The sequence below is a fragment of the Diuraphis noxia genome, unplaced genomic scaffold (genome assembly GCF_037042655.1).
Source record: "Diuraphis noxia isolate RWA-SAM2 unplaced genomic scaffold, SU_Dnox_SAM2 contig0002, whole genome shotgun sequence".
NCBI lineage: Eukaryota > Metazoa > Arthropoda > Insecta > Hemiptera > Aphididae > Diuraphis > Diuraphis noxia.
Genome location: NW_028301712.1, coordinates 48206675 through 48345121, shown reverse-complemented (window position 1 = coordinate 48345121; position 138447 = coordinate 48206675). Strand labels below are relative to the sequence as shown.

Below are 138447 nucleotides of genomic sequence, written 5' to 3'. Positions count from 1 at the left end.
TAACAAATCTGTATTTCCACAGAATATTCCTTAAGTGGAAAAAAAATTTCAAGAATTATTTGTAAATATTGTCTTAAGTATATTTAAAAATCATATTTTGAATGACTGCTACATTATCGAAGAAGATATAAAACTGGTGAGCATGATTACCGAACCACCCAATATTATAATAATACTAGCTTGCGGATAACCACCACCATCCAAGGCCGAACTATAAGACTCATGTTTTCCCGGAATCGATCATGGTGAGTACATAATATTATAATATATTATAAATTACATATTAAATCACCTTCGGGCACTTGGCGCAAAAAATATTATATGTTTATTTTTTCATCTTCTCAAAACAACTACTTAGGTACTTAATATTTTCTCGTCATCGTTTTGTAAATATAAAGTCAGCCTACTCATACAATAATGATACGACGTGGATGAAAAACACAAAAATAATGTACACATGTCATGTGTCGTATAATAATATAATAACATGAAGGACGCAGGTCTTTGATTTGGTGCGGTTTTCGGTCACCTCCGGAAAACTTTACGGCACCGCCATTTGTTGCATGAAGCTGCTGTTGCACTGAATTTATATCGTATATAATATTATACCATTTATAAATGTGAATATATAGTTTTGGTTCCAAAGAATGTCTGTTATGATATAAATTCGATGTAGTACCAGACTTGAATATTTATTGTAAGCCATCTTACTTATATCGAGCGTCGTAGTTGCACACTGGTTTACATAGGTATATAATATATATATAATGTAATACGAATTCAAAGTTATTTACAGCCGTCAAACGACAAGAACTTTTCCACTCTTTTTTTTCATCTAGACATAAGTTATTTTATAGCCAATCCGAAGTACGAAAAAAAGTAATATTACATTTCAATATTATGATAACTGACGAAATTTGTATACAGCCTATTCGTGATTCACTGCACAGCTTTGATATTATAATGAGTGTTGATGGTTAATGCATTTATATACAGATATTGACTAATAGTTTAATAATAATAAAAATATTATTGATATAAATTGTTTATAACGATTATTATAATGATAAACGAATTAAGAAAAAACGTTCAACCTTTGTGCAGAAAAAATTTAATTTTTAAATCGATTACTACTTCGAATTTCAAGATTTGAATATAACACATTATGTATACTTTGTTTTTATTCAGTTTTTTTAGTATATTATAAAGGTTATCCTAAAAAATATTACCCACAAGCTCACGAGATTGAAAATTGTTGTTCTTTTCAACGAGTATGGACGTCCACTTTATGAATCGCAAATAGGGGTTTTTGATAACCATAAACTAATTTAATCGTATTCATTATATTATATTGAATTAAAAAAATACTCTATTTAATTAAGACTTCATTAAAAAAAAAAAAAAAAAAAAAAAAAAAAAAAAAAAAAAAAAAAAAAATGTTATTATTAATATGATATTGCGAGATTGATTCTACTATGTAGGTGTTTTTCTATCGACTCAGTTAAAATGTATAAGTTCAGTGTTACATATTCTACTGTTATTAATTAACTAACATTACTAACAATTTACAGCAAGTTAACCCTAACCCAGTAATTCATATGTAGGCATTGTATTACCTATTTACCTATACTGAAAATATACTATAGCTTGATAGTTGATATGCTATATTATTGATAATTATAATCGTTGGTTAACAGTGGTTATTGTACAATAACTTTTTTTTTATGCTAAAACATTATTATACATGTATAACATATTATTATTTTTACTTAAAATGAGCTGTACCTACCCACAGATTCTTTTTTGCTTGTAGATGCAGATAATAATCGTCTTACTTAAATTGTTGAATTAAAATAAAAATTCTATGATGAATTGATGATAACGAGAATAAATTTTCATTAGTTTAATTTTAATTATCATTATTATTTTGAATAACTACGTGATTCTTGGGTTGAGTTATATTATTTAACACTTAAAGCTATTAATAAAAAAAAATACTTTGTGGTTTCATTGAATAAAAAAATATGTGAAATAGCAAAAAAGAAATTTATTAATTTGGAAATAAAAATCTAAAAGTCTAGTTTTATACCTATACTTAACAAACTAATACGTAATAGTGTAATTGATTTCATTGATGTATAATCTGTAATATACAATACTTCACATTTTTAATGATTTTTTTCTCTTTCGAGAATTCTTATATTTCCGATTATAAAATTAATATCCCTAAAATGCTAGTATGTATTACTTATAATGTAAATTATTATTTTTTTAAGTTTTGGGTAAGATATCATATAGTTTTGTGCATCTAAATTACGCTATAGCTGCATACAACTGACAAAGCGTGGGATGTCACATAGCTGCAAGGACAACAGACGATTTTCTTTAAAGTATTTTGACAACAAAATATTTGAACATAATTTGTTATATTATATTAACTTTACTAAGCTATTACATTAAATATATGTTCCTACTTTTTAGTTTACAACTCAGATAAAAGTTGATACGTAAGTATGTCACCGCCTTTAATCGATATTCGATATTATAGGCTATGTACCAATGTTATTGTTAGCATAACATGTAAAACGAATTCCAAAACAATCTAACAAGATAATGTTCTTATTTAATATTATCTTCAGCTATACTTACGCGAAATTCGATTTTTCAATTATAATTATTTATCGCGAAGGAATGTAATTTTAATTCCAAGTAAAGGATAAGAGTTAAGTATCAATAAGTATTTCGTGTAGTATTCGAAACCACGATATGATCGTTTTCATAAAATAAATGCCCGTTTTACGAGGAAAAATCGATTAAGAATGCTACGAGGATGTAACATTCATATGTATTTCTAAGTAGGGTAATGTCAAAAACGAGTATCGAACACATATCCATATTTTATGTGCTTAACTTATAATCTACACCGTCGTACTAGAGGATGTCCTTAAATAAATATATAGGATGTTCCTGAACGGTAAACACACGATTTTATTTATTTTTTTTTTTTTACTTTCAGGTTTTAAAAACCTCGGTAGTGTTGGAGTTTTTCGAAAGTAAATAGGCAACTAGAATATTCGTGTTGGTAGTCTCCAAAAAAAAAAAAAAAAAAATGTGAACGGTCGAGTCACCCCATATATACACGTAATCCTATATTATACACTCATATAATGATAATATATAATATGTATTGTAGGAAAGATAAGATAGGAAGGGATTGCTTTTATAGTGACCTATAACATTTACCGATGAGACTTGTAACGTATAAGGTAGTTCTTCACTTGAGGTCCACAGGACCCTATCAATTTGACATTTTAACCGAAAAAAACTGGTTTATTTATGTTCACATGCATATTACAAACGTCACATACTTTCTAGTCTTATCTTGTTTTTCTTAAATACTAATGACATTGTCTAATACGTAATACCATCCTATCATATTTTTTTCTTTTCCAGTTTTTTTCGTTACTTTTTTTTCTCCACGATTACAAAGTAACTTATAGGAATGCATAAAAAAAATATTACATAGTTAAAACGATCGGCTTATTAATCAGTTCGTATTCATAATTTTATCTTTTTAGATATTTATATTTTTTTTTTTTTTATACCATCATACTAAACTATTATACTATTGCACAATCATATGAACAGTATTTATTACTTTATTTCATATTTATTATAATATATATATATATATGCAGATTAAATGAATTAAAACCGAAGAAACAAATTAAGATCACCAAGCAATTATGTTATATTAACATTTGAATAACTGTTTATTTAAATATCATAAACTATTTAATTACTATAATAATAATCATTGTTTATTAGTAAGTAAAATGAAAGTGTTAGAAATATGTTTTCAAATTAATATGAAAACATCGTATTATAGCCTATATAGGTTTTAAATCAGCAAGCATCGAATAACTCAAACACTTTGGCATCCGAATTAAATTAAAATAAAGTAATTACACTTATTATACATTTCATCGACTACAATAGTTCATAAATATAAAACATCATATTTATCTTCTTGGAATTAATAGTATAGTATACCTATAATTAAAAATTATATTTTTGATTAAAAGGAAATAAAAAACGTAAATTTTTAAGCAGACTATTAATTTTAATTTTTTGTCATTAAAAATTCTAAAATACATCGTTTAATACCATGATAGTTGTTTACAAAGTTTGAAATAGTGCATTTTAACTCGATTAAAGAGTAGGTATTTTGTACAAAGTCTGAATGTATTAATATTTTGAACTGTTCTTTTTTTATTTGTTTTACAAAACGCCTGTACCAATTCAGAATAATTGTCAATTGCGAACATAATGCAAAAAAAAATTAATTTTTATTGTGTTCGACCATAATAAGTAAAAAAGAAAATCTTAAGTTTGAAATTAATTAATGTTTTTAAAGCGATCGTTATTTCCAAGTATGTACCTATACATCACACTAAAGCAGTTATAAGGTACTTACAAATATTGTTTAACAGACCTAAATAGTAACAAATTACAAATTAAATACATTTTATTTATACTACTTTTAAAAGTATACTAACCTGTATTATTGTTGAATAAAAAAAAATGTATTAATAAATTTATGATTTGCGCCACTTCTGAAGACATAATAATAAAACCTGCAGTAGGTACTAACAATCTTGTATTGTATTTTAATAGGCTCAACATCAAATCTTAAAAAAAATAATGAAATAGTATCTTTTTGTTTAGTTAGTGTAACATTATTGCATGACTATATATAACTATAATGTTATTAGCGAAGTGTTTAATCCGGCATTTTGTTCAATACCAAAATTGAATAGGAAAAGTATTAAATTTATTTAACGATACTAAGTATTCAAGGATTAGTATTCACAATATGCTATATATTATATATATATAAATTTATTTCTAATGGAAAATAATTTTTCTTTATGCACAATAGCAACCCTATAACAATTCACGGGAGTTGGGCAAGATTTGTCAAAATAAAAGTTTAAGTCAAAAAGTCAGACTAAACAATGATTTTGTGTATAAAATTATATTTTGTTCCGGATTTGGTAAATTGAGTCCTAAATTATTATTTTTAGGTAAACTGAGTCCCGCCAAAAAAAAGTAATAGGTAAATTGAGTCCCTTGTAAAAAAATGTAAGAGGTAAAATGAGTCCCTTATAAAATATTTGCTCTGGTAAATTAATAATTCTTATAATAATTAGTACCTATTGTCTAAATTAATAATAATAGGTAAATTATGTCAACTTTTGAATAAATAATACATGATATAATAATTTTTAATAATTAATATTATCAATAATAATAATAATAATAATAGGTAAATAATACTCTTGATATTTAACGGGTAATAAATATTTATTTTAATGATACGAGCTTAATAAAGTCAAGTCTACTGATTTCATTATTGTTGTACTTCGTCATTTGTTCTCTTAATATGTTTTCCTTTTCTATATTGTGTTTTGATTTTTTACATAGTTCTTTACTTCTTATTTGAATATAATATGTATTAGATTGGATTTCTTTGAGTGTATCAATAAAAATATTAATATTTGAATATGAACTATAAAATAAACTATTCAGCTTCGCGTGAAATGATTCACAACTATTTGTTGTACGATTAGATATTGTTGAAAATTTAGCCCAAAGATTAGGCGGTAACATAGAATCTGATGCAATGTATGTTTTTTAAATATAATCGATAAATAATTTTATATTTTCATTTGCAGTAAGCTTTGGCATAATATCTTCAATGAAACAATCGTAAACATCTTTCGGACTTAAAAATAGTAAACAAAAAAAAAAATTTTAAAAAATTACTTTTCTCCGAATTTCGTTTTTTTATAATTTATGCTTAAGTCAAGGCATTGTATTTTTCTCCACCAACTTTGCCCAATGTGAAAACGACAATCTTTAATATTAATTGCTGGCCAAACTTGTTGCGCGGCATTATGTATAGATTTTTCAAAGTCGATAAAAATGTATTTTGGTGAAAATGTTAAACCAACAATTGTACACTGATCCACCGTATACTTAAAAGAATGAAAATAAGATTTGGTTTCCTTATTCGGTATAAAAAATAAAAACTAGTGGGACATACATTTCATTCACAGGCGCGTGAATCGTAAAGATTTATAAAAAATATTTGGGACAACTTTTAAAAGAACCGTCAACGTATATTGTATTTGCATCACATAAAACCATTAAGTTAAAAGTTGTTGTAAATCCGAAAATATTATTATCGTGATCATTAACCATTAGAAAGGATTCGTCCGTTGTCCGTATACGTTTTAATTATTATTTAATTAATAATTTCATGCGTTTCAATTACAGTTTTTGGTAAATTAGGGTGGACAGTTGATCTAATATTTCGTATTATATTTCTTTTTATAAGTCCCGTATCCGACAAAGTTTATGTATTTACATTTTCTCTTTGTAATTCAGAATGTAAAAGTTTAGATGGCTTACTTGAAATATCTTCGACAGCTTTTCGTTTGAGACCATTGCTAATTTTTTGTCGGTTTAAAGTTTTTTCATCCAGTTTATTGTGTGTGTGATCTTCAAAACTATCAATAACTGTGTTGGAATCATTTATTTTCAAATAAGACTTACAAGCACCTAATGAGCAAGTCCATCGCTGTATTTCATTTTTTAACATCTAATGGAATCGAAATTTGTAACCATTAGAAATAAAAATAGTTTTATTACGTTAACTTATCATTATGATCATTATAATGTTGATATAGATGTGCTAATATGCTCGCAATAACTAATGGTGCACGACTGTACGTATGGGTAATATTGAAAACTAATCTACAGTAATCAGGGCTAAATGCTAAAACGAAAAGATAAGTATCTTATTAATACGTGACATAAGTGTGCTTATATGCTAGCAATAACTAAATAATAGTGCACGACTGTACGTATAGGTGATTTTGAAAACTACTCTAATAATATACGAGGGACTCAATTAACCTACGCCATTTTATTCAGTTCAAAACCAAAACGACACGCACCTGCAATTATTGCTGTATATAAATAAATAGGTATTATATATTATATATAATGTAATACATATACAAATTTAAAAGTTAATTAAAATAGAAAACGATTATTCGAATGAAAACTATAAAAAATTTCATAGTTCATACCATTTGTATCCTATAAATAGAAATCCTGAGTGTAGTTGTGTAGAATGATTGGGTACCTATAATTTAAAATAACGTAAAAAAAATTAGTGGCGTTTTTACGGTACAAGGAGGTATGAAAATTCTTACCAATAATTGGTGAATTAGCGTATACTCTGTAAAAATAGTACAAATAGGCGCATACACCTTAACATTTATAAAAATAAGTAATCGTATTCTATGTTATTATTATTTATTTTCATTAGACACTTATTGATCATCTATAAGTTGGAATCATGTGATTAGTTATTACCACGTAGTTGTATAGAACGAATTGGTAGTTGATCATCATTCGGTACCGTGGTTAATGCAGTTTTTTTCGAATGTTTGAGTTGCCACCGTCGCTGAGTCAGCCAAATGAATTGCCAAAAGAATCATTCAATCATATGGTGTTAAACGTTATAAAATATTAAGTCAGACCTGTAGAATGGTTGTTAACACTTCGGTACATAAATAAGAACGTACAAAACTTGGTAACAAAAAATAGAACTTGTGAATGTGTTCAGAAAAACTTTTACAAAATAATTGTTCAAGCCAATGGCTTTTTGAAGGGTTAAATCTGATTAGTTTTGCGCAATATCACAATATTCATAGATTATATTATTTGCAACATATATTGTCTTAAATTCATAAATGAGCGTGTAGGTACCTTATAAGCATTGCCGTATATAAGGAGGGGGAAAGACAAGATTCGCAGATGATCAAACAGATGACGTCTAATGTGTTTGGATGTCACTGAAAATGTCAATGAATTGACAAAATCGCCTTTTTTTCGGCGATAGATTGCGTTCCGCGTTTGTCGAATAAAATACCTAATACGATTGGTCGAAACTATTCCAATTTCAGAACATACTTTTTCTCTGGGCATCGCATAATATATATATATATATATACGATGGTGGTATATAGTAAATGCAAAACGTTAAGCTTTTTGTGCTCGACCGAAAACGTCGCGTATCCGAGGTTTTTGGGCTCGGACCGGAAGTGTCACATAAGTAAGTATATATTATTTTGTAGCGCAGAACGACCTCGTCACAAAGCCTGAATTTTTTGCCCGACTCGAGTTTATGGTGTTTCACTGCGCATACACACCCGTATGAGAAGGACGTAGAAAGAGAAGGGGTAAATAATTTATCTACCAAAATCAAAACCATCATTAAAAAAATAGGAGCTACAACTTGTTTATAGTTCCCTTCCTTTCCCCTCTCTCAACCCCATAGCTAGGGTTGGGTGACATATAATGTTATAAATGTTTTAAATATTTTTCGTCACAATTAACAGTAATATTTCGAAGATAATTATTATTATATTCTTACACTGTTTAAATTGCATACCTATTAACAAACCGCGGTGGTTTTGACGTCGTTACTATATATTTGTAATTGATTCGAAGGAAAGATGACATACGAGCACACACACACTTATATATGACACAGTTAATATAATTATCTTAAACGATTTACAGGTACATTGCGTATAGTATCGTCTCGATTGTCATATTATAATTATTAACTATTATTATAGAAGAATGAATAACATCGGCTTTCAAAAGACCATTTTAAAACGTAAACTACTTCCACTACTTTACAACACAATATGCTGAGACGGCAACGATTATTATATTTTTTCTCTACGTTTCATAATATGAATATTATAAATTACCGAAATATAGAGCGATTCCAAAAGCATGATCACCACCAATTTTTCATCCAATGATTAATCTATTCAAATTCTGATTTTTAGAATTTTAAAAGATACTTAAAGACAATGTTTGTCAATTCTTAATATTTGTTGTACTCTTGTACTACTTAAGGATATGTGTCATGTGGTAATATAAACATCTTATATAACATCTTTATCTGTTTTTAAAATCAAAATTACAATTTAAATTTTTTAGACAATTTTTATGTTCATAATTCAAAATTCAAATGACAGTTTTCCAGTTATTAATAGGTATTAACTATGGATACCTAATAATCTTTGAAAATTGTTTTACAAAGATATAAAATATATGTAATCTTGGATCTAGTATGTATTATGCTTGAACCATTTTTAAAAATTATTAATGAAGACATTTGTCACTAAAATTTTCAAATAACCATAGTCACCGTATTTTCGAACCTATTATCTTGTACGAATTATCCATATAATACAAATAACTCAAAAGCTCTTCATTAGAATATTTTGGTTCTAAAATCCGACATTTTCAGAAAAATTATCTATTGAAGAATTTACATAGGAAAAGAAAGGTTGTTATTATGAAAACAGAAGTTTTGATCTTCGCAGGACACTCCTTAAGTACTTAAGTGATACAGGGAAATCCCAAGATATTGAAAATATGGATTCCAAAAATCAGATTTTGATTTTTGAATGATTATGTTGAATAATACACCCAGTATAAATTAAGTATAATATATCCCTATTTTTATTTCTGAGTGGAGCAATATTTACCTATTAATGTTTTATATTTAAAAATATAATATATTTTAGAAATAATTTACAATTTGTTGATAATAAGTTCAATCACTTCAAACGTATAATAAAAATTATGTTTAATAAGTAAAATTAACTTCAGTGAAATGATTCCTGTAATTTTCTGTGAAACTTGAATATTTATGACGATGCTCGCGAGTAATAACAAAGAAACAAACAGGCGATAATTAATCAACGAAATGCTGTTTGTAAATTATAACTATGAGGAAGTTTTTGTTTTTTATGTTTTTCGATATTTTATTTCCCTGAAACAAGTAAAATATTAATAATCATTATCACCATAAATTTAAGATAACGATCGCTAATTTGTGAAAAGTATGATAGTAAACACACTGCAATATCAGCTCTCGAATGATTTTATTTAATAACAATAAATTATTGTTTATTTTAATCATAGAATCTCTTTCACAGTTTCACCCAATAGAATTGGTCATTATTTTTTTCTGCAACGTATTGTTTTGTCATTTCACTACTAATAGTTCTATAAATTAGAAATTGATTTCAAAATATATGTACTGTGTAGTGCACTTGATTAAACTTAGACAGTAACCCATTATAATTACATTTCACTGAATGTATTGTATCGTGACATTAATCAGTTTGAACTTCGGATTCCCGGGTCGAATTAGTTGCTCTGTAAACCTGTCTACAAATTCACTACATCTAGGCCACAATCAAAATAATATGGGATACTGTCAGCATATAATATTGATTATTGATGTTCCGGAAACATTATTATGTGCTAATAATGCCAAATTTAGAACATGGCCATTTGTACAGTTTTTATTAACTGCCGCATGTTTTTATAGTTTTTTTTTTTTTTTAATGTAGATAATATATAATATTAGGTACGTACTTGTTACATGCGTTGTACCCCTACGAATTAAAGGCTTATAAATATAATCTTGCTGCATAATTTAATAATTTAAAAACGAAATGCTATTAAATTTGCATGATGTTTTTTCTAATATACCAAAGAAATTATCTTGTGTAGACGTGTAGTATAAATCTATAAATTTATCGTCGATGTAATGGGTAATGAACGTTTAGACACGTTGACCCAAAACCCGAAATGCTTGAGTACAAACAGACTGCGCAACGTTTGAACACGTATAATAAAATGTATTTGGATACATAACCATAATATTACTTAAAATTTTATTTAAAATTATAAAATGTTTATCTACATAAATGATACTATTAATATACTTTATAAAACCTACTTTTAACGACTAAGTTGCATAAAAATAGACAAAAATAAAGATTTTTGATTGAATTATTATTATTCTCGTATGGTTTAATCCAACACTAACACTTATTGAAAATTAGTTAATACTATAGCAACAACAATAAATATCACAATAAGAAATATAAAATATAGATATAAAATTTTGATAGGGAAACATAAGACAGTAGAAGTAGTAGTTAGTTAGTTAGTTAAATATAAGATAATATAAAAAATATATATATAATAGCAACCGGATGGTGGGTCGGGATATTATTTGTGTAGCCTTAGACTCTAATGTCCAGATTGGTCAACCATTCTGTTGCTACTACTGTGGCCTTGTGGAAGTGTTTCATTCCGCCTGGTAAGTTGCGTACTGGACATTCTTCCACGATGTGATTGGCTGTCTGATTGTCGTGTCCGCAGTCGCATTGTGGTGTATCCTTAAGTCCCCATTTATGCAGCATATTTTCCATTTTTTCCGTGGCCAGTCCTAAGTCTATTTAAGGTCACACATTCTTTTCGAGGTAGTTGGAACCCCGGGGGCCTTTCCGTAGGTGTTCAATGATACTAAATTTGTCAGGGTTATCTAGTCTCCATTCATCAGTCCATTTAGAGTTAAGGTTATAGTTTTCCTTACTTAATTGCTGTGCCAGCTTCCATGGAGGTTTACGGGATTTTAACCTTTGTTTGGGATTATTATTTATGTATCTGTGTATAGGTAAGCTTTTATTTGAATCATGATTTTTAAATTCTCGGACTAAGGAACTGTATCTTCGTAGGTGAGGTGGCGCTATGTTGCTCAGTACTGATAGCCAGGGGACTGGTGTTGACTTAATTGTTCCGGATATTGTCCTCATTGTTGAATTAAGCTGGGTGTCTATTTTGTTTGTATGTGAGCTGTTAAGCCATACTGGTGCACAGTACTCGGCTACCGAGTAGGTGAGGGCAAGTGCAGATAATATTCTAATCTTGATAGAATTAAATAAATAAATTATATTAAATATATTAAATCTTTGATTTAATAAAACACATAATGATCAAAATATTTTTATATTATATTTTTATACATTTAATATAATACATAATTATCAACATATTCAATTAAAGTTGCAATAAAATAGTTTTTGGGAGATAATTAAACATCTTGTGTTGTCTGGCGCAGCATAACACTGATAGGCTCTAAAAAGTAATGAAATAAATACAAAAAAATGTATAAACTTTTAAAACTTTTACCTAAACATGGTATTTTTTAAAATAAATTGAATGTTCTATTAATTTTTGGCGTGTGTCCAATTTTTTTCCTAATTCACAGATAAAAATATTGTTATGTACCTAAACCGCGCTACAAGAAATTTTATCAATAGAAAATCGATAATGACGGAATAATTTATTAAGAAAATTCACCAGATTTAAATGTTATATATTGTATATTATATCCACACAATTACCCTCAAGTTTTGAACATTAAAATAATTACGTTTTCAATTTTCAAATCTCAAATATTATTGCAGTGTTATATATTTATGTGCAAGTCAGAGATCACTAGTTAATTGCGTACTATAAAATAATGACTAAGTAAAAAATAAATGAATAAATGATTACCAGAATACTTATTCATTATCATTAATCATGATGAATGAATCACGCTACAACATAGGTACCTACCTACTACCTACAAATAGGTAAGAATTATATTATGTGTAACAAAAACGGTTCCGGTGTAAGGAAGGACGTGTAATTATGAATTTTTTTATTCGTGTGATCTATACACGTTAGTAACATGTGTTTTTGCCTTAGTCAAGTACCGTATCTAGCAAAATATATTTTAATTCAAAATCATCATTAGTTATTATTTATTGTCATACTCACTGCAGAATCAATTCAAAGTGCATTATAACCTCTCACCATACATAAACAAACAAATCTTTTGGTACCATATACCAAAACGGTGGTACTTAATTTCGGAAGAAGCTTATTTTTAACACAACGCGAACAATACCACGATAATACACCGAGTTAGCTGTGATATTTTTTATTCACACATAAATAATTGCTGCTTAAATACGACGAGCTGGCACACCTATGTTTGTAGAACGACATACAAATATATGTCCAAACGTGTCATTGTTGTTGCCAAAAATAATGTGTTTAGAAAATCGTAATATTATGTATACCTACCTACCTACTGTATTTACAAATGAATACAAGCTATTAAATATCACACTGAATGAATACTTAGGTACTTGTGTCTTGTGTACTTAGTATTTAAACAATTTTAAATTTAAATGACATATTAAAAAAAAATGACAAATATTTTGCATAAAAAAATATGTACCTGCCAAAAGAATAAATTAAATAAACAAAATAAAAAAAAAAATGGAAAACAATAATCTAAGTACCTATTTGACAATATTTAAAGATAAACTAATTAAAAGACAAAGGGCAGTACAATATGTACTTAGAAGATGTAACGTAAGTGATCTTAGTTTTTTGTAACGGTTTGAATATATTATTTTATAGTTAATGACCGTCAAAATATATCATAAGTAATAAAAATACAAAAATTATATCATTCGTGTTATCAAAGTTTTTTTTAAGTATTTGAAGTTGAATAGACATAACTTTCAATTAGTTATAACATAATATATTATTATGCATAATATTATAATACAAAATTTTCATCTGATGACCATAATATAATGTATTCAAACGTAAAATCAACTTATTTAATGCTAATAGTTCTTGGTATAAACCAATTTCCATTTTTAAATACAATATTTTTTTTTATTGAGGGTTGAGGCTTCGACAACAAGAGCCATATAATAGTTCCACAGGGCCTGTGGAACTGTCAGGGAGGGAACTGTTGGTTTTGATACTCGTGGATGTTTTTGGCAAAATGTTGAATGGGCACCCGTAGGTTTCTGCCATGCCTGCAGGGTCGGGGCGGCGTGGCGGCCTTACTTTCCAGACAGCATAAACTGCCCGGAAAGCGATGCCGCCCATGACCGGGATTCGAATCGACGATGGTGAGCGTCGCAACCGACGCCTTAATCCGCCCGGCCACTACACCCCCGACAATATTATTATGTACGATGAACAATTTTAAAACTCAAAATTAAATTGACGATTGTAACCAATCATAAACCAAGTTAATTTTTTTATCAATTTTGTGATTAATGCGAGATTTTTGTGTCTTGAGAGATACATCAATTTTAATAATTATTAAATTATTTTTTTTTAGTTTTGCTGAACTAGTGTCATGAAACGAAACTATTAAAAATCGTCACTGTGTATTTTAGTAATATTAATTTTAGAATCTAAGTGGAACAGGTTTATATATTACATTGCAACAATGTGCTTTTCCATATTTCTTTTTACAAATACATACATAATGTGTCTATCACTCTTACATCTTGTTTTGAAACAGAATATTAGCTAACCTCATTGAGGGTGGTTTCTGGTAACGAACTTGATATACTTAAATGTGAAGTGGATTCATCGTGAAACAGTAATGCTTGTAAAAGTATAGGAAATTCTTAAAAAAAAGTCAAGAAAACTTATAAAAACAGCGGGAAATGGGAATATTACGCAACGTTATGTACAGTTTTTGATAAAATCGATTTAGTTTTTTTTCAATGTTGTTCAAAAAGGAATAAGTAGATAATTATTCGATTGCCGAAGAGACTTGATATTTTTACCAAATAATTATATCAGAATTTTATAAGCCGTAGAATATTTTTTTAAATATTTCAAGCTATTTATTGGTATTTAAAATGTTGGGTTCTTTTAATTTTTTCAGATTTGCACTATTGAGTTAATAACATTTTTGTTTTTCTGTATTAATACAATTTAAAACAAAATACATAACTTTAAACTTTGATCAAAAATATTTAAAATAGTAAATACACAGTTTATTACAAAGTTCAAATTCAAAATAAATTAAAAACATTTATTACATTTTTTCTAAACATAGTGAAACATTCAACATATTTAGACTAACTTTAAGTTTTTTTGGTACGATTTAAATTTCTAACCATGCCATTCTATCACTGTATAATGCCTTTGGCTAACATAATAAATGTTATAAATTACTAACCTCATACATAGATTCATCTATGCATTCATTTCTCTTCACTCAAAATAATTTTCATGTATAAAATTATATAAATAAAGCTTAATAAATTATAGTATTTACAATATACGTAAAAAAGCTCCCTCATTCATGTGTAACAATTTCATAACAATAACGGAATTTCATACTTAAATTAATTAGATCAAAAAAGAACTCCACACACATAGCTCAATTTATCAAAAAGAACTCTTCATTGAAAAATATAGAAAAATTAAAACATAACAGCCTGCCCAGACCATAATTATACCCTTTCCCCTCACCAGATGGTAAACTTTCATTAGAAACTTATGAAATTAAATAAAACTAATTATTATTTTCATATTTAGGTATATATTATAATTTATAATGTACCTATACTTACTATTAAAATTAACTTATTTTTAAAATGCACGGGAAAAAATAAAAACAAAAATTAATACATCTTAATTACAGTTACAGCACACCTAAGCTTATACAGCAGGCATATAGAAAATATGAGTTCTTTAATTTTTTCATTAAATATTTTTGGAACTTACAAATCTTACAATTTTACAACTATTTAGTTTTTTTTTTTTTTTGCAATATTTCTTTGATCAAATGTTTCGTGACATAACCCTCTCTTTAAAAATATAATATATAATAATATTCTAAATATATTATTCCGTATGTATCAATATGTACTAAAATGAAAACACGATGATAACATTTGTCCATGAAAACTTAATAAATACATCTTTATAAAACGCTTCAATTCGAAAGTTGAGAAAAACATATGTGAAGCCATAGAAAAATCATTAAAACCAATTATCTTTTATTTAAAAAAATATGTTTGTACATTATGTATATTACAATAAGATCTAAAAGGCAGATGATGTTTCCTAGGAATAGCGTAGTGAAAGCACATGCAAGATATTATATCGAAACAGTACTCTTTATAAATATTTATAATATTTTTGTATCAAAAACTAACAATTGTTAATTGCTTAAAAATGTAAAACATGATCATTTTTAAACATAAAACGTAATATAGATTATATATTAATTTAAATAACAAAATCAAAATAAATTGCCATTAGCAGCTCATCACATTAGAATTCTATACTTTTTTTCATGTTACATTAATAATAATTTCATCCTATAAATAAATTGTAAACATAAGTGATTTATTTTGATTTTGCGAGGTAGTAGAACAATTATAGTATAAAACGAAATGTGAACCTTCTATCGATTTTTTGGTTAAACCTGGTAAAAGCTTCCTTCTCTCAGATACATGGAATATATCTGCTTGGTCTGTAGATTCAAAATAGTGTGCGATATTTTGCTATGTAGGTACAATGAGTCGATAAAGTGTGTGGATTTTTCTATCGAACTTTTGAAGTCGAAATCATAAGTGTGATGCGGTTTTAAATGTGAAAATTAGATGGGTATTATAGTTTCATAAGTTATAGATGCTATAGCTCATGTGAGCAAAAACTAAAATTCGGACAATATTGTAGGTATAATAGGTACATAATAAATATATTATAAATAATAATATACATACGCGTAAAAACTACACGCACCTCGGGAATAATAGTAATCCAATTTTAATACACGTGTATTGTATAATTCCGACAGTGGCGTGGTGAAATGGGTTTAATGACGACCAGGCGTTATGGTGGAATTTTTTTGGGTGGATGGATGGATGGGTGGGTATGCAGTTGGATACCAAACATTATAGTAAGCAATAATATAACACAAACATTAGGACATTTCCACACGCGCATGTGATCTGCACGAATGAATTTAGTAACACACCCGTTGCTATACCTACTAAAAATTAAATAGCCATATAGGTAATCGCTGTCTGCAGGCAATAACAATATTATTATTATAAAAAAATGGTAATTTGTTAGGTATTTATAATATTTCGGGGTTTAGAACGTACCGCCTACTTTACTTATGACATTATAATATACCGTTGATTATAAATAATCGGAATTATTTCGATAATGATGATAATATTGTAATAATTAATGTAATAAGAATATTATTATTATTATAGTTGTTATTATCGAAGCATTGTTTTCCGTGTCAGCGCCATGTGCCACGTGCTTATATTTATTTATGTACCTACAATAACTATAATATTATCCTACACCGCGTAGTAGGCATACGTACTATATAGTGTACTACCTATAATGCATATTTAACTAATATCCAAAATGTATTTCAACTCACGTAAGACTTGACCCGTTGGCCGCAAAATTAAAAATTCTCAACGCCCCAAACGTATGTGGGAGTTGGTGCGTACAATAACGGGGCTAATTTTTTTAGTGTTTTTCGTTTGAATAGGGTCCTATTATTGTCTGTCAATTGTCAAATATCGAATGAGATTGAAACTTTCGGTCGTCAGCCGGATGACAGTCTCGTTGTCCTACGCGGCGCAACTGAGAGAGAGAAAGAGAGACATGCACACACACACACACACACAATTAGAGAGAAATAGACTGCGACAGAGTGAGACAGTCGCGTGTGTGTGTGAAAAATAAAACATAAACGACCGTCATAGGTAAGTCCCTAACAAACCGTAAACACTAGCCATTGTGACATACGGGAGTGTGCATACGATTTCGTCTGTTTTCATCATCGATATTGTAAAAATACTCGCATATAATAATAATATATTAATATTGTATATTATAATGTTTATCCGGATTTTCGGTTCCTATTGTTTCAGAGCTTTCTCCCGGTTGAGGAAAAAAGTAAAAATAAATAAATTACGACGGCCAAGCGCTACTTGTGTCAATCATTAAGTCGAAAACGGCTTCCACACACAGAATAATCACAATATTATGTGCCACTAGATAATAAGTGTAACCTATTAAGTAGAATAATATATTCTTATTATTGCACTCGAACTACTTAACATATTTCGATGAGAAATAAAAATCCGCAGATTAATGACGCGTTCTATATTGATCCATCGTACTACATATTTTGCAACACACTTAGAATTTCTATATTATAATTTACTTGTAATAGCACATAACGTGCAGAAACATTTTAATAATAATAAACAACAAAAAATAATAATATACTTCATATGACCTGGCGTGGCACGATGGTTGGCCTTAGTCACAAACGTGTTCTGAGGTCAAGCATCAGTGGGTGTCACTAGTTACTGGATGGGTGACCACCCGAGTTTTAATAACAAATTCTTGCCACAGTTCAAAATCTACTAGACAACCTTCAGGACTAATAACCATGGACTCTGAAACCTTAATTCAATAAAAAAAAAATATATATATATATAAATGTACTTTTTTCTGAATTGTCAAAAATATTACTTTTCAAACACTAAAATTATATACGTATAATATATAAACAGTAAACAGACATATATCAAGAAGTAAAAAAAATGTATGCAATTTTTATGTTTTTAAGTCATTTTTATATACGAATGAATATTAATGAATATAAAAATTTACTAAAATTATTTCTAAAAGAATAAAATAAAATATCAGTTATTTTCTCTCGTCGTACAATTTTTGTCATTTATGATCTTTTTATCGGTACAATTTTTAGGGTAAAATAAGAAGACAAATGATAAAATCATACGAATAATTAATAAAAATAAAAATGCATATAATGACAAAACAATTTTTTTTCTGTGTTAAAAATAATTTTAAGAGCACTTTTTTTAAAAATAATTCCGATATGAGTGCAATTAATCGTATTTTTTTTTGTTTTTTAGAGCATTCAAACCGTTTCCTAGTTATAATATAAATGTTATTAGTTTATATTCTGTAAGTAAATTTTGGTTGGATATTTACACTAATTACATTTTAGAATCCTACAATACTATAAGTAACTAAATACAAGCAAGTGTGACGTATGGAAAAAATGTGGAAAGTAAAACTATGCTATTTAAAAAAATGAAAATCTTTTAATTATTGATCGTCTGATAATATTTTAATACCTAAAGAAAATAATTGCATGTCCAACGACATGATGGGTGTTCATTGTATCTACAGAAATTATACTCGCGAATACTTGATTGTTACATTGCCTATTTTAGTATCAAATGCGAATCTATAGAATAGTGTAATATTATAGTCTCCTCATGGGCAATTTTTGAATGGAATAATAGTAAAATATAATTTCAAGTCATTAATGAATTGTTAGTATGCATAATGGTGAAAAATGAAAACATCATTATTCATTAATAATAAAAATTAAAAGCGAAATCGAGGACACCTGAGGATATGTCTATTATACGAGTATTTGATAAAGATGTGCAGCGCAACCTGAAATATAACAGAATTTTTAATAACACTAAACTTAAGATTTTTCCATATCGATTGTCTTGGTTTATTATGCGTTAAAATTTAAACTGTTGGTACCGATACATTAAAATCACTGATAACAACCATAGATGTTTAGCAGTATATGTAAAGATAAAATATTATAATACATATTCAAAAAATGTGTGTATTTACTGAAAAACAATTTAATATACTATAATATTATGTATCTTTATATTAAAAGCCATCGTTTAAACTTATAGAAAATTATAGTTATTAATTAAAAAATTAAAATTAACTGTTTAGTTTAATATTCTATGCTAAAGCATCTACGAATGCAAAACGTAATTTATTTATTTTTAAATTAAAATTATTTTAAATATACCTACATAAAAAAAGGATGATACAATCTTTAATAAAATTACTATCAAAATAATATAAATTTTAATCGTATTACTAAATTTACAAATTATATTTGTATAGTTCCTACACTACATAGTTATTAATATAAAAGTATAAGTTAATAAAGCAGTAATGCAGTCGTATAACATACATGTATAGTATTAAAATTTATAAATCTGCAGATATAATTTTGATTTTAATTAAATAAAAATATTTACTAATAGTTAAGTTTGTTTTATTTAAAATATTACTAAATACAACTCGTCACTCAACTAACAGCTGTATTTAACGCCTCTATCATCATAGATTATAAAAACAATATAATCAATAATCATTATTCACTTACAGACATCAATTATTATTGGAAACAAGTTGATATGCTCGTAGCATTCCAATATTATATCATATTTTAAATATCATATTTACGTATCAAAAAAACAGCAAAATATCTGTTTACGTAAAAAATCGTTATTTTCAAAAAAAGTATGGAATTTCTGTCAAGAGCAGATGAAAAAAAGCCGAGAAAAACAGGTAAAATAGGAGCTCACGCTTAAAAACATAGGTATAATATTATATCTACCTATACTAGATATATACAACAAACTGCTACGGTATTTTTCGAGCGGGAGCCCTTTCGTTCGTCTGCACGCGAAGAGAGGGAGGTGCCATTATACCGAATATATTATGCGTCACGTGGATGTACATATTATAGGTTCGGTAGCGGAAGAGGTGGAGGTGGATTGACTACCGCAATAGGATATCATGTGCAGACCAAACGAAACTCATCAAGACCATCATATGTATATATATATACATATTATTATATATTACCTATCGACTGCGTGCGTATATGCACTGCAGACACACCACGGGGGAACCCGGTGACCTACTGCTATATAGCTGCAGCAGTTTCCGCGTCCCCTTTATCGCGCACACACGCACACAAAATATATAATATAAGTATGTGTATATGAATTTTTTTTCGTATTCTCTTTCTATTCCTTTCTTTCCATTTCTCCGCCCGTTCGATCGAATTCGCTTTGCCCACACACGGTCGCGCGCGCGCTCTCCGACTCGTTCAGTCAGTGTCCATTCCGCAACCGGTACAACTGCGCCGCCGACACATCGCGATATTTGCCAATTGAAAAGTCGAAGACGCTCTACAATAAACAGTGTTGCGCGTACCGTTCGCGTAAACTCCTGGAATAATATATTATTATTCTGCCGCGTATTCCAACCGGTCGACTCGATAATCACACGTCGTAAGTATACAATAATTATGTATTTTTTTTCACATTTTTTAAAATTTTTTTCATCATTAGATATAATAATATAAAGTACTATAATATTCTATGACTTTGATATCCGTCGTTCGCTCTGCAACCATTGCAATAAGTGTCGTTGTCTAAAAAGTTAAATATTCTTATATTGTACTATAGTTTTAACACGATTATAATATGTCTATGTGTGTGTCAACACATTGATTTCGCATGTGACTGTTCACCCTCGTTCGTGTATCGTCATTGTTTTATGAATTAGTCGTCAGTTACTATTACTTTACGATAAATAGCATACGAAAAACTACTGTAAGTCATATAGGTACATTTGTTATTAATTAGAATTTTAGGTGGCCTGCGACGTTGAATTTATCGTGACGATTATACCCAAATACAGAAAAAATCGTGAGTCCACGTTTCACTAGGGTTATTTCGGTGCCTACTTTGAGTTTCTTGTTAAATTGTTAAAGATTACCTATTTTTTTTTTACATATTTATTTTTATTTTCGTCTTACTTGTTTGTTTTATTTTTTTGTCAATATAGTATATTTTATCATCATCACTATGCGTATAATTAAAATATTTACGTCAAATCTGCAACAGATATGAATGCAGAGGTTCTGAATAGAATTAAATAATAGTATAAATTGTATTATAAGACTCGTGTTCTATTAAGACCTAACACTATAACAGTATCGATTAAATTGATTAAGTTACATCGTGGATACGGATTTTAAGAACGTGTTTTGTTTTTTTTTTTAAGTAGATATTAAGTCAATACGTTAACGTATTACAATTAAATATTGCGATGCAACAATGAGATGACAAAATAAGAAAATTACGCGTCATGATCCGCATCAAAGATTATCATATCCCATACATAATACAACTGGTGTTTAAACAGTAACTGATGCGTATAAAATAGTTTGAAAGTGTAATTTATATGCAGTTTAATAATGTAAAGAATTAAATGCAATTTGTTGCATGAAATGTACACTAGAAAAAATATTTAATGTGATAATATAAATTTATTTAAAATCTAAAAGTATAGTTTTTTCCCAGTACTATATTTAATTTAATTCGATGTCAATTTTCTTAAGATAATTTGTATTTTCAATAAACATTCATCAGCCGAATTATATGGTTGTATAATTTGATTAAAATTTTGTAGACTAAAATCTAAAAAATTGTATTAAATATGTTTAAGAAAAATTAATAGTTTCCCATATCGTACTCTCATCTGAGTTCTTAAAATTAAAATAAAGACTATTATTAAAAGCAGAAATAATAGGCAAACAAATGTTTTCAAATCATTTTTGTAAGACTAATCTTTGTAAACTGTGTTATAAAGCTAACGTTTTATCGTTATTTTTTAATGTCAATATATAATACAATAGCTATTAACTAAATTTGTCTAAAACAATACCTATTTGTTAAAGTTATATTTTTCATGGCAACCTAATTAATTTTGACATTTATTTGCGTTAGATTTAACCTAGCCAACATTTTTTCAGAATAATTTGTGTTTTGGAGGAACTTAAACAATACTTATCCTTGTACAATCATACGATTTACATTGTATACACTGTTACAGAATTAGAGGTCATTAACACATTTATTATTACGATATAAAGTTATAAAATGTGTGTAGTTCCCACAGAAATAACATTATTATTAAGATTACGGTAATTAAAATTATGTTTAGTTAAAATTTAAAACTGTATAGTAGATAGCCAACTATTAAAAATAGAAATTGCAAAAGAAAAATCATTGGTACTAATCCAAATTACGGCATTCAATAGGTTATTGTTTTTTAATTAAAATTCTAGTGGTGAAATCATTAAACTTAACTATAGTTTATAAAATAAATTCATAAATTAATAGGTGCTCAGATTTATGTATAAAATATAAATATATTAATAATTGATGAATTTATAATAATTTTATTACATTAAAAAAAAAATTAAAATATAATAACTGAAATGCCATGACGAGACGTCTCGTTTAGTGATTCCCGTTATGACACATGACGACAAAATATATAATGCGAAAAGAAAATGAAACGGATCTTCGATCTTTTATACCAATTTTTTTTTTTTTGCTAAATTCGATATGACAATTGCATTTTTTTTAAATAGTTTCTTGGAAACAACTATACAGTGTTTTAAAACATAAAAATTCAGAAAATTTGACCAGCAATTATTTAATAGGTTTTTCAGATCTTAAAATAATTATAATAATAATAAAATAATATCAAAAAGCTTGAATGATTTTGCAGATAATTGTCGGATATATACAAAACAGGCAGGTATAAAATATGAAATCGATCGCAATTATAATAATTCTTTATAATAATTATGACCTCATACGGGGACTTTCTTGTATGGTATATAATAAACATTAATATACAATCATTATTAAGCATAATATTCTTATAGTATTGTCTGATAAATGAGAAATCGCAAATTTTGTATAACGTCATCAAGATGATAACTGCAATGTCCAATTAAACGCGAATACAATGAGTTCAACACATGAGTTTACAACATATTTTATTAATTTTAAACTAGTGTAGATACCTCATATTACAATACAACTGGTGCCTATGTGTATGTTATTAGCTGGCTACTGATGAATAAAATATTTATAATACGATTTGTAAGACTATCATCGGCGTGTACGCAAAGTCTGCTGCATGCCTATATGCATTTTTGCCCACGACCGCAGTATTGTGAAAAATAAGTTGTCAAAAATACCTTTTTAATAAATTAGTATATGGAAATGACACACATATACATGTGTGCGGCTGAAAACTGAAACCATAGCGAAACTTGTTAGACTTGCATTGTTTTTGAGGGCTAGTCAATGTACAATATATTATAGGTATATTAATATTCATCGACACGTCGAGACCGTTATAACGCACGTCCGCTCTCAGTATTCCAATCAGGGATCACTTCAATGGCGATATATCTAAAATAATAATAATATTCACTCAGACCGTGTGTTCATCATCAAGATTTGTTTGAAACAAATTCAAGTTCATTGTCCCCAATATATGCGCGTATTTTGTGTGAGGTTTGGTGTAAAAATGATGGAAAACAAACGACCTTGCCGTATTATAGCGCGTGATGGCGATGACTGCAGTCTGGCATATCCTAGATACGCAGTGCGTCTATATAATTATTATTATTGACAAAATATAAAAATGTATTTTTGAATTATTTCCCGAGACAATCCATATTATAAAATCGGTATATACGCTGCAAATTTTAAATATTTTGAATTATTTTTATGTTATACACTCGAGTCGTGACCGGAGTCGTGTATAAAAAGTGGTATTATATTATTGTAGCTTATTACTATTCATGCGCATTTGCGGAAAAAGAATAATGCACAAGATGTACAGATTCTTGTGGCAATTTTTAGTATAGATATTGTATATTATGGCTATAAAACAACAAACGAATAATTGATAAAACCAAAAAATCATTAGCATGGTCGAACCCCATATTACAACCCATATACAACCTAGGCTGACCATGTATGTAAAATCGTCAGTGAAAATAAAATTATACTTACTATAAATATATTAATTATATTATGATTACAATTATTATTATACTATTTATATTGTTAAACTATGTACCGGTTGATCCATTTAACGTAATAGACACTTGAAAATATACTTTTAATACTTTTGTAAAAAATTGTTTTCATTATATGAGATTGTTAAAAACCAACATTTTTCTAAAAATATATATCTATTTTTATTATTATTTTAGCTATTGTTTTCGTTAATTTGTTGAGTGACAGCATGCTTTTTTAATTCCTTTTTACCAGGCAGAATATTATTTTGAGTACTTTGATGCATAAAAATTACATTTTTTTCGAGTAGTAAATGAATTATAAGTATTTAAGTAAAGACAAGCAGAGTGAAGTGTTGGTCCACTACTCCTCTGCTCATCATAAGTTAAAATGATAAAAAATGTATGCCTAACTAACCACTATATTGTCCGAAGTTTGATTTTTATAGATCAAAATATTCCGAATTATATATATATATATATATATATATATATATATATGTATATAAACTAAAAATGTATAATATCATCAAAAAGGGAATAAAACTTAAAAAATACAACCTGACTTCATATAAATATATCAAGAAATATTTTCGAAAACAATAATAAATGTCTTGCTTCAAATAGATCACCCTGTACCGTTCAGTATACCTTTATAACTTAGGTACCTACAACCTACCCGATGTGTACTATTATTTCTAAGCTAAATTGCGGCGCTTATATACTATTGCGTACCTGAGTACCTCATGTAAGATATATATTATAATATTGTATAGTTATAAACTATAAGTTATAGTTATAACTATACGAGTACTTTGTCGTATATCTACTATATTATTATTACTTACGTCTATTGCCTATTGGTGTTCTTATACAACTTAAGCGGCTGTATTATAATAAAATTTCTCGATCCATTTCTTATCATCGTATCTCTATAGACGTTTTCGTGGCCAACCCTCCGGTCGCAAAGCATTTTAAGCTCACTGCAGCAGTCGCCAGGAGGAAACCGACGTAAATTTCTACGCGATAAACGCGATGAATATTTTTTTATTTAATACACTGTGCAAGATAAACACACCGCGGCCACATACGGCGTGCGCAACCAGTGATGTTAAAGACCTGTCGTGATCGACCCCGCAGCCATAATGGTGTTTACGTCCCATTGTTTTGCTATATTGAAGCCGTATGTTGTTATTACTATTGTTATAACTCTATAAAATTCAATTCGCTTCGGTCGACGCCAAAACTTGGGTAGCATAAATCGTTTAGCAAAAAGTCCATCTTAAATCACTGTCCACTGAAACGGTGGATATGATATTGATATTTGATAATATACGTATTATGTGAATGTGCGCACAGGACTGTAAGCTGATGACATCTCCGATATTGTTGCGACAGCGTAGTGCCTATTATACGGCTATACGTCTTAATAATATTATCGCGATCGCATTAAGTGTACTAAAAAGTAAGAGCGATCGAAATCACTATACGTATAGGTAGGTACACCGATTACATATTATTTATAGACGACAGTAGACGTCATTACACATTACACTGATTTTAGCTAATTATATAATATTATATTATTTTTCAATTCTTTTACGGTATACGATTTTTTTCCTTATACGTGATAATATAGAAACAGACATTAATGGTATTTTATCATTTCAATTAAGTGTTTTACTACAGCAAAATATAAATTGTTTTACTATTTACTAATATTATTTGACCCAATTTACCCCCTCCCCTTGTACTTTGTTTAGTGAGAATTATATTTACGTTGTTTTTTATACGCTGTAGAGTTTTGATTATTGTACCTCCTATACACTCAATCACGTTGGTACAGATCATTTTGATCATAGTTTTATTAACCGTGGTTGATTTATTTGGTATATTATAATTCATTATTAGATGATCTTTTTTACGAATTTAATAAAATTCATTAAGATACTATTGAGAATTAAAATTAAGTAGATACAATAATAAATAAATAAATAAAAGTATAATACCTATCAGCAGTCTTGAGCTTATTACACTTTGGCAACCCGTATTTTTTTGTATCAGTATTATCATTGATTAAAAATCATTTGTGCTTATTGGCCTACAATTCCGGAGTTGAAAACGTCAGTGTGTCATGGCGTGTTAAGAATTCATGTTGACAATTAATTTTGATTTTAACTATTTAACTATCGGACTATCCTTTTATACAGTGACAACTGAAATCTTATAATAAAAGGACAGTCTAACATAACATACCTACAAATTATTATAACGATGTTATTTGGTTTAGTTTTGATTTTAGATTCTGAACGAAGTGATGAACGTATTGATTTTACAATGATGTGTGTTTTTTTTTCGTTTTTGTGTCTGTGTACAGCATAACTAGTCGAAATAATGCTTCAATTTCAAACTTTGGAGGTGGTTTCCGATGTAAAAGTGAATATCCTTGGTGCATTATAAAGGTCAAAATTTAACATTTTCCAACAGTTTTTTAAAAAGTCGTGAAAAACAAAAAAAAGATAACAGAAAAACAGGAATTTTTACGCAAAACCAGTTTTCGACCAAATCGATTTTTTTATATGTTTGCTAATCAAAAACTAATCACTGTAAATACTTGAAATTTTCACCAAATGTTTATGTTAGTGTTATCTATATACAGTTTAAGTTTCAAAATGTTTTGACTTTCTTGAGATATTTATGGACCATTGAAATTTTCGATTTTTATGAGAATTTTTTTGAAGTGTAGGTAAAAAAATTTTAGATGACCAAAATAACATGAAAATTTAATACAGGGTTCCTTATGAGTTGTTCTTATTGTAGCTAAAAAAAATTAAAAATCAGTAGTCACAATTTTTTTTTATAAGCGTTAATAGTTCAAATTTTCACGAAATCTGTCGAAAACGCGAAAATTTACAAGTAATTTTGAAGTTGAAAAATCATAAAATTTTTTGTGTTTATAACTAAGGATTAAAATATAACACTAAGTTTTCCATAAGTTTTACTTCAAGTAGCTATAGAGAAAACTCGAAGCATCATTATAGGAAAAATTTTAAGTGCGTTTGAATTTTAAATTTTTACGAAATAGCGTAACGATAACGATTTATCCTGAAACGATTTTAAATATTTGTGATTATTCAAAAAGTATAAGTCGTAGATACTTGAAAATTTTACCAGTTATTTAGATTGGCATTTTCTTTACATGATTTAATTTTCAAAATATTTTGACTTTTTTCGAGATATTTATAAACAACTGAAATTTTCAATTTTTCTGAAATATTTTTTTGAAGTGTCGATAAAATTTGTTTGGCCCAATCAAAATACTTGAAAATTTAATACAAAGTTTCTCATAAGTTATTCTTATAGTAATTAAAACATTATAAGAATATATAGACACAACTTTTTTTTATTAGCATTTGAAGTTCAAATATTGACAAAATGTTGAAAAATCATAAAAATGTTTGTGTTCATAACTAAGGATTAAAAATACAACACTAAGTTTTCCATAAGTTTTTCTTCAAGTAGCTATAGAGAAAACTCAAAGCGTCATTATAGGAAAAATGTTTTGAGTGTTTAAGTTTTAAATTTTTATGAAATCAGGTATCTATGATAATATAAGGTATTATGAATTATGATAAACATGCAATGTTTTTGGAAAAATTGATTAACCATGCCTTATGCAAAATGTGTCCTAATTGAAAAATAAAATATTTGTTTCAAAATAGAATATATGACAATATTTAAATATAATATATCCTAGACTGCCAAATCATCTCCGTTCAGAATCGTTTTTCGTATACAATGATATCTATCATTGCATTCAAATCTAACCTACCCTAGTCAGAGGTCCACCCCACCACCTAATGTACAGCAGAGCGACATCCACTTACCCGCTTTTTTTATTTCTCAATTAATGGATGGTTCTATATAAACCGACTAGAATTTCATATTATAATCGCAAATCACTGTTGTATAGGTTACCAACGAAAAATACAACGCCTATGTGGTTCGGCACTTGGTGAACAAAACAACTAATTTGAGGTTAACCTAACCTGACTTCAATATTTTTAAGACGTTTACACGACATAAATTCTAATAATAAACAATATTCGCAGAAGAAAATTAATTAAATAGTAAATTATCTATTAGGTATTCAAAACATTACATCTATAATAATATAGTATATATGTACCTATAATAGTGCGTGCTTTAGATATTTTCTTAAATCAAGATGGTTATCAAAATAATTATAATAATTATCGCAAGACACGTAGCCCATACTGAAGGTAAAAAACAAACAACTTTAAGGAGGTCTTCGGTTATTCTGTTTCGATATCGGACACCTGTTATACAGTGAATATAATGTACTTATATGAATAATAATTAATCGTACGAATTTGCGTGGAATTTAACTATACGCGAACATTATTATAATAATTCCGTGAAACAATAATAACACGTTAGTTTTGAGTGTGCGTATGTCTGTGTGTGTGTAGTACAACTGTGTATAACAATAATTATTAGGTTCCCAACGAACACGTTTCGCTACTGGATTATAATAACGTAAAGGCGTAAGTATAGGTATATTAATATTATTTTACGCGGCTATCCACATCATAAATTATCTTGAAAATTGGTTTCTTTAATTTAAAGAAAATTAGAACCCGAAATTCACTCTGTATGTCGTCGTCAACACGTGGTGTTCAAAATTCTAAGATACGATTATGCTTCAGCCTGCAGGGTACCCACACGGATAATTTAATGCAAATAATTAACTTGAGTTGAGTTAAGTGCACACAAAATCGCTGAGTTAGGATTTAATAGTCAAAAAATAATATATATTGAACTCTCTAAGTTTAAATTTAATAGGTATGTATTTACGTCGTAGATAATCATAGGATTTAAGAGTATTCTGTGTCCATATCTATAGTATTAAAATTTATAATACTCATACAGTTATGCCTATTATTTTATCAAGAAATGGAACAGAATTATTACCTATTATCTATACTTACAATTATTTTAGTATTAGATTATATCTATTTAAAAACCGTGTACAGTAATATTAATGTATAACACCATTAAAACCAAAAATTTCAAAAAAATTTTATTTTAAATTTGTAGTTTTTTTTTTAAATCAACTGAAAAAAGTTATTTAAAAGTTAATTCAACAGTAAATTAAACTAGTTAAAGTCTTAATTCGACTAGGAAATGAATTAAAAGGTTAAGAATAAATACACTTTTACTAACTTAACTCAAACTTCTTAACTACAATAGTGAATGCCCACCATTGGTTACACCTCTTTTAGGCTCTAAGCATGAATCCCGTTCATCACGTTAAAACTGGCTACACGTGGCTAAAACACAACCCATTAGGTTTTATAGGTTTCTATCTACTTGTATCATAACATTATTATATAATGTATATTAAAAAAAAAGAACTGGTGTTGGCTTAACATTATATTATACACTCAAAGTCATTGAATAAAAAAAAAAAAACGTCATAAATAAAATATGGGTGTAAAGATATTAATCCCACAAAAATGTTTAACAAACTCGCAGGCATCGGCTCGGGTGCACGGCACACTTTCATTTTTGGACGCTATATAGTATGTCAGTACCAGTCTCACCGTAAAGTAATAATCCCCTCATCGCGGCACACGTTATATTTTAGAATTTTTGATGATAATTGTATTATAATATTGATCTTGCAGTGACACTAGGAAATTTTCATTCAGGTATTGAGTTGGTCTATATTATAATTTGCATTTTATATAATTGCACAGAATCTATTGACTCGTTAAAATATATATTTTTATATATAGGTATAGGTATATTCGGTATATTTGCCCAATATATAATCAATTTTCTGAAACGAGTTATTATGTATTTACTAAAGTTAGGGGGAAAAAATACTGTGCAACTCGTGTCTAATGTTAAAATAATAATTCTAAACGCGAAAAATATAACATTAAAAAAAAAAAGTGTTTGAATGGTTAAAACTTGTTGTAGGTACCTCTATATTATTATTTGTATAGGGTTATCTGTTAACTTGTCTCTTCTTTCCAAAACATATTATATTCATATCGATTTACTACTTTAAGTGCATAATATGATTATTGTTGGTGCGGTTGTACTGATTGCTGATATAATAATATCGTGTTGTTTTCAGATTGTTCGATTTTTCCGTCAGCATACCACACCAACGGCTGTTTATTGAGTACGGGTAACTGTCCAACAACGATGAGAGCTGCAAAAAAATCTAAATCGTATTGTAACAGATAACTACCATCAATACAACAGGTAAGGAGTAAATGGATTTGATTTATTTTTTTGCTTTACCGGTCGTTAGAATTTTCGAATTATTTGATTTATTTTTTATTGCTGCTTAACGGTTGTCGCCGGTTTTTAACGAAACACGTTTAATCAATTGGGTGTATCCAGAAATATCGCGGTTCCCGGTAACCATAATAATATTTACGACGTACACTCGTGCAAAAATAATTATTTTTTATACGTGATATTAAATAACAATTATTATTATTGCTGCGGCGGCGGCGGACCGCGGACCGCGGACATTATATTGTGTTATCTCGGACGTCATTTCGTTGTCCAATACGTATATTATATTAATGCTATCCGAAATTAATGTGCTCTTTTATTCGGGATTATTATTGATGCGAAAAACATACCGGCAGCCGTTTTGAAGGGCGTCATAAAAGATGAGATAGATACTCCGATTAGAGACGTTTCAACACTGAAAGTTATTCACGGGTAATTTATAAATGCACTACGTGCCACTGGTGCGCCATATTATTTAATTATTACGGAGATCGTGAAGTTTTATAACGCCCAAAAAACTTCAACTGCACAAATGATCTATAAACTAATTAGTAATCATTATTATCGCATCAATAAATATAGCTAAACCTACTAACATTAATAAATTAAATAGATTTTACCACACATTGGCAGTATCAATTTGATTTCAACTAAGTATTAAAAATAATATTTTATTTTTTTATTTTTATCCTTCGATCGAGGTTCATCTTTCAATAATTTATTTAACCTAACCTATATTTTCCCGATAACTATTATTTCGACGCTTTTACGCAGTGCGTGTGCTTACAGTGTACATATATATGCTAGAAGAAAAGCGAAATAGTTTTTGCGTATGCGGAATTGATATCACGAATAGATCCACCGCCAACTATACGTCGTGTATGTTACATGCAACGGATTAATGTGAAGAAAGTAAATCTCTATACCTATGTGCTCCATTTTTTTTTTTTTTTTACTTCCGCTAATTAGACAAATCATGCCACTGCAACAGGCCGGGGAGACATCGGTATGATAGTTTATACTCGAGTGGCCGATTTCATATATTATACAAAATAAATTAAATATAAAATAGCAATGTCCAGAGATGCGTCGTATGTCAGCGATCAGGTCTTGGTCGGCTGGTCGTGAAAAGTAGGGTTCTTCCGTCACCACCGCCACCGTGGACTATGAACTCCTTCCCACACGCATTCCTCCGCCGCCGTGTCCCAAAGTGGTACGATAAGAGCAGTATTTGACAAGTTAATAACCACGCCGACGCTACGATTGTATGTCTACTATCACACGGACTATACGACTAGAAATCGATATCGGAAGCGATGGAAAGAAAAAAGCGTCCGATGAGGCAATAATATTATAGGTATATTATATCAAACGCATATTATTACCTATAAGATATGTCTACGTCAAGTTGCGGTCGCCCAAAATGTGTGTTTCTCCGTCGATATGCTCACATTAATTAACGATTCTTCCGGTGGTACCTTACTGTGGCTCGCCATAATGATGTTTTATACCAACCGATTATATTAACATTATGCCCGCGATACGACCTGTTGTATAACTTAAGCGAGTTAGCACTCGGTCGAGACTTGACCCCATGCCGGAACCGGTTCTATAATATGGTATACGTAATTTGGTATTTACATTTTACACACGGCCGCGGTAATAAATTCAAACGGACAATTTTTGAAACAATTCGTTTTCCCAGTGATCGGTGTAACACACTGTAGTCGCTTTTGGGCATTTACTGTTCTCGAATAAATTATAATGTTTCACTCCCACGTAAACCCCTTTTAAGACATAACCGGCTGAAATAATTAATATTATAAAATATAATAATTGTGCATGTGTCTATAATAAAATATAATGGTTTTTTTTTTAACCACACAACTACTAGGGTATATTTAATTTGGCTTAGAAACAGTATTGAGGAAAAATTAATGTACGCACAAAATTAAAACGAATTTTAATTCAAACAGTTATTGGTAATTGTTTTTATATTGCATATTCACTACACGTTTCGGGTACAACAGTCAACAATCATACTGTATATAAATATGATACATACATACCTGTTGAATATAGCGCCAAACGTTCAATATGTTTACTGGTAGGTATATAGTTAATAATGAAATGGTTATCATTGATTTCTAAACATATTCATAATCTAGGTTAAAATATGAATAGTTCATACAGATTTGCAAATGTAATTTTCTTTCAGTGAAATTTGAAATGCTTTTTAGTCAATACATGTATGTAGTAAAATTAAATAATTTGATATTTAAATTTAAATTTAAAGAAAACTATTTAAAATTAAAATATTATAATGCACGTTATTCCTACATAATCAATATAATAATATGGTTTTTATTTTTATTATTTATATTAATTTGGTAAAAGTAATAATATTATAGATCTTACACGACTTATACAGAAGAATTTAATTTAATAATTCATAATAACATCGACGAATTAAAAACAAAATTATGTTACATAAAAATATAATTACGGCGTTTGTTTTATAATACTTATCAATAAAAGTTTTCTGTAAAAGTGTTTCATTATTTTTACAGTCTTTAGCATATGAAAACTCTTTAAACAAAACACGAAATCATAAATTGATAATCCGTTTAAAGTGTAAAATCAGACTTTTTAATATTGTACCACCATTATTATGATTTAATTTTAATAACTACTTTTTTTTTAGAAAAACATCTTTTGTACAATATGCGTTGGTTTTTTAAGAATCCTTGTGTGGTCGGTGTAACTTATTTCCCAACTAATTCCAATTACAACAGTCTTAAAAGAAAAATAAAGGTATATGCTTTGTCTTTTTTTAATAATTAACTAACAATTGTTAATTAAATGTATACAGTGTATAATAATAGTATATTACTTTTGTATGGTAACATAATATTGATTGTAAAAAAAAATATAAACATTTGTTCTGGTATTTCAAATTATTACGTTAAAGTGTAGTATATTCTCTATGTTTATTTTTAATTAAAATGTACACGCCAAATTTTTTAGAAAGTTACATTTTAAAAACCATACTACTTATATTCGTGGAAAATAAAACTTATGAAATTATATGAAATAGATGTATATAAACGTAAATATTGACACATTTCGACGTCCCCTACTGGCTAATTAAGACTATATTATGAAGCTAACCAGAATAAATAATAATAGTTATAATGAAATACCAACGGCTGATTTCTATTTTTTTTTTTTTTAAACAGTAAACGATGGAAAAGTAAAAACTCGAGTGATTTATTTAAATGATATACAATCGGCGAAATAACTATTTACACTTTTGTTTAAATATAGTTTTGACTTTAGACGCTATGAGCGATATTTCATTAGATCAAATATACAACACCATATCAACTTAAATAATAAAACATACTATACAATTGGAGAAATTATTTTTTACACTTTTGTTTAAATATAGTTGAAACTCAGAATGCTATGAGCAATATTTCGTTAGATCAATACAAAACCATATAATATCTCGGCGTGATATTTCTTTACACCGTTGAACTGGATATAAGGACATCTCCGGGCACATTCAAAAAAAACTTCAATTACGATCACTGTAAAAGTTGTTCTATACATCAGATTAGACAAATGATGAATGTGATTTCTGCAAAACCCTCTGGGTCATAAAATATATTTTTCTTTTCGTTCTAAAACTTGCAAGTTGCAAGTATAATACAGTTCCTGAGATGTTATCGGTTTTTATTTCAGAGAAACTTTCAAACAAAAATTAAGTGTTTGCAAAACTTGATGGGATTCATGAAAATTAATAAAACATAAATAATAATTAAATATATAATTTACTATTATATAGATACCTCTAACTAATTTGTCAACAATTATAAGTATTTATGTTATGGATTTTATGGGCCCCTGCAGTAGATTATTTTAGATTTGTGAACTTATTCTTTGTATTATATTATGTATAGTTTTTTTGCGATACAAATTTTAAACCATAAAAATAGAAATTTAAATTTAAATTTTGATTAGTATTTCTTCTTGGCGTTGCAGTAGTACCTAAGTAATAATACCTATATTATATAATTACTTTAAAAGCGTTTATATTAATAATATACAAAGTAGTATAAACACATTTTTTTGAACAGATATATTATAATTTATAGGTAAATTAATGATTTAAATTCAGTTATCTTAACTAATGAATAAACCGGACAATATTTATTAAAAATCTAATCATATTTATATTTATTAATCAATATTTCCGAAAAAATGTAAAACACATACTATAGTATTAAATATTATAGGTACGGGGAATAATTTATTTTCAAATGAGGCTAACTTTTTGAAAAGCAAGTTCCTATATTGAATAAAACTTGTTTGAATAGATCCCATCAAAATTCAAATTAGAAAATATCTGTGTCTTTACAAACACGCAAACGACAAAAAACCATGCTAGGTTACAAAACCAGATTTCAAACAAATATATTATGCCTAAATGTATGCCTATGTATTTTCTTAATTTTTTTTTTTTTTGAAAACTAATCCTAAAAACCACTCTACAATAACTGGTAGTATTCAATAACTTGAGAAAATAAATGATGCAGTCTAAAACATTTTAATGTGAGTTTTTTATTTTGTTTTCGAAAATGGTTTTAAGCTCTGTTGTATCAAAAGTAATTATAACTTAAAATTTAAGGTTTTTTTTCTAATCAATTAAAAATGTAATAAATACCTGGTATACATACATACATACTTACATACATACATACATATATATATATATATTTTTTTTTTTTGTATTATGGACCGTAATAATAAACGTTGTCCAATGACAAGTCCCGCCGTGATATGCCATTCAGGTTTTCTCACGAAATTGAATAGTTTATTTAATTGCAGTTTAATTTGTTTAAATCTCCTCCAAATATGATTTTTTAAAGCAAGTCGAGATATTTAATTCATGTGATGAAATGATTGTAATTTGTATACCTCGTGCATCCCAGATAGTATATTTTACGATTATGCAGTTTCTCAAGTAATGCGATTGGCTATTATTATTTTTATTATTTTATGATAGTTGTTCCAGTTCTGTGTATTTATTATTGTACGCTCGATATTAAAACGTCTTACTTAATTTTTTTATCACCTCATAACGTGTAAACGATACAACTGTAGATATCATTTCTCGCCGAAATCTTCGTCGATGTATATTATGTAATAATATCAATCATGGAAGCTGTCCACTGCATATACGTATATACACAGTACGCATGAATCGTAAATCGTTGTAAGCCGCATATAATATAGTTACTGTGTCTATAATATAATGATTTAATATCGTTATATATATTTTTGACTATCAAATTTTTATTTTTATTAAGGTATAGTTAGAGATTTATACTTATAAATTAAACACTTGACATAATATATTTTACATAACATTCAATTTCACGTATATTATACTCGCAGATCATATTATAAATAAATTCGTTTATTATTATGTTTGTTAAAATTAACACAACACGTGAATAGATTATTTACAATAGTTTGACGGTTACAATTTTCTAGATAAATCAAGCTCAAAATAACCTACCGAAGTCTTATAAATTATTATGTGCGAATACCTACGATTACCTATATTCACTTTACGCTATATTAAACAAAAATATACTAATTATCTCTACGGGGGCGCCGACCCCCCCTAAATCGGGCCCCCGGGACGACTGCCACGTGACTACCACACACAACAATAATACGCATGAAACTCGTTACAGGTGTTAAGATTTCAGATACAAATATACAATACTTACTTTAACTTAATTATTGCAGAAGTGTATTTTGCTTTTAATCATATATATATTATCATTTGAAATTATTACATAAAATTATATTATATTATATTATACTTACTTCTACACATTTAGAAAATGCATTTGAGCCGTGTTTCACATTAGGTACATATATTATATTAGGTAGGTATTTGTTATATCTCGATGAAAAATTGCTATGTATGTTAAGTTTTCAAACTGTTTTTTTTTCACAAAACTTTGTGCAAACGGCTTGCTTTTATTAATTCTGATCTTATTGGATATACTGACATAGAAATATATATTATTAATTAAGTGTTTTGAAATACAATTATTATTATTTTCTTTAATAATTTAGCTGCTATAGAGCTATAGTACCTATGTACCTGGTAAGAAATGGCGTAGAAGTTTATGAGCATCGAGCATGTACATAACCAACATTTCATTTTACGAGTGAACATATTATACCAATTATTGCTGGAGATTTCCGTTCTCGAAAACCACGATATTCCCATTAACGCGTTTTCTATATAATATATAAGAATGTATTGAGTTCAAACTTACAAAGATATTATAATGATAGTTAAAGTCAACCACTTATAAGAATTATAATAATATATGGACAGTTTAAAATATAAATGTTCTTTCGATTGGTCATTCTCGATCATCGATCACCTGTGCATATTTCCGAGCATCACCTATACTTGACCACACGCGGGACAGTAATTTTTTTCATTTTATTTACAGTTTTCAGGCGAAACTTCAATATAAATTCTGTGCATATAATACTATGAAGGATATAATATTCCGTTTGATTCAAAACATTAGACCGCAACTCGCGTTGACATTTAAAAAATAATACTACACGAAACCGACGAGGGATATTATATTTACTCGTTTTAGGCGTCGATAAAAAATATAAAAAAAATAATAGAATATATAATATACAAGCAACATAACTACACCCGCCGTGAATATATTATGACCGGTGTGATTACTGTGCATTATTTATTCGAACCCGTTCGACTTCAAAACGGTTTTCGCGTTCTACGAAATAATAATATCGCAACAGCACGATATTATACCAATAAAATTTTTAAATATTACGTCACCCACGGTGGAAAATTAACCCGGTGAAACAAATCATGTGGCGTGTACTACTTTACACCGCGATGACGACGACGGTCGGCAATCCCGTATTTGTGACTTGGACATTTTATTTTTTTATTCCGATATTATGATACCGTGCAAGTCCGGTTCACGTATTTTTTTTTTTTTCAAAGGTACACAACGTAGATTGTGCACACTGCACCGTTGCGTTACGAGGATTACGCGCATTTCCTAGTACACAGTTCACGTCAACTGTTGCAGTTGACCAGCGAAATTTAGTGGATAATAAACGAATAAAAAACATACTGCAGCCACAATGTGTGTATATAGCTCATTTTCGCTGACCACCGCGCAGTCGTCGACAGTGCAACACGCGGATATAATATAATAATAAAATAATATACCAAGTACATTGTACATTATAGCAGACAGTGTGTAATGGGTTTGTGTAAAAGTGGTAATGCAGACGAAAAACCGGTCCGGTAATCGTGTCATAAGGGCAACGTGTCACGGCGGCCGATGGTACATATAATTTCGTGTTATAATAAAATAATAATATCATTTGATGAATCGGTTGGCGCGCGCGCGTACGCCGTCGTACGAAATTCCGGTCCACGACATCCGGATATATCACTCGGACGGATTTGGCACTGTCTACTGTCCCCATCTCCGTAGCAGAAGCGCCGCAATCGTCATTAAGGGTACATACCGACCGTAGGTACGTGCACTGAAGTTAGATGCGCTTCGCCATGTGTGAGTGTGTCTGATATTTGCGTGTGATTGTGTGTGGTATGTTTGTGTAATAGTGTATGTGTATTAGCTAGCTAGTGTGAGTGTGTGTGTATACGCGTATAACAACCGACGAAGAAACCACAAAGGACGTAATTGCATAAGTATGTATTATATGTATGTGTGAAGTAGGTACGTATGCCGAGGAAAACAAATTAATTTCGAAAAATAAATAAAATTGTCCATGTATGCACGCGCCATGTACAAGTTATACGAGCGGGTGTAACAGTTATCTACAATCAAATATGCCGTAGGCATAGGTTACCTGCCGAATGATTATTTTGTATATTGCAGAGTTTCGGCGACATGAAAAACATATTTATTTTTTTCATCTCGGCACGGATAATTGAATATTATATATTATTTTGTCGACAGTAAGGTAAAAATAATAATATAGTAACCTAACCTCTGGTTATGATAATTGTCTTTGACTCGCACGTCAATTGGAACAAGAATAATAAATAGTAACCGGACCTAAGGTAATAGTAATTGTCTTAAATTTACACAGTCGAATGAGGAACGTGAAATGGATAGGTGTTTAAAACTAATCATTAATTTTCCATTTTAAAACGACGTATTGTAACTAGGGTAGGTACCTTTTTGGAGAGAATGAAATTATAATATTAATCATAAATTTAGATATTATTTTGTATCACGTTATTTTTACTTAATAATAATATGTAGCATGTAGGTATGAGTTACTTATATCTTTTTATTCTTAGTAAATTTCTTTGTACCTATATATATGTATTAACAAATTATTGTGATTCATTTTTCTTTATTAAATTACAATAGGTAGCACTAGGAAAAAAATAATAAATTAATGCGTTTGTGTTAGCGTTTATAGAAAAATCGCACTACACTTACAAACTTGTCAAACGATTAAAAATTCATAAATCTCAATTCAGTACCTACTCCGACAATAAATTAGAATGAGTCCACTATTGATTTTAAGACAATATTATTTGCATTTTTTATTTTTCACAAACATTTTAATAATTAAACTTCCTAGCTAGCTCCTGTAGCTATATTCTGGTGGTTAAAATATTTGCAGGTACTCGTTAACTTTGATAACTGTTGAACCTATTCAAAAATTAACACAAATAATTCATATAATTTTACAATCAATAACGGCACGCATTTAGCTGGCTTACATATAGTTAAAAATTATTTAAAATTAGTGCTTTCAATTTACAACATATTATTAGGTATGCTGTTGTTTTTATAATATTCGACTTGGAAATCAATCATAAACTATTACGATATTATAATGAAAAACGATTACCTAGGTATATCATATAATAAAAAAACGCGTGTAGATTTATTTATTTTGAAATATAATGTGGATTGAATCTTCTCTTACAAATATGGGTAATTAAGTACAAAAACATTATAATATACTATACTGAGATAGACAGTAAACAGTAAACAGAGTAAAGAGTAAACAGTTAAAATATAACAAGATTACAAGATATATAATTTATTGTATGCCTACAAATTTAGGTATAGTTAATTTAAGTTTTTGCAACGTAATATTATTATGTTATATTGTCAAATCGGTAGAATAATAAAAATATGATATTGAATATTATTATTATTTCCTAAAATCGTCGTGCCCCGTGAGTTGGTATATAATAATAATAATAATATATGCTTCATTCGCCTGTCAAATACTACTATGTTTTGACGACCTATATGATGGTATTTAAAAAAAAAAATTACCAATGATGGGTACACATTCGTATGAACGTACCTATGCATGATGATGAAGATGATATTATACACTCGTCGCGTGTATAATAGTCGCCAACCCGTTCGCGAACACGCAAAAAGTAAAACTATAAAAAGAATCAGGTCGCCCACCACGAGCGGTACCTCCGCCGCACTCGAAGATCGGTCAGCGCGAAAACTCGTTGATTACCAATTACCCGGTGTATTGTGCTCGCGTACGCATACAGATATATGGACTGGAGACTGCGGCGGCGGCGTACAGAATCTCATCATGTACACTCTAACGCCGCCGTACAAGGGTCGATATAATTCTTCTGTACGGACAAAATGGTCGATTAATTTCCGCGCGCGAATATAACACATAACGGTACAATAGTTTATATTATTATTTATGTGGTTGTGTGTGTGCGCGCGCTGGCACAAGTGGAGACTAGCCAGACGCGCGACGTGCCTCACCGCAGTCCTCGAAACACGTCTAATTATTTATTCAACATATAATATTATTTTTCCTCGTTCGCCGAACTTATAAGTACGTACATGGGTAAATAAAGCAGCACGCGGTCATCGTCCATAGGCTAAATGTATGGAAATTAAATCGTGTACCTACACTTCTACTGCAGCCAAACATTGATATAACTATAAAATTAACCGATCGTGCAGCAGCCAAGCAAATGCCTAATAGGTGATTATTTAATAGGTATGCTATAATACATACCTACTAGTTTTCTCAAAAACACTAAAACGTTTACAGAACTTTTTTTTCGAAAAAATCATTATAAAACAGCATTTTTGTAAAAACTTATATTTATATTTTCTCTTCTTTTTTTTATCGTTTTTAAGTTTTTTATAATATGAAACATGTAATACAGTAATGTGGCAGTTAACATCAGATTTTCCTTTAGAATAAAGAATAATTTTCAACGTTTCACACCTACCCGAAGGTGGTACGCGACGATTCATTTTTAAATTGTTTAAATGACACCAAACATTTTTAATTTGATATTCGTTTACAGAATATAAAAATTGGATTTTGAGATAGTATAGAGAATATAATATGTAATTTAGTTGTTACATAATACCTACGTATTTAAATATTGATTATATAGACTGTAATAGAGAGTGGTGTAGAGAGTGTAATAGAGAGAATAATAGTAAATAGTTCACATTTTGTGTGAATGAAATTTTTACGGACGAAACAAAAAACACGCAAGTTTTCTAAGTTAGAGTGCGTATACATTAAATTCATAATGACGATAAAATAATTATATTATATTTTAAATTATTTTTCATTTTCTGAGTTTCTGTATTCGAGAACTAAACAACTATGATTTACTTGTGACCAATAATGGCTTCCGAATCGATTATATCTATTAAACTATTTCATAACCACAACCATATTACGAGTAAATTCAAAACGTTACATATAACTATATAAGTACTCGTTATATAATGATACATTATTATCATAGTTTCGATAATATATATAATTTGATTTTCGCTTTCAACTAGCATCTGCAAGTACATAATAAAAATTTAATTATTTAATTATCATTAGGTTTAATGTTCTGTACTATAATTTATAATATTGACAGTATGCGTGTCCATTTTTTACCAAAAATCGAGTGATATATCCTGCCTCCCGACGTTTCAAATAGATAGAATATTATATTAGTTACCTATAATGTAATATCAATATCAGTGAATTATTATGTTAATATTTTCAATGCCTTGATTCTGCCGGTAAACGTTTTCATTGGGTGCTTTAATTTTTCGCACTTTAGATTTTAGAATAAGCTCCGAGGCGAGACGACATTGACACGACGGATGTTGGACAATCCCACGCCCCGCGGCACCGTCAGCTGTCGGAATTCCGACATCTCCGACGGATTTACCTATTTTATTATACAATTTATTTTTTACCCGACGATTTTTCTCCTTGTCTCGTGTAATATACGTAAATACGCTATATATATTGGCACCTGCGATCATAGTTTGGCGAACGAAACGAATAAAATATAAAAACATAATATTATTATAACGGTGGTTGTGTCGTGGCAGTCATACAGTAATATGATGGCGTATTTGCAAAAATTGTTTGAAGTGGGAAACCATTACTACAACCTCCTCTCCTTCCATCCTAAAATGCACCACTGCAGAGTACATTAATACACGACGAATTAGTTAAATGTATAACATTATAACAAATATAACCATCATATATACGACCATATATTATACTGTAAATATACCTATTAACCACTGCAGTATACAATAACTTACGAGTTCAATGCAAGAGGTTAAAGAAATTTGGGTTCAGTCCTACTATGTCTTACTATTTCTAGTCAAAAGGTACTATTACGCTATAATCAAGCGTTTAAGTTAATCAAATATACTTTCATCTGTGAAGAATTATTTATTTTCGAAATGTTCTAAATATTGTACAGTTATATTGTTAAGCTCTTTTGATCATCTCACTATTCCATATTATCTTTTGAGTAGATACGTATTAGATTCTGAGCGTAGCAAATTAATGTATTTTTATTTTGTTTATTAAAATATTATATTATAAAACATTTTTTTGTTTTATTTTATTTTATATAATATTATTACCTATGTAAAAGCTAATAAAATTAATTTGTATACGTCCTAGACGTATATATAAATATGAATAATGTTTTTATTATAAATGACTTATACGAGTAGGTACTCTAATATAAGGTAAAGATTGTTATTGATTGTATTGTTTTACTTCAAAAACATACTTTTTTACGCTGTTTAAGCTCTTGAGTAATAATAGCCTTGATAGGTGCTTGAGTATGGATTAAAAAAAATTATTCCTAAAATGATAAATTTACATGTGAACTTTATAATAATATGTGGTTTTAATTTAGAGATTAGAAGTAACTAACAATGAAGAAAACAATAGGGTCCTCTTCCGCTATCAGTTGCAAAATCTGTTTAGTGTTTACAAGCACGGAATACAGAAAATATAGAGATCGTTGCTGCAGATGAAGTTATCATGTTTTGCCATGTCGTGCCACTTTGAGCCTTAAGTATAACAATACTAATACCATGCGTATAGCTACACAATAATAATATATATAACAGATTAAAATATATTATAGTCGTTGGCTCGATCATAATATTATCGTTCTATATATACACACGCGCTACAGTAGGTACAAATTACAACTTACTGTTGTTATCATCGTTTCATACTACTATAGTGGTAGTCTTCCGTCACATCGTCTCAGCGTAGGTTTATAATACCTACCCAATGATAATAATAACAACGAGCGTCGTCGTCGTCGCAGTCAAGACTTGACACGATTTATAATAATAATATCACAGTGTATAGGTTCGACGATGGGTGGGTGGAAATAAATAATAAAAAAAAAAAATAATGCATTCCGTTCCGCGTGTCATCCACAATGGTTATTTTTGCTTCGACATTTCGGCGTGCACACGCTCGCCATACACACGGGCCGAGTATAACTACGATAATGATGATGATAATAATAATAATAATGATGACGACGACGACCACGAAGACGATGATGATAGTGTTAATAATATAATAATAATAATATTACACTCACTGGAACCGATCACGTCGCAATGGTCTCCAGTTCGGTGGTCCAGGAGACCTTCGCCGCACACCTATATATAATACCAGGAGACCTCTTTCAACGAGCACGTGGCTGGTACACCGCAGGTACACCACCTTCAATAAAATACATAATATACAAGGTGATTAACCAAGCATGCCAACCCCCATTTTCTTTTTCAATAATGTATAAATATACAAAATCTGATTTAAAGACCGTAATATTTTCAATTTTTTGGGATTTTGTGTACTACTAGCTATTATTAAGAAGTGCCCGGTGAAGATACTAACTTCTGTTTTTCAAATGACAACTCTCTATTTTACTATTAACTCTTTAGCAGATAATTTTTCAGAAAATGTCTAGTATCACAATCAAAACTCGAACAAGTTATTTAACTTTGTGTTCTTTATTTAGGTCCATTATAATAGATTTAGGATATACCTATTATGAGAGCTATAGTTTATTTTTATACTTATGCGTATCGAAATTTTTAGTAAATCATATTCATCTGTCAAAATGTATAATTTATAAAAATTGTCCAACTACAAAAAACATTGTTTTAATAAAATATTTTTCAAGGACTTTTATCCTTAGTATAAACATTTAGCTGAAAAATTACTAATTTAAATCATAAATTAGATGCGTCAACATTTGAAACAAAAATTATTGTAATTGTTGAGCTAGATTTATAATAAAAAGCTAATAAAAAAATAATAATAATGATAAATAAATAAAACAAAAATTATATCCACTGAACAATATACAGTATAAAAAAGAGGAGTTTCTAATTTGAGATAGAGAATATAGTTAAACATAGTAAATAGTTACATATTTAAAAATTCCAAAATGATTGATAAACAATAAGGAATTTGTTATTAAATTGAAAAATTAGATTGATACTGGTGCATGAATCACTCTGTAATGGTAATAATATTATTTTCTGCCGCCGGCTCTATAATACTTACACGATACTATATATAACCTAATAACAATAATGTGGCCGAGTCCGTCCTCGCCCAGCGATGTTCAATATGTTCATGCTCAAATCATTGTTATTATTATTATTGTGACGTACGATTAATGCCTACGGGAAGTTTGATTTTATTTTTTGCTCTTTTTATCGTCGACACATTCGGTCGGACAATGTAGCAATCGTCGTGTAGGTATACGCGTGCGGAAAGTGAATAGTCTTTTGTACCTACCGCACGCGCTTACAATGGTTACACGACCGGTTTGTCACGGATTTTGACGATGTTATTATCATTATCGTTATACTATTGAAAAAATAATGTGATTTAAGTGTTAAAATATTAAATACATACATAATGTGTGTAATAATATGGCATCGATAAAAGGTATGATACGAGATTAACGCGCATATATAATGCAATAGATATAATATAAAGTCATAATCAACATATCATCATCCACTGCCCCAACTTCAACGAAGCTAGAAAAGATTTCAACATCCCAGACAACCTGTACGAAGCAATTGGTCCATTTTCAAACTTTCATAGCATAATTTTATACTTTAAAAAAATAGAATTGTACAATAGCATATAATCATTTAATGTAGAAATGAACACATGTAAGCTAATAACCTATAGTTGATGCTTAACCAATAATAAAAAAAAAAAAAGTCATAATCATAATATTTCCGAGGTACGGTTTTTAGTAATCGAAGAGCTCAATTGCGCACTGACTGGAAAAGACATGAACGTCCGAAAGCATTAGAAAAATAGTCGTTCGCTCCGATATCCTATAATATATACTTATACTATATACCCTATATACCTATACTACAGGACTAATAGGGCTATCCGCGTCTGCGCACTAGCCGCTTTAATGTGAGTCTGCTAATTTCGGCGTCGGGCCGAAATGTTGTCGAAGTCAGACGAAGGGATCTATAAACAATATTATTATTATTAGACGTATAATATCCAATCGGTGGCACGAAAGTGATCATCGTGTCCCTCAGGAATGAGCGACGCATCACGTAACGCAGTGTTTTAAAATCGATTCAGACACGATTTATTTACCCGAGTATAAAATCATATAACTTGGTTTTACACAAACGTGTAGGCACATTGCACGAAACGTTTGGAAAAAAAACATCCGACGACGATGAGAATTAAAAAAAAAAAAACTTAACCTTTTTCCTTCGCAGAAATTCGTTCCGTATATACCCATGCTACGTGTACCGGACGTATATACAACTGTTTCCCGTCGTGATGCGTACAGATTACAGCCTGGCGTGTATGTCGTCGCGTCAGAGAGGTCGACTATAGGTAATCTCATTGCTCGGCGAGTCACTTAAAAGTATATAAAAGTATAGATATATATATATTATTCAGTTTAGGGTTGTTTTCTCCTGGATTTGATTTAAGATGCTTTTTGAAACTCTTTGAAGCTAATCTTTATACGCGTAATATATAGGTAATCAGTGATTGAATTGAGTGAAAAAAATTAGAAAACAGATTTAAAAGTGTAAAAAAATCGTACTTACCTTAATATTTAAATATCTTATTGATTAGGAGGAATATATATGTATAAATAATTATTTTTCAAAAGAACGTGGACTCTATCCCTCTAAACCGTCGTCCCTTAGAATTCAAATACTTTAGGTGATATGATATCTAATAATATGGATCTATAACATTACGTTATCTTCGAAAAGATATATAATATTTTTTAAAAGCAAATTCTACTCGAAAAATAATAATAATTATATTATATCATTATCTAACCTTTCCATAACATTCCTCTGTAATGTCGCACCCACATTCACATATCCTATATTATATTATAACCCCGATAATTGGCAGAGATAATAATAACATTATGAGTTTTTCGTGTACGGAATAATTATGTATATATCTAACTATAATACGAGACGACTTTTATCGGTACAAACGATTTCGATTTTATCAAAACGACTGTTACGATACTCCGTGCAATATTAGCAAATCGTATACCAATTACCAGGTATACCGAATGCTCAAATATAATATTATGTAACTATCCAATGGCATACGGATCATCGTCACATAATATTATGTTTGGATATTAATTAATTGTTATTTTATTCTTTATTCCTCTGTATTGCTGCTAAGAATAATAATTATTGCCACATTGCGTTCAATATATTATTTCAAATGACTATATACCTACCCCACTGCAGCTCGTGTTGCTTTATATACCGAAATACTCGCATTAAACTGGGGAGGATGTGCGCACGATTATTCGTGTATACATTACGAACGGGGTACGAAATATCTTTGGAGGTCGGGCCTATTCTAATATGCTAGTACCCAAAACCGTATGTGTAATGGTTTACACTGCACGTGTGGGTATAAGTATAATTATATACAATTAAATAGTCACGTATGTGTGTAACCACGGTTACCGTACACAGATAGCCTCTATCTAAATGGTGACCGCGTCAACTCCCGAACGGCCAAACGTGATCTCTGTATAGAGGTACAGGTACTTATATGCTTATTATATTGTTCCCAAAATGTGTTAGGCATAACATATTATTTAAAAAAAAAAACATTTTGATTTACATCACAAACGCGTGTCTCACCCATATACGTCGTAGATACACCCTAAGCTCAGGTCCGTAATTAACATTTAACGTTTTAATTTTTGACCCGTTGCAAGATGACTATACCGCCGCACCGTGGCCGTCGGTCGCCGACGGAGATTTATATATCGTCATCACAGCTTCATATACAAAATGTTTAATTTCCACGATGAAATCTTCAAAAGAATGTAGTTTTATTTTTCAACTCGAGTAGATCAAGATTTTTAATTTATTAACTTTCTCTCCGAGGGCAGAACTAAAAAAAAAAAAAAAACATCACACACAAAAATTAGAATAGTAAACGATTTATGTTTTTCCAGTTTTGAGTTTAGTATGGTATAAAAAAAATACTCGTACTTATATTATACTGTATCGTGTAATATAATATAGAGCCTACGCCTATAAAGTGATTTTTTTTTCAAATCCAGGTTATTAAGTCACTAGAGAAAATAATATACAAAATCTGATCTGGATAATAAACTAGATATTGTATCTATAAAAATGTCAACGTTATGTTACTCCATTTTGATTTTTGAATATTTCGGAGATAGGTATAATAGTATAATATATAGCTGCTGTAACGGTAATACAGCTATAATTTATTCTGGAAAGCGTGTTTATCATGAAAATATATTACATTTAAAATACATAACTTATTTATTATGAATATAAAATACATATCTTGAAAATCACTAGAAATAATTCAAAACCAGTTAACGACGAGTGACGTGTAAAAACATGCAAATGCAGACTTACAACATATTATATACTTTTAACAATAATTATGTTATTATAAGATATAACTCTCAATATGATTTAATGAATGTACAAAATAATTTCTAATCATATGTCATTAGTATTTTACATATAACCTACTGATTCAGATGGTCATTAAATTTTTAAATAAGTACACGTTTTAGTCTCTAAAATATATGTGATAATTATTTACAAAACCATGAATTGTACAAAGGTAATTATACTAAAACGGAATACAATATTCTTTTCAAATATAGTATTATATATATGAAACGTAATTTATTTTAATTAATAACTGCGAATCACACATTCACGCGTAATTATAATTCTAGGAATAAATATCGCAACATTTAAATTTATAAGTAAATTATTTAATAAAAATATTTTGAATATAGTTTTTCAAATTTACCATTAAAAAATATTTATTATAAGTTAGAGCACAGCATCACATTAATATCAGTGATTCGTCACGTTAAAGTGTTCCGAGAAGTATATACTGCCAAAAGTTTCAGATGAATTGCAAACGGAAACATCAATCAAACTAAGACACTGAAGCAGTCAAATCAAAACACTACTATTATATTTTATACTGAATCGCGATACTTGTAACAGAACAATTAGCTATTTATACCGATACCTAACCGATATAATTGGTACATCATCTATAAAATAGAATATGAATTAGTGTGTAAAAACATAATAATTTGCTACACAACTAAAAATATATAATATTAACTCATCTAATTCTAAATCGAAGCTAAATTTTTAAAATTTCAACATTGTCATGATATTCGAAACCATACACAGCTCGCAGTGCAGATTACAGTCGTTTAGTGAATTAGAAAAAAAATTATACCATACCATACACTTATTCGAAACTCACACAATGTACCCAGAATTATTCAAAATGAATCATCCGGTTATGTCTTGCACCTGGCTTCCTAGGTCATAAGATCTTGCGCCAAGTAACTACTTTATATGGATATTTATCAAATAAACTGTGCACACACCTGCATCATGATTGACCACTGCAGATCAGCAAAAAAAAATTAGAGGAAGCAATATTATGTACTACAGATATGCGCGAAGGAAAACGAATTCGAGTTCCAACTAGATGTGTCGTTATTCGCACGTGACCCGCAAAGGAAGTAACGTAGAACATGTAACAATACCATTATTTCATAGGTAACATTAAAAAAATTTGAAATATCATTATTTTATTTAATGTCTCATATTATTTATAATATTATTCTAAAGCTATAAAACCTAAAAATATATTAGTATTTGAAGCTCCGGATGAATCGTTTTGAATAACCCTAACCAGACATCCAGACGTAATATATAATGAAAACCTCTTCGATGATGGTAGGTAATATAGTATATTGAAATATACTCACGGGTGTACATGTGAGCGGGGTTGATTATAGATTAAAATTTTGAATTATTCTAAAACATGAGGATTTGTGTTTTTCGCTTTCACATCGATGCGTATACGTGTTGAAGGGATTTCATGTGCCAGTCATAATATTATATATTCAATTTTAATATAATTATTTATTTCGGGAGTATCATTGACGTTCCCTGCTTTCATTCTCCCAAATTATTAGCTTTCTCGGGCTCGCTTCCAATCCAATCTATCTTTGTCAATTATTTATAACGGCTGAATCTCGAAATTAATTATTTCACGATTAACTGTGCCAGTCATATACAAATGTACATAATAAGGGTTATGAGTATGAAATATTTTACATAAAATTTCCACTCTTCTTGAAATATTTAAAAACATATTTTTTTATTAACTTTGTGTTTTTGATATATCTCGTAAAATTATTATTAAAAGGTCAGAATTTCATACCTTATTAGTGGTTTTAAATATTTAATTCCCGATGACGATGCACAAAAGATATGTTTTATAAGGTAGATAATTATTATGTAATTTATATTATATACGATGTAAATAATATTTCTATCAAATTAAAATTTTTTTTTATATTAAAGTGTTTCTGACATACAAGGTCATCGAATTTATTGATATGATAAAAATTTTTAACATCAACAAATTTAAATAAATAAAGGTGCTTAGTGTAGTTTCTACTATATTTTTAAATTAAAATGTTATTTTTATGGTTCATCAAAAAATTCTTTATGTAAAGTGCCTTTGTTTAAACATCAATATATTATATTGCGTATAGTCTAAAGTTGCTTTCAACCTTTTCAGGCAGCACTCGAGGTTACATTTACAATAAAAGTATTAATAATGATTGAATAAATGTTAACAAATACGTATATGCGTATGCTTAAAATTCGTTCTTTGTCCTCGAAGCCGCTCGCGCCGTTATAAGACACTCGGTATAGACCGTCTCGGATGATGGTCTTGCAATATATACATAATACAGCTCTAGTTATCCGGCGTAGTTCTGTAGATGGATTGCCTGTCTTGGTTTAATTTAACCACGGGAAGTCCCTGGACGCTTTATAGTAATACAGCTATACCTTATAAATAAATCCTTGATACCTACATATTAATTATATATATAAATACTTAATGTGTTTGAATTTTAAAAATCAAAGTTAAGATTATGCAAGCACAATATGTATTGTGAGGTGTGCACGGTGAGACTACTGTGAAATGACAATCGACTGCCGTAGACACGCCAAACGGCGCGATTTATAGAAGACGCAGTACCGCGAGTGATGTGTAAAAGTGAGCAATGCGTTCGATGATCTGATCGAACGGTTGATCCGAAAGCAACACTCGAACTGCGCAAAACGCCATCCGGTCGGACAAGAGGTTAAGCGGTTCTTACCTTTTTTTCCGAGGCAAATAACAATGGCCGCAGCCCCGCGCCCTTAGGCGAAGTTATTCAGAGAAAATAACGCGTGACGGGTTACGTAGTTCGGCGTTCGGTGGTAAGACGCTCATCACCCGCTTTATTCACTGCCCGCCGACAATATGCAGAGCTAAAACCATAATATAGAGAGTATCAGTAGCACGAGTATCAGTTCCGCGGTACCACTTCATCGATCCACGTTTTGTTATTTTTGTCATCATCACCGCCGCCGCTGCTGTTGTCGCATAAAACACCGACTGACCATCACTCGGCGGATCACTCTCGTCGCTCTCGAGGCCGCGTCATCACCTTTTTTGATACGTTCGTCTGCCACCGGAACGGTCGGCGATAATTATTTTGTAGTGGTGAGATATTATGACCAGTGGCCCACGACTGATTATGCCAACATCAGTAGGTACCAACTATGCGTCGCGTAACCACCGTGTCCCACGCGAATCCGGCGCGCGCGAACGAATTCTTTTCTGACCAGTGACCCATGCTGTTCCCCGGCAGTGCGGTGTGGCCGATCTGAGGCTGTTCTGTTTTTCGCCGCAATCGTCGTATCACGTCGGACATGGCGTAAGCTGTTGTTTATTGCGTGTACTAAATTGAAATGTCCTGTTGTCGTGTTTTACATGAATTTTATAATTTTATTTTAAACATTTACTGACGCGGCCACTTTGAACAACGTTTAAAAATTATAAAAAATTTAGTCGATGCTTTTCGAGCCACGCGTTTGTTACAATAATAAAATTACTGTTTGGTGTAGCTGTTGACGTCGTATTCTTTTTTTTATAATTCAGTAATAAAAATTATTATTTAACTTACTGGAATTATTATTAACAGCTGGGTAACGAATGGGTGATGGCACTGTATAAATACTAACAAATAGTTTAACCTGAATCGTTTTTATGTATAAACTTCTTCTACCTATCTTAGTGTAAATATTGCACAACAATTAATACAATAATACCATATTAGAAACTAAGTGGATGCCCAGTAGATAATAATAATAACTAAACTAATAGGTAAAATGACGCTCCAGATTAGTGATAGCAATACAATAAAAAAAATATCCACATACAGTCATCGGCTTGACATTGGCATACCTAAATGACGTACGTCGTGACACCGTTGGCGTAATTACTATATAATTATTAGAAATTGATTCTGGGATAGGATATAAGTTTTATGATAGTATATTAAATGTATTTAAATCTGAAATTTAATTTTATGTATTTTACATGTTTTTTACGTCATGATTTTTGTATAAATTGAACAAATTATATCAATATGGCAGGTAAATAAATATAATATGATCTAAACCAATACAAAAAAAAATAATAACGAATGGAAGTAATTGTTTTTCTATGTTTAAAACGATTAGTTATGCCTGTAAAACTGTTTAAACATGTTTTACTATTCTTTGAAATGTATATTATCGTCTAGGTACATCAAATTTGTATTAGAACGAATGACGAAATTATAAAAAAAAAATAAATACTGCGTATCTTTTAGTGAATTATACAGAATTTTCAGCGCATTAAAACATTATATTTAGAGCATTAAAATCCGCGGCCTTAGTATTGTATAATTTACAAAAATAATAATTATTAACAATATCAACATTTTTGATTTATTCTGTATTATTTATACTAAGAACTAAAAATGCGAAGATTTAGGTGATTAAAAATGAGATCAGATGTAGTAAGTTTTTACCAGTTATCTTTTAGCTGTGATAATATAGACCATTGTCCTACTGAACAGTTAGTGTAGCCGTGAAGACGGTACGCAATTTAATATTGTTTCTATTTTTCGAATTGTAGATTATATAAAATATAATGTGTCTAAATGTATTTCAACTAATAACGACTTGTAAAATCGTAAAAATATAAAATTTAAGTAAATATATCGTTTATTTAGTGTATAATGAGAATAGATCTACATCTGATAACAATACAGTATGTACAAAAAATACCACACACACATACAAAAACCACAGTTCCTATTACATTCAAATAATAATTACAAACCATATACATTTCCTATAATATTTAAAATCGATGACTATACAGTATTTAATTAAAACAACACGTAAATCAATGTACCTACTATGAAAATTATGTTTACCGTATGAGTACAACTTCAAGTTATTCTTAACCCCTCCAACAAAATGTTTAGCTGTGCTATTCTTTCTACAGCGGTCAAGACCAGGCCATACAGAGCTCTAGAGTAAACGTCCTGGTACCGAAGTATACGATCTCTGTTGTAACTCTTCCTAAGACCTAACTGGATTCCTTACCTAACCCGACTGAATCGGGACTGAACCCACACGGACCTTACGATGGTAAGAGACATGCAGGTAGCGTAGCCAATGATAATCAAAACAAGACCAAGACTTTCAAAATCTTGGTCATGTAAACTTTGTCTTGGTGTTAGACATTAGTCTATAGGTCTTGCGCAAGGCTTGTTATTTTCACAAAATAAATTAAAGCTGTGTGTATAGGTTTTTTGCTACGAACTCGACGAAAGATGAAACTAAAGTCCGATATGGTGATATATATAGGCACCTATAATATACGTATAGCATCTTACTGTGTCGGAACTCTCATGTATGATATCGTGCAGGTAAGCTTTGATAAACTACAAAATGTCATGATTTTGATGTAAATATATATATGTAATAGCGAGCCGGTGGTCAACAATAATCAAATATGATCTAGTGAGTTGTAATCGATGTCCTTTTTTCTATCTACGTGACGTGTGCACGACAATAAATCGTAACGTAAGAACTGACAATACAACCGGCGACGGGATGATAGCGTAGTATGAATAACGCTGATAACGATAAAACGTCACAACAGATAAGAATATTAGATTACGATGTAAAGAGTGCGAGAACGTAGCCGGACTACAACACGTCTACGCAGTTCCTACACGTAACACAAAGGTAACGGCAGACGAATCGATTTCCGGTATGCGGTAGGCGACGGAACAGTAACGCCCGGTGAACGGCCTACGGAGATCAGCGAAAAACGATGAACAACAAACGCGATTAATTTCTGGGACGTGAGTTGCGGTGGCACGTATACAGACGCACGACAAGAGAACGTCTAAATCGAAATGTCTTCTCGTCCCAGTACCTGCGATAGATATCTTGAAGTCCCGCACAAATTAATTAGCGATAGACGGCGTACGTTCAAATGGTATTTGGCGATTGCGCGAACAGCGAGACAATTTTTAAAATTGTTATGTTCCTGGCGAAGACGGGCAGCTTTCGGACAGTGCAACAGTAATGCTAACAAACATTAATCAATAATAATAATAAAACAAAAAACAAATATTGTCATACGGCATACAGGTAAACAGAAACAATGGCCAATGCCTAAAGGATCAAGGTGCTTATACTGCAATGTTTGCCTGAGGCTGAATATTATATTAATTAACTAGGAGGCGACAGTACAAAGGAAGTGGATGGAATATCTATATGTATAACGTCTGTACGATGGCATAATGACACTGTTTATAAAATGTATTTATAATTTATATAGGTACTGTCTCGTCGGGCATTGCTTATTTGCTAAATATTATTTTATTGCAAGTTGAAAAAAATGCACGTGTAGGCTTAACTTAACTGAACTAAATTCCATCGTTTATCGGTATATTGTCCTCACGAATATTAACGCTATACATATTAATAATTATAGTTTTTATAACGAAAAAACCTTAATTTAAAAATAATAACGTTATGAAATAAAATTATAAAATATCTTACAAATTGTACCACAAAGAATTAAAAATAACATTTTAAATCATACACTTCGAATGTTTTTATATATATATATATATTTTAACGCGATTTGAATACTTACCTATCCATATTACCACAATATTGAAACTAAAATAAATATTATCTGTTTTACCTGTCATTATTAAAACGTTTGTAAGCGAAGATGTCAGTATTTTTTAATTTGTGTATTATTTATTTATTATTTAGAACAAAATACCTTATACAAATCAAAAATGTAGTTGAAATGATATTATTGATGGAATGGTGTATTATGAATTGTCTGTGTAACTATACTTATATTAGGAACCGGAAACATGTTTTATTTCTTCTTCTAAAATATATTATTTTCACCTACAGTATAACTACATATTTTTTTTTCATTTTAGGAATGATATACTTCGGGAGATCGTCTCTGTGGACCGCGTTGTTACTGTGGTTGTGGTTCGAGAACAATGTTACCGGCGCAGACGACAATAATGGTGTTCATGAAGAGAAGAACACGCCACACTCGCGGCAGAAACGCTTGCTGTGGATCACCACGGATGGCCGCCTGGCCCTGCCACCCGGTACCAGGCTTACGATTACGCCATCGTTGTCCTTGCCATTCGTCAGATACCCGCCAGATGGGTTTCTGTCCAACATGAGCATCAGCTTGCCATTCACGAGTCAGTGTGACGATTTTTATACATTGATATATATTATTTATTTGCATATTAATTATTCGCTCTCTAGACTTCTGTTAAAATGTCTGATACTCTAATCCTACGACAGTATCACCTTATTTATTATTCAAAATTAAATCGTTGAATTGAAAACCCTATTAGAGGTGAGCTTAATTTTCGTATTGCCTGCTCTCAAGTCCACCTTTAAGAACAATTTGACGTGGGATCAGAATAATATTTTAAATTATTATTAATTTTTTGATGCTACCTTTTATACCAATTCCCGCTAGACGGATTACTATTCACAATAGCATCAGCCTGTTATTCACGAATCGACGATTTTTTTCCATCCATATATTATTTATCTTTCTTCATCTTTTTTTTCATTTTTCCTATATCAGCAGTTATTTTATTCTTCTATTTCATCGTTCATTTGTTTTCTGAAATTTCTTTATCATTCCTATACGGCCCCATATCTTTGCAAAGACCACCGCGATTTATTGTTATTCACAATTACATAACCAATATTCTAATATTCTAATAAATAAGCCGTTTGGTCGGCAGAATAAAAAAAAATTAAATCCATTACTTTTATCTTATCGAGTAGGCATATACCAGATACCTATATACTATATTTAGTTGTTAGCTGTAATTACTCTACCAATGCTATAAAAACACATAATTCGTGGTGTAATCGATGAGCATAACCTAATATTATCTATGCCTATTGATATGAATATGTACAATATCATAATAAGTGTACTAGAAAACTGTCTACAGACGAGTACACCGAGTACACACATCTACTGTGAATTTCGTTTATTTTATAATAAAGTCGAACGCATAGAAATAAATAAATAATACATGAATCACTAAATGCAAGAAGGGCACATGTCCACATTTTATTACTTTTCAGAAGAGACAAAAAACTGATGATGAGTATCCGATATTCACACAGTATGTCTCTTACCAATTATTACTAAGCCGAATCGAGTTAACGATTTTTACGGTTTTAGAGAAATGATGAGAATCTGGAACCAGTTTAGTGCGCGTTTACATAAAAAAATTGGTTTTATACTCTTTTACGATCTCGATTTATCATCGTCTACAAAAGTAATGGCAGTTATTAACTAAACGGGTGCAATAATGACTTCAGCGTAAATTTACTAAACTTTTTAGGTGCATGATTCAGCGGCCCAGTAAGACTATAACATATAGCTACTGCGGTAAATAGGTAGGTATTGACATTAGAAGACTTATAAAATATTTTAAGGCACACTTTAGTCCACATCATATACCATATTTTGTAGGTCAATATTTTATTTTGTACTTTTATCATGTGATCGTCGTATATAACTACCATTACGTAATTACTATACTTAAATGTAATAAATATCTACAATTGCATAGGTAGGTTGATACAATCAGCTGCAATTTTAGACGTTTTTAAACTTTTAAAATTTAGTAAAAATTCTTAAATTTAAACAATTATTGTAATAATATATAATATAATATATTTAGAATGAGGAAATTTACGATCCATAAAAATTTAAATTTTTATTATTTATTGCCTACCTTGTCGTGTCCTATCATATAATTAAATGGGCGATGCCCGTTTCCACCAAAAGTATATCTTTCCCTTTTCCACCAATATCCGTTTTATCCAATTATATATATAAGTAGATACAATATAAACATAACTAAATACACTAATATAATATCATTTTTTCAATTCAGCATTAGTATTTTAAATAAACTTATTACTCCATGAAAGATTGTAATATAAGCGTAGTATACAAATTATTTTGGTAAATTAACCGTGGTTTAATTATAGGTAGATCTCATTTGGTGGTAACGGATATTGGTGGAAAAGGGAAAGGTCTACTTTTGGTGGAAACGTGTTACGCTCAATAAAATGGCCTATGTTGCCGTGGATTCTCCTTACAAAAAAAAAATAAAAAAAAAAAAAAATAAAAAAAAAATAAATAAATTATAAATATTCGAATTCCTTAGGAATGAACATTTGAAAACCTGATTTATGTATTTTTAAAATACTTGAATTCACTTATTTTGTGTTTAAATTTCCTTATATAGTCGACTTCGATAACTTGGGACTGACCGATAATCAGAATCCATTTGGTGCTTTCCCGCCGATATTGGCCAGGAGCATGGGCAGGCAGATGGGATCGTTACTCACCGACTATGTGTCTCAACTTATGGACGGACGGAGATCGACTAGATCTGTTCCAACGTTACCCAAACCAATACACTCGTACTTCCAAGGTGGTGAAAGGTAAATAACATATAAACAACCTTTGAATAATTCAGAAGAACGCCAAACGGAATACTACATGTAATCAAAATAAGTTGACATATTTATGTTCCTGTTTTACTCACGTGTCCGCAACTATCGTAAATTATTACGATCTTAATATTATTTATCAACTATATCTAGTAATTTAATCATTGGTGACAAGTGAAAATTAAATGCCAAGTTAAACTAAGTTAACGAGTTACGAATAATAATATTCATTATTTTATGACATAGCTGTATAATATTAGGCATGTTGCTTTTGATCAGACTACATAATATCTGTTCATGAGAATAATTTCAATAAACAGACACCTTCATATTACATTTTTTTCATATTCTATACACATATTTTATAATTTTAAATAAACTTAATAGTATTTAAAATATTTATATAATTATTTTTCATATAATTTAATAGTATTTGTTTATAATATACATACATACAGAGTATATTATACGAGCGTATGTTTTCAGTGCATCATACACGAAGTTATTTGTAAATAAAAGCAGTGGCGTAGCGTGTGCATATGCTGTGTATGCACAGCATACACTTCCCAAATTGAAATAATAATTTTTTTTTGTATTAATTATGTAATATTTTTATAAAAACATGTTTGATTGTATTAATTTAATATTTTATAATATTATTATATTTTTTATATTTTCTTCTAAGTACATTAGGATTGATTAATCCGCAACACTACGGCCGCGTCGCGCTATTGTCCGTCATATTTATATATATAGGTTAGTACCTATCATGTAACATGTTCATTATGTACGCAGTATGCACGTTGGCGATTGCATACTAGTACAGACATTTAGCGACAGCTATTTATATTTCTTATCGATAATATTAATAACAAAACATAGAATGCTCGCGGTCGTGTATGCTGGATCAGTATTGCATACGCTATTGCATAGAGCCGTCTATCGTATATTTTGCCGGCTATAATGTTATATTAAAAAATTATTATTTAAAGTTGTAAAGTGCGTATAATTAATTTATATTATAAGTGTGACATATCGTTTTTAAATTAAAACTATTTAAACTAGTTTCGAGTTATATTTTAAGACTACGTTAGTTATATTTTAAGGCTACGCCCCCCCACGATTTTATTAACTTACAACTTCAATGCATACACTAAGCTGAAACGCACGCTACGCCACTGAATAAAAGAGATATCATACAGAGATATAGTAGTGTATAAAATATAAATTAATATACTTTTGTCACTTTGTATTCAAATATTAAAACGGTTCATAAGCACATATTAGGTTAATGACATAAAATTAATATTTTTTCCCGAATACCAAAATAAAAGGCCGTATACTTACTGGTTACAATTAACATCGTGTATACAATGTAGTACGTTTTAATAAATTTTAATATATTTTGCTTATTTAAACTTGAAACCAAAAATATTCGAAATTTGAATTTTATACATAATATATTTGTTGTTATCTCAACTTAAAGCACAGTTTGTAACTTTAATTTGAAAGTAGCAAACATACAACGGAAACATGATTGTATCTCGCATGTACAACTATCAACTATACCGTGAAACACGAGATTTATACATTTATGTTAGAGCTATTAACAGTTGTATCTGCACCAGTACACAATTTCTTATCAATTGTTGTAATTCACATTCAAATATAGCAACATTTAATCGCCACAGAATATGCGTAGCAACCTCTAAAATTGAGAAACTTACAGTTATAAAAATAAATACGACCGAGTTATTTATGAGTTTAAGTGTAACATTAATCTTTTCAACTCGCATCAAGAAATAACAATGTATTTACTAAAAGTAAAACGTAAATAAATGTAGAAACTCTTATATCAATAATTAAAAGATACAACTATTGAACTATGTAATTACATGCTGAATGTTATAAAAATGTATACAACTAATTTAATTGTACGCTAAATAACAATAATTCAAACACTTTGAACTTTTAGACGGATAATCAAATTGAATAACGTCATGATTAAATAATGTAAGAACTATTTTGAGTATTTAAGTTTTAAGATGTATTATTTAAAGACATCAAACTATTTTATCTACAATTATATACGTAAATAATAACAACGATGCCGTTTTCTCATTTTGAAATCTCGAAAAATAAAAGTTTCAGAAACTTTAGTTTTCTGAGATTTTATGTTATAATATACCTTTACCAATATTTACTGCTTTGAGTTGAAATACATTTATTTACATATTTTGCTGCGGAACGCTTTATTCTTTTTTTCATAAATCACGAAAACAGGTGCCATTTGTCGTGTTATAAATTTCCCCATACGAATCTTATTACGACACGCAGCACATTTCCCTTGAAATTTACTCTCACATATGTGTATGTATGAAATTCAAAAAATGTGTTTTATATTTATATTTAAAATGTTGAGAAAAATTGCAAAAGCCATAATAGTTTTCCACGAAGATTGTCAGTAATATATACCTATACTGTTCACAGCAATATCAGTTGCAAAACCAATGTACTCTATACGCAACCATATTATGCGAAAATCCATTTCATAACACATACTCGTTGTGTACATCGTATATACTCGTATTATTATAATGGACACGCGTAGGTACTTAAATACGTATACGTACCATTATAAATTAATTACATTACATTATATTTTAGGCTTAATGAAACGTAATTTTGTAGATAACAGCTGATCATATGTGGTAGGTCTCATATACTATATAGTTTATAATAATAATTATTATATTATAGGACCCATACCTACATATTATGCACACACCTCATCCGCGTTTCTCACGATCGCATGGTGTTACGCGGCTGAATACGTTTTATTTGACCGACATTACGTGCATCATATTATGCATGTATAAATTATTATTATAATTTATAGATAGTATCTGTTGTGATGAATAATTGCCGTATTAATATTCCGACCAGAAACTGCCGCCGCTGTAGATGACGGTTACGCCGAGTAACCATAGATCGGTTCAAGTTCACGGGCACCACGCGCAGACTGGTTTTAGCAACCTGTTGCAATTATAAAATCGTCTTAAAGTAAAACAATAAGAACCATTTATAGCTGACCAATGAAAATGGGTAAAATAGTGTTGGGAAAGTCCCGTGATGGCGCGAGAAGAAGGAGCGGTAGATTGAAAATGGAATAGCCCAAACATTTACGAGCCTCGGAGCTTCGACGGAAATAAATATTAATCATAACATAATAATAATTAATAATACCGTATGCGATAAATATTATTATTATTATCATTATATTATGGTACAGTAACTCGTACACACGCCTACGTATGAGCGTGTGTGTAACAATTGAGTATATAGCTACACTATCGAGTATCGATGACGATTTTTATATTTTGTACTTGTCAACTTTTCTTATTAAATAAGTCAAAATATTTTCATTATAATATTAGCGAATGATAGTTTTCTTAATGAAGTTCGTTTAATTCGAATACGTTTTATCACTACAATCATTACGGACACGTATATTTTAAAGTAGAAGCACCGAACTCTGTGGTAGACGTGACGATAACAGATTCAGAATATCATATTTTAAATACCGGCTCCTCTTTTATAATCTCATAATATATATATTATGTCTTTGCAGAGCTCTGTTGTTCACTGTCGTAGAGGACCTTTTGACAAACTTCGGGATGGACGGCAAAGCGTGTCTGCTCCGAGCCATATGCGAAGTTCACGGGCACAAGTCCATACACAAATTTGGTTTCATCGGCGAATTTCTTCAGCTGTTCCTCACGTAAGTACTTCAAATACGAACGCTAACGAAACTTAGTATAACATAACACAATGTATAACTTATGTACGAGTATGGCGACATTTGTAATATTATAAATAGACGATTGATCCCGTTAGTCTTATATTGCTATGATAATAAAATTTATACGGGATCGTATTTAAGGGTGTACATTTGGGGGTAAAATTATTTCAGTTTAAGAAATGTATACGTGGAAAAACGAGAACCAACTTGTAGATATGTTTAGAATATTATTTACGGTTTGCTCTCCCCACTCATTCTAACACCACCCCAGACAAACTTTTCGAATGGCGAACGTCTGAAGTGGTTTCCTCTCGCATTAATATACTCCACAGACCACTGCAGTATATACCAGGGGTACTGAACCTTTTTCAGGTCGCATGCGAAAATGTGGTAATCAAAGTGTTAAACAAAATTCGTGTCACTAATATCATATGGGTATAACTATAAAATAATTTTATCTCGGGGGTTGTGGTTTTGAAAAAATTTAGTAGCTAAAAATGTTTAACATCAGTGTATTGTATAATGTGTATTTTCTAAGTCTTAAATGTTTAAATTAAATATAAGAGTAAAATTAGCTTAATTCATTAATGCATCATTAGTCTGTTACAAAAGACTCAATTATAATTTGGAACTTTATTTTTCGGAAGTAATAAACACTATTTGTCCCCATTAAATACAAGATTAAGCGAAACGTGCAATAGATTTTCCATCTCTGGTATAGGTATATAATATACGACGCTGTATCATAAATTCATAATTATTTACCGTTGATTTGATAATATTATAATACGCGTCCATAATATAATATGCAAGTATAAAAACACCAATGATCAAAGTTGCAGTCGTCATGGTTAGAGAAAAACAACTTTCCAACGAAACGTAAAAAAATGTCACTGGCTATTAAATAACTTGCAAGAGATACGACTTTGTATAAGTGAAGGCATTGGGTCATTGCATAAAATGTAAGCAGGTTTTTATTTTTAATAATCGTTTTTTGCTATCGCTTTAAACTCTGCGCCATGTGCCAAACCGGAAATGCCATCCGTGTAGGCCGGCCGGTGGAATAAACTACCGGTAATATAATATAAATACATTGGTAGGTCACTAATCACAAATATAACATGTAAATTTGAGCTTACCATAGTTGAAGTGTGTCAAGTATTGTATGATTGTATAAGCAAGACAAATCAGTGACGCCGAACCCTATGTTAAGGTATATTTTGAACATTTAGGACAAGGCCGCTTTATATTGATCATTTTCCTCTTCGCGGTATGCCATTTTTGCCGATATTAAGATGTTGGACTTCTTGAAATATTTTTCGCACTACCTACTAGATTTTTAAGGAATTCGGTGCCACTGAGACAAATTCAAAAAACTATTCATGTACTTAATATCTAATATATTATAAAACAGTCGAGAATATTGGATATAATATGTAGCCGATGATAATGATTATGAGCGTTGTTTGATGAATATGTATAGGTTATATAGGTATGGAACAATATAAAATTTAACTAAAAATAAAATACCTATAGAGTTTAAAAATACACAGAAAAATATTTTAAATACTATAATAAACCACTGCAGTTTACTAGATATGTAGACTAAATAAAATTAGGTTATAATAATGATAATAGTAAAATCGAAAAATATAGTTATTATTTTGAGTGATTTAAATATTTTTTCAATTTGCAAAACACAATATACCGACTAGAAACAAAATTGTCTTTTTTATTAACTTATAATAAAACTATTATAGTAAATGTCTTTAAAAAATAAAACATAAATTATGTTTGTCCGATGGAATATTTAATTTGAAAATATTTTTGAGGTAGGAAATTAAGTATAAGATAATATTTTATCATACTTGATTTGTTCGTTCGTGTTTTACAATTGGTTAGATATGTTTAAATCGATTCATGGGGCGCCCGTGTCAGTATCGACCTAAAAAATCAACATAATTTATTAAAAACCATCTATAGGCGTATTAAAATATATTATAAAAATGTTTTAAAAAGTAGAAACAAACGGTGCCTAACAGTTTTTCTTGTACGATTCAAAATCACTAAGTAATATGGTATTTTTTATTAATATATTTTTGACACATATCATTAAAAAATCAACTCAACTGTATAATGGATTAGAATAAAAAACGAAAAGTTTTTGTTAATAGATAGCTATATCTCAGTGGGCGCTGTCGAAATAATAAGATGATAGGTACTTACGCTTTAAAAACCAAAGAATTTATTGCTATCCCAATGAACATCTCTTGTTGGAAAAAAAAATAGATATTTATCTCAAAAACATACAATTGTGGCAAGTGGTACATAGACGTCAGTGGCATGGCAACCAACATATATTATTACATAAATTATACATTTACCAGGTAATCCATTTAGAGTAAAACACTTATTATAAAAAAAAGTTTTTTTAAAAATATTTTTTACATACATTTAATTTGTTCAAAAAAAATATTTTTTAATATTTTTTCTGGTTACTTTTTTTTAAATTTTCTTTTAAACTTCATTAATGCCATATCCATTTTTAATACCTCATATAATGAATGTTTTTGGAATACTTCTGGAATTTTTGACCATTATAATATGTGTTGTCGTAAAAAATAAAAACAAATAATAAAAGTATAATATTTTTTTTAACGGGTTAAAATTATGTAAAATAAATATTACGTTAAATGGATCATCCCGTAAACAACGGATATCTAATTTACTATACTTCTGTATCCAATACGTATCCATCCAGGGACAAAAGTACACACCAACAATTATGATTTGTGGGATACATTCACAATTCTTTTAATACAGTCCGGACAGATAAACCAATATCGGTTCGTTAAATATTAATATAAAACCATCAGGTATACTGTTTAGTTTTAATATTTTTAATAAATCATAAAATTAGTTCAATATCCTGCGGTCCCTCCCTCGTGGGAAAAGTACAGTGCATCTATTACAATAACATAATTATTATAAAATCTTATAATATTAAATACCTACGCATTGCAGCCGTCGATGTTTCAACGTTCGTGTGCTGTATACTAAAGCGAATTGAATATTTTTCGACGTAAATCGTACGCACACCATATACGAGAAACGAGCAAGGTATTATAATAATAATATTATGTACCTAGGTATACCGAAATTAAATTTCTAATGTCATTCACGTGTATATAATATGCTCACAAACCGATCGTCGACCTATCTTATACTGAGGACGGTTTCGCCACAGTCCTGCAGATAACTTTAACGTTATTATAATGCAGTGTTATTATCGCGGTGGAATGATTAATTTACGAATAAAATAGATATATATTACATATATTATGTCAATATGTATGTATATTTAATATATTATAGGCATAGAAATCAATGGCGTCTATTTCGTCGACGGAATTTGCAAAGCACACCGTCTTAATCGCGGTTCGACCAGGTCAAACCATCTGTCATGAACTGTACAACGATTCTCATCTTAGTTTATCGCTTTTCCGACCGATTACAATATAATAATATTATATTAATGTTTTATACTGCAAGGCGTTTCGGGTATTAAGCAATCGCGTGCTGTAACAATTGTACGTTTAATAATATTATAAACGTTTCGACGAAATTAGAATTATTATTGTTTCTATTACGCGTGGCATATCTATAGGTACAGTGAAACCTCCCTTATCGGATTAGAAACTTTCTAGAATCTTAACCCTCTGATACCGAAAAAAATTTCAATGATCCGATATTTAGAGGTTTCGCTGTATAATAATTTATTATAAATACGGTATTTATATAATCAATATAGTAACCACAGTTCTTTTTTTTTTTTTTGAGGGGTAGGGAAGGCTAGGATCGATGATTTAATAATTATTTATAGGTATTATATTCACGTCTGTGATCCTCGTAGATTTCGTAAAATTTTAACGATATTATTATAATATTTTTTTGTCTGTTTGAATTATTAAAAATCTAGGTCGTCCGTAATAAATAATAATGTATATATACTTATAGTATTTTGGAATGCGCACCAAGTAGAACTGAATGATGTTTTGGTTTTGATGTAGCAGACAATTATTATAATATCTAGTAATCATAAAAATAATTTTATTAACGAAGAATATTTCTGTAATTATTTTGCAGGGCTAGTAGATCGACGTACGCTGATTTAATGAAGGACTACGTGACTGCCGAAACTGTTGGCAAACACAGCAAAGAATGTTACCCTTACTTTAAAGAATGTCCGAAGTCGTTGTTCACTAACAATCATAACTATTCGTAAGTTCTACAACCATATACATAATAATATAAAAGATTTAACGATATTTAATCATAAATAAACTTAATAGTAGTGATAAGAAGGATAAAATGGTAATTTAGTTTTCTTTGCTGTATAGCTGAAATTGCTGAAAGAGCGTAATTATGCAATTTGCTCTAAAAAAAAAAAAAAAAAAACAGATGTATTAGTACCACATCTAAAAGCTAATTGTGATTATTTATGAATTTATGATACATTAAATGTAATAAAAGGACATTGTTTAATCTGCGCAATCTTGTATCCACAGATATTTAAAATACATTATTTTTCATCTAATCAAAGTTGTGATTTGCGCAATTTTAAAATAATCATTAATTATTATTTTTAAAACAACTTATATTCATATATTGAATTAATTTTAGTAGATGCGTTTCAAGCAATTTACTAAATAATGTACATATAATAACCATAAATTAAAATCAAAAAAGTATGCTGATTATAATAATTGTATAAAGGCTTACCGTACTCTGTGAATAAATAAGTTATTATTATTATTATTATTCAGTTAAATAATAATAAAATATGTAAAAACGAGGAATATTGTAGTTTATTGTTCATATTATTAATTTATACACACTTTACAAGCTATAACTGATATAATCTTGGTAAATTTATCAAGTGCATTTAAATGATTGAAATTGAGATTTCATTACTATTATCAGTCACATTATCTTTGACTACCTAGTGACAATTGTTAGAATTCTATTTTTTCAATTTTTCCCCTCTTTGATTTCTGGAGAAACGAAATCACTTACAATTTACCTACTATAGATTTGCAAATATTTGTAATATTTATCAGGATTTTTAAATTTATTCGATGTACCTAATGTTGTATGACCAGAATCTTTCACTTAACGTAATAAAATGTTATTCGAATAACTTTTTGTAGACCTAATGGATGTTGGTGTGTATTATTAATATAAATAATAACATAAACGTATTATACAGACATTTATTATTAACAGTATAAATCGTAATGACGTACAATATATTTCTACTCGCTAATAACCGATGGACAGTCCCCACCGATCGTAATATGATACTTATGATTATTGTTAGTATAAACAGTATAGGTGTAATATCATATAATATAAATGCTGAATATGCAACAAATGTATTATGATATTGTTACAAATTGTAATTTGATTCACATTCTTTAGGCCAAATAATATCTTTACAAGGGTTTACCTGTAGATTACCAGACCACTAATCAATGTGCATAAATTAGCCATTATATACTTTTATTATACTTTTTCATCATACTAAATATTTGCTAATTAAAATCAGAAACAAATTTCAAAAATAAATAAAGTATAATAACATATTACAATTTAGATTTATAGTTGCAATCGATATATTTTTTATACCTACCTTTTTTGATCAAGAAGCATAAAAAGAATGCATCAAACCTTAGGTTTGCCACTCGTTGTTATACCGATCCTTGATCCCCCCTCTACATCGATACAATAATATATTATGATCGTGTACTATGTCGTTTGTGATGTATTTTATACGTTAAATTGTATGATGAAATCCAAAGTTCAATATGTTTCCGCCGAAAGCATGAGCGGGCGTTATTAGCAAACAAAAGATCAAATAAACGTATTCCCGAGATAAAAAAATAAAACAAGGTCTCCTCATTTATCAATCAGTATTGACAGTCACGTTTATGGGACAACTATTGAATGGAAAAATTAAAAAAATACACTAATTTCACACATTAGAGACATTTCTATGAAAATCACGCCAGCCGACAACACATGATGCGTGAGAAAGTGACAACTGCCTATCTATAATATAATAATAATAAGGTGTGTCTTTCGGTTGCGTTTTTATCGGAATGTATACCAATTTATATTATTATTATATTAACATCGGAAAGCGAGCGAATTCGTCGACAAATACTGAACAGTGCTTATAATTTAAAAATGCAAACCGAAAATTACCGTAACCTAATTTCTCGCCGTTAAAGGCCGCGCGTCTGTGCAGTAGAGTATCCGAGTATAATATAAATAATTATAACGACAACGATATTACTATAGAATAAATTTCATTAAACATTTTTATTTATTCAGCGATATTATATTTACGTAACACAAGATTTTATTTATATGATAAACTACCTACACTGAAAACCCGGATATTATAAAATGGTTACATAATATAATAATTGTGTTACTCAATTTATTCAACGATAAAAATTAATTAATGTTATAAGCACTATAATGATACATTTTATAATAAAAAAATTACAAAGAGCAAATTTTTCAATATAGATTTGATTGAGTTTTAAGTACTTATTATATTGGATTTACTATAATTATACAATATTATATGTATATTTGTGGTACCTAATAGCGTTTTATTTATATCCAATAAATAATTGTTCGGATAAAATTTTGAAAGAGTATAGGTACAGTATACAAATACAAAAACTTATAGCCATGATCAGCCATGACCTATATTAAAAATTATAAGCAGGAATGAATTTATTACCTATATATTTTTGAGAATCACTTTTATCGTTACCCAGAATAAATATCACATGATGGAAGCGATTCTCACTATCATCTACATAAAAATGATTTCATTTTTATTTCAATTAAATTTATGAAAAATCGACGATATACCCTTTACTGTGTATACTGCTAGAACATAATTTCAAAAACGAATTCCTAAATTTGAGAGTTAAATAAATTATATAACACCATTTTACTTTTTACACGATATTATAAATACATCTTATTTTATATAATATCTTTTATATATATATATATATATATATATATATATATATTATATTATATATATTATAGCCAACCAGTGATGATATACCTAACGTGATATATTATTTTAGGGTAGTAAATCTCTGCAATATTTTCTTTTGAGTCAATGATAGGATTTATGGGTTGAATATTGAATGCGATTTGCAATATTCATGCGTTTTTATGGGAATGAAGTTAGGAATAAAAATATCTATTATGTTTGTCAGCTAATTGGTCAACTGTAGATTTGATTTTTAGGACAAAGTGTTGTATAGAGTTATATATAAACCAAAGTACAGTAGTTATCATAATATGGAGTACTATACTTGTATAGTGTGAATTTAGGACGCCTTAACACTTAACACAGCCCCAAATTTGGATCACATATACTCAAACTTCCATAATAGTCACAAAAGAGATTTCTGTATAATAAGATTGGTGTGGATTACAACATTATTTAAAATATACATTGCCAGTTTAAAGTTTAAACTGCATCGATACTCATAATATTAAACAATTAACAATATAATTTCATCAGTAAAACCATACTTAGTACCAACTATTTCCAGTCTTAAAACTAAATCAATCAATTGATATTATTTTTACTTTTCGTCATTTGAATAGAATAATTTCGTTCAATTCACATTTTAAATGGATATACATGTATAATATTAAAAATATGCAAATAATATCAAATAATTGGGTTAATTGTGTAATATTGTATTTATTTATTTATTTATTTTTTATATGAAAAATAAAATACCTATAATTACAAAACAATAGGTATGGCATATTTTAAAAACGTTTGAAAAAAAGAATGCAAATATTTAGATACGTAATTGTCACCTACTGGCTACTGTCATTTCAATAACAGTAACACTTAAGTTAAGAATGTCGCTACTTGTATGGTCTATTGTAAACGGGTTAAATTCTTTAAAATATTTATTTATTTATTTTTTTATTTAAAAGAATATTTACAATCTATGCTACAAGGCATAAAAGCAAATTTGAACATAAGATAAATAACGGCATGAAACACATGAGGAGGGAGACCATCCAGTGATAGAACCCATCATTAATTGTTTTTTTTAAATAAATTAAAACATTTATTTAAAATACAGTGTTGCTTGCTACATAGATAAACGGATTGGATAATTATTATCGGCCGAACCAATTGTCTAATTAAATGATATAATATTTCAGTGTATTTACTTTTTCCATGCCCGTCGCTTTAAAATGCCCTATTCTATGATATTTCAAATGTCACGAGTCGAGGTATTAAAAATATTAGTATTTAGTATTTAGTAATTAGGCGTAGGTACATTAAATTATTTTGATTATATGATAACTAACTAAAGGTATTTACTTATGGTTGAAACCAGCTCCATAAAATATGTAAATAATATACTTGAGCTCTTTTACTCTTCGCAGAGCCACCTGCAGAGATTATTTAATAGATTCTCTGTGATTTACTGTACCATGGCATGTAGTCAGGCGAACAGCAGCTTAATCAGATAATATATTTACCTACCTTAAAATGCCCACAGTATTAAAATGAATGAATAATAAAAAACACAATTCATTTATTGTTTTCGTAAAATAATTGTATATGCCATTAAAACAATAAAACATATAGGTACCTACTTTATATTTGATAACCAAGTGAAAATGTCGTTAAATTTATATAGGTAGTACCAATTATGTGCGAGTCATAAAATATTGTCGTGCTACGATTATTTTAATCTATAAAAATAATAATAACCATAACTTTTTCATGTTCACTTTCAAAAAGACTTCATCGCACATTAATCATACCTATAACACATCGTCATTATAATAATAATAATAATAATAAATGCATAATCGACGTTATCTCATCTATTATAGGTGTTTTGTTCGGTGTTTATAAATCGTGTCTTTCACGCGTGTTTGTAAAGAGGTATCTAATTTTCATAGGACTGCTGTTCTAATGGTTATTAACACGTGTCCCCGAAAACGAACAATAGACATAATATGCCTAAAATTATAATACATCGTAAAATGTATAACGATAACAATGCGGTGAAACCGATGATGATCATTCTGCACTGTTTTTAGTCCACCTGGTCTTTGATTTTTAAGTGATCGGTGATCGATATACAATTTTAAAGAAAAGGAAAATGTATAGCATGTTATTATAATAATTCCATATTATGTACTATCAATTATCATCGCCGCCTACTACATTACTAACTATGTAATACATTTTGTATTAATAGTCATAAATCACACAATAATTATATAAAAAAAAATTGATCAAAAATTATAAGTACAACAGTTATTACCCGCAGTTGATTTATTTTATGACTAACATAATTTTTTTAAATTTCCTTTATTACAATGTATAGAAACCAAACGCGCTCTGCTTGCTCGCAGATATAGTTTGTGTTGTACTCCAAAAAGATTGATATGTGGATTAAATTCAATAACGGGGTTATAGTTGTTCAAAATTAAGAAAAAAAATTAAAAAACTTAAAAAAAAAAATGTCGATAGCCACTTCGCAAATTCGACCGCATGTGGTTGTTACATAAAGCTATATAAGCTATATGGAGGTCATTAAATGGTTGCCCACGAGCCATTATTGTCGTGGCCGAACTCTATCTGGCCAGCAGATAGGAATTTTTTTTTTTTATAATTGTACGATGAACTTTATGAAGTTTTCATTAAGTTTAACTGCATTTTTTGATTCCTACGTTGATAAAATGTGCATACTGCAATTTTGGTAGCTCCTTACAACTTACGCTGGATTCCTAGAGTAACCCTTTGAGAGCAGAAATCTGTGATCCCTGAATAATAATATACAATATTATTAAGTACTATATCACACCGACTTTAACGCGTAATTTGCTATTGGTTCTAGGAAAAACGATCTGTCGCCCGACGACGAGGACGAAGACGGCGAATCGGTATTGGCCGACGACGACGAGGACGGAGGAGGCAGTAGCAACGATAACTACAGGGACGGCAATGAGGTCGACGACGATCGGAGGAAGTCGTCGTCGGCGAGCGGCGGATCAAAAGTGACGGTGAATCCGGCACCGTTGGCCATGTGACCCGGTTGAAAGCAATCAGCCGGGTGAATTTATCACTCTTCGCCGCGCGCAATCATCGTTGAATAATCGTCTCCCGAACGAATTTCGTTTGTATATATAATATATATATAAATTGTTTTAAGAGTGCACGTATTTGTGCGTGTGTGTGAGCGTATCCGGACACACTTCCGTGATAAATCTTTTCGCGTCTATTTTTCGTCCTCTTTCGGTTCACGCCCACCCAACTCCGTCCCACAAACAACCCCTGTCCCATCAACCACCCCCGTCAAAACACCACTCCCCCCACAACTCCATATATTGTAAATAGTCCTGCACCTAAGCTTGTATTTTATATTATATATACACGTCCTTCTTCCCGATCCCACGGGTTCCGCGCAATCAAGTACCAATATACGTACCTATATGTATGTTATCTTGTTAATTTTATACAATTTACGCGGAGTTCTCTGCAATAAAATCCTCCGGTTGACTCGCACATGACTATTCGACTGGTGCGAAAATACTGTTAAAATAAATCGACCACCCGAAGAAAGACTATATAATATAATGTCACAAAACAATCACGATAAAAAGTTATGTCCGGAAATTCATATCCCCGAGTCCGACGACCGCTCATTTATTATCATTACTATTCATTATTCGATATTGTTTATTTTACACCGGAACACACGCATAATATTATTATACGTAATACACTGTAGGGACATTCGAAATTCGCGCTGGAGACATCTTTGCCAACGATAACGCCGCCTTCCAGTGCTTATCATTATATTTTATCTACATAATTATTATAATAAACACATTTAAATATCATAATTATTATTATTATCATTAATATTTACACACAATATTCGTATTCACTATTCGCATCGAAACGTAACAAAAAGAGGACTGTTTTATATGTATTTTTTCTCTTTTTGTTTCGTTTCGGATTATATATTATATACATACTACATAATATATCATTATATTATATATATAAGTAGTAAACATAAAAACACAAACAAATGTATAGTTTTATTCTTAGTAAAATGTAATAGCAGTAATATTTGTAGTCATAATAGCTTAGAAGTATAATATATTGTATAGATGTGCCTACCTACATAGTAATTTATAATGTTTTTTAGTGGACAAATATAACATGGGTATACGTGTAGGTAGATCTCGTTCACGTCATAATATTATATATTATATTGTATTAATGTTATATTCTCAAAATATGTAGCTTATAGGTTGTGCCATCGTTCATTTAGTTTAATATTTCATAATCAACCTATTATGATTATTATTTATATTTATTTATTTATTTATTTATAATTTCCAAACGTGTTGTATTTTATCATTATATTACCTACCTATATATAATATATTATGATGTACCTACGCAAATTAAATATTATTAAAACTTTAAAATTGTACTTTCATACCTTGTCACATCCGTTTGACGCTTTAATATCGTATGATGATGATTTTAATTTATGATCCATTTTGTTTTCCATAAATATATACGTGTGTGTGTGTGTGTGTGTGTATAACGCAAATAAAAACTATAATAATAAACAATAATATATTATCTATATTATTCCTCAATTTTTTTTTGCAGAGAAAAAATATCTGGAAGGATGCTACTAGACATTTTTTTTAATATAGATACTCTCGCCGGAGACCATATCCCGTGGCGTATCGATAAAAATTATTGTCAAATTAGATACTCAAAGGCCCATGAGCATCAATTTTGTTCCTTGCTTCAGAGCAGACTGTTATTTTTCTTTAAAAACATTTAAACATTATTAATGTTTCTCCATTACTCTCTAACTCTATAATCTCTCTCTTTAAATCAAATTCTGTAGTTACACACAGATTTATTTAAGATTTTTTGTAGGTAGCAAAATCATTTTCGGCGGTAATCAAATAGAAAAAAAAATAATGAATAAAATAAATTTCAACTGATCTATATTATACACTAGCGTTGTGCTATGATTATACTAGTAGGTCGCTAAATAAATCAAATAATTAAAATTTAATTGAAAACTTGTTTTATATATTATTAAGTGTGGGCATTGAAAGAGGTATTTATATTAACTTATTAAGTAAATAGCTTTTATTTTTCAAAAACATATATGGATATATGTATTATTAAAGTGGCTTGATTGACTTATTGTCGTCGAAATTTCTCATTATCCTGTAGGTATATTCAAAAGCACTCAAATAAAATAACAGGCTATTTTAATTACACATACCTACCAAGAATAATTTTATTGTAATATTGTAAAATGTATTGTAAATTGTACCTGTATATATAAGTAATATTTTAAAATATGTAAGCTAATAACCTTAGTTGTTGAGGCTTTAAAGTAATAAAAAAAAAAAAAAAAAATAACAGGAACTGTACTAAGTACTAAGTACTATCCAAAAATTCAAATAAAATACGATAATTGCAGATTAATGTCTTAATATTTTTTTTATTGTATCTATATACCATATGAATATTTTAGATAAATTTATATTTTTTTTTTTTGAAATTTTAAAGCAATTTAATTTTGGAATTTCTAAATTAAATTTTCCTGCTATAACATAAGTCCATTAGATACCCCAGCACTCCAAAAAAAATTATTCAGAGTTAAAAATACAATTGTTTACAACTAAAAAAAATGTTGTACACCCTAATTAACTTGTGTAACAACAGTTTCCCCATGCCGAGATTCAGTAACGGTACCCCAACATTCTAAATGATCAATTTTAATATTAAAATCAAAATTTATATTACACAGTCTAATTTTTTTACAATTTTATTTTCCAAAAAAAAATTGTGTACACTTATATAATCCGGCATAAAATTGTTTTTCTGTGCCCTGTAACTTTTGCTGTTATATATACAAGCTTTAGTAATAAATAAATACCTAACTATAATACTTATAAACCATAATATTCAAAATTTTACCTACAGTATAGGCGCACTTACCAAATAATATTATACAGTATACAATTAATATATACAAATGTATTATGTAGCTAAATGCAACACATATATTTATATAGGTACAAGGCAGTATAATATTGAACGGTTTTGATAATATAATAATAAGTAATAAGTAATAACCATAGTTTAATCACTGACGAAACTTTAGTGCATCAAATTAATATATTTGTGTACAACCTAGGAATTCTGCAGTTACAATGTAAATTATAATAATTAATAACACATTTACTTGATCCCCGCGCACGAGCCATATGGTGTCCCCGGAATCTCGGATTACATGTGACAGAACGATATGCATGGTGTTACTGATGCGCACAATATAATATACATAATAATATTGTCATAACAATAGTTAACCACCGAGTGAATTTTGAAAAAGAATTTATTTAACAATTATCTATACGGGATTAATAGGAGTTATGATGCGCAGAAATTTGTATTCTCACTCAAGATGACAACGTGTTTTTTTTATCGAACGACTATCTTACAAACAAACATTTTTAAATTATTCAAACCTTATATAATATTATTTTCAGATAATGAAATCTTCACGTCAATTTATTTCGTTTATCACGAAGTCATAAAATATAATATATAAAGCTGTTTTGATCCCAGACAACACTGTATATTATTAATTTTTAGTGTAGACGGCGCTCAGAAATTCAGGATAAATATTTTGGCACTATGGCCCCAATATAACGTCTTCACATTATATGATAATGTATTATTGTGTGTTAAATACTAAAACTACGGCGTGAACTTCCGTAAAAAGGTCATCGTCGTAAGAAAATGAAAACGCTTATAAAACAAAATAACAATAATTGAGGAAAACTTATTTAATATTAAACACTCGTTCTCAGAAGGTCACATTAAAATATAATCTATATTATGCTATAATAATACAACAACGACGAGAGTCAACGACCTGCGACCCTTTAACTCTTTTCCTCAACAAAAAAAATATGTATTTTTAATATCGAAAAGTTACTCGACTGTTATATTATATTGAACGACAAATTATATCCAATACCAAATTTGCAAGTATGCAGGGGTTTATGTATACTACATAAATCTATAATCAAATATATTTTAAAGAATCATATACGTCTTAATTTGGCACTGTCTATAATTAACTACGACAACAATAATTTGAAATATTTGAAATATTATTATATCATGATAAGAATACAAAACGCAGTAAAAAATACAACAGGGTCAATCATTTTAGAAATCGTTACAATTATTATGGTGCAGTTAAAGACAATCTATATACCTATAGGTACACATCAACAAGAGTTTTATACGTTTTTCAATTGAAACGATCCGCTTATTTTTAACGTAAACAAATCCAAGAACCGAGATTTATGTGTAGTAATTTTGAACTAATGATTATTTGCCAATGTGCGCACGTTCAATTGTTATTGAAACCGAATTAATTAAAAAACGACACGACCAGTACTGCTGCAGAATTAAAAACAAACATTTCAGATTAATTTACTTCTTCTCTCGTTGGACTAATATATTATTATATTAGTTGTGCTTATATAATGGGTGCATAATTATAATTATTATTATCTCAATTGGAAATGGACTTCGATTGTGTTATTATAGTAATGATTTGATCGGCAAGAACCAGGACACGTGGACAGAAAACATCGAAGGTATTTTTATACTATATACGAGCCGGAGGGTCCGTTTAAATCGGGAAATTATTTAACGGGAAAAATATATTTGGAATATCATTTTTTAAAACGAATGTATTTCCACGGAATGATATTATAATTTAAGAACGGTATATTATTATGCATCAGGAATTATATTTTATTGAACTGATATTTACTGGAATCGTACAAAGTAACATGATATTGAAACAACACATTTCAAAAGTTATATCGATGTTTGAATAGTATTACCTGATTGCCATTTAATTACAACTCAGGTAGCCTAACCGATATTAAATAAGAATATTAATTTTCAAGATTGGTATTCATCGGCGGGAGCGCGTGACAATTATTATTAATATTATACAAAACTGCGGTATTTTCGGAACTGATGATAAATAAAAATCTTGTCTTACGAAAAAATAAGGTCCTGTGTAATATTGTCCCAATTAATACCCGTCCTAGCCGTCCTATAATATTATAAAATAAGATTCTTATTTGATAATTAATGTCTGTCGCGATTTTCGCAGTGCCGAGTAATATTATGCTAATTAATTTGTACGATTCCTGTAAGTATATCATTCCAAGATAATACTATTCCTGTATACTAGAGATACCTACTACCAACCATTCCTAAATATCATAATAATATTCGTTGGAAATAGTGATCCTTCAAGCAAACTTATCATTCTAAATAAATATAATATTATTTTCCTTGTTTAACATAACTATATATTTAACCCAGGACGAATTACGTTAGGGAATTATACTATTACGGAATTACGCAGCAAATGCGAATATACCGCACTAGGTCTGAGTGGTTTGACGCCGCGCGCGATCAATTTAACGTAGAAAATTGAACCTGGTGGATCTCTATTATAATTAATGGTATTTAACACGTTTGTCTATTTCTGCGGACTGAATCGAAGTCCCGATATCGTTCTCGCATAATAGTATTATAAAATATTGTACGCACAAAGTGATCTTCGCCCGATTTTCACCGAGAGAATAATATTCGAATGTAGATTGCGTTTTGTACTTTTGCACGATAAACTCCTGCAGCGAATGATCGAGGAGATATTTTTAGTCGGTGGTCAGGAAAACGCCCGTAGAATACAGTATGGGATAACCTTATCAATGGCGTATATAGGGGAGGGTTTATGTGGTTCATACCCTCCACGAAATTAATGTTTAGTGTCTAAAATTATTGAAATAAAGTCATAGTGTATAATATTGATTGGATATTTTTGTAAATACCAAATAATTTGAAGGCCAATAGTAGGTATTCGATGGATTTATTTGGATATAGTTTTTTGATGATTTAATCGAAATTATCGATAAAATCAAAATCTATAAGTCAGTTGTCTTACGATTAGTACCTATATATTATATTAAGATCTTTGTGTTCCCTGCAGACATCTTAACTCTTTTGGATCTACCGCAACGTCCGAATTCCAAAACTTACTAATTATTATTAATTACTACATTATTAGTTATCACAAGGGCGTAGCCAGGATTTTAAAATTAAGGAGAGGGAATGTTAAACATCCAAAATCTTTCCTGGCTACGCCACTTGTTATGATCACCACTTGCCATCACGTACCGTGCCCTGCACCAAATCTTTATTATTATTACCATTATAGGTATATGAAGTAATTTGAGCCGTAATTAATAGACGTATAATATACAAAATACCTAATATTATTTATATAAAACAAGACGAGTCTGTAATAACTAATTTATGAAAAGAAATTTATTTGTAATAATTGTGTTCATAAAGGCTAATGGTGTCGGATTCGAGTCTATAACCCTTTTCTATACCATTGAAATACCTAGTTTGTTTTCGTTCTTTCCGTATGGAGTATACTAAGTATTGTCATCGCACGACGTAACTGTAGAAATTACCGAACCCCAAAAGGCTAATAAGGTTCATGCAATTTTATGTTTATAATGCCTATTGCATAATCTAATTTTCATAGTTTCCTTTAAGTTTACTTTTTACTTTTGTGGTTTAACTGTTCTGATCAGAATTATTTCGGAATCGTGTATCCCAACAAAAACACTTCGTCGACTCCGTGTAAAAAATTGCTAAGTAAAAAAAAAACTAGTCATCTATAAGACTTAAACATTATAAAGCTGTGATATCAAGAATAAATGCTAAGTAAATTAAATTTTAAATTAATTGATTCTATATTTCTATCTCAATCATTTATTTACTTGGCTAGAATTTATTTTCTTTATAAATTAATAACTAAGACTTTTTTATAAAACAAATTTAGTATCATTTGTCATGGAAATTTTTTAAATAGTCCAGTTATGAATAGACATATTTATTTGTCGAAATATATAAATTCTAGCCAAGTAAATAAATGATTGAGATAGAAATATAGAATCAATTAATTTAAAATTTAATTTACTTAGCATTTATTCTTGATATCACAGCTTTATAATGTTTAAGTCTTATAGATGACTAGTTTTTTTTTACTTAGCAATTTTTTACACGGAGTCGACGAAGTGTTTTTGTTGGGATATCAGTAGTTTTTTTATAACATATTTTTATGTACTGGCATGTAATATGTAATTTTTTATGTTTTTATTAATTTATTTTATTATTATGTTTGTTTATTTAATACACTCTAATTTTTTTTAAAATCATATTCAATTTTTTTTTTCCATTATTATAAATGTACATTTTTACCCCCTCGAGGCCATCGTTCAAAATGTATTGCAGTGTAATTACATCGTAGCCATTTATTTATTATCTTTATTAAACATTCATCCATACATATTGTATTTGTCGTTTTTTTTTCTCAATAATTTCTCCTTTTTTGTAACTTCTGTTTATATGTTTTAGAAACCATTTTAGAAATAAAGAATCACAAATTATAATATAAATAAATAATATAGTAGTATAGCTGGTAGTATGGCCTACTACAATTACAACAAATAAAATGAGATAACAAATAAAACGTACTTTTTCTACCGGCGCGGCGGCGGCTATACGCATCTACATCGAACGTCGCCAAAAATATGAATGTCATGACAAAATAATTTTAATTAAAATTTTTTTATTTTTTCATGATGAATGTCGATAACAGAAATTACGAATACGATAAGCAAAGACGCGGGCAATGGCGGGAACCGCAAGTCGCAACCGCGACGAAAATGTATACGGAATAGAGGGGGTAATACGGTCTCGTGCGCTGCTGCGTGAAACGTAATAACTAAAAACGGTCAAGAACAATATCTTTTTGCTTCAAAAATACTTGATTTTTTTGTTAATATATTCGTCATTATTCAACCAATTTTTTCGAAAATGACAAAGGTATAATCTACAAATCATGCCCGATCTATTGATACCACAAACAGACCAATCCGTTCATTCATTAGGTCTGTAGCCCTGGCTAAAAAAAACGGGCAAATTTACACACATTCAATGGGCAAACTCTGGCTCGTGTAATATACTACGGTAGTGACCGCTTCGCTTTTTTTTTACTTAGCTTCGCGCCACTACCGTCGCGCTGGATAGATTATAAAGCACTTGAGATTGTCACCAATTCAAAATAGTATAAGTACATAAATGACGTAGGTAATTATTTTGATCATAACTCGGAAAAAATGTAGGTACAGCAAATAATAATTATATTAACTACCTAGATATATTATTTACTAGAGTATTCACTATTCTGTTCTGAGGTTCTGACCATAGACCTAAGTCTTAAGTTAATTTAGTTAGGTCTATGGTTCTGACCACTATTTTCGTTAACCATATACCACGATCGCGGACCGTACGCGTGTAGATAACTACTGACGTTATCAATACACCGTTATCAATATCAATACGTAACACAAACACTTTTGAATTCATGATAACAATATTATAGGTATTATTACATGAAATAAGTAAAATTTTAATATTATACGTATGTTAAATTTTCCATGCTCTGTCCGACATAAATCATTTTGGTTGTGCTAGCACCCTCATTAGTTTGATTTGTTATTCAAATAACGAGTGTTTTTAAACCGTGTACTGCACAAGTGTATAATATCATCGCAGTCCCCACACACATGACGACGACACGTCGATATTATTCTGTTCGTTTTAACTGTAGTCGTTGCTATTCCTGTTGACGTTTTCTGTACGCTTGAACGAGAGAACCGATCTTTGTCGACATCATGTCATCACCTGACGCTGTCAACAAGACAAAATCTGACTCCCAAGTCCCCGATCATGAAGTAAGTCTACTTGAACTTAGCCCAGCAAGGCAGCAAACAACAGAGTTGTTTGTGGATTCTTGCCTTTTTAGGTTTGTCATTTACATTATGGATGTATCACATAATTAATATATTACCAATACTGCCAAAACAGTGAAAAAACATAGTAAACGTCCGAAATTGTTCTTTAGGGATACACTAACTTTGCATCTCAGAGGCCATTAAAATTATTTTATCAAACTGGTTTACTAAATTATACCTAGGTATTCTAGACTAGACTAGTAATTGCCTCTTGAATTTTGGATGATTTACCTAATTACATTACAATGTTGCCTCTTTTCACTAATTTATGTTAAAGTTCATTGTTATGTTTTGTTTTTAAATTATAGATTGAACATTCTCCTTTTGTGGATTTGAGTGAACAATTCAATCATACTCTGGATAATTTGGAAAACAACCAAGTAAACACCCAGTTGACGTCCCAAAATCTGACCTCGGGTTCTAAGCCATTCAGTGATATTCTGGCATCATTACAAGTATGTTTTAGGGTATATTATTTTATATTGTGTACCTTATTATCAAACAATTATTATTATCATAGACTCTAGTTTTAAGTCAAAACAAGAAAGAGAACGGAGAGGGCTATGAAGAAAATGCCCTTCCTGTTCTTCAAGACCTAGACAAATTCAGTTTGACATCATATTCTCTCAGCTATTACATTAGTCACTGTCTGCCCAATGAACAAACAGTGCCTGTTTTATCTTTGGTCAACAAGTCTACGACAATGTGGATATCAAAATTATTTCAGTCAGTATACACTTGATACATTTTTTTAATTGTTTACAGCTTTTATATTTTAATAACTGTTTCATTTTAAATTTAGATTTTCAAACTGTGGGGCATTTTATACAGAAAATATGTTATTAAGTTATGAAAGAGTGTTACTGCTTGCTATGCACCGCCTGTTTGGTCCAGAATTCTTAAATCTATCCGAATTTCCAGTAGTTTATTGTACACCAGATCCAGTGTTGGTTGGTACGATAAAGAGAACTGCTTTACAAGTAATACAAATTCTTTTCACAGTTAGTTTTTATCAATTACAATACTTATCAATAGAATTATAATAGATTGGAATGAATGAAAAATGTGTACAAATTATTCCATCTCTATCAAATGTACTGTACCCGTACAAAGCAGACTTACAGGCATTAGAATCTATCATCACAACTGATGTTGAAAACCACAGAAAACCTGTAATTGTTTTTGCGAGAGCTGGTAATAATTTCGGTTTTATATTTATTTTACGCTATCTTAATGCTTAATTTTTTGTATCAGGTGCACATGTTACTGGTCAGATGGATGATATTTTTAACCTAAAAGAACTATGCAGTAAACACAATATTTGGTTACACTTATCTGGCGACAATTTATCAGGACTTGCACTTACAACATTTAAAACTAAGGTATTTTACATAATTATAGCCATAGTAATATTAAGAGTTATTACTAATTTGTTATTTTTCATTTTTAGAGTTCTAATTTAGCTGATAGTATGACATTAACTCCAAGCATTTGGTTGAATATTTCTGCACTGCCCGTTATCGTATCCTTTTAAAGATAGAAATAGTTATAATTACATGATATAATTATTCAATAATTTTACAACTGTAAATAAAAATTAATATAATTATAATGATATATCTTTTGTTAAATTCTCCATTTTCTATAAATTTTATTTAGTTTTTAATGGAATATGATTAATTTTTCTTATACATAAACATATTTCAACTGATTTTCCTTAAAAATAGTTGATAGACTTTGTTTGATAAACAATATACAAGTACAGAATTACTAAATATTTACAAGAGTAAATGTTTACCTATTTGGACGTGTTTTCAAGTTAGTATTAATACAGTACATTAATATATGAAAGTACTTTTTTTATTTAATGATTTTGTCACACTAAAATAAATTTCTGTTTTAGGCTTTAGGACATGATGCACTGGTACTAAGGATACAACAAAAATTTGAGATTTGCCACCGCATACATAATTTGGTTAAACGTTATGACTGTTTAAGGATTTTGGTAATAATGGCAATTTTTATTTATCAACAACAAATAATGTTATGTTTTTTTTTATTCAGTGTGAAACATATGACCAAAACAATGAGTCTAATGACGAAACAGTTGCTGATATTATTTCTAACCGAGAAAATATTCCAGTTTAGTTAATATTATTATTTCTTGTGCTTATTCTAACAAAATGTATTAATATTAGATATTTTTTCCATTTAGGATCTATTACATAATCTAACAAGTTGTCTTGTAATCCAATTTGTACCAAAAGACTGTTATCAAAGAGTTTCTCCTTATTATGATAAATTAAATTCTTGGGTAAGAAACATTTCTACATGCTTAGGAGTTATTTTGGTGTATTCATTTGTTGTTTCAGTTAGGCCAAGTGCTGGAGCGAGAAATTCCAGAAGCACCTTTAGAATTATGTGAAATTGAGACCCTCGGTGTTGTAGTTACATTTTCACCTTTTACTGTCTTAAATTCACTAGTAACAGAAGATGATTGGGAAACGTTCAGCATATGTTTGGACCAACACATTGTTAGTATAATGTGTTAATATTTATCTATAAGTAAAATAACAATTGAACCATTATTTGCTTGATTCATTTGATTGTTTTTTATTTAGGAAATTTTGCTTGCAACAGTTGATTATAAAGAAAGACTAACTGGACTAATAGCTAATCTGCCATCACTTGAATATGTCGAAATCGATGACTGGGCAGGACTTGGCGCTGTAAGGTATGTGCCTCAACAGTGGCAATTGTCTGACCAGCAATTGGCCACTGATCAGGCAAAACAAGATTTAAATCGATTAAATGTACGTATCGTACAGCAGCTTCGTTCGATTGATGCTGCATTTTCATTAGGTAAGTCAATTAGTAAATAAATGTTTAGCAAATAAAGAATTTTAAACCGATTGGTCTGTATGTTCAGGCGAAGGTAGTGATGGATTGGCCTGTGTTCGTTTTGGTATGGTCACAGCTGACACAGATGTAGCAGAATTGTTGTCTCTAGTCCAAAGTACTGGGCGTAAAGAAGAAGAGTCTACCAAATACATTGATTCAATGGCTGAACTCGTGAAAAAAGGTATGAAGAAATCAAATATAATAATCACCAAATGTAGTATACAAATATTTTCATTTATCTTTTTAGGCATAGAAACTGCGACTGTAGACTTAAAAAAAGAAACCGAGGAAAAAATATGGCAAGAAGGCATTTTACGACATGTACCAGTTTTTGGGAACATAGTTAACTGGTGGTCTCCGCCAGCCAAAAATGCAGTGAAAGGCCGTTGGTTAGATTTGGAAGCAGGAGTTGTTCGATCGACCGAAGTGATATATGAAAAGAAGGCACAAATAGAAGAGTCTGATGGAAATGAAAATGTACCTGCCACAGCTGATGATGTGCCGATGGAGTAAAAGTAGCTAAACACATTAAGTTTACTGCTATAATATTTTATATTTTTATTTTATTTGTGTATTTATTTTTATTTATTGTAAATTTGTTTTTGTTCGTCAGCATTCAATAGTTACTAAAAGATATTTATTTTGATATTAATATGAATTTTAAAAATAATATTTATTCATATTTTAGTGGCATTTTTATTTTGTTAGACATTTTAAATCTGTTCTTTTTTTAATATGTATATGATATATTTATTTTACTAAAATGTTTTAATCATAATAAAGTACAGCGGTATTTATTATAGTATTTTATGAAATGTTCTAAGTAGTACTACCAGAAAAACAAATTTCTGAAATTTTAAGCTTAACAAGGACGTAACATTTTCACAAAATTATTAAGTCTAAAATAGTTCCCTACAAGTTATTTTACCAGCGTAACACAACCATCTAAGTAGTTTGAAATATAATTTACTAACAATAAAATTATAATCAACCTCCTAAGATAATATTTTTATTTAAACCTTCATACTAAATATATAGTATTTCCCAAGTCTGGGCATATTGGATTTAAAGAATTTAAATTAAGTTAATTTTAACTTTTTAAATTTTATTTTCAGCTTAACTGATCTTTATTAATATCAACTTGATAATTAACAAGTTACTTTAAATCAAATCCAAGTTACATTTTTATTAAATAATAAAATAATAAATAAAATTCAATTATTGATGATGCATATTGTATAAATATTTACTAAAATAGAAAAATTAAAATAGATTTAATTATTTTTTCCATTAACCAGAATTGTTCGGTACATCGGTACAAATAAATTAAATACACTTAAGTATACTACAGCCTATGAGCATATTGTAAGAATAATAAATACTATTAATAAATAACATGGATATACTATACAGGTACAAATCACAAGTATACAATTCTCAAATACATAAAAAATATTTTCGTCTTAAATAACTAAATAAGTTATTACTGTTTTGGTTTATGCTCATAACTATTTAAAATGTTTATATTTATTCATTTTTTATAATTGATAACAAATACTCTTTGGCATCAAAGGCCATTGTGTGTTATCTTCATTTATATTTATACACAGCCAATATTCTCAATAGACAAAATAATCCTTGAGATTCATTATTTATTCTCTGCTCCCGTAGCACTCAAGACTGACAATATTAAATTTTGTGTAATCATTATGATAGTTATCGGTGAAGTACATTCATTTTTTTTTTTAATTAAACTATATCTTGTTAAAATTTAATATTTTACTGAAGTTTAAAGATGATTCCTTTCTCTTATAGTTTTAGTTACATGAAAATGTAATCAGAGTTTAAAATTGAGTACTTTCTTAAATGCCGTGTTATTCATATCTAATAATTTAAAAAAATTATATAATACAGATCATTTTATATTTATTTTGTATGCTTGAGATACCTACTTTGTGGTCTTTTCATCTGTACTGTTTTTTATTTTTCAATTTTAGTTTTATCATTGATTTTATAATATAGTATACTATGGTATAGTAAATCTATTTCCATGCACATTAATATTTATGATTTTTATTATTTCAAACTATTTACTAGTTATTTATAAACATTAAAAATAATAATAATAATAACTTAATTAAGTTAATAAGTTAATTTAGAGTTTTCATATAACTTTTAACTTAACAGTTAAAAAAATGAAATCGGTACTATTAAACTCTAATGTTTTTTTTCAACTAAAGTCAATTAAAAATTTGCATTAACTTTTCACAAGCTTGGTATTTCTATAATTTTATTAGGGCTTATTATCAAGTATACATAACATGTAAAAAATCATTAGTCTATAATCATTGACAAAGTAGTGTCTCACAAATTTATTTCACTGACTTCTTAAATAAATTTTCACATCATAGTTATATTTATGAAAATATTATTAGTACGATAACAAATCATTATTTTTTAAAAGTTTGCCATTAGTATTTATTTGAATGAAATTCCATTATAAACATTTTCAAAAATAAAAAACTATTATTATTAAATATTAATATGATTAAATTACATATAATTAAGGACAAAAGTGCAAACAGGAATTATTTTTCTAAGTGGGTTTTACTAATACTGATTTCTCGAAAATGATATACCTTGTACTAGTGGTATTAGAGAAGAGTGAAGTGATACAATGATATCATAATTAGTAATTACAACATCTACGACAATTGACGACTTTAGTCAGAGAGCTTAACAATCGTATTATCTGACCAATAAGCATTACAATAATTGTGTCAATCTAACAGCAGGCTAGGTTAAGAAAAATGGTAACGTAATCTTCTAATTAAGATAAAAAATTTTAGATATATTTATTTTTTTTGGAGTTATATTTCAAACACATTATGGTTTAGCAATTAAAAAATATGTATAAAATATAAATTACAAATATGAAACACAAGTCACTGATTTATTTCAAACTAATATTAATTATCTGAACATCATCATGTGGTTTATCGGTTTTAGGGTGAGTTTTTACATTGCAAATTGTTTGTACTACTTCCATTCCTTTGGTGACTCGTCCAAAAACAGTGTGTTTATTATCTAGCCAAGGCTAAAAACAAAACAAACAATAATTTAAGTACAAAAATATAAAAAATATTATATAAATGAAATATGAATATATATATATATATAAATGTTACTCACTGTAGGTATAAGTGTGATAAAAAATTGACTACCATTAGTATTTGGTCCTGCGTTAGCCATGCTTAATGTATAAGGTTTGTCATGTTTCAAGTGCGAACGTATTTCATCTTCGAACTCACCACCCCAAATGCTTTCCCCACCTAATCCAGTACCTAAAATGGTTTTAAAAAGTGTTTATAGTGTTGTATTAAAATCAAAATTTAACTTCCATTGTATACCAGTAGGATCTCCAGTTTGAATCATAAATCCTTTAATAACTCTATGAAATATGTTGCCATTGTAGTATCCATTTTTGCTATGTACACAGAAATTCTCAACTGTTTTTTGACATTCTTTAAACAGTGCAACTTGAATATCACCAAAAACAGTGTGTAAAGTAGCTGTATCATATAATCGTTGGATACCTAATTAAACAAATTTTAAACAATAAATTATAGTATTTTAATTTTCCAATACAAAATTTAAAGGAAAATGACTACTCATATAAAATGTAAGAATACTGGGTATTACATTAATGATATCGATTTCTAACTATTTTATTTTATTTTTCAAAGAAAAAATATTCTTATATGATTCTAGTAAATAGGACTAATTATAAAAAAATTAATTTTTTTAAATTTTTTTGTAAAATTTAACTTATGTAACATACAATTTATATGTAACAAAAGATTCAATTTTGCATTTTTAAATATATATATAAATATAATTTTTTTTTAATTATCCCGCATCAACTAAGGCCATTGGGAAGGGGGTAGTACTACTAGTACTGTAAGTTTTATGGAACGGTAGGTTGGTATTACACGTGGGTGAGAGCTTTGGCAGAATTTCTATTGGGGCACCCGTAGGTTTCTGCCATGCTCTGGAGTGGGGGATGGCGGCACTTGTTCTCCGGACACCGTAACTTGCCCGGAGAAAATGGCGCCCGATGGTTAAGGATCAAACCCGGTCTGGCTGAGCCACAGCCGACACGTTAGACCACTCGGCCACCTTGTTCCCCTTTTAAATATTGTTTTCTATTTGTATTAAATTTTAAGTTGAACTTTAAGTATTAATAAATGTTTTTCAAGCAATTACAGTGGATTAAGTTCATAACAATAGCAAAAACTTAAATTAGCAATTAGTATTGGACATTTCATAGAGAACCAAAAAACCAAAAAACAAAATGAATACAATTTAACTTACATGCAGCTTCAGTAGAAGATATAATATCTTCTTTAGATGGTCTTTCATTAAATACATCACGATCTGCATCAATGCTTTTAATATCTTCAGGTTCTCGCCTTTTTTAAATAAAAAACAATAATCTATTATGACTGTTAAATTAACATTAAAAATTAATGAGATCTACACATATATGAAAAATCTAACTTGGTAAACATATAAAATCTATTCTTTTTATATGCTGTACAAAACAGTGTAGGATCACTTGAAGAAGATTCCAATGCCGGATTTGTTGCTGCTTCCATTTCTAATGTTACCGCAGCTTTCGGTTTTTTAGCTTTACCCTATGGAGATACATAGAATTAAAATGTATAAAATCATATTTTTAGAATAAAACGCACATCTTACGCTGTGTACTGACTTGGAATAAGGCGACTTTCAATGCTCTTAAGTTCTCGGGTTTTCCAATAATTTTGACTAATTTGTTACTATATATGTTAACAATTTTCACACCTAGCATAGTGGGATAAAATAAATAATTCCCACTTTCATCAAAACATAAATTGGCTGTGTGTGAGACTTCTGTTTTGTCTAACTCCCGTTCCATTGCCATTCTGAAATACAATAAATAATATTGATTACTAGAATACAGAACATAATCAATTTTCTGAAAAGTTTACCTTCGAATAAATTCAATATTGGGTATTTGTTGTTTTTTTTGCTGAAGTTCACTAAAACGTGCCAAAGATTCATCATATACTCTACTTAGTTTTCCCGTCAACATGTTAAAAACTCTGACCTGAAAGATAAGAATATTGATTAAATAAGAAATAATACATAGCTACATATTATACAAATATGTAATATTGAAATTTATTCATTTAAAAATAAGTTGTTTTAGTCAATATATTTTTGGTTAGAACAATGTCACAGCATAAGCTTATCTAACGCAAAGAGTATAGATAACCAGACTATATGAAAGATAACCTTTAATTTAAAGCATAACTTCAAGCTCAAAATAAAAATAGAAACTTCAATTCTACTATACAAAACTATTCTTTATTAATTTGATTAAGTAAATCAATAAATGAATTGAATCTACAATGAAATGGTCCATTTTATGAAAATATAGCTATTTAATGAGATGCAAAACATAAATATGCTATAATATTAAATTGTTACTAACGTTTGACATTAAACAACTTAAATACACTAATTGAATTTAAAGACAAGTCTTGAAGGTTTAACTTGAAAGTAGATATAAACAATTTTAAATATAAATTAAAAATCAATTATATAGGAAATGTATATATAATTTAATATTTATATATTATTGATTATAAATATTTTATTAAGTATTTTACCTTTCTATCTGGTGACATAGTAGCAAATTTTAAACCATCATTTGAAAAACATAAGCTAGTTGGATGTGTTTTATGTCTGACAAATTCAAAAAGATCAGTATCAAGCTTAGAATCAAACTGTACACACTTTGGAAATGTATAATCTGTTTTAGCTCCAGACCAATATTCAATGATGCCACTTTTATCTGCTGATATGGCCACATCAAACACAGAATTAAACTGAAATAATTTAAATTTTATATTTTACTTAAATGTTTAAATGTATAATAATAACTTATTTAATAAGTTACAAATTCAGAATAATAATTACAATTTACTTTCAAAATGTTATATTTACCTTAATAAATACAATTTGCTTGGTATGAATTTTTTCTATTACATGAACTGGTGTATTCACTCCTTTTCCATCATAAATAAATATTTTTGGTTCAGTTGCACTGCTTCTGTATAACAGAAATGTGTATTGTTAATTTATATATAAATATATTTTTGCTTTTGTTCAAAAATATCATGCTTAAAATCAATACTATAGTCTATACATTTTAATTTTGATAAACAAAAATGTTTAATTCAAAACAGGTTAAAAAATTACTTTCAAATTTAAGCCGTTGATAAATATTATATAAAATATAGGTACATATTTAATTGAAATTTAAATGACTAAAATACAAATGCAAAAATTAAATACTTAACACATATTACTCACATAGCAACTGTGGGAATTGGATCTCCTTTTGAATGTACCCAACATGCACTGAGAGGTGTATAATCTAATTTTATCATGTTGATCATATCTGTAAAGTGATAAAATCAATTAAAATACTAACATAGTAACATAAACAAGTACTAAGAGTATAAAAATTAACAAAAAGTTAAAAATAGAACAATTGTACTTCTTAGAACTGAATACAAATTTAATATATTAGGTAGGTAAAGCAAATGACTTAGAAGTACCAAAATTGATGACATCAAAAACTTTGACTGTCTGATCTGATGATATTGTACACATTAAAGTTCCATTGTAATTATCTGTTATATCAGTAACTGGTGTAAGATGACTACGAAAATGTTTCACAAATTCAATCAATTCTTCAGTTTTCTTCCAAAACTTCACATGGCCATCACAACTTGCTGTTATTAAAAAGTCAGTTCTGAAATAAAAAACATTTAACTTAAATTAATATTTCAATTTTAAATAACAATATGTCAAAGTAAATACTTGGTGATTATAATGTGTGTGATAACATCTCGATGCATGTAACTTTTTTCATAAGTATCACATGTTGGTAAGTTTTCCAAGTACAAATGTTCATATTTTAGAACTATATTAAAGGATGAAATATTAATTATTAATATTAATAAGACTTACTTCAAAACACCTAAAAACTTTGGTTATAAACATGATAACTAAGGTATCAAGTTAATCATAATTTATAATACAATAAAGAATTACTTTTTCTCTTCTTTTTCTCGACGGTATTTGTCAGTTCAGATAAACTGGGACCTACGCATTCGTCGTCGTCTTCTTCGGATGCATTGCTCTTAATACTCTTATCGTCGTCTTCGTGTTCTCTTTTTTCTGACATGTTTTCGGTATGATTTATAACACAAAATAATCCCAAACGATTACAAGCAATAAACGCACAAATTTAAAAAAATTATTTCGAAATTTTTTCAACATTCGGCAACACCACAGCGAGCACTAAGAAAAAACAAACTATAAAAAAATTGTAACTGCCGTCCACCGTCCAAAGGCTTTTAAACAATTATTCGAATTTCGAGTGTGCCAGTGCGGTTTGTTTATATATTATCACAACAAAACATTTTTATTATCATAACCGTGTACCTGATGTTAGCGACGACTTGGTTTCTTTTTAAAGTTACTGAAACGAAAAAACCGCTCAATCATTTTATCTTTGTACAATTATAATACTTATACTTAATAATTATTATAAAGTATAGAAATTTAAATTTAAATATCGCGTTGTAGAATTCAAACTTCCCTACCACAACAAAATGGAAACCGTTATTGGGATTAAGTTCAATGATTTCATACTCATCGCCACGGATATGACTGCTGCCCACAGTATAATGGTCATGAAAGATGGTAAGACTTATTTTTTAAAACTACTATTTTACCTACTTGTATCAAGCCACCACTTAGCCTTAATTCTTTTGTTGTGTAGACGAAGACAAAACGTACAACATCACCAACAATGTAGTGATGGGTGTCACAGGTGAAGCAGGTGATGTACCTAGATTTGCAGAGTACATCACTCAAAACGTCAAACTTTACCGCATGCGTAATGGTTATGATTTGTCCATTCCAGCTATTGCGACTTTTACTCGTAAAACTGTTGCTGAACACCTTAGAAGCCAAGTAATTATTTGATTAAGCTTTTATTTGTTATTTATTATTGAGAAAATGTACTCAAATTTGAATATAACTTATGTCTAAAAGTACTTAACTTAGATATCACTTAAAATTCAATTTAATAATTTGATATAATATAAATATTTGTGTGTGCCTGTGTAGAGTCCTTATCAAGTAAACTTCATGCTCGGAGGATATAATCCAACTGAGAAAAAATCACATTTATACTTCATTGATTATTTGGGGGCTCAGGTTGATGTTCCTTATGGTGCTCATGGTTATGGTGGTATGATGGCAATCACAGTTATGGATCGTTACTACAAACCAGGTAATTCAAATAATTTTGAAACACATTTTATTTTTGAAATAATTTTAAGTATTGTATAAAATCAAATATTAATAATGTGATACCTATTTAAATTGTTTCCTAAAAAATACATTGTGCATTTTTACTATAAGACAGACTGTTCAGATTTGGCACAAACATTTTTATTAATTTCAAAACTACTGTGTTCTTATGTCACGGTTAAGAATATACCGAGGAATATACTTAATATGATTGCATTATCTCATAATTATTTGAGAAGACGGCATATGTTAGAAACGCAGTTTTTTCTTTCTGGTGTACAATCTTTAAAATTGTTGTTTAATAAACATTTAATAGGGTTATTATATCCACTTATAATTATGAAATTATTTAGAAATTATTTGACTTATCCTTTTGAGAACTTGATTTTTGAGCATCTTTGAAAAGAAATATACAAACCAAATGATCTATATAATGAGAATTATTAGTCAAATCGTCAGATTTTATAATTACTATAATTATTATTTATAAGTCCTTACTTGTTAAAACAAATCGATTAATCTTTAAGCTTACTGAATGATCATTGTTTATTGATAATTTTAAATATAAGTCCAATATAAGTATACTGATAATTATTACATTATAAATTTATAACTCATTATATTTAAAAAATTATAATTACACATCTTAATAAGGTTCAGTGGCGTGACGAAGGACTAAATTTGAGGCACGTGCCTTAGTTTGAGGGGTGGTGGGTGTCCTCAAAGATCATCTGATGTGTTAAAAAAGCATTATTATTTAAATGAATAAATATATTTTACCTTAAAAAATTTTTTTAATGTTTTTTGTGATGGGTGGAGTGGGTGGTTGGTCTTGACAATTTAACTGTGCCTTATAACTTAATGAAGTTTGCCACGCCACTGATATGGTTTGTTGTTATATTGACACTGCTACACTGTAAGGATACTAATTGATTTTTTTTTTATAATAGACATTTCTTTTCTATTGTTTATATCACACAAAAAATTATAATATAATATATCATGTGTGTGAATTTGTATGTGTAATATATTCATAAACTATTGTTTTTTATTTTTACTATAATTCATGTGATATGTTTATATAAACAAAACATTAAGAATTAACTTGAGTGTTAAAAAAATCTATTTTTTACTTTTAAATAACTTTTATATTAAAATAAATTGTAGAAGATACTGCATTTTAAACAGAAAAACAAAACAAAATTAAATGTAATTATTTCTATTTTATAATAATATATGTAATAATTAATTCCTTTTAAATTTAAGTAAACAATAAATATAAAAATGATTTCTTAAATCGAAATTATAATTATGAATTTTATTTTTAGATGCAAATTATCAAGAAGCCTACGATCTCCTAAAAAAATGCATATTAGAAGTACAAAAACGTTGTATTATCAACATGCCCAAGTTTAAAGTTAAAATATCTTATGCCGGAGGTATACAAGAATTGCCAATAATTTCCAAGGACAATATTGAACAGAATATCATTGTTAATGTAAAAGATTAAAGTTTATATTTCAGATGTATATTTATTTTTACAATCTTTTAAAAAAAAAACACATTATGAATTTAATTAATGGAAATATAAACAATAAGAAATACAACCGGTGTTTAGTTAATTCATTAATAAATATTTATTTAAAGCTGTCATTGAATAAGTTATTTAGCTTAACACTGATGGCTTTTAACAAACCATGGAAAACGAAACAGTTTCTATATGAAATAAATAATAATACTAAAAAAAATGAAAGTAATTAAGACAAAATTTAACATCTAATTTCTTGAGATTGTATGTTTTCCTTGCAGTATCTAAATCCAACTTTTAGTTTAGACGCTGCCAACCTCTAGATACAGCATGATAATAAATATGCTGTCCGCTGTGTTCGGAAAGATTTACCTTTAAAAAATTCTAATGTATTTATCGTTAACTTTTATTATTTTTGTGTATTTTAAATTCTCACTAACAAATAATATTTTGTTAGTTATTAGTCCCACATCAAAATTAATCTAAAGAAAAATATAGCTTACAACAATTTTATTTATAGATGTGTATAATTAAACAGATGATTTAACCAATTCAGCATGATCACCAATATTATATTCCAATCTTAAAATTTGTTTATAAATATGACTTAGATGATGGATGAAACAACTTGATAAATCATTAATATATATGTGTAAGTTATAATTTGTATCAATTAATTTTGCTTGTAAGGCTCATATTCTATTTTATGTCATTTCAGTAATAAGCTAATAATTAATAATATCATGTCAAGTACATTATTTTTTATCGATTAAAAACAATAAAAATTAGTGAAAATGGTTATTAGAGGATGTTTGATATTATTATACTTGTAACAAACACTATTCATTTTTTAATTCTTATTCAATAAAAACATTGTAATTTAATTTGTTTATATAGTAAACAACAAAATTATTTTTTTCACAATTTTGTTTTTTTCTTTTATTTGGTTTACTTAAAATCACCAACAAAAAATCTATTTACTCTACAATCAGCTAAAAAATGACTATATTTATTTTTTTCATACTTGTGGTATTGAAACTATGCTTATTTTTTGTTATGCTAAATAAGACAATTGATTTTTTTTTTATGCATAAAATGATTAAAATGTTAGTATATAATTTTTAAACCTCATTTAGTTGAAAAAAAATATATAATGCCTAATTGCAGTGCATATATCATGATTCATGAATACTATCGTTCACAATGTAATATTATGTATTATTATTAATTCTACAATTAAAATGGAAATCATTTATATTTTCATACTAGGAACCAATATTATAAGTGCTATAATATTGTATGTATTTCATTCTATACCGATTTTATACTATATAGCCACAAAGGACAAGAAATTATGAATTATAATAATTTAATGACTAGTATAACACTTTACTCTTTAGCTAGTTCAGCTTATTATCTAATACATATTATTAAATTAACGATTGGCAAATTTGTGCAATGGTACTTTCAATGAGTTAAGCACGACATTTTTATCTAAAACAAACCTAGTTACCTGTCTTATTTATTTCAAATTAATCCTACATTTATACATATTTTTATGATTTTCGATGTTCTATATTGATTGCCAAATTCATATAAATATTAAAATCGCATTATAATATTTTCAGGATAATAATATTGTTTTAAAAATATTTAAAAGAGTTGCATAAATAATAAGAAAATAATTTGGTGATATTCTTTTGCCAAGACATTCATGTTGGAAAATGTTTTATGAAAAACGTTAACCTACAAAACATTTTAATCCTATATTTTCATAAAAACTTTTTAAAAATATTTATTGTTTGACATTTAAATGCAATCTATACTCTATAGCATAATATTTGGTTATCGTGAGAAGAAAATATTAAATCAATATTGTTAATCAAATATTTATTATTCAATCACTTCAAAATATTCACAAAATATCATTTCCCAAATGATGTGTGGGATATAGTATGCATAGACTCGTAACGTATATAAGAATAATGCTATGCATGACCAATGTGTTATGGGGCTAAACTCGTGCTAATGATTAAATATTATTATCGTATGATTTATTAAGAGTAAATAGTCGTGCCTAATTTGGGTATGATCATAACAATTTACAAATATAAGTATTGAAGTTTCTTTAAAATTATTGAATTTAATGTAGGTATCTATATTATATGATATATTTAGTAGTGTACTACGAAATTTCTAATAAGGTCGTGATTATATACATATTTTTTTAAATATGTTGTATAGGTAGCTACAAGCTTTAAAAACTCATTTTACTGTATTATAAATTTAGTAAAAAAAAGGCAAGTGGTTAAATACCTATCCGCGCGTGTAGTTCACGTGTACGATATACACTAACTTATTATAGACAATATACTGAACAATATAAACTATATGTATAAATGTTAAAATGTATCAGTACCTACTTAGAAAAAACGAACAAAATAATAATATTTTAACATTACAATTATAGTCTATATTATACAAATTATTTTTTTACGTTTATAAAATATATATATATATATATACTAACCGACTTAAAAGTACTGAAATATACATATATTGTCATAAGCGTAACTAATAATTATATATTATAATGACTCCGAACGAGCGTGCCGACCTTTTTAGGTAATTTAATTGAACTGCCTTGAAAATTGGTTGGATGAGTTGGTAAAATAATTAAGTAGGTACACTTCCGAGTCTTTTTGTTATAATTTAATTTAACAGGAATGCCATTAAACTATTTAGATATACTTAATTAGTTAAGTCCGTTTCAAGGGGTAGGTGGGTTAATCAAATATTTGAACTGCCTATAGTTTCAATTCCATTTACCTAGTGCCACATGCAGCTCATGACCATTTATATTTTCTACTAAATATGCTTAAACATTTTAAAGTTTAAATCGGAGCATAGTTAATTATTATGTATCGCGTATAACCTATATACATTTATATGTAGGCATTCTTTTATAGTATTTATAAAATGTATGAAGCTAATTATTGCTAAATGTTAATAGTATGTGCAGGGTATAGTGTTTGTGATTGAATGGGTACCTATGCATAATAATAATATTTTATGAGCAAAAAAAATTCCAATTTACAATAATATAATAATGACAGTTGTAGCAGGTACATGTGTGAGTTATCGTAAAAATGAATACAAAAGATCGGGACTTGCTTTTATAGTATATATATATATATATATATATATATATATATATATATATATTATATTATATACTTTTAAGAAATAAAAATTTGACAATTTATTAAACAACTAATTACTTAATCTAAAAATAGCAATTTAAAGAACTAAGAGTTATATTGAACAAGTCCAAGTTATTGAAAAAGTTTCCACGTGACATTAATATATTAGGAGGGAGTTAATTTTAATAATTGATAAATACATAGGATATTTATTTCTTGAATAATATATACATTTACTTTGAAGTTAAATGTTAATACGTTCTAAAAGTTCTGGACAGTCAATTAAACTATGTAGTCATTTAAAAAGAAATTTTAAATATATTGTTTAATCGAGCAATATTAAAAAAAATACTAAAATTAATATTATCTGAATGAGGACGTTTTTCGAAAAGACATTAAAAATATAGATTCTTCAAAAAATTATTTTGTATACTAGATAGACTGAATTGATATGCCTATAATTTCAATGGATGTACCTACTGTAGGTACCTATATCACAGAACAATGACTATATATTGTACAATGAACAATATTGAATATACAACATATTATCATGCCTTCTCAATAGTTAAACAATAATTTTAATCTGTTGACAGTGGCGTAATAGTTGGCCAGATTTAAAAGATCTCAAAAATTTTCAAAATATTTCAGATCCGTTAGAGACTTTGTCCCCTCCTCCAATACCACCGTCTTTTTTTACCTATTTACAAACTAGTTCCCTAAATTAATTAATTTAAATATATTTTAAAAAAATTTTGTTTTATTTATGAATTATATGATAAAATATTCAAAGATTTAGACGATAACCTCTAATTTTAGCAGCTGCACTGAATTGTGTAATTATATCATCGTGATTAATTTAACACAATCTGTCACGTTAAATAATGTCTATAAAAATAATAAACAAAATTCACATTATACATATCCATTAGAAATATCAAATAACATCATGGTAGGTAGGATATTGTTAAAATAATGATGATTAAATATTAAAATTTATTGCGTACTGTGGATAATATACTATCATTGATTGTAATAATATAATATAAATATTATATTTGTAATCAATGATAACACCTAGTGGCGCACGGAGGTATTTTAAGAGCACATGCAATTAAAAGAAGTTAGCCACCCACCCAATATTTATTTATAAAAAATATTTTCACTTATTATTTACTGAAGTTTAAGAAAATTAATTATTATAGACTGTAATTTATGTTTATAAACTTCCCTGTAAAACCTGCATATACACCCACTCCCCTCGAAAACACATGCAGTATTGCAGTTGCATTACTAATTACTATTGCTAATTTGCCTGGGCGCCACTGTAACTTACTCATAATATATCTTATTATATAGGTACTATCGCGTAATAATATAAAATCATAATTATTATATTATATTTATTGATGATTATTAATTAGTAGGTAAATGATATGACATATTTACATATAAATCATACGTGCTTATTCTGTAGTACTTTAGTGGCAGTGTGGCACTATCAATAGGGTGGTGTGACTTATCAACTGAAAATAAATCCTAAGTGCACCCACAGCCCACATGTATGATGCTGTTCAGTACCTACACGCAGTGCAATACTGAAATGTAGCAGGAGTTAGATGTAGGTAGTTATGCAGCCTATACTATATAACCAATATTCCGATATTTATATGACAATTGGAGGTGGTTATAAATGTATAATATTATATACCTATAATGATAGTATCGTAATTAACAATAATAAGTTTTAATGAATTAATAAGTTTAAAAATTTACAAATAGCTGGAACCCATGGCTAAACATAATATATTCATCCATGCTGGTACCTAGTGTTTACCTATAAGTATTTCCTATAATTTTTTTTTATATAGTTGTACCTAAATCCACCAATCATTACGTTGGAAGTTAGAACTCAGCAATTCGAACCAAAAAATTATATTTATTCGTACCATAACATTTTGTTTATTAAGCTTGGTTAATAATTTAGAATATAATTTTGTTATTACATTATATTTAAAAATAAATAAACAAACAAAATAAATTTTGTAATGTATATTTGTTATGTGTTATAAAGGTTTCTAATTTCTATATAATATATAGGCAATAGGCATATATAGTACAAAAATCTGACACTAAAGTAGGTGAGGTCGTTATCAACCATAATGTCCCGCATGGAAGCATAATATACATGATATAGCCATTAGGTTTGTCGATTTGTGTAGAACTATTAAATATATCACAATTTCAGATTTGGGATCAAGATAAAATATAGGTATATACACGGTCTGGGAATATGAAAATGTATAATAATATATTGTACGTATGCGTTATCAGCCCCTATAGTTTAACAAGGGTCAATTATTAAGAAAAATAAAATATTTTTTTTAATAGAGGGTACAAATGTACTGTTCAATTCTTTAATAAATAGAGTACTAATCGTTAGCAATTATATTTATTATAGTTCGTTGTCCGGTACAGCTCTATTTACTTCTAACATTATATAGACAGAAGTTTTTATGCAATATTAGTTTCTTTTTATTTTATATATCGTTGCAGAAAAACGAAAAAAATTACAAAAAAATCACAAATACCTAACCGTAGATAGGAATTTTAAATTGTCATTAAAACCTTATAGTACTAGCATTTTTTATGCATGAAAAATTTCAAAATAGTTCAAAAAATGTTAGTTAAAATTATTTAAAAAGTATAATTTTTTTTTAGACCTTTTAAGTTCATATTTTAACGAGATCAAATAGATAAACAAAGAATAACAACTCTATAGTTATTTTGTAGTAGGTAATTCTAAAATATTTTTCGTAGGGATTGAAATTTAAGTATATTTTTTTATTTTAAATATAGGTACCTAAACAAAGATGTTTTTAAATATTTAGATTAATTTTATTCTATTGCTTATGCTTTGAACACCAGCTCATCACCTCACATCATTGTATGCTAAGTCAGTATTTATCAGTGACCACACATACAAACGCTATTCTTTTCTATCTATAGTATTGACTCAAATTTTAATAAAAATAACAATTAATGATATAAAATAAATGGTATTCGAAAAAAAATCCCCAGAAGAAATTATTTTAAGTAATTTGTATTGGATGTAATTTATTTTTTTCATAATTAATTAATTAAATTACTAAATACAGTAAGTACTAACTACTAAGTAGTATAATTAGGTGACATTTTACCAACCAACCTATAACTTAGGTAGGTACCTACTTATTCTATTTTTTGATATACTTTTGTCTATGTATTTTCATATTTTATATTTTTATTTCTATATTATATAGTCATATGATGATTATCAAATTACAATATTTCATTATTTTATGAAGTACACAGTAGTAGGTACGCATATAATTATGCGTATAATTTTTATCTCCCAAAAGTACTAACTAGTTTAATTTTCCTATTATAGGAAAGCTATTGATATGGGCAAGCTACAAGACAAATCATTTATCTGTCATAAAACATATACTTAGTTGTTAGTACTATACTGTATATACTTATTACCTACTTAGGATGGACATCCATTCACACTAACGTAGAAAGTAAAAAGATATTTCTCAATGTAAGTATATAAGTATACTTAAATATTTACATAGGTAAATAACATATTGTAATTTTATTTCGTACCAATGTATTTAAAAGTACCTATAGTCACATTTTTGTATTTTTTAAACACATGATGAATAAATATACTCTTTTCGGTCACCATATATACCCTTTTTTAACGATTTTTATTTCGCTTCAAAATGCTAGCCCTACGCCCCTGACCCTACCTACTCATATATACAAGGATCGAAGTTCAACAAACGCTTAAAGTAAACGATCGTTACGAAGAGTGGAAATAGAGCACGGGATTTATATAATCTTCAAATTTCGCCATGATCAGAGTATCCGAAATCCGTTTCGGGATTGCCATCGTCATAGACAAGTTTTACCCATTTTTCTCGCACTCCTCATCGGCCCGCGCGTATCGCGTAACCGCTAAACCGCTGCCGCCGCCGCTCTATGCCCGTCCGATCTATTGTGGTGGTAGGAGCGGTGTGGTGGTGGTTAAGTGTCTCGACGATTCCGCGTCCACTATGTGTCGACACTGTCGACCGTCGGGCCAATGGGAACGCCAGAAAATGACGTACTTTACTACTTTCCGAAAATAACGCGATGACTCATCGCCGTCCACATCGGGGGGGCCCGAAACGGTCTGCCGTGCGACGTTCATTCATTCGTGTACCGTGTGCCATTCCGTCGTGTCGTTCGCTCTCGTTTGTCCGCCGCGATTAATCACTTGATCGTTTGTTTTTTTTATACGTAACGTGTTATCACACCGCACACGTTTATTTTATTGTTACGTTTAATTTTTAATTTTTTTTTTATATACTGTAATATTAACACTTGATTGTTTTTTTATACCTGGTTTGAAAAAACAACAATAATAATAATACATCACACGGTCCTCCTTAAATCGTGTGCGGAATAAGCGATAAAGTCTCTAAGCGTGAACACTTGTGACATATTAACAAAAATGGTAAATAACTCGTCCAGCTGCATGATGTTGGACGAAGCGTTTTACGACGATCCGCTCATCAGCAAAGTCGAAAGCCACACCAATGAAGTCAACTTCTTGAAAAGACCGATGACGCTGGATTTGAACTCTTGCAATAATGAGAACTCAGCCAAGAAACTGAAACTTCTGCCACCCATGTTGACGTCGCCCGACTTACGCATGCTCAAGTTTAATTCTCCAGAGTTAGAACGATTCTACTTATCCCAACAGACCGCCCTTGGCCATATCAGCACACCCACACCATCTCTATTTCCGAAGTCTGTGACCGAAGAACAAGAAATGTATGTGCAACCGTTTGTCGAAGCTCTCAAATGCCTACACCACAACAACGATTCTAACAGTGCCACTCAAGTAGAAATACCAATGACCAGCAGTGGTAGTAATTCTTCGGAATACCAATCAGAACCCCAGTACTCTGTATTGATGACTTCAAATGACTTTTCCAATATTATACCTCAACATGTTATCAAAGAAGAACCTCAAACTGTACCCAGTGTCACATCTTCTTCACCACCTATGTCACCAATCAACATGGAATCCCAAGAAAAAATCAAACTCGAAAGGAAAAGACAAAGAAATCGAGTGGCTGCGTCCAAATGTCGCAGAAGAAAATTGGAGCGTATTGCTAAGCTAGAGGATAAAGTTAAAGTACTGAAAAATGAAAATACTGAACTTACCACAGTATTGAACAGACTTTTGGAACAGATATGTCAATTAAAACAAACGGTTGTTGAACACATGCATAACGGATGTGAATTTGCAGTCAACTGCCTGTGACCTGTAAGTTCAAAACAAATTGTACTCATCTAAATATTTTAACTTTATCCTCAAATTAATTTTTTTTAATGTTAAAAATTATCATTATTTTGAGTTAGGTAATCTGTTCTGCTTTAATAAACAAATATTTTAATTAATTCCTATTTTAAATAATATGTAGATTAACATTTTTTTAAATTATCGATCTCGCATATTGTATTGTTACTGTTGATCACATATTCACTAAGTTAAATATCAATAATTATCAATAGAATTAATATGTCCATCATAATAATAGGTACCTAGTCTATTTACTAAATTTGATGATATAGGTAACCAACTTTTAGTATTATACTAGGAGAACTACTTATCTAACAAAATTATTATTTTTACACCATATGAAATTAAAATCCATTTTGATATGAGTAATGAGTACCTAGAATATTTGATGAAATTAGTAGCTAATAAAAAAAATAAGTTACAAATGTACCAAATACTCAATTGGTAACCTAACCTGAATTTTTATTGTTCTGACTGATGCAAACAAAATAAAGGAGATTTACCTTTAGATATTCTAATAAAACATTGAAATAGAAATTAAATATTTATTTGGAAAAAAAAATATCTACTTAATATTAATTAACATTTGTTAGGTATTTAAACACAGGATATAATTGATACGTTAATAACATACATTTTATTTATTTTACAGTTAATAATGAACACAGTTCAATTTATTGAAAACATCCTGAATTTGGGTGCTACTTCCTGCCTGTCTGTGAGTTTTTCATACTTTTCTACAAAATTTTTAATGAACCGATATTATTGCTTCAAAAATTGCTCAATTTCTTTGTAGCCTATTTTAATATATCTCTTTTTATATGTTTCATATATGTAATAGTGTATACTATTGTACATTATTATGGTTTATTCATTGAATTATATTTTAAAAACAAAATCTATTTATTTATTTATATATTATGAACGTGCAATTACTAGGTTATCATACTTTTTTAATTTTACTTGTCTATTATTTTGTATTTACTCTGTACTATGGTATTATTTACTCTGAATATATGTGCATACATCCTGCTGCAGTAGGCTGACACTGTACTGATACGGTCACAGTAACAATAATATTTTGTTTGTGGTTTTATCGGTACCATACCATGTACTGCACCAGTATATATGGACTTTAATATTATTAACTATTAACTTATCAAAATAAATTAGTAGCAATAGAATAATTTTGCACTTGATGCCTTTTAATTGTACGCAAGCCATAAATCACTGTAAATGTTATGCTCAAAATGTTATTGAGTATTAAAGATACCTATTCCAAGAATGTTTTTTATAAAATTATTGAAATGCACAAAATATTTTTATATTGTAATATGTATTTTTTAATGTTCTTAACAAAATTCTGCAATGAAATTGTTACGAGAAAAAACCAGTGTTGCCTTTTTATATGTATATTTAAAGTTTATCTCCTTCAACATTATAGATTATTCTATTTTTATGTATCAATTAAAGGGTACATGTTAACAACGCAATAACTTAACTGATATTTTAAGCTTTTTACCAGACAATAAATAGGCCAAAGTTAATAAATAGATGTAATTTTTTTGTAAAGCTAAACTTATAAAATAATATTTTAATATAATTCTATTAATATTCATTTGTATTGACTGGACTTAACTTTTGTCTTATGATTTGTCAATCCCTCCGCTCTTTTTACAGACAACTTGAAGTATATCAGTCATGTTCCTAGGTGCTCTTGAGTGTAACAAAGCAATTTTTTTATTCTTATGTTAATAAAATATTGAAAAACAACTATATATATTTTTGATTATATGAATTTATATACCTATATCTTATATTAGATATTTTAATTTATTATTGTAAGTGTATTTTATTAAAAAATTTATTGTGTGCAAATGAATATTGTGATTTTAAGATTATTTTTATCATTAAGGCTTTTGTGTGATTTTTTTTGACTAAGTGATGTTTTATTTATGAAAAAAATTTTATTAAAATTATTTTCTAGAAAACCAACGTTGGTGGTGTTTTTATTTCATTTTGTATACCCTATCGGTCACACGTGTTGTGATCGTCATAACTTTTCTAGCTTGGAATCCTTACACATCAAGGGGTGGCACGAAAGTCATAACAATCAAAGTCGCCGAAAAGAGTGTACCTACCTATACTCTATAGTAATGGTAGTTATGTAAACAGTTTGTTGTCGTAGTCTGACTGAAAAAAAAAATTGGAAAAATAAAAAACTGGCTCGCGATAAACGGCACGATTATGGCATTATACGGTTTGTTGGGTATATAATAATATAATAAATGTATAATCTAGCGGCGGCAGCTCTCTACGCTATGACGTCAAGGTGAACCGGTTGTAATGTCGTCGTCGTGTGTGCGCACAGTGTCCGCGTGTGTGTTGGTGTGCGTTTACAATATTATTACTATTATATCGGATGCACGTTTTTCGAGTGTGCGCTCTTTGGCGAAAAACGTCGACGACGACAACGACTGCGGCGAGATCTTTTAATTATTATTATCGCAATAATATCGTTTACGACGCAAAGTTGCGCGCGGTTTTTGTGTGTCCGTCTCTGCCTCTCCCGCCGCCGCTCCTTTCCATCACGTTTGACTACTCTTCGTCGCTCGCCACGCCGCACGACCTTGACGGTCGGTTTCATTTTGGCAAACCGTCAACGCAAACCGTTCTCTACGCTCGCGAATCTTAAGCGCACTCGTTATACTGACTTACTATATAATACAATTTTTTACATGTGTAGGGTACGGATTTATAAATGCCCTAAAAAAATAACCAAAAGTTCATTAAAAAATTACCGACAAGTTTTTTATAGGCGTGCAACTACGCGCCAGTGACGGTTTAACTTTCAGTAATTTTAACGCTTCTTTGTCTCAATTACACCAGCAACATTATAAATACAAAATACCAAACGTGTATATAATAGGCGAGCACATTAAATAAAATATATACTGATAATAAATGCAATCTCGATGTATTTCCAACTGACCGATGAATTGTCTCATGTTCAAGTAAGGTCACATCCTATTATCACTTTCGTGTATGAAACAATGCCTGACATTTGATACGGGTAAAAAATGCCTATAATTTGAAAAAAATTATTAAATCGAAAATAAATTGTATAAGTTCAACTAGTAGATATTTTCAATTTTCTAATTTACATTAAAAGCTCCTACGATGTTTTAATATACTATGAAAATGCCCTAATAATGGAAAAAGCATCATAATAATTAAAATACAGTTTCATCTTTAAAACATTTGTTGTGTGAAATTAATTATGTACATAGAATGCATTGATCAACAACAAATAATGCATTCTGCATTGAAATCGGGGACTTAAAGATGGATGTGTACGCGTGATGACTGATGAGTGAGAGAAGACTTCCTGGACACGAAAAATTGGGACGTCTGGTGTCACGCGATACGAAATGACTTATAGTTCCGAATTAACTCTCGACCCTTTCCATCGAATATCCGTTTTGTCACTTGGGGGGGGGGGGTATCTGCGATCTTCTACGGTTTTCCCTTAGTGCGATACGTCGTTTGTATACAGCGCGATGTAGCGTCGAAAATATTATTATCATTATTATTTTATTATATAGTCGCCGGAGACCATTGCTATATAACACCCTAAACGACACTGTTGTATTCCTAACACGATGAAATATATTATGCCGATCGTCATTAGAGCAGTATGTGTGGTGTACTCTCACTCCCGTCCGACATGCGTTGACCCCATTTATATTTGTTGTCTATATATGCGCAGTAGGGCGAGGGTCGCCGACGACCGTTTGGACGGGATTGTGTTTTTCCCTTCGTTTCAAAGCCACGCGATGCCGTAAATTCTTATCTCATCGCTCGATTTTATCGATTATTTATATGTCACATACTTGCATTCAACACATATTTTGAGTACCTACTCTAACTCCGTGGTTTCGAACGCTTATTGTGATCCCACTCTCTATCTCTGCAACTATGAACGAAACGATGTGTGTGTGTATGCCAGAAAACTTGCCTCGATAATTGCACATATTTTTTTATTTTGTTGAGAAGGTAGGTCAATTTGAGGGCACATATCCATTATTTCTGTTTCAATTAAGTATAGGAGTATATAGAAATAATCGATTTATTATTTATTATACGGCCGCATCTCCTCATCCAACCCCAGACCAGCTGCAGCGCTACATACATATATCTATATGTTGCTACGTCGATAATTATTAATTACACATCTATAAAGTATAATGGTACGAAGGTAATGTACAAAACACGTGTTACGGCAATAAATCATATGCCATACTAGAGCTGTCTTTTTCGGTGCACGAGGTCTCGTGATTTTTACTTAGATTTGGGGAGGGTTGGTGTTCGAAAAAAAAAATGGGAAGATTGGTTTCAAAAATTATGGTATGTTTCATATAGAGAAATAACGTAGAGACACATTTTCCATTAAATATGTAACAATAGTAATGCAATAACTGTCATGGTCTGCAAATATTATAATTATGACGATAGGGCAAATATGATTGGACAAAACCAAGGAGTACATCGTTCGTGATACTTTTAGAAAACCCTATATGTAGAGCTTTGATATTTCCACTCAATGTCTTTAATTTTGCGCCTTGCAAGATATTTATTATGTGATTCTACCAGCCATTCGAGTGATAACCATGTATATAATTAAAAAAAGTTTTCACATTTTTCGAAAAATATAGTATGTTCCTGAGGCATCTTCGGGTTTTGAATTTTGAATTATGACGGGATTTGTCTTTTTCCAAATAAGAAGTAGTTTTTGTGCAAAACAATACTAAGATAATCGAGCAAACAAAAAAAAACAAACGGTTTAAATGAACCAAAAATGCAGTTAATAAATTTAAAAACTAAGACATTTTTAAGTAACCAAAAAGTAAAATAATTTTTAATCTGCCTAATATTTATTTATTTTTTAACATGTATTAATTTGCTATTGAATATCGTAAAATTGTATTTAAAAAAAAGTCCGGTTAATAATATTACTAATAAACCATGTAGGTAATTTTATTTTTGTTTTAATGTTTATTTGTTAAAAAACATTTTAATAACTATTATATTATTTTGGTTAAGCCTCAAACATAACCATTATTTATTGTCAATTCTTTACTGGAGGAAAATGGCCAGGATTTATTTTTTGTTACTGAAAATTGGGCAGTGGAGGAAAATGGTTACGACCAAATTAAACTGACTTGAAAATGTTTCGAGTTATATACCTTTTTCACATATCAACACTCATCAGGACGAGAAAAAAATTCCAGTCATCGTTACTCGAATGTAATGTAATATTATACGTATATACAATTGAATACGTCGATGTTCCTATACGTGAATACCGCGAGTGTGCGACGGGAATTCTTGTATTCAACAACTATATACCTGCTAACTACCTACACTACTTATCGCGTGATATTGTTAAAGGTAGGTAGTTACCCCAATTATTTGCTTTTCCCCCCCATTGTCGCATTTTGTCCGCTCGACGAACCTGTAGAAACATGTCAGAACGTGCTCATTTCGGGTGCTTAATGAGGCGCCAACGTTCAAACTGTACACACAATCGCATCCACCGTTAACCGATTTCACCGTATATTATTTGTAATTCGAGACAAAAAACTACCATCCGCCGTCCAAGTAAAACGAGCACCGGAAAACAAATTAAGTCTTCCGTCTGTTGTATTCGACCTGAACGGATAATAATACAGTATCATATATACCAGCGTACCACGTGCATACCTATAAAATTATGTTACATTACGTAAAATAATGCGTGTACATTACCGCACGTGTCCTTCCCGTGATTGTTTATAGTAATATTGTATTTTATTATTTTAAAGACCGGGTTTGGCGATTTTTAAACGGGAGTGGCTGACGCGAAACAAAATCGAGAATCTATAAAAAAAAAAAAATATTGTACATGAGAATATTGTCGTCAAGCGTCAAATATATCTCTATATATAGGTATATATAGGTCTATATAAAGATTTTCGGACGTGTAAAAAATAATTTTACGTTTCTATGAAATTGTATTATTTTATAAATTCTAATACCTATAGCTGTATTTCAATATTTTGCATCATGAACAATAACTCCGAGTACTTTTAAAATATATATTTAAATAGAAGTATTATCCAGAAACTTTTAGTCGAATACTTCCACCAACTTTTTTAATAACAACTTGATCTGAAAATTATAAAAAAATATTGCTATTTGTATTTGCATAAAATGCAAAAATAGATACTTAAAAATATAACTATAGTACATAATATAATAATATATGCAACATGTTATGTATTTGTAGTAAAATATATAATAATTGTATATATAATATTATGTGTTTGTCACGAAACGATTTACGAACAAACAGTCGCCACATGGATGGCGGATTGATCGTAAAAATGACACATTTTCCGGCGCATTCAAAACGTGTTGACCGAGAGAACTATAATATAATTTTTTGTCTCATATAAATAAATCGGGCAAGGTTGTCGACTCGAGACAATTATTGTTATTCACGTATTATTATGAGCACGCGCGCATACCACAGATATCTCCGAGGTTTCGTCGATTGGTGTTAAGTGCAATCGGAATGTTGATATTCTAAGTTTTTTTTTCAGTGCGTACATTATATATATTATAAATAAATAATAACATAACAGTTCTATACAATGTTTGATATACATATATTATATATATATCATTCTCCGTTAAAAATCTAATAAATTTTTAGGTTCACTAAAAGTATAATATAATATATACATAATAAATCTCATATAATACTATACATACCGCAGCACGCTGCACGCGGATAAAAAGACCAAAAATACTCGGTAACAACGATAACGCATTACATTGCAGGAGCCGTGTTTATCTTTTAACATTAATGGAATCTTGAAAAAAAAAGCACAAATGAAAAGTAAATTATTATATTATATTGTTATAATAATTTAAAACCTTAGAAAAGTATTTCGGAAGCATATGTTATTGGAATACATATGATACGTCGGCAATAACTACTAACACTATTTTGTAACTGTATACAGTAGTTATTGTAGTTTATTACTTACTGTTTACTTTAATATATATGTACTAATTTATAGGCACCTATAATAGCTACCATAGTACCATGTATTACATGGTTTATAAATATCTCTACGCATTTAATCGGATCACCTGATTACATTTATGATAAATATTTTTACACGAGATCCGATTTAATGTGTTTAATAGTGACACTGACGTAGCTGGATCGTATTTATAAGCGTACGGATTTAGTGAGGGGCCTTATATAACTATACCACCTGTATGTTATATTTTATGACTCGGTACAATACAATATACGAACGGAATACCCGAATACGTAAATTGCACCCAACGAATTGAGAAAATAGTACATTTTCGCCATAATACAGTATACGATATATATTTTTCTATGTATAGTAAATATTGTGACGCCCAATATATATTTCGAGGTATTCATTATTGAAACCCGCACCCAAGCGTTGTTTTTTTCCTAAATTAATATAACATTTGGCATTGTCTATCACAGGACCCAACACGGCCTTTACTATCCTCCAAAATCGTTTAAAAAATAAGTCTTACTTTTTTTTTTTTTATTAGAAAAATTAGCTATATTAGCATAATATATATATTACCTAAATCAATATCAATATATTATTTAACTTATTTTCGTAAATCACTATAGTAATGCACGACAACGTTTTCACATATTAATTATTATTTGAGCTCCCATAACATAATTTTTATATTGCTCAAATTTTTTTTTTTCAAATCGTGATTTATTTAACTTTTTGAGATTCGTCCATTTTATGAGCTCTAAATAGATTTCAGATTGCATTTCAAATAACACTCAGTTTTTACATATAATAATAAATCCGTTAGAAAATACTTTTTGAACATTGTTCACTTGTAGAATATAATGGTTTGTAAGATACGTATTATTATATATATATAAGTATATTAGATATTTGCTATAAGTTACCTGTTATTTGTTAACCTAAAGTTTTAAAATTCAATATTATGGTGTACAATTTCGTATAGATACTTAAATCTTTTCGAAATAAATCAATGTACCTATGTATATGTCTGTGGTATAATTATAGTAATGTACTACACTTATATCGATTACAGTACAAGTATAGTGAACCTGCAAGTACCTAGATATACGTCTATTAAATTACATTAAATTAATCGAATTAATGCATTATTTCATTCATCCAAACATGTATTTTAACGCTTACACTGCGCATGTTGGTACACCTCTTCGTAAATATTACTACTAGACATTTTTAAAGAGTAATAGTGCCTAAATGGATTCTAAAAATCAATGGTCCTGTACACGTTTTAAAGTGAACAATTTGTTTGTAAAAAAAACTATTATACACATACTCGTATATATTATGTATAGTTAACATAATTAATATAATAGAAAAATCGATATAGTCTCGCGAGGGTGTGGGTGAACATGTGTACGCAATTCGCATATATTAGTTAGCGAAACCCCACCCTAAAGTGTGTTGAGCAGGCTATATACGCCTGTTTTATTTATATACCAATAACGTTATGGACCCTACCTAGAACTAGAACATAATATATTTGTATTAAAGCTATGGATTTAGGTTGTTTAGGTATAGCACCTATCATAATCGAAATATATAATGCATTATATTATTCTATTTTATTTTATACACATTGCAATTTCTTTTCGGCGTAACGGGTTATTAAGTAGGTACCCATTTACAACTCCGTAGTTAATATTATGTAGTGGGTGTACCTACGCTCGTTAAGTTAATGGGTACGAAGTGTTCCCCCTCCGACCACCACGCAACGAAAACAAAAAAAAAAATCACAGACTTCAATCCGCGTGTTTTATTAACACGTGTGAGTTCAATGATTAACAATAAGGCGTGCTGCAGTAAAGTGAAATTAAAATTGGTGGCACAACTTTATTATGGGGTAAACTTACACTATTATGCAGCATTAGCAATAAGACGCGCCTGCATTATTCACTTGCACGATAAAACAATGAATAAATTTAAAATAATAATACAAAATGCAAATTAAAAAAATAATAAACCACACACAAATTATTTTGATCAATAATATATGTTTTTATGCGTTTTCTCCTCCGCACGCAGTCGTTCCTATGTATGTAAAAAATTCTATATATTTCACAACAGCCTAAGACACGCATTCATACAGTATATGTATGGTTAGGTAGGTATACCTACCTATGTGCGAAGTGCCTATATATTGCAATAGTATGGTTACCTATATTTAATCGTTTAGATTTGCATGTGTACTTGTCTTATACGACGAGGTTACTATGATACAGGATGATTCAGTCGTGCACATCCCCACGAGTTTGTCCCTAGATAATATGGTTTCAAAGTCCAATTTTTAAAATTTTCAAGCATACCTACTTGAGGTTGAAGACTATATTTGCAATTTTTCAATTATTTTGATTTGTTTATATATAGATGCTATTTGAGGAGATACAAATGTCTTTTTAAATGAAACCAACCTTGGTCATTATATATCATCTAAACCTATTATTGAAGCTTACTTCCTTAAATTAATTGATACAGGCTTTGTTATACACCACAAATTAGAAAAAATTTAAAAACTCGATAACATTTTGATTTATATATATCAATATTTCTACAAAGTCATCTGCTTAGTAATATACACGAAAAAAAAGTATAGTTTTCATTCGGAAAAACAAATTTGTATAGGTACCTACAGCTAGGGCACACCTCAAGTTGTATAAAATATCCAACTATTATTTAAAAAAATAAGAAAATAGGTACCTTTTAGCTAATAATAATTTTAAAAATAATAATAATAATATAGCATAAACAATGATTAAATAAATAAAACACAAATTATGTATTTACTAATTTCAATAATTCGTAAAAACGTTTGCCACTTCCTGAGAAGTGCTGCTGGAGGCAATATTGGCCAACCGAGCACGAGCGGATCACCGCAGCTAGTTCCACGGTAAATATGCGTGCACCTTATCACAATGTTATCACATATTAAATAGTTATCACTTAGAAGTTAGAATATTAATAATTAAAATATTAATAAATTATGTATAGTAAATAATAAATTAAAGATGTTTAATACATCTATGTCTTATAATATGTATGTAGTATGTAAGTTATTGTGATTTTGAAGAGGCATCATAATAAACATGATCAAAGTCAGTATGTATTGTTTGGCTCGGTCGCTCTTCAGTCTTCACTATTAATCGTTTCCAGAATAGATGATTTTTGTACCTCTGTTGGTTTTGTCAATTTGTTAGTTGATGCTTTATGTTTTTTTTTCGTAGAATGAAAACGTTGTGTCGCAATATTTTTGTGGCTTGGCAAGTTAGATACTTTTGGGAAAAATGAACCGGAATTGATTGGATTTGTTTGACCCTGTTGTAAAATTTGCACGAGGTCTTCAAGTTTTTTAATGCCTTTTAGTTTGGCTTCATCTGTTGCAGTGTTCGCCACTCCTACTGCTGCATTAAGTAGAGCTGTAAAGCGAGTTGATATTGAAACAGATTCATTTGGATGTACCGAATTTATTTGAACTCCTTCAACAACATTTTCGTCAATAGAAATTTCAAATTTTTTATATGGTTGGAAATAAAACATATCATAGCTGGAAATTTCGTTATAATTTAATATTTTATAAATAGAATTCTGTACATTCTTTGTTTAGTTTTTTTAAATTATGTCATACGAATATAATACATCAAACTGGATTTTTTGTAATGATATTCACATTATTATACAATTCTGTAATATAAATAATCATATATATTTGTAATTAATATATCTGAACAAGATGTGGATTGACAATTATCTTGACACATCTTGGACCTATATACCTTTTCTAATAAACAACTAATGCCAAAGGCACAATAAATCCAGATGACCATCAATAATTCTTTTTACTTATTAAATATTAAGTTAAGAGTAACAGATTTATTATGTTTTATTTGTATTATATCTTGTAAACATTATTAAAATAATAATAATAATAAATAAATATAATATTGTAATATTTCTCGGCCCCACCAGGGTAAACGCTGTATCCACTCTAATCCGTTTTTGGACAAGTGCTTATCACTTGTATTAATAATTGATAAGATATGAAGTTGATAGTAGTTTTTGGTGCGTGCGGAGCATGGAACTAGCTGCGGTGATCCGCTCGTAACCGAGCTCCCTTAAATATAGGTATTAATATTAGGTACGGATCTGAATCTACCAATATATTAACAAATTTACTATATAATTGTAATTGTTTAAATACAAAATAAAGTACATACCCAACTATTAAAGTATTATAAGACCATTTACCTTGAGATTATCAAAATTATCAATTTTAAATAATTACAGCGGTTGCACACTGCAGTAAACAAATTAATATTTTTTCACTTTAATCTTGGTTCTAGACATATATGTGATTATTTCTAAATATTAGTATTTCAGGTAAATTATTATAATATACAACCTTTTTAGACAAATGTGTCTTCGGCTATGTAAAAATAACAAATTCATCGAATACTGCAGTTTAGGATAAGTGATATCTGTAACACTATTCCCCATTTTGTTCTTTTACTTGGAATAATTTAACTGTTTTATATGAGTGTTGAGTGTTGTGATAATACACAAATTTATTTTTTCAAATGATCATCATCCATTTTTTATTTGAATCGTGGAGGAAGTGTGATGATCGCGAGATGTCCGTCTTTTAAGAGTGTAATATTGTTATGTAACAAATTGTTAATCAGCAAAATTAATTTTTTCTTGTTAATTTTAATTACACAGTTAATTTTCATTTCATAAAATCTAAAGATAGATGAGGATTTCATCTATGTAACCTCTCGACGGTTTTTTTTTTACATTTAAATTAAATGAATTGTAAATACCTATTTAAAATATTAAAATTTAAAAATTCTCATGGCATGCTTTAAAATTAAATAACAAGATAACGCCATTCTTAATTTTTAATATGATAATAGTTAAATGTATTACTGAATTAGGACTAATATCACAAAATGGATTCTACTGAACACAAAATTTTATAAATTTTAAAAATTGTTTGAAGATAATAAGTTCCATAAACTAAATGATTTATCTATTTTATGATATATTTATTTTGTAAACCCACCATATAAAATACTATTATCCTTAGTACCAATATATTGTTCAATAACATAGAAAATATGTTAGAATTTTGATAAATAAGGTTGGTGTATGTACGTTAACAAACAAAAAAAAAACATATCTTTAACAACTTATAGTAAAAGAACTTGGTTATAATTCAAATTAAATATAAATTTATACCGACATAAGAAACTCTTTATATATAATATATGTTATAATATATCTAAATATATTTTCTGTATGCGCGTTTCGAAGATATGCCTACAACCTATATGTCCTACAATAAATTAAATAGGTATAGCAAAAATTAGAATTTCAACAAACTGAATAAATGCAATATTGGGATGAGCATGTTTATGGTGGATTACTCTAATATATAATATTTAAGACTATTTCTACATTAATTTCAATAAATTTAGGGGATTTTGAAAACAGTTTTTAAGTTATTGTTGCACATATTAGTGGTAAACTGAGAATCGTATTTAAATAATATATTATATAGAATGAATATATACCTAGTATTTGTTTTAGTAAACTTTCGAATTTTGGGTCTCATTGTGGCTTATATGCTGTATAATATATATCATGTTAAGACTTTAAGAGTAAGGTCAGTCGCCATTGACATGACGTATGCAAATGCAGTATATATAACTATATAAATACGCGCATGTGCACGAGTAACTATACATATATACTAAAAAAATTCACGTACCTACGCAGCGCGCTTAATAAACGTCGTGTATATTGTACCTAGATGCACTTTTATACTGCACTAGTGCACTTTACGATAACAAACATGATATATCACACATACGTACGCCCATATTATTGTTATATTTACAAAATAATAAATGACACATTTTTCGTCAAACAATAACAAAAAACGATTCAAAATTAAAGAAATATATAGGCCATATTGTTATATTATAGTTGACAAACGACAAAGTCTTTATTATTATATCGCTATATTAATATACTATGATACAAATATTTACTTTTTATTAAATCATTTATTTACCTATATTATATAGTTAAAAAAAGTGTAAACTGTAAACATAATTGGTATTATAATGTACTTAAAAACAACAATTTATGTTACACTTCGAAATTCCGTCATGAATATACATATTTTCCACGTGCAATACAATTATTAATATTTATTAGTTATTATTAGTAATAACTAAAAAGTAATAACATCGAAATAAAAGACTACGCGCGGCGTAAGTCAAACACTATAGGTTGTATATATTATATAATAGTGTGCCTGTTATTTGTGATTTAAAAACCATTATATTATTATTCCGAAATGTTTAAAAAACAAAAAAAACAATAATAATTGTTATATTAATTATTTTTTTTAATGTGTACACATTAAAACACAATGAAATATACACAATATGTGTGTGTGGTGGTGGTGTATCTGAAAACCTTAAATTCAGATAGTGAGAAATAGTAAGAATAATAGCATGTAACGATTAACGATTAATTTTATTTTATTCATATTGACTATATTGTTAATCGTTATAAACATTCAACTTTGCATATTATAAATTTATAACCATCTTAGGTGGGAATCTATGAAAATGTCTGGGTAGGCTAATATGTTTAACCTATATGTATAATTTATGCTGCACCTCCAATCCACACGGCTTCCTATCTTCTGCTCAAACTAATATAATTTTGTATTTTATTTTATTGTAACATTATGTTATATAATTGTGTTTCATCAAACAGTACCAAACAAATATTTATACAGTACCTAATTAAATAAAAATGTATTTAATTGAATAAATGCATTATATTTTAAATTTTTTGATTCAGTACAAATATTGTATGATTATTGACCTATTATTTTCAGTGAATTTTATCAAAATGTCTATTCATTATCAATATTTATTGACAACTGCTTTTCATTAAGGATAGAAATGATGTGGGAAAAAGGTGGCTAACCCCGAATAATTGGGAGGAAGACGAGGAAGAAGAAAAAGGGACAGATATAAGATAGTTAAAACGATTGAGTCTTTAACTGTTATTAGTTTAATAGTTATATTATAAAATGTTTGGATTTCAATGCAAAGTACATTTTTTGGTTCACTAGGTCATGGAAGTCCATGGAATTATATAATTATTTTTATGTAACAGCAGATAAGTATCTACCTCAAAGGTGAAACTTTTATTTAATACTTTTTTGAATTTTTAAAACATTTCTTAATAATTTTAAAGAATTTTAGTGCAGCATATATTTTTTTTAGGATTCGTTTTACAATCATAGTTTAAACCTCGGTTATGCTTGAACCACTGATTTTACCGGCCGAATTCTGTGGTTTAACCGGAGTTCAACTATTGTATTACGGGCCCTTAGTAGTTTTTAAGGTATTTCTATCTATTCCAAATGTTAATTCTTCTATCGGAAGAGATGCCTTACCGAGACAAAAATAAAATAAATAATGCCTAATTAGTCAGTTAGAGATATATTGAGATTTCATTTATTTTCAGTTAAACTATACTATATAAGTATTATTTATTTATTGTATGTGCATAAGTCTTGTATTTGCATTATAGCTGGTTACATTAAATGTTGAAGTGTTAAAAATATCTAGTTTAAACAGCTTTTTTCTATTTGTTACGAAGTTGCTAAAAAAAATTTTCATTATCTGTCAGTAATGGAGTTGTGAATTTAAATAAATAAATAAATACATTATATTTACATAAAAAATAATACTAATTTTATAAGAACGTTGAACGAAATATATAGGTTAAGCATTTATCAATTATCATAATGATATAGAAGCATAGGTATGTCATGCCATATATAATATAGATATATGATATATTTACAATTTTCGTTCATTATTTCTCTTTTAATCTTATTAAAATCAATTATTAAGCAAATGAAAGAATTTGTATGCATGTAAAATAAGTTTAAATAGTACGACAAAATTACAATATTATAATTAACAAATTCAATTACCTAGGTACTGATATTGATACTGATACACTATAAATTATAATTACCATATATTTATATATTATATTTTTAAATTTTATAATATTTCAAAAACATTTCTTTTTAAATCACATAATTCGTTTCAAAAAAAATTTGACACAAATTGTTACACTCAAATATTGATGTTTTTCAAATAGACAATTTCTAAGTGTTGTAAATAAAAAAATCTTTAAAGCATTGTTATTTATTACTATTCAATTTAGAATTCAATACCTAGTATCTAAATTAAAACTATAAACTATAATGATTACACAAGTTCGACATTTAAGTTATTAATTGAGGTATTATAATAAATGATTAAAAATAAAACTAGATAAAAAAAAGTATACGGGAAAAAACTCTGATACTCAAAAACCAAGATAGAGGTCCCAAACAAATATGAGTATTATAAGAGCTGGGCAATACTTAAAAAAAATACTTAAAATAAACAAGGTAACGAATAACCTATACCTATTAAATAAAATAATATATTGTGCATCGGATATAAAGGTCATATTTTATTTACTAATAATAATATTATCGACTCTAGTACCACGAATAGAACAGCATGCAATTGGTCCAAAAAATGATTGTCTATATTCTATAACATTATATTAAATAATATCGGAAAACATAATATGATATTGTGTAAAATCCACGCTCGTCGTACACGCGTACATTTGAGACTTTTAATTATTAAGTAATGATTATATACCTCCATTCTCCAAACTGAAAATACAAATCACCTTATATTGTTTATACCTATTATGCATAATTCCTTGGTTTTATGTAAGTAAGACAATAAATTAGAAAATATTTAGTATTTATCTCTATATAATACATGTCCAGTCGTCAAATTGGCTTAAAATAATTGTATAGGGATGCACTTTTGTAGTTCTTGTGTATGACATCTTTGAGGGATGAGAGTGGAAGTGTAAGTTTTACTCTTGTATACATTTTTTTTTAATACTATTTTATACACATGTAATATACATTTTAGTTTTTTAGGTTGGTGTCTTTTACAGTTTTACTCACCTATAAGTACCCACAATTAAATATATTCAGAATTTAAAACATAATAATAAGTATTACATTTATATAGTATAAACGTATAATAATGTATATATTATGATAATGTATTATATATATTATATATATGTATATATTATGATAATGTATTATATATATTATATATATGTATATATTATAATGTATTATATATTATAATAATGCATATATTATGCATAACGTATTTGTGTACATTTATCAATTTTTTTTAAATTAATCACAAAAGTTGTAACTTTGAACTCTATACTGAAAAGATAATATATTATCTTATTATCATCATAAAATTATAAGAAACTACATTTAGATTTATTAGATTTAGCAGATCCATTTTATACCAAACAGGTACCTGATCTTTATCAAAAAAGTAAAAATATTTATAATATTAATTAACATCAAATTTCATCCTAATCAATAAGAATTTTAAATTTTCGGGGACGAATTTTTTAATAATATTTTTGCATCCCCTTCTATTCTTTTTTTCAAATTTAGAGCATTGAATTAGGTAATAGGTAATAAGTTCAGCCACAGTGTTATTTATAACTTAGATGTATAGGTAGTTAATATAAAAGTGATGGGTGTTATTATTTTACATATAAGTTCATAATTAATAATATTGTAAAATGATAATTTAATCATTCGTTAAATTACCTAATAAAATGATACCAAATCAAATCATAACTATTCTGTTGTTTAAAAAAAAAAAAAAACAAAAATTAATCGTACAGTTTGTTGTGTTCCAAATACATATCATCATCACTTTATTATATACGCTTCGGTTGACCTAGTGGACTTGTCTTATCATGGCTAAAACCAATTGAATTTGATAAAAACGGTACAGCAGTTAACAATTTATAAACTTCTATTAAATTATACTTACAGCATTGTTAATATTATGTTATCGTCGGATACATTGAATGCGATATTATACACAAATCGACAAATCGTGTACTTACAATAACACGCGTGCGCATAACATTCATATAATATATTGTACGGCTGTGTTTTCATATACAGCACTTATAATATGTTTTTAGGCAATAAATCACACACGGACGCTCGTGCCTCAATAATGTTATGTTGACATGTAGTAATAAATTATTATATTATTATACATATTTTAATATAATATAATATTAATTAAACAACCGCCGTTTCAAATATTTGTTTCCTTGTTGTATATTCTCACTTCAAATCGCCTAAGCCCGACCGAACGATAAAATATTGCCACGACCACGGCCGGATTAAGCACGGAGCCTAGGAGCCAGGACTCTAAGCTCTAAAATATTGAAGGTCCCGAAGGGGCCTTCTATCTGAAACCAAGTTCAAAATATGTTGAGTTTAAAATTTATTTAGGTTGCACATTTTTTTCATTTTTCATAATTGTATTATTTGTAGGTATTACGCCATGAGTTTCAAAAAAAAAAAAGAGAAAATAAGATAAATAAATTAGCTTTAAAATATTACATTTATATTTTGACATTTATAGAATAAATGTTGTAGGTATAATAGCATGTAATGAAAATTGACAAATATTAAAAAAAATTAAAGGTATTTCTGTGCAATTAATTACCTTTTATCATTTTTTAAAATAAATAAAATTCAGTTAATGGTAATAAATATTGTAAGGACTAAGGGCCCTTTGGGATACTAGGCTCCAGACCGGGAAAGCTATTAATCCGGTCCTGGCCACGACCCGTGTGTGTGTGTGTGTGTGAATCCGTTTCGATTTCCTCAAAATCACGATGCATATTAGTGTAAGTTGTATACGATACGACAATACGCTATTTTACGAATCTTCGAGTTATTTACGTGAATATGTTATAGGAATACCGTACTGTAATAGTGTAATGAGTATATTGTTGGTAGGAACGGGAGAAAAATAATTTTTGCGATTTTATGTTTTGTACAATATACACGTCACAACTATTTTTCTGATTACGAAACCAAAAAATATAAAATATCATCGACATAAAAAGCCGAGGAACTCGCTCTGGTAAGTAAAGTAGGTTTTTAGCGTATAGGTACCTGCCATCATTTAATATAGGTTATACCATAATATGATATTATTGCACATTCAAACTATATTAACTTTTGAGCAAAGCAAACGATTGGATCCAATATATATTTCTAAAGATTTCAAAAAATATATTTATATATTATTATCATTTCAGTTGGTCAAAAACTATAATTTTTACTAAAATATCACATAATATTATAACTTTTCCACATCTCGTAGTTATATAGTTTATACCATCGTATTGTAGACACAGAATGTCGTGAATACGTTTGTGGTAACAAAATAAAATTAAAATTAGTATATAATAATAATATGGGTATAGTTGGTATGGGTACCGACATATAGGTATAGGTGAGTGACAAATCCCTAATTTAAGTATTTTTTGAATTATAACCTTTTAACAAATCGTTTTAGTAAATATCGTTAGTTCATATTTGAATATCCGATTTTGTAAAAATTTGAACATATTGTGTTGTCATAATTTGAAGAAAAAAATACTAAAAATGGTAAACAATTTCAAAAATCTGTACAATAGCTTAATATAAAATTATAAAAACTATAATAATTTGAACACTACCTATACCACGTGGCATGTATTAAGAATGTTAAAATATTGTTTTGAGAAGATTTTAAATCTCTATACAGTTGTTCCTTTATGGATTACATCAATAAACAAAATTTTATTGGTTAGAAAACCGTTGTATAAATATAGGTACTTGTTTTCCCTCATATACGATTGTCAGTTTTCTCAATTATTTAGAAAAGTTACCAGTATTTTCCTACTTTTATCCATCTGATTAAATTCGCTTGAAGAAAACTGTACTGCGCCAACATTTCAAATATCTACCTACTTGTTATGAGTATAACATACCTACAACAAATAATAATACATATACAATAAGAAACACGTATAATTGTAAAACCAATATTTACGCCCCCGTTTGAATGAAAAATTGTAAGATATTACCAATTTTTTAGCAAGAGGTATTATTGTAATATTGTATAACTAAGTGCTTCGAACTGTATAAAAATGTTTTTTTTTTTTTTGGTATCAAACAAAAATTGATCGACAAAGAGTGATTAGCGTTAAAAAAATAACTCTTTCATTAAATACGCCGCATATATAATATTATCTATAAAAAAATAATTAATGTATACATCAATATATTATAGTACTATACATTATCATCATATTATACTAAATTACGATAAATTATTTGCAAAACAAAAATATGTTTTTAAGCGTCTACCAACAGCAATAATAAAACTTTTATATCTATCATACATTATAATATTTACCTACCTATAATAAAAAATAAATATATAATTTTATAAATTATATTCATATATATTATAGAAAGTAAATAATATATAGGTATATGTAGTTTCGACGTTATCACCGATTGTTTCTTTTTTTAATTGTTAGAGATCGACCGGCCTTCAAACATATACAGAGTATTGCGCGTTGGGCATAATGTGTACTCTGTGCAGCACAAAGTAAGTTGGTACCTACTATATGATATTCTATTTTTTTTACTCAACAGCCAGTTATATTAAATGTTTCCTTACGCGTTTGTGTTTAAATAAAAATAAAAATACTGTCCAATATTGCAGTTACTGTAGTATTGCAGTAATTGTTGTTCGGTATAATTTATTAAACACTGTACTAAAGATTCGTTTAATAGTTTATACACAGATTTAAAATGTGACAATGTATTTCAGTATAAGACATCTAACTATTATGGGGGCGTAAAACTGTGAACTACTGTTTAAATATTATTTAAATATCTATTTAAAGTTCAAAAAAGACATATTTAGGATAATGGTTGCGAAATATATGCACGATCTATACCATATTTTATAAAATGTGTTTTATGTTGTTATTGTTAGTATTACTAAATTACTAAATTGTTCAAGTTAACTATTTAAATTTTTACAATAATACTTATAGTTATTTATGTGTAATATTACAATATTTTCAGATAAATAATAATAAAAAAAAAAATCGAATTTATTAGATATACGAAAAAATATAATTTAAGTATATTATATTATATTATAATATTTTACACCGGCCGAAAACGTTACACTTTATCTGTGTGGTACGTTAAACCTGTTGTACAGTGCTCAAGATAAAATACTGTTCACATTGACATTTTATGAGAAATATTAAAACATAATACACTATACTATAGTTATAGTAGTATACTCTACACCGAAAACGCACACAATTTTAACATTAATTTTACACTCTAACAAGAACTTACTGCTGTGGCTTAGATATTTTACACAATATTTTCACTTCAAGTGCCAATATTAATATTTAAATACTTCTACAAGAATTTAAAATCTATCGAATCAGCGAACAATACAAATCTGTTGCAGATGTTTTGATTTAATATAGATATTTTATTGTTTTTAAGAATAAAAAAAATCATATTATGGATATAGCTTCGCATTTCATCGATTACGCCCAATTCTAAACACTTGTTGAGTGCAGATGTATAATTTACAAGTGCGTATTAATTATGAACCCAGTAGTCCAATAGTGTAGTGTATATTATTATAGTTTATGCGAATTTATAGGTCATAATTATATTACTATTACAGTTGTCCATCATCATCGATTACGAATTATGATGTCTGAAGGTACGATTTTTTGCTTTGTAAGCACCCTTTCAATTTGTCAAAAAAAAATAGACATCGTAATCTAACAGAATGTAACAATAATGAATATTACAATAAAATGCGCATTGCTAGTATATAATTATAATTTATAATAATATCGAAATCGGTAAGTGTTTATTATTTCGTTCAAATTCAAAATCGAGTGCAATCAACATATAATTGCGTCGAATAGATTTATTGGTAGTTAACAAAGATAATACGAGTACATACCGTTAATCGTATAATTATATAATTATTTGTCGTTATATATTAATGTTTGAACTGCAATCAACACAATACTCAATAAGTGATGTGTTTATAATACTATACATAAATAAGTGAGACAAATAACGCTTATTAGTTAATTTAATAAACAAAGTTGTCTTACTGTTATAGAGCTCAATATAAATCCATACAAAATTTATATTCATATTGATATGATATCGGTTAGGAGTTCAATCGAATCGAGTCGAATTGTTTTGCTCTTTTCGCCTTCCGTAAAATCGACAAATGTTTAATAAAAAGATATAATTAATGTTTTTAAAATACCATTACAGGGTAGTTATGCTATATTGAAATAAATTAAAAAAATTCTTTTTCGATTGAATTGACCTTGGCCTATAATCGGGAACACTGAACTGTCCAAACTCATCATTGAAAACCATTTCACGTTTACGATTAATACATTACTCGATGCGTTTTTTAAATATACCCACAATGGACATGTGTTTAATTATTAATAAAGCGATGTTTATTATACCAAAACCTCAAGTATACAAAACGTATATTATTTTATATAATTTATACATATGTGTTTAGGCATAAAAAATTTACCAATAAATAAATATACAAATACATTTTTCTCTGTTTGAATTGATAATTGTTAAAGAATAATTTTACACAAATGCGAATATGATGTGATTGATAAATGATTACCTATTTATGGTTATTTATAGTTAAAACTCTTACACAATAGCCCTAAATATATTGTTTTGTGTTAAAATCATAAACTATAAATAATAAATATAGAAATATGTGAGTCAGTTCTGTATCCAAGGGGTGGGATTTTGGGCTTAATCTGCCCCCCCCCCCCCGAAATCACAGGTGAGATTTTTTTAGTAATGTGCAATGGGTTCATATCATAGTAATAATGTTGAGTCGTTGACGGATGAGCTTAGATTTAAAATCGTGACAATGCATAATACATCAAATAGTAGGTAGGTATATGTGTATATTAAGGTTTTTAAATTATTCCCATTTTTTTATAGAGTTAAGTACGAATGTTTAAGTCCCCTCTCCCGAAAACAAATCCTGGGTACGGCACTGTCATATTATATAGAGGTATTACTGTATTAGGTAGAGTTTAAATCTAAATTCTGAACCGTTAAAAAACTAAAAATCTAAAAATTAAATAAATACATTTAAAACACAACATTTTAGCTCACGAAGACGAATGATTTTACTAAATTTAAAGATAACATTTTTAAAACTATGCTAGTTTTTAACTTGGAGAATTTTTTGAAGTATATCATTATGGATTGCTGCGAGTTGTTGTCTTTTTGCAACAAAAAATAGCAAAAGACTTTCCCAACCATAAAATAAAAAATAATCATTGAATATCACAAAAAACATATACTCGTAGTTTTTTAAGGCAATATAATTATGATCCTCTGCTCGGGAGAAGCCCATATTATCATTATAGGTATAGTTGCTTTATTAATGATGAATGGAATGAATGGTATTGTGGGCATTTTATAAAAAATGCAATTTATATTAAATTGCAAATTCCGAAATTCCAATAAAAATTCATGAAAATACATGAGAAACTCAAAAATTGCTGTACAGAATAATGCACTATAAATCCCAGAAAAATACATTAAAAATTGAAATACGTATGGAAATTCATGAAACCGTTTAAATCTTAAATCTTATAAATAGTATATAAAATTATTTAAGGTCTAGGCAACTATTATACGTATTGTCTTTCCGGTCCCAACTATTTTTTTATGGTGAAAAATTGTACAATAGTTAATAGGTAATAACTAATAATATTTATATGAATATGAATAGGATAAGTACTATTTATTCGAAATAATGCTAATCTTTATTTATGTTATATCTATACCAATATATGACCTACCTATAAAAATCATACAATAATATCGTTATATTATAATAATTTTGGATGTGTCCTCCCACGACCCAGAATCAACTTGGTCGAGAGCGCATTACGATTTCGTGTTGTACAAAGACGAAGGCTGCAGTAAAATATATGTGCCTTTCCGGTTTTCCTGTTGTTCGTGGTTATATCGTGCGCTATGTTTCACACGAATCGTATAATATCATTATTGTGCAATCCAATGTCATAAACAACAATAATATAATATTAACATCAGTTGAACGGTTTTTTTACACGATTCTCCGCCACCGTCTCCTGCTATTATCTTTATAAGTTATACTCATTACTTCATACGATATCGGTACAGTCTATAAGCATAATATAATAATAATAAATACGTTAATACCTATAATATTATTGTAATATTCGTAATGGCTCCGACAACGATTCTCCGTTCCGAACGATGTACAATAAAAGTCCGGAGGAATATTGAATGCCATGGACTTCACGGGTGACCTTCGGGTGTGCCGTAATTATACACATTGTTTGTACTTATATATTTCGTTGTGACAACACGGTAAAGACGCACAACTTCTAATGTATATTTATTTTATAAACGCATTAGGTAAAGTTTTAAGTGTAAAAAAAAACAATTGATTTTAAGACACGGTTACAATAAATTAAAATCGCGTAATTCTTATATGCAAGTCGTCATATAGCGACATTTAGCAGCATAATATGGAATAGGTGTGTAGCATAAATATAAATAAATTGATATGTAGGTACCAATAACCATAATAGGAGCGAATAAATAGGGACAAAATATTTGGGTCACTAACTCTCTCTCTCTCTAAATACTAAATAGGTATACTTGTTTTTTATATTAATTATTGTATTAATTATTTGTATATTTAATACACTCATCTATAAGTCTTATATGTATAATAATATAATTGCATAAAATGTATTTAATTATCCAAAAATTGTCGAAAACATACAATTGGAGGTCGAGGCAAGCTGAATTATCATATTGGTGATTTTTTCTAATAGATAATTAATATCCGATTTAAACATTCAAATGAATAGCTACTATTACAATAAACAGACTTAATTGTTCATATCCTAAGGCCTTTTTAGTTAGGCTTATTGTAAGTCATAACTAAAAAAATACTTATAAAATACTACAAGTAAATATAAAATTCTGAAACTATTTAACGAATATCTATACCTACACTGTATACGTTTTATTATACTACACGAAAAAATTAATAAATGCTAAGTGGATACCTACGATAAAAACAAATCAGCATACCTAACTAACTCAAACTCCTGACCTAATTACATAACATTATTTTTCTATGAGTTATACAAACATAATTTAAATTATTATTAAGTATCTATAGTAAAGCCTAGAGGTATGTTCTATTTCTAAGGTTAGTCAAATTATATAATAACATGTTAGTCAGATAAGCCTTATAGTGAATAAAACAATATTTATCCACTCTATATTATGATAATATTATAATAATAGTATCTAATATATTTCGCGGAAAAGAGCTATTCATAGGTGACCGCAGGGGAGGGCAAGCTGGGGCATTTGCCCCCCCTGGCTTTTTCAAAATATTATTTTTAATTGAATGTTTTAAGATAAATTACTATATACTATACAACAAATTTAAAGTATAAAATATAATATATTGTATACGAGTATAATAAAAAAGGTTATTATTTTAAAACGCACCTAGTAACATTATAATATTTATCCTCAAATCCTAACATTGCCCCCCCCCCCCCTAGAAAAATTTCTGCGGGCGCCTATGGAGCTATTTCAGTTTCGGACACTAGCTGAAGGCGAAGGCTGAATTTACCACTTTTATTTAAATTTTCTTTCCACTCGAGCCCACACATATTATTTTTCATCACGACTTTACCGCTTTCGAAACCACCTCCATCCAAATTACGGTATTTACTACTTAATCTATGACGAACAGCTGTTCTTGCGGTTCTTGTTTTCTAGATTCGTCGAATTTTTTCTCAGAGTACCAAGGGAGTAACCCACAAAGATGATTAAAAGTGGCTAGTATTTGATAAATTAGACAAAACGTATGTTCGACCGCTGACTGGGCGCTGAAAAAGTAATTTTCCAACATCTCAACCGACATTAAAAAAATATATATTTTCTGCGCGAGAATAGCAATTAGAAACATAGTAAAATAGGTGGAAAACTGGAGGGGAGGGCTAAGCACGTAAAATATTCCATTAGCACTCTAAAAACAGACAGCTTTTTAGTGTGTGGAATCTAAGGAACATTGATGTTAAAAATATTATAGCCTCACTCCCCTGAAATTTAATGGATTTCTATACCTATATCTGAGCACAATGTAAACATTGTTGTATTTATTTAAATAACCTAAACCATTGAAAATTAATGTACATTTTGTCATAGTAAAATATAAATGTAAGTTCCAATACATGGTTCTTATTTCTCAATACTTCAATCAAGACTCGTGAATGTGTCAATATTGTATAAGATTATCTTTGCAAAATTTAATACCGTGATAGGCGTGTTTACGCCTTTTATGGCAGTTATTAGGAACGCTTTATCAAAACATGCATATTTTTTCAGATAGGTACCTGCCTAATTATTTTTTTATTTAAAATCAATTTATTTAATTATGTTAAATAATTTTTATTTTTGAATATTTGTGTAAAAATATGTATTTACGGATATCATGTAAATACCATCGTAAAAAATACTACGGTTGATCATTACCCAGCAACCAGTCCAATCATAATAATCAATAGGTCACGCTAGGTTACAGTTTATCACTTATCTGTAGACACTATAGGCACTATATTATGTATTACCATATTTATTGTGGTTGTAAAATTGACATAAATCATCTAGAATCTGAAATCAAACTTAAATTATTATGTTTAATAAAGTTGCTATCTATAACAATTATTCATCAATGGATTGATTGATTTGTTACAACATTTGGAACGAATAAATTTTTTCTAGTTTTTATGAAGTCTTAATGATGATTTTGATCATCCCAGTTATATCTTTTTTTTTGCTTTTTTATTATATACACAACCTGTACCTCATGGGTACAATAAGATTACCTATTAACTAAGATAAATAAAAATACATGAATAAACTTGATAAAAGCAGCCACCCAGTGATGACACTTATAAATTGAGGTTATACATTATACATTATTTGATTTTTTTTATATTATAATATTGAGTTAGCATATATCTACACCAGTTGCGTTTTAAACGCATGTGGAGGATTACCTGGAATAACATTTTTCTGAAAGAGCTTTGACTAAAGAATTGGAATGAGTTGCAATCCGATTATGGAATCTTTTATAATAAGTGACTGCTTCTTCTTTTACAGTTTTGATTTTCAGGTCTGTGTGAAAGGTATGATTAGAAACATAGAATGGGGAGTTCGTTATTTTTTTAATGCAATATTTTGAAAAGCCTGAATACGATTTGTATTTGATTTTTTTTGCATTTTTGCAAAAGGACGCTACACCCGCATGTGTTGTCTCCGTCTTACAAGTGCGTAACATTGCAAAAACTGTTTCGCGCGGGAAAGAACCGAGAAAGATATAGTTATAACTTATAACTAAGAAACGAAATTTTCACCACATAAAAAGGAGGATTGTGTCAGTGCAATATCGTTTTTATTTTTTCGATATCCGAACTACAAAAAAGTTATTCATGCTTAAAAAACACAAAATTAATATATTATAAAACAATAAGAATTTTTTTTGTATAAATGATATCGAAAAAATAAAAACGATATTGCTCAGTCAAAATTCTCCTTTTTATGTGGTGAACATATCGTTTCTTAGTTATAACTGTATCTTTCTCGGTTCTTTACCGCGCGAAACAGTTTTTGCAATGTTACGCACTTGTAAGACGGAGACAACACATACGGGGGTAGCGTCCTCTTAAAATTATCGTAATATCAGAATGGGAAATCTATTAAATTATTGAGATTATTCCTAGCAGTCATATATATATATACAAATATAAACAATGACACGCAACTTTCCGAATAACATATTACGTAGGTAGTACGTACATATACTATAATAACAAAAATTAATAAAATGTACTACAATTATTTAAAAATATACCGTATTATATTGCGCAAGACAACTTTACAAATTGCTGATACTATTTCTATAAATTAGAAACACAAAAAAATAGTACCATGATTAATATTTCTTTCAATAATTTATTATAAAATTTCAATAATAATTTATTATAAAAAAACACGGACCAGGGGGGGGTGATCCACCTATCGCCCCCCTTATAACCGCCACTGATACAAACTAAAGTTTCAATGATATTTTATCACATTATTCTTCTATGACTTATTTTTTGCTTATTAAGATAAAATATGATATCAGCAACACCTGAACCAAAAGCCTAATATTATAATAACATAACTTCTCTTAAGTGATATTATATTAACTCATTAATTTAATGAATTCGAATTGTTCAAGAACATTTTTTTGTTCTACATTAATTGTAAATCCAAATAATGAATAATAGTCGAAAAATGTTGTTATTGAGATAAATTATAATTATCAATCAAGAATTTCTAACTTCTTAGTAAATAACAGCCGAGTATAATTGTTTAAGACAGCAGCTCTTAATAAATTAAATTAAAAAAAATAAATATTTTTCTTTTAATGATTAAAGAGTCCTGTGTGTACATACTAAAGACTAAATGGCGCTAATTAGGTTCTATATATAAACATCAATTAAGTTATTATTATTCATTATCTATTTAGTGTTTAATTATTTTGTATGTTTTAACAAATTGTCACCCGGTGATCAAAATAAAATATTTTAGGTATAATTTAGCATTTTCGGAACGAAAACAATACTATATATTTTATTTTTAATTATTATTATACTCTTTTTTTTATCTTAATTATATAACATGTTTTTTCATACACATGCTGTAATTGGGCTTAATGCCCGTTTATAATTTAAATAATTTAAATTTAAATAATATTATAATTTATAATATATACTTAATTATATATATTTTTTGTTTATAGCCATATAAGTATAAAGAAGATAGTACCTATAGATAATGTCCTAAATAAATTTTTCTTTTAAATACGTTTTTAAAATTTTTTGTGTTCAATATTGTTATTAAATGTAATTTCACTCTATTTGATATTTTGCTGATGTGTTAAACATAATTTTTTTTAATAAGCTTTTTTTTCGATCCCTATACCATCTCCGAATAACGGTTTTCTACGAATTTTTACCATAAAATACAATCAATACAAATGTGCGTTAAATAGTTCAAAGAAACAATGAATTTATTGCTAAACTAATCGGTTTTAATGTTTAGATTTTTTTTTTTTTTTTTGCTAGCCATCGCAAAATAATTTGTTTGCATATTTTCGGGTTAATCAAAATTAGGATTCAGTCTTTCCGGCCAATAATTTTTCTAATCACAATATTTCATTCCAATAAGTTGTTCTTTAAATTAAAAAGTTTAATCAACAAAATTTTATATTTCCTCTGTGATGGGTTAACATTTTAATAAATAGAGATGCTGCAAAGGTTTTAATATTATTTAAAATACACTTTTATATTTATCTATAAAAGAATATATTTTTTTAAAGCACGTCGTATAAACAATAATACGCTGGATTGATAAATACTAATTTAATTATCGACCGAGGAAAAATAAAAGTTAGATAAATTATACACAAATTAAATACAAATTAAATAAATAAATAAACTAAATCAAAATCTAATCGAATAATTTTTATCTACTTTTCAAATATATTTTATCATAATAAAGTTTATGCCTTAGTTGAATACATCATTAAAAAAAAATTACTAAATTAAGTTCAAATAAAATAAAGTGTTTAAATATTTTTTTATTACATACATATATGATTGAATATATAATTGGTTTTAGAAATATATAATATAATATTAAAGTGTGCATGTTAATATTAACAAAACAATTTTTGAACGTCATGTGAACATATTGATACCAATATGATGGCAGTAGGTTACTAAATAATAATATAGTATAATATAATATATAATACAATATTTAAATATAATATTACCTATAGTATACTATTTATTCAATTAAAATCTTGAAAATGATGTTCATCTTACCTCTTGTTCACCCTTATTTATTTGAAAACAACGCGAATAGGAGTTAAAACAGAATAATAATAACCTAACCATCATATAGTTTTATAGCCTATACCTGGTATATTGTATTGTTTTTGTTTTTTAATTTTAATTCATGTCCAACAAAAGATAATGTTTCCCTCGAGATAAGATGTAAATCCATTATTATTTATTAGACATTATAATATATTACCTAGCTGTGTCATATAATATTATTTATAATAGTAATGTGACACGGCGCACCTAATATAGAGTAGACAGTTCTGTATAGTATCTATGTATATATTAAATATGTGTTATATACATACATGGTATATTATATAGCATTAACATATTATATATATATAAATATGTGTGTGTATTTATATTTTGAATGTATAATGCATCTAACTGAATTATTGATAATTTTTTAAGATTTTACAAACTTGGTTAAACGTAAATGTATGATGTATATACTAATAAATATGATAAAAAAATAGGTACTATATAGTTTCTACGGATCGACTTTGTTATAGCATAGACGATACATCACAATATTTTATTAATTATACATTCACAATAAAATAAAGAACCAGAATTTCGTCGATATGTTTTATTATTGTTGGACACATGTAATCATATTATATAATAGGTAAGATATATATACAGACTTATTAGCGCAACGTCTGAGTACCGCGTCTGAGTTCCGAGAGACAACTGCTGTACTACTGCAGTGGCGCCATAGCTTTTTAAATAATTATAAGAGAAAAATGTTTTTTAACTATCTAGAAAAGTTTACGCGCTATTGGTGCCGCAGTACGCACAATATAGATTTTTTTGACGTCGTTGTTTCGGTGGTCGTTAAACAAACGAAACACCAATAAATTGTTTATTATCTCTGCTGTATTGAAATATTTAATTTTACATAGGTACATTTCAAATAGACATTTAATAGGACTTGATTTTTATTTGTAATTATGAGTAGTAGTACCTATGTCTAGTGTCGGTCAGTCGCCATCATGGCTGTGAGTGTGACAGAAATCAATGAATTGTTATTCTTATTATGTTTTAGGTAAAAAATAATCAACAGACTCAAGATATATTAATGTACATAGTAATGCAGTATATTATTCTAAAGTTTATAATATATAGTTTTGTTTTTATTCATGGTACAGCTTCAACTGCTAAGATTATTAGCTTGCAACAAAATTAATTATTTATAGTACATAGTAAAATATAGTTAGGTATACAATAGATTCTTAAATTAGATTATACATATAAATTTGTTTTAAAAATGTGATTATTTTATTGGTGTTGTCACAAGTAGGACTGAGGGCTTCAATGAGGTTGTCGGTCAATTTTAAACTTTTTCTGGTATCTATATGGATACGGCAGTGGATAAGAAGGTGCTTGACTATGAGAGGTTCTCCGCAGTTTAGGCACATTGCAGGTTCTTCTCTGCGCATAAGATGTCCATGGGACATCTTTGAGTGACCTATAGTCTAACGTAGTCTGTTGAAAACTATTTGATCTTTGCGATTTGATGTATGGGGTTTAGGCCAGTATGCGGTAGTATTTTTTATATCTCTTAGTTTGTTATTGGGTGTGCGCCACCATTCAGATTCCCATAAATTGGTACTAAAGGTGTTAACACTCCTAATATATGGTTTATAATAAACAATATATATATATATTGTTGCTGTACCTATATATTCTATGCAATAGATGTCATTATAACTGTATGGTTATTGTGCCTAGCGTGAGTATAGAATAATACCTACCTACTCAATTTAATGAACCCATAGTAGTTAAACTCGAATTTTTTAAAACGACATTGGTACTACTGACTCAATTGTGATTTAGCACCTAAAAGTAGGTCTTTCAATGACAAATATGGAAAAATCATGCAGTAAAACACTACAAGGTCACGTGCGTAAATCTAATTGCTACATTACTTATATAATCCATAAACAGTTTTCTGGAGATTAATATGAAAAATATTAATCGTTATTAATCAACTGTTCAAACCAACGTATATAATTTTAAAATCAATCACAAAATAATAATATTGTTCCTATTATAGGTATGTTGCGTTATCGCATTTATACTTTGTAGCATATTGTTACCGAAGTCTTGTTACACTATTTCACAAGTATCTCTGCAGTTCATCATCGTTACTGATTTTCTGCAATAGATTTGTAAAAATATAAAGCTATGTAGGTGCGTACAGTTATATATATATATATATATATATTATATAAACGCCAATAATAAATTATTAAGTGTACCTACACGAGGAAATAATCTCAAAAACTTTATACAAGGATGCCGTTCCGACGTGTTCAACAATAATAATTATTATCTCATTACACGCACGCAAATTGAAAAATATGTTATTTTCAATTGATTTTTAATAACTTTATTTTCCATTTATTTTTTACTTCATGGTGTCGATAAAAATAAATTAGAATAAGACGTGTACAAATGAAGAAATATTCAAGATATAGTTAAGTACTATATCATACAATAATATACACAATATTGTATTGTGAACGCCTGTTTAAACATTATCGTATATTGTCTATGTTTTATAATATGCTGATACCATAATATATTAACTAATATTCTAATATATAATAATGGTTAAATAAAAATAATAATATTTATTAATATCTAATATCAAACCATATATAGCCATATATAGGTAGGCATATAGGCGGTATTTTATATTATTTCCTTCAATTTTATAGTGCACTTGCCACTTGTGCCCCCCGTACCTATCTATATAAGTATCTATCTAATAAGATAAATAATGTTGAGTCATTTTAAACAATTCTGCTTGAGCGAAATATTAATGGTGCCTACTTATTGGTCTCCAATGCTTATTATTTTGTTTAGACACTTTTTTTATTCTTCTATGGAAATTATGATGTGTATTGTGTAATGTGTATGAATGATACCGACAGGTAGGGCGACCTATGTAATAATAATAAATAAAACAATATTATACATCGATTAAACGGATGAAAAATAATAACGATCAGTAAGTATTGTATTATATAATTATGGTTTGTGGAATAAGTAAATGGAAAATAAAATCGTTCCGCCCATGTATAATATTTGAATAGTGTTAGTAAATCATACTTAAATAATAATAAAAAAAAACGTTATCTGTTGTTATTTCTATTATATAGATAACCAAGTAAGTAAGTATATAGTTTCCGTTCTCCACTCATTGTTCGAGTACGTGCTCAAAATGTAAAATGAGTAATGAGTTGTATATGTCTAATATGCCTACACGCTGACAATGTTAAAGACCATTTTTTTTATGAGCACTTTGAGCAATTAGAGGACACTACACATTTTGATACACTGCAAAGTATATGGTATAATAGCATAGAATATAAAAACATATAAACAAAGTACCTAAGACGAAAGCTTAACTTATTATTATTTTTAAATCCATTATGTAGCGTAAATTTAAAAGCTAACGGTCAAATATAGCAGTACAAATAATAGTAAAGCTTAGGTACAATGCAGATAAATATTAAATATACACTCAAATTGGATAACTATTTCTAATTTTTTTTTTACATTTGAGGAAGGGAAAACACTATAAAACTTCATTTTAAATTTAAATAATTTTTATACATAATCATTCAAACTAGGAATAGATAATAATAATATTGTCGTCTGTAGCTTTGGTGAGAATAATATTATGATTTAAAATTGGGTTAGTATCAACTAGGTATTAGATATTGTAGGTGGACTTTTTGGGCATGGGCCCACTCAGACAGTCAAACCTAATATAAAAACTATTAGACGTAGGTATAAATAATAATATATGTATTATTATGTTGGTTAAATTAACTCACAAGTTCACGAATGTCATAGTCGTAGATCGAACAAAACAAATTTATATCTATAACTTCCTATCGATAAAATATGCTTGAAACAATAATTGGAGGAGCAGGCCGAGTGTGTGTAGTATACACAACGATTTCCTGTTGCTGCAGCTGATTTTCCGAAACGCTTCTTGGCAAAAAAAACATGAATTTTCGTGTATGTGACTCATAAAAAACATTATTCTAATACTATTTCGAAATGTTCGAAGACAAATTTCAAAAAGAACATAAAAATGGTATTGCATTCTGTAGAAGTGCGTATATTATAATAAGCTGTTGAGTAGGTTATGTTCCTATTTGTGATTATTAATTTTTTTTTTTTTTATTGAGTCTTTGAGAAATCACAAACTAAACTTACAATATAATTTACACGACCGAAATGTCATTAAATTTACGTTGTTCAACGATCGTGTCGATAAGTTCACCACCGTTGACAGAAAATGAAAATATCAGTGTTGGTGAAACTATATGATATGCATATAAAAAGTATAGGTATCATTTTTTGCATTAAATAATATAGGTACCTAGCACGACCTTTATTACTCTGTCCCAGTTGAATATCAGGGACAAAAGCACAGAATTTATTTTATATTATCATCATTAGTGGTCATTACCTACCAATAAAAACCATAATTTAAACGTAAATGAGAAATATTTTAAGCTAATAGGTTGGCAATTCACTTGGAATTGGCTTCGTTTAAACCCTGGACACGAAATGCGGGTCTCGAGTGTCCAATATGATATGTATGTGTGTGTGTGTGTGTGTGTTGCGTGTCACTGTGTACGCATATAGAATTTAATCGAATTGTTCACCTTTTTCATTCCCTTTAGTTATAATAGAAGATTAAGTATATAGTTAAATTTTTAATTATTTGATCGCTTTTTTACATTTTTTGTATACACTTACTATAAAACACTGAGCGTTCGGCATACGACAATATTTTCCTATAGGTATCTACAGTTTTATATATCTACTAATATACTAGTATAGACTGCCACATATTATAATACAACTGTCAACTATTATAGGTAACTGTCACAAAAAAAGTTAAATAAAATATATAAATACTATTTATTCTATGTATACACATATTTTGGTTACAGATGAGGATAATTGGATAAAAATAATACCCAACAATAAAATACAGTAGATATAGTATAGATACTAGGTAGTTATCCTATAGTTCAATACACATCATAATATACAGGTACAATGGTACGTTCAACGTAGCTAATATATTATACTAAATGGATAATATATGATTAAATGGATATCTTTAAAGAGTAAAAACCATTATTAATTTTGTTTTAATACACGTAATACATATATATTTAATATTATGTACTATATACATTATACTTAGGTAGTTACTACCTACGTTTCTACTTATATACTGCAGTGATTATACATATATATTCACCTAAAATATGTTTTGTTCATTAACACCTAACAGTAATTAATATTTTACACATTCTGCACACTTTTATCTTCACACTGTATAGTTACTAAATACTAAATCTTTATTATAAATCAACATTATTTATGTCTAAGACAGACGACTAATTATATGCGGATTTTTAATTGGGTATTGAAGAAACTGAATACTGCAGAATACATTTGAATATCTAATACAATTTTAGCGTTTGGTTTATGATATATTTTATTTATAAATTAATTTTTATTTTAATCAATAAAGTGTTATATATATACAGTTAAAAAAAAGTTGTAAATTGGTACATTACGATGTTAAGTATTTTAGTTATGCTATTAATTTATTAAAAAATAAATAAAATAAATTATAGCCATCAGAATGTAGATAAAGTTGCTCTCTATCTGCCTATAATAGCCTAACATAAAACCCTAAAATTAACCTATGACCCACTGCAGAGCGGTATTGGAAATTTACTGAACACGATTTATATATATCATATTATTATAAACCGAACTGAGATAACTTATTCCTACTACGGACGATGCTCCCTTTACGATAAAAATATATATCAAAACCAAATCTTAACTATAGGTACTTTGGTCGGATTTAAGTTCTTAACTATCGACAATGGCAACTATGATTTGAAGGACTATTTTAATTTATAGCTTATACCCATATTAAATATTATTATTGCCATAAAAATAAATTATCAAACGGTGTCAAAAATATTTTATACTGTAAACATACATATATGTCTTATATATACAATGTATATTTTGGAATCAAGCATAAAACTCACGTGTATAATTCTGTCATAAAAATTAAATGGGTATTTTATTTTGTTCAATATACCTACCTATCTAATACCCATAGTAGGTGTAACTATTCAAGACGAAAAAGATCATAACATTATAATATATGTATCGAGTATTAAAGTGTTCTATATAATAATATATTATATAGGGTGCATCATGCACCGTTGCATGCGTATATTTTGATGACCTAAAGCTTTTTTGTAACTTTCTGGCGATACTGATAGAAATACAGTCGTATAGTATAACATACAGTTATAGTATTAATCTATTTTTGTTTTCGAATTATGTATACTACTACAATATGTACCAACGGCAAGCACAAACACCTTGTGGAAAAAGCTCATCGCCGACGCCTCCGCCGGAGCGGACTATGCGTGAAACGCGTAGGCACGAGGCGCGTGTACCTTACATTATGATAATTATTTAAAATAATATAATAACCTTGTCTAGCTCGCCCGCACTGCTGCACCGGATCTGCACAATAATTGGTCACAGGGCTCTCGTGTAGCACTCACACAAACAATATTTTATGCACACACATTATATCTCTCGCTTGTATATTATTGTTTGTATTTATTTGTATAGTTTTGCACGATATAGTCAACGGCTTGAGCGTCAGCAAAAGAAGAAGAACAAGAAGAACGGCGACAAAAAATCCTTGACCTGGTGAAATCTGGCCGCGACAGTGTCGGTTGGTGACGGACGGGGGGACGGGGGGGGGGGGCGACGGCGGCGGCGTTTCCTTTCACCGCGCCGCCGCCGCCGTTATGCCGGCG

At 28.8% G+C, this 138447-nt stretch overlaps 5 protein-coding genes across 6 annotated transcripts; 4 read left to right on the top strand and 1 right to left on the bottom strand.

The window, feature by feature from the left end:
• Positions 1–20658: 20658 nt before the first annotated feature.
• Positions 20659–73279, top strand: LOC107166781 (uncharacterized). 2 transcript variants are annotated; one of them, XM_015515573.2, is made up of 7 exons: positions 20659–20978; positions 30750–30880; positions 55308–55586; positions 57678–57876; positions 61517–61666; positions 65834–65968; positions 71674–73279. In XM_015515573.2, exons 3-7 carry the CDS (start codon positions 55310–55312, stop codon positions 71864–71866), a joined length of 954 nt encoding a protein of 317 aa, XP_015371059.1. In that variant the 5' UTR covers positions 20659–20978; positions 30750–30880; positions 55308–55309; the 3' UTR covers positions 71867–73279. The 2 variants fall into 2 exon arrangements, with proteins under 2 accessions (XP_015371059.1, XP_015371060.1); XM_015515574.2 differs by lacking the exon at positions 20659–20978 and adding an exon at positions 30184–30315.
• A 7101-nt stretch (positions 73280–80380) lies between these two features.
• Positions 80381–84509, top strand: LOC107166774 (pyridoxal-dependent decarboxylase domain-containing protein 1). The gene is made up of 15 exons (XM_015515563.2): positions 80381–80743; positions 81112–81258; positions 81324–81529; positions 81606–81783; positions 81850–81997; positions 82058–82185; positions 82254–82325; positions 82538–82621; positions 82707–82808; positions 82868–82945; positions 83019–83117; positions 83176–83337; positions 83425–83665; positions 83733–83885; positions 83952–84509. The coding sequence occupies exons 1-15, from the start codon at positions 80684–80686 to the stop codon at positions 84215–84217; spliced, it is 2124 nt and encodes a 707-aa protein (XP_015371049.2). The 5' UTR covers positions 80381–80683; the 3' UTR covers positions 84218–84509.
• A 2025-nt stretch (positions 84510–86534) lies between these two features.
• On the bottom strand, positions 86535–91224 carry LOC107166773 (peptidylprolyl isomerase domain and WD repeat-containing protein 1). The gene is made up of 13 exons (XM_015515562.2): positions 90875–91224; positions 90641–90743; positions 90376–90572; positions 90128–90215; positions 89759–89864; positions 89422–89640; positions 88738–88856; positions 88479–88671; positions 88265–88401; positions 88079–88176; positions 87115–87300; positions 86897–87048; positions 86535–86801 (listed from the first exon to the last, which is right to left on the bottom strand). The coding sequence occupies exons 1-13, from the start codon at positions 91005–91007 to the stop codon at positions 86658–86660; spliced, it is 1875 nt and encodes a 624-aa protein (XP_015371048.1). The 5' UTR covers positions 91008–91224; the 3' UTR covers positions 86535–86657.
• A 101-nt stretch (positions 91225–91325) lies between these two features.
• LOC107166776 (proteasome subunit beta type-2-like) lies at positions 91326–93750 on the top strand. Its single transcript, XM_089220184.1, has 4 exons — positions 91326–91528; positions 91608–91801; positions 91958–92123; positions 93472–93750. Exons 1-4 carry the CDS (start codon positions 91438–91440, stop codon positions 93651–93653), a joined length of 633 nt encoding a protein of 210 aa, XP_089076310.1. The 5' UTR covers positions 91326–91437; the 3' UTR covers positions 93654–93750.
• Positions 93751–101109: 7359 nt separating this feature from the next.
• Jra (Jun-related antigen) lies at positions 101110–104267 on the top strand. Its single transcript, XM_015515575.2, has 2 exons — positions 101110–102236; positions 102925–104267. The coding sequence occupies exon 1, from the start codon at positions 101415–101417 to the stop codon at positions 102231–102233; it is 819 nt and encodes a 272-aa protein (XP_015371061.1). The 5' UTR covers positions 101110–101414; the 3' UTR covers positions 102234–102236; positions 102925–104267.
• Positions 104268–138447: the final 34180 nt, after the last annotated feature.

Coding starts and splice junctions, on each gene's coding strand:
- Jra (XM_015515575.2), top strand. CDS start 101,415: ATGGTAAATAACTCGTCCAGCTGCATGATGTTGGACGAAGCGTTTTAC.
- LOC107166773 (XM_015515562.2), bottom strand. CDS start 91,007: ATGTCAGAAAAAAGAGAACACGAAGACGACGATAAGAGTATTAAGAGC. Junction 89,641..89,758: donor AGCAAATTGTATTTATTAAG/GTAAATATAACA, acceptor AAATTATTTCAG/TTTAATTCTGTGTTTGATGT. Junction 88,177..88,264: donor AGATTTTATATGTTTACCAA/GTTAGATTTTTC, acceptor TATTTAAAAAAG/GCGAGAACCTGAAGATATTA.
- LOC107166774 (XM_015515563.2), top strand. CDS start 80,684: ATGTCATCACCTGACGCTGTCAACAAGACAAAATCTGACTCCCAAGTC. Junction 82,326..82,537: donor TTTCTGCACTGCCCGTTATC/GTATCCTTTTAA, acceptor AATAGTTGATAG/ACTTTGTTTGATAAACAATA. Junction 82,622..82,706: donor CTATTTGGACGTGTTTTCAA/GTTAGTATTAAT, acceptor TTTCTGTTTTAG/GCTTTAGGACATGATGCACT.
- LOC107166776 (XM_089220184.1), top strand. CDS start 91,438: ATGGAAACCGTTATTGGGATTAAGTTCAATGATTTCATACTCATCGCC. Junction 91,529..91,607: donor TATAATGGTCATGAAAGATG/GTAAGACTTATT, acceptor TTTGTTGTGTAG/ACGAAGACAAAACGTACAAC. Junction 92,124..93,471: donor GGATCGTTACTACAAACCAG/GTAATTCAAATA, acceptor TTTTATTTTTAG/ATGCAAATTATCAAGAAGCC.
- LOC107166781 (XM_015515573.2), top strand. CDS start 55,310: ATGATATACTTCGGGAGATCGTCTCTGTGGACCGCGTTGTTACTGTGG. Junction 55,587..57,677: donor CATCAGCTTGCCATTCACGA/GTCAGTGTGACG, acceptor TTCCTTATATAG/TCGACTTCGATAACTTGGGA. Junction 65,969..71,673: donor ACTAACAATCATAACTATTC/GTAAGTTCTACA, acceptor TATTGGTTCTAG/GAAAAACGATCTGTCGCCCG.